This window comes from Pezoporus flaviventris, unplaced genomic scaffold (assembly GCF_033815535.1).
Source record: "Pezoporus flaviventris isolate CSIRO_AGI_PZ_B2104156 unplaced genomic scaffold, CSIRO_AGI_Pfla_v1 ptg000025l, whole genome shotgun sequence".
Taxonomy (NCBI): domain Eukaryota; kingdom Metazoa; phylum Chordata; class Aves; order Psittaciformes; family Psittacidae; genus Pezoporus; species Pezoporus flaviventris.
Window position 1 is genome coordinate 327651 of NW_026892573.1, and position 123251 is coordinate 450901.

General features: G+C 38.7%; 1 protein-coding gene and 1 long non-coding RNA gene across 4 annotated transcripts; one reads left to right on the top strand and one right to left on the bottom strand.

The window, feature by feature from the left end:
- Positions 1-24817: 24817 nt before the first annotated feature.
- Positions 24818-121650, bottom strand: TDRD3 (tudor domain containing 3). Of its 3 annotated transcripts, none has more exons than XM_061457258.1 (14): positions 121433-121650; positions 75160-75244; positions 72327-72392; positions 63863-64023; positions 61339-61480; positions 55907-55978; positions 55220-55369; positions 54358-54498; positions 51905-52061; positions 51427-51552; positions 40971-41809; positions 38873-38998; positions 30030-30166; positions 24818-25063 (listed from the first exon to the last, which is right to left on the bottom strand). In XM_061457258.1, the coding sequence occupies exons 1-13, from the start codon at positions 121471-121473 to the stop codon at positions 30047-30049; spliced, it is 2226 nt and encodes a 741-aa protein (XP_061313242.1). In that variant the 5' UTR covers positions 121474-121650; the 3' UTR covers positions 24818-25063; positions 30030-30046. The 3 variants fall into 3 exon arrangements, with proteins under 3 accessions (XP_061313242.1, XP_061313243.1, XP_061313244.1); XM_061457259.1 differs by having other exon boundaries at positions 72327-72388; positions 121433-121449; XM_061457260.1 differs by lacking the exons at positions 61339-61480; positions 63863-64023.
- On the top strand, positions 85883-87002 carry LOC133271340 (uncharacterized). The gene is made up of 2 exons (XR_009744095.1): positions 85883-85999; positions 86744-87002. It is a non-coding gene; the product is annotated as an uncharacterized LOC133271340 (long non-coding RNA).
- Positions 121651-123251: the final 1601 nt, after the last annotated feature.

Sequence of the window (123251 nt, forward strand, 5' to 3'; positions counted from 1 at the left end):
GGCTTCTTCATTTCTTCTTAGTGAGTATTTCAGAATCATTACATTAATGTAAATTGTCAGGGACCTCAGGAGGTCATCTGGTCTGACTATGCAACAGAAAAAGCTTTGCCATCAGGTAAGGTAGGTAGCTCAGGGCCTTACAGAATCACAGAATCATAGAATAGTTAGGGTTGGAAAGGAACTTAAGATCATCTAGTTTCAACTCCCCTGCCACGGGCACGGACACCTCTCACTAAACCATGTTACCCAAGTCTATGTCCAACCCGGCTCTGAACACCGCCAGGGATGGAACATTCACAACCACCCTGGGCAACCCATTCCAGTGCCTCACCACCCTTACAGTAAAGAACTTCCTCCTTATATCCAATCTAAACTTCTCCTGTTTAAGTTTTAACACATTACCCCTTGTCCTATCAATTCAGAGTATCTTTAGGCATCTTCCACAAGTTTTTGAGGCAACCTGTTCTACCGTCTGATCGCCTTACTCTGATATTTTCTTTTCTCCTAGCATCTAATTAGGATTTTCCTTGAGGCAGCTTTCTGCCATTGTCCCGCTTACTTTACCTGCATTCCAATTAAGAGGCTGGCTCTGTTTCTTCCACAGAAGGAAAAAAAAAAATCCTTCCCCAATTAGACAGCTGAAGACATCACTTTATGCCCAGAAACAGATGGCGAGAAAGGTAAGCATCACTATTTTAACAGTTGTGACACTTCAGAATATTGAAGGATTCTGTTACAGAAGAACTGAGAAAGACATGTTCAACCCATGAATGAAAACATGTGCTGGTGACTGCTAAGTTAACATCAGTAAGATTAACCTTCTCAGGAATGGGAAATACTCTGTTGAGATACGAGGCCCTGTAAAATGTGCTTTATAAATGAGTTTTCTAGTTTAGTCCTGCTACCTTGCTCTCTGTCAACTCCAAAATGATATTCCCATCACATGAGAAGTGGGAAACAATGAAAAAGATTTAAGTGATTCAGTGAACTTTGGCATGCACACTATTGAGATAAAACTCATACTCTTGTTTCAGGCAAGCTTTAATAAATTGAAAATTTTTCCCCTGAAAGAACAGTGGTTGGATATTGATTTAGAAAAAGTAAAGGGTTACTATTAAAAAACAAACTACAACAGAATTAGATTACAACGATGTGGAATCTCATTGTATGATGAAATGTAACCATCCTATAAACACTACTCAGCATGGGAAGAAAAAGCCAATTGCACAATACTTTTTAGCTCAGAGGAAGCAAAGTACAGGTAGAAAAGTCATCAGGCATTGCAGAACAGGCAAAATCCATCCCTGGAGTGAGCTACCTGAGCTCTTTCTCATTCTCCAGATGGATTTTATTAAGCCTCCTATTTCATTCTTTCAAACTTGTCTTTATTTTTCTCTTGCTCAGATGATACAGGGAAAAAAATATTGTTTTATTCCTTTCAAACAAGCATTATTCTAAAGCTTACGCTGTACAAAGAGTAACAAGATTCAGTGTGCTGTGCGTAGGTGGCTTGAATAGCACCTCTCTGTCTAAACTTACAGATGGTTGGTTAATTTCAAAGAAACTGTTAATTGGAAAGTACCCTTAAATTACGGTGGTAATTAGGTTTTAAGGAAATAGGCAAATTGAGCTGAAGTGACATAAGAAAATCTACAGGAATTTCGCTTCATTTTCCTATTTGGTTTCAGCTCACCTGTCTAATGTCCTCCTCTCCCTCTGGATACCTCAGTACTGCAAAATACGCAAGTATTAACATGCCACAAGTGTTAACATGCCACAAGTGTTAACAGTTGTCCCCATCTCAAAATTAACCCTAATTTTAAAGCAACATCCCAGAGCTAACTCTGCCTTACCATAACATGACTCCGTGTTAACCCTGCAAAGCTCACAGAATCCACCAATACATCAAGCTCTTCAGATTCTGGTACCCCTAAACTTAACCCCAACCCTGACTACTAAACTATCACACTGGCTCCCGCCCAGCCCAGGTCTAGTCAGAGGTCATGTGTATCCTATTTTTAGCATTCTGAGTAGACAAAACTTCAGGACACCATGATCCCAGGAGGGAGTGAGTGCCTCAGTTGGACTGGTCCTTTCCTACTCTTCATGTAATAGCTGCACTTCCCCCTTCCTCTATCCTACAGAGAAGCCTCTCTCCTGCCCCTACTTAAAACAAAGTGTATATATACATCCATCTTTTGCAGAAGCTGACAGCTGTGTGCACATGTAAGCATGTACACAAAGATGAAGCTGCATATCTGGGTAGTGATTCATAGGACTGAAGCCAAATGGCACTGACTGCCTGACCACTATGCTACACAGGAGCTTGTGGAGGAGAGGGTCCCACGCTTCCCTTTCTTACACCCATCCCTCCTGTTATCATTCCCACCACAAAACCGTATTCTAAGTCACTTGGTAGGTTAGGGTTAGGGTTCCTCCTAGAAACCTAGTGACTAGGTTTTTCAACCTACCAAATCCTAATCACTTTTCCTTCTTCTTTATTCTGTAGATTTAGTTTTGCTACCCACTTTCCTCTCTTCTCTGTTGTTTTTCAAACGGTTTCCCTTTACCTATCCTAATCAGAGCCAATCTATTATCAACTCTAATGATTGATACATCCCTTGTTTCCTTTCTTGTTGATCCTTACTCATTATCTCATTAGCTCATTAGTTATCCTCATCCCATCATTCCTCCTTCAGTACAGCCAGAGCAGCCAGTACCCATTTTCCTTCTCCCTAAACCTTCATGGCTGTAACTACCTTATAGAATCATGTAATTTTTCAGCAGACTCAATTATCCCACTAGTCACGCCTTTTTTCCAGATTATGTATGGCTACGTTAAACAGTATGGATCTATTTGATAACACTTCATCAGTGACATTTCACATTTTGGAAAACTGATTATTTCTGTTTTTCATTGCATAATCTTTTAACCTCTCACAAAAATAACTTCATTTTATCTAACAGCAGCTTAGGTTTTTGAAGCAGCTTTCAGTTAGCAATCAGGTAAAAAGTTTGCCTGAACTCCATGCATATGGTGTAACAGGATGATCTTTATTTATGCATTTGTTGATTTTTTTCAAAGTTACAGATTTAGAAAACATGATTCATGAACATAACAGAGAAGAACCAGTTTAGGTTTTGTAGAGGGAGGTTAAGGCTGGGGAAAAGAATGATGACAAGTGGAAGAAAGAGCGTGAAAAGAGATTTATTGACAAAGTTTTTGAAGACTAACAATGAATAACAGTGAATAATGCAAGACCTGCTGTCATACAGATGTTGACTTCCAGTTGACACTGGGGCAGGTAGGGATGCCCAGGTTAAGTATACAGGGGTATGGCTATCCAGGTCTTGAGACAGAAGAGTCTGGAAAACAGGCTTTAATGTTGACTGTTGTAGTCCTCTGTTATCCACAGCAGTAGTATAAGGGGCAGAGGTGGCAAAAAATGATTTTTGGTTATTTATGAGGCAGACCATGTTTGCTGAACTATGGCTTTAACTCTTATGTCAAGCAGAAACTCAGTAATGGTTTCGAAGAGGTGGAACTGGAGATCTGTTATTTGTGGGATATACACATCAGAGAATAGAGAACATGTGAATGGCATATTGATAGTTTCTGCCTTAATCCTAGCCAAGAAAATATAAGACTGTTACAGCCTTTGAGGTTAGGCTTTTTATAAGACTGGAATGGAAGAGTTAAATTACCTAGTGAATCATGCACAGTACACAGACCTAAAATTACTTACACAGCCAACAGGAACAATTAACTCTGGGACACACCAGTTTTCTGATCATAGCAGTTGTACGTAAGGAACAGTTAGCGACTTGCTGCAAGGCTCTTCAGAGAATTGTAGAATTAGAATATAAGATTACAAAATTAGGATATTCAGATGTGGCTAGGATTTGTGTTTGCACCAGCAAAGGGAAAGCTAAACTTCCTGCATATCATTTATTTGGGCCAGGGAGCAGTCAGGAGTCTGTGTAACAAGAGAGGTGTTCTAGCCAGAAATCCAGCCACAATCAAGTAAAACTGAGATTAGAAATTGGGCTACTGGGAGCGAAAAAAAAAGATTAGATCCTCCAAGACCAACATCACTAGGATGAAAGAAGGTGCTGGCAGAAACAAGGCTAGGATTATTGATGTCCTCATCTACAGGGTGGCAGGTATTTCAAGTATAATCAGTCTAGGGGTTAATCTGAATGAAGATGAGGGATAGGGACTAAACAGCTGTGTTTTACTGACCTGTGAAGACCTTGAAGCTGCTGCCAGGGAGAGAGAATGGCTGAAATGACTCCTGAAGCAGGAAAGGCACAACAGACCCTAGTGTTAAGCCCTGGAGTCAAAATTACGTGTATATTTAACCTCCAAGCCATTTGGTGGTTTGTGGTAGCTCTCAACAAATTTCACATGGGTCAGAATGAACCTGAGAGCAGTGTATGGGCTGTTTCAAACCTAATCTAGCTAACTCCCGATTTCCAGCCTACATATATTCATGGCCAATTTATATTAATTTATTGTTGCATTCAGTTAATGATCCAGTGATATAGAAGTCACTATACCCATGTTCAAATTATTATGCAATTAAAATCAGCTTCTCATTCAAATAACCTCATTGAACTCTTTAAACCAGATGGAAGGTCTGTATGGGTCTTACAGTTTGGGAAGGTTATTTTCCAGCTGAGCCAGACAGCCCTGCACAAGGATACTGCACACTGGTCATTGTCAAAGGCTGCAGGCAAGGGCTCATATCCAGCAGCACAGTTTCTGCCCTTTCTCTGATGGACCTCATCCCATATGTAACAAAGCAGGGACATAAAAGGACCTTCCTTTGTAGAGCAAGGCAAAGCATGCTGAAAAGAGGAAAGTTCAACAGTTACTGAATCTGAGCCTTCTCTTAGCCCAGAAGTCAATCCCTTTGGCATCATTCAGCTAAGTAGGTCTTTCTTAAAAACAAACAAACAAGCAAAAAAAAAACCCACCCAACAAAAAACATAACCCCAAAAAGTGTTTCTACAGTTCTTCTGAATTCCAAATAGAAAAAAGCAAGTGATGAGCACCTGCCAAGAACAGCTTCTGGGACAGTGTCCTGGGTTCAGCAGTAGCAGTCATGTTTTTTCCTTTGTGTTAACTGGTGCAGTGCTGTGTTTTGACTTCTAGTTTGAGAACAGCGTTGGTGAAGCCGATGTTGTCGGTTGTTGCTAAGTGATGTTTACCCTGACCAAGGACTCTGTGAGGCTCATGCTCTGCCAGGGAGGAGGGGAAGCTGTGAGGAAGCAGAGACGGGGCGCCTGACCCGGGCTAGCCGGGGAGGTATTCCATACCACAGCACGTCATGCCCGGGGTGGGGGGTAACTGGGAGTTACCCGGAAGGACAGGAGATTCCGGGTGGAACTCGTTTTCTTGGCCGGTGGTATCGTATTCTCTTCCCTTGTTATTTTCCCTTATCATTGTTTTAGCTGATAGTAGCGGTGGTGATTTGTTGCTGGACTGTTCTTGTCTCAACCCGTAGGAGTTGCACTCTCTCGATCCTCCTCCCCGTTCCTCCGGGAGCGGGGAAGGGGAGAGCCCCGGTGCAGGGGGGGGGGGGGGGAGACGGACACGGACCTTGATTGTTGTCAGCTCGGCACCACTCACTGGGAGTGAGTGAACAAGTTACCTGACTGGGTTTAAACCACGACAGACAGTTAATTAAGCTGCTTTCTGAGAAACAGAATAAAGAACAGCTGGAAGGTAACTACACCAGTCTTTACCTAAACATGAGATCGAACCAGAGTCTGCCCATGAGGCTGACTCCTTGCTGACAAACTTTTTGTTTCCTAAACTGTTAATTTAAAATTGTAAAGTATTTACCCACCTATATTCTCCCCACTGCCTATTATCAGTTGTGTCTATTTGTTATCCAGAAATTCCAGGTACTTCCCTGGATTTTTAAAGCATCGTGTACTCTATTATATGTAGCCCAGAGGTTTCTTCCCTCACCTAAAAGAGAACTGAAGCCTACACTACCTTCTTTCTGTGTTTGGACACACCATGTTGCTTAACAGGAAGCATCGTAGAAGTACTTAAAGCTATACTGCAACATGCAAGCAGGACATGCAGCTTTGTAAGACCACACGTTTTTCCTCACAGTATTGATTAAAACCTGACAAAAACAATTATACACTTTCAGGTTCACTTCGATCAATAACATGTCCCGTCTTGCCTGGTGGGTGAGGGGAGAGCTGATATTTTACCGCACTGTACAGTTCACTAGAGATACCACAGGCCCTCCAGAGGTTGAAACACTAAGCAATAATTAATTTGATTGCAAGCTTCCATAAAACTGTGTCAGGAACAAAAGTCTTGGCAAGTTCTTATAAGAGACCTGAAGTAGAGGGAGAAAAGGAAAGAAAACAAGGCTCACCACTCTGTGGATCCAGCGACATCTTCTCAGTCAGGACTTGAAACCCTTTCTGTTTCAGTCTGATGCACGGATTGACTCCACAACTCGTTAAAGTTGTAAAGTAGGTATGCTTTTTATTCAGCGCTGAGACGCACGGGGATAATTCCTCAAAGTCATGCGTACTTCAGTGTTGTTTCCCTGTACATTTATTCTCTAAAGTTATATATATTCATAAGGTTGCACAACACGCCTATACATATTCATGTCCTATCCCCGCTTCATATTATAATGAGTTAGAAAGTCCTTTGAGCCTGCGCAGTGCCCCCTCTGGTCATGGGCAGGGCTCTCAAGATGAAGTAAATGACTCTTCCTCCTGTGGGTAGGGGTCTTCAAGATGAAGTAAATGAGTCTTCCTCTTCTTGAACGTTTCACCTTTTAGTCTTCACGTATGGCCTTAGGGTTTCGTCAGTGTCCCAGCCATAAACCCTCTGCATCTCCCCCTTCAGGCATCTGCTTTTCCTTATCAATAGCTGCTTATCGGTAGAATCAGGCCTCTGCTTTTCCTTTTCAATAGAACCAGGTGTCTGCTTTTCCTTATCAATGGTTAGTGCCTTTGTTCTGCTTAGTAGGCATGATAGGTACAAACAATACTTTTGTTTAAGCAAGTAGATTCCTCTAACCCCCCTGTACAACCCCCCTGTACAACCCCCCTGTACATTGGTTAATCCTGTATCAAGTCCATGCTCCCATCATGCCGGGCTAATACCTCCCAGCTAGAGCGCGGCCGTTATGTTTTCCATCGGCCCGGGATCTCTCGGAGCCCTCCCGCAGGAGCAGACTTTTTCCCATGCCTGCACACGCGCCGTGAGCTGCTCTGGAACATTCCAGGCGGGTCAGGGCCTGTGGTGAGCCGCGGCAGGGTGCCAGCAGCCGAGGGGTCTGTGCCGCTGTCTCCAGGCTCACTGCTGCTGAGCCCGTTGATCTTCGTGGCCTCAGGGCAGACACCACAGGAAGACCATCCGCCACCTTCGTGCAGCTGATCCTGCTCTGCCCCGACCAACAACACCCTGCTCACCACCGACAGGCGCTCAGCCTCCCTCAGCTCCTTCTCTCCTTTGAGTTGTGAGACGCATGAAGAGGGTCTCCTGGCCATCACCGCATCGGAAGCACTAATGTGCTGATGTGCTGGCACCACCTGGCCACAGACACTTCAAAATGAATGTGATCTTTTCTCCATTTTGACTAATTCAAAAAGCATATTTAGCAGTGGAAAAGAAACATCACCCACAAGTGCATTCAGAGTTCATCCACTGTCACATTTGACAGAGCCGGTATAATCCTGTACGTCAAAAAAAAAAAAAGGCTGCTCTCTCAAGTTTTGCTTACAGGTGCCCATGCACAACTCGCTTACCTCAATGCCTCTCAGCCTGCCTCAGGATTTTATCTGCCAGGTGTCTGTCCACGGCTACAAGTTGTTGCTCTCATAAAGCCCCAAGCCTGAGCTGTTCTTGAAGAAGCATCTGCCTGGACTTCATTGACTATTGCAGAGCTTAAACTCCTCCTGCTATGCTGGGTCGTGTCACCTTGCAGGCTCATCACTCCTTCCCTGGTTTCTGAGGTAGGAACAAAAGCATGACCAGCCTATGGCAGGAATAGCTTCTGAACTGCTGGCTCTCCTTGCCAAAGAAGGAAGTATCTCTGAACTTGCTTCCAACAAACATATAGGGAAAAAATGCTTAGCTGGGGCTGGAGAAATAGATGAGAAGGTCTCAATGCGTAGATTCCCTTTTCTATAAGTAAAATGCTTTAGGGTCTGGACTCTACTTCGGGTAGTCTGCTGCCAAGGTACACTTGCAACTCAATTGCTGCCATCTCAAGGACTGGCATGCAGTTTTAACAATCCCATTTCCAGGCTCCCCTTGGGAGCACCCAGGAGAATTGCTCTAGGGTCAGTTGTTTTATTATTTCTTCAGAGAAAAGTCATCTCTGGTTTCAGCTACGGGGTTCAAGAACTCTGTCTCCTTAGCCGCACCCATAGGGCTAAAATCTGACACTACCTCCTCCTTAATCAACTCCAGCCTTCACAAAGGCTTCTTAATTAAAACCAAATTTTAATAGTTATGTAATCTTAAGCATCTCATGCTTCTCATTAGTTAATGATGTATCCCCAGATGAGTAATCTATTCCAGGGCTAGTTTATAGATATCACAGCAGGAAGATTTTAAATTATCCACTGCTTGAACACTCCCCCATCTGTATCAGGTTCCTATGCCCTTGCACCTACTTCAGGTCTCTCTTTCCCAAGAGCTGTAAGGCAGAACAAGAACTGCTGCTATAGTTGTTACAGAGTTCAAGAGCAGCTACTATTCCTGTCACCAGACACTTCTTATTCACTACCCCAGCCATTTTGATTGCATTTTCCTCTGCATGAATTGGCTCCATTTCCTGTTAAGCACTTCAGTAAGAAGAGTTCCAAGATGCTGTTTTTTCTACTCAAAGAGAGGTATGGGGGGAGGAGAGAATAAAAAACCCTCCAGGATTTCTAGAGCTGGCTGCTCAGGACAATGTCCAGACAGTTTTGAGTATCTCCAAGGATGGAGAGCCACAACTTTGCAACTGTGCCAGTTTTCAGTCACCCTCACAGAAAAAGTGTTCTGTGACATTCAGAGGGAGCATCCTGTGTTTCAGTCTGTGCCGATTCACTCTGGCTCTGACACTAGGTCCCACTGAAAAAAGCCTGGCTCTAACCTCTTTGTACCTTTCACTCAGGTATTTATATACATTGATAAGATCACCCATGATACTTCTTCAGGCTCAACAGTCCCAGCTTTTTCAGCCTTTCCTCATATGCTCCAGTGCATCAGTTTCTTTGCCTTTAGCTGGACTCTCTCCAGTATGTCCATGTTTGTCTTGTACTGGCGAGCCCACAGATGGACCCAGCACTCCAAGCATGGCCTCATCAGGCCTGAACACAGCAGAAAGACCACCTCTATTGACCTGGTGGCAAGGTTTTGCCTAATGCAGTCCAGGATACCATCAGCCTTCTCTGCAGCAAGGGCACATTGCTTTGCCTCAGATCACATAACAATGCACTCCGTATCTCCCTTCTCGACTGTCAGCCTCCTTTTCCTCAAAGATTACTTTATTCAGAACGTTCCTCACCTAACATGGAGAACTCTGAGACTTTTAAATTGAAATAAGCACCTCTGGGCTTACTGCAACCAGCTGTACCTATTAATGACAGTCAAAAGAGCCATGCAGCTTTCCAAGGCTCATACAATAGGTTCATAACCCTAATTCCCTTCCATTGTATATGTAAGGAACAGACCCGTAACAATCTCCTCCCCAGCATCACCCCATTCTTAGTAAAGGGCTGTATTTTCTGTGCAGTTCAACAGGAGTGCACCTTCCTCTTCACATAAATATGGAGTTTGCACATAGCAAAAGGGGCCAGGGTAGAGACTGAACAAGGCAGAAGAAAAGAATAAAGGATGGCAAGCAAGCAGGTCCAATGCCAGCACTGGGGACCTTGACTCCTCTCACCTCAGAAGTTAAGGTCATAATCCTCACTTTATTCATACAAGAAAGTGAGACTGTCTCACACACACACTGTCTTTCACACTGTTTCTTTTTTCATAATGCTCTCAGAAACTTCTCCCTTTACTCAATCACCCTTACTGTAAGTCTCTTCAAATTGTAATTGCATCATCTCCCAGTTCTGGGGGGCTCCTTTGCCTCAGGAATTCCAGGGATATGGCTCCTATTTGATGAAATTCTTTGTATATTTGTGTTCCTGTATTTTATTTTCCTTCAAATTAGACTAGGAACTTACAAGTACTGTGATCTGTGTGCACATCACATTGGGAATTTGGATCTTAGTCCATTCACTTGCCATTCTCAACCTTAGAGATTCCAAATGTCTAAGCAGTATTTGAACTAACTTCCAATCAGTTTCTTCTTTCCCCCACTCCGTGTACATATGACCCTTAGTCACACAGAAAAGCTCTACACATAATAAAACATTGCACTACTAAAGCCACCGGTACTGCATTAAACCTAGGTAGTTTGAAACTAATATAGCTGCATGAAGAAAATACAAGATGACTGCCCTGTTTTCACGGAACATGTACATTGTTTGACTTTTCCTTTCTGTATTTGCATTGTTACCTAGCACAGCAGCAGGGGTGAACAGCTTTGATGTGAGGTATGTGGTCTAGTCCTCTCTGTGGTTGCCTCTATCAAGAAAAGACAACGCGTGCAAGGTGCTGCTTTAGAGGATGTGATACAGAGCAGCAACTGAACCATTAATATGTAGGAGTACTACTGAGCTAAAAAAACACCTTCCTGCATGTCCTCTCCTGTTCTTGAGAAGGGAGCACTGAAGTTATTCCCCTGGACTTGCTGAGATTTTGACCCAAAGAGAGAAAGTAAGCATTAGTGGTGATAAGCATCATGCTGCCTGGGCAAAAGAAAAAAAATCATGTATGCTTTTGGTATGTTAAGCAGCAGGGTGATCAAAGTGCATCTGAACTCCCAACTTTCTGTTTGAACCAAAGAACGTTATATAGCGTGTTCCCCAGGCTAGCAACTACTGCCATGTGCAGATTTATACACCTGTTCATTGCGTTGATCCTGAGATGACTGTGTAGGGGAGAGCCCTGGTAAGAAACAGAGTAGCTGAAGTTGAGCTCCATCACGTGGCTGCTATGGCCACCTCATAGAGCAGAAGACTATGCCTACAGCTGAAGAGGGTATGTTGCCAGAGGTACTAATTAAACGTGGAAATTCATAGCAATTTTTTATGGTCATATTAATACAATCACCTTAGCCAGTCTTTTCTCTGGATTACTCACTTCCATTTACATGACTTGGTTCTGACTTCAAAATTTATTAAATTTGCTCCCTTTGAATGCAGAAAGAAAATGTAAGTTAAATACAAGGTAAGGCTTTCCCTGCAATATAAAAGAAAACTTAAGCAGAGATGAAAACAAGAGAGACAATCAGAAAAGCAGTCCTTCGCTGTTGAACTTCACTGTATTTTATAAGGCAATAAAAATACAGATTAATAGATTCCTTGTGCAATAAAAATGAAAATAGTACAGCTTTATTTCTTCCTTGCAACCCATTTAACCAGAAACTTCTGCACTGTTTTGCTAGAAGTACCTTTTCTCTAAGGACAGAAAGAAGGGGTGTAGAGAAAGGCAAATTATCCAAACTGTATATCGCTCCTGGAACTAATAATACCAAAGAAAGGAAAACAGCCTTGGAGTAATAGTTCTCTATTGCTAGAAAAGACAGAGATCTTAAATACCGGGTAGATAAAACAACTAGCAAATACATTGGACTACACTTCCTCTACATCACTTCACAGAGTGAGTGGGTTTGGTTTTGTTTGCTTGTTTTTTTAATGGAAAATAAAATGTTTTATGAAACCATAGTGACCACTCAAACTGAGACCCAAAAGCAGTATTAAACACCTCAGCTGGATGACATAAAGACATTCCATTGCAGGTACCTATTCACCACTTTTTCCATGATTGCCTGCAACTACAGCCTTGCCTTTCATAGTAAGGTACATCATAAATAAGAGGTTAAACCATGATGGAAAGCCAGTTAGTCTCCACTGCTTCATCTCAACTTTTAGGCTCACAACTGGCTCAGTGACATCAACATGGGGAGTGGGAAGCAGAAAATTCACCAAAATCTCTTTTAAGACCCGCATTGTGAACACTCTCCAGAACATTCTGCCCCAAACCAGAAATAGCCAGGGAATGCTCAGCCTCCAGGTGCAAACCAACTGTGAGTATAGTCTGTACCAACAGCAGAAATCGTGAACCATCATATACTTCCAGTGTCCCTGGCTGGACAGTCAATGGAAACCACACTGCTAAATCTTCCTCTACATGGAAATTCATAGAACTCTCTTAAAAATCTGAGCTTTTCACTCAGTCAGTATCAGGTTATGATAAATTTATGTGAGAAAATCCAAGCTCTCCTCCCTGAACTTAGAACCCTACAACCAATCACCTCCACGTGAATTCTTTAAGGATTGTTTCTTTGTTCCCTGGAAGATATAAAATGCTGGCTCGCACTCTTAGTTTTACTTCCCTGGGATGGGAGGCAGGGAGGAAGAAGGGACAGCCCTCAAGGTAGCCATGCAAGCATGCTCTGTAACTAAGTGATTAAAACTCACGTTTGCAAACAAACTGTTAAATTTTGCTTACTAAATGCAGTTCAGTTAACAGGTATCTGCTTATTACTGACAAAAAAGGATATACATTTCCTTGAAAATAAAAGGTGGAAATCAAAACCAATTAAGACAGACAACTACTGTATGTTTTACATAAACCGTAAGCATGGACCACAAGGGTTTGGGAGAAGCTTTCTTACACAGCAACAGATACAAGCCTGCTAAGGTCACAGATTGAACCATGAGCATCACTGGTTAAAATAAACATGGTACAATTTTAGCCAGCATGGACAGAGGTATGACACATTGCATTTATTAATGAAGACAAACATAACTGATATCAGAAGTAAATCCAGTTGGATTTTTTCTTATTTTTTTGTACCTTCCATTTCAAGGAAGTTTGCTCTAGAAGTCAGATGCTTTTACAGAAAGCCATTAAAGAAATGAGGTAAAAAGGAAATTGCTGTTGCCAGACACGTTCATCTCCATCTTTATAAGTAGCATCTGCTTGAAATTACCCCTAATGAACAAGCTGTATTCTTAAATTTCTGCACAATCTGAAAAAAATTGTTTTAGACAATTTTTCATTCAGAGCTGGAAGGATTTAGTTTGAAAGATTGCCTGGATATTTCTCAAGGTAATTATCAGAGAATCACAAAACTCTGTCAAGAGGTGCTAAAAATCCAAGTAATCAACATAAGCACTTTGAAGAACATCCATTCGAGACAGCAACTTAGGTATTCTTAACATGAATATCACTGAAGAATTAAGATCCCATTTTTACTGACTCCAGAAAGTCCATTAATTCCCCTTCCTTCAAAGGTGGAAAACTGCAGAACACTGTGTTGAGGCATTTCAGGCAGAAAGTATGTATTTCCTTGAATAAAAGTGCTTTCTGTCCAAATAAACATGATTGCCCCTTTCTTATATGCCCGAAAACAGAATGATAGAAGAGTTAGGGTTGGGTTAAGATCATCTAGTTCTAACCTCACTGCCGTGGGCAGGGACACCTCACACTAAACCATGCCGCCCAAGGCTTCGTCCAGCCTGGCCTTGAGCACCACCAAGGATGGAGCATTTACAGCTTCCTTGGGCAACCCATTCCAGTGTCTCACCACCCTTACAGTAAAGAACGTCTTCCTTATATCTCATCTAAACTTCCCCTGTTGAAGTTTGAACATGTTACCCCTTGTCCTATCACTACAGTCCCTAATGAAGAGTCCCTCCCCAGCATCATGCTAAGCCCCCTTCAGATACTGGAAGGCTTCTCAACTTTCTCAGCCTGTCTTCATACAGGTGCTCCAGTCCCTTGATCATCCTTGTGGCCCTCCTCTGGACTTGTTCCAACAGTTCCATGTCCTTCTTATGTTGAGGACGCCAGAACTGCACACAATACTCCAAGTGAAGTCTCACGAGAGCAAAGTAGAGGGGCAGGATCACCTCCTTTTACCTGCTGGTCATGCTTCTTTTGATGCACAAGCCTATTCGCTTGTGCCAACTGTAGGCTTTCTGGGCTGCGAGAGCACACTGCTGGCTCGTGCTAAGTTTCTCATTGACCAACACCCCCAAGTCCTACTCCACAGAGCTGCTCTGAATCTCTTCTCTGCCCAACCTGTAGCTGTGCCTGGGATTGCTCCGACCCAGGTGTAGGACTTTGCACTTGGCATGGTTAAACTACATGAGGTTGGCATCAGCCCACCTCACAAGCATGTCCAGGTCCCTCTGGATGGCATTCCTTCTCTCCAGCGTATCAACCGAACCACACAGCTTGGTGTCATCGGCAAACTTGCTGAGGGCGCACTCAATCCCACTGTCCATGTCAGCGACAAAGATGTTAAACAAGACCAGTCCCAACACCGATCCCTGAGGGACACCACTCGTTACTGGTCTCCAGCTGGACACTGAGCCATTGACCACAACTCTTTGCATGCAGCCAGCCAGCCAGTTCTTGATCCACCGAATGGTCCATCCATCAAATTGATGTCTCTCCAATTTAGAGACAAGGATGTCGTGTGGGACAGTGTCGAATGCTTTGTGCAAGTCCAGGTAGATGCCATCAACTGCTCTACCCCTGTCCATCAGTTCCATAGCCCCATCATAGAAGGCCACCAAATTGGTCAGGCAGGATTTCCCCTTAGTGAAGCCATGCTGGCTGTCACCAAGCACCTTGTTGATTTTTCATGTGCTTTAGCATGCCTTCCAGGAGAATCTGCTCCAAGATTTTGCCAGGCACAGAGGTGAGACTGACTGGTCTGTAATTCCCCGGGTCATCCATTTTCCCCCTCTTGAAAATGGGGGTCATATTATCCTTTTTCCAGTCGTCGGGAACTTCACCTGACTGTCATGATTTTTCAAATATGATGGCCAGTGGCTTAGCAACTTCATTTGCCAGCTCCTTCAGGACCCACGGATGGATTTCATCAGGTCCCATGGACTTGTGTATGTTCAGGTTCTTAAGATGGTCTCGAACCAGATCCTCTCCTACAGTGGCCCTAAGGTCTTCATTCTCACAGTCCCTGTGTCTGCTTTCCAAGACATGGGTGGTGTGGTCAGAGCCTTTGCCAGTGAAGACTGAAGCAAAGAAGTCATTCAGAACCTCAGCCTTCTCCAAATCCTGTATAGCTAGTTGTCCTGAGAACTTCCAGAAAGGGCCCAGCTGTCTCTAGTTTGTCTTTTATTTGCTATGTACCTATAGAATCCCTTCCTGTTATCCTTAACATCCCTAGCCAAGTTGAATTCTAACTGGGCCTTAGCTTTCCTAACCTGGTCCCTAGCTTCCCGCACAACATCCCTATACTCTTCCCAGGCCGCCTGTCCTTGCTTCCACCTTTTGTAAGCCTCTTTTTTCATTTGAATTTTCCTCAGGAGCTCCTTATCCATCCAAGGAGGTCTTCTGGCCCTCCCACTGCACTTCCTTCTGGTTGGGATGCAACACTCCTGAGCTTGTAGCAGGTGATCCTTGAATATCAACCAATAATCTTGGGCCCCCGCATTCTCAAGGGCTACATCCCATGGAACCTTCCTAAGCAGGTTCCTGAAGAGCCCAAAGTCTGCTCTCTTGAAGTCCAGGGCAGTGAGCTTGCTGCACACTCTTCTCACTGTCCTGAGGGATCTTGAATTCAAACATCTCATGATCTCTACAACCAAGGCTGCCCTGGAGCATCACATTTCCAAACAGCCCCTCCCTGTTGGTGAGCACGATGTCAAGCATGGCACCTCTCCTTGTCGGCTCCTCTATTACTTGCAGAAACATGGGCTACCTAAGCTCTCACATTAATATGACTCAGCTATGAAGGACAAAGGGATTTTTCTCGTTACATGCAGATTCAGTGGTATTCATTATGCAGCACTCAAGTACTGTCATGCAAGGAATTTTAGGTCTGGGTCCTTCAAAGTGATCCAGGATCACAATAATTTTTCATGTTTCCAATTTAACAGTGATCAATTAAACATTTTAAAAGGGTAGCTTTGCTGAAGATGCTTCCAAATAACTAAACATTAACTGCATGAAGAAATAAGTTATGTAACCTATAAAAGACTTTGCCATTATCCTAGCTCAGCTGTTTCAGGCATCTTAACAAGAACAGGCAAGATTCCTTTCCAGTTCCTGGAAACCATACTTTTTGGCAGTAGGCAATGCATACAGAAATATGTATGTTTAGTCTTCTTAGATATTTATAATTACCCTAGTCTTTAATATATAATGACAAAGAATGTTTACTGACAACTGGAATGAACACCGTTTCTCAACTTCCTATATATCTGAGGCAGAAAAGCAAAGGAATTTTGTTTTAGACGAAGCACTTCTTTATTAAGTCTTTAAAAAGAAATTGTCTCACAGTGCTTCTCCTATGAACACTGATTTTGAATATTATTTTGTAAGTAGAGATAAAATATTTCTGTATTTTATAAGCTGATATAGTGAATCTGTCATCACTGATAATCAGTGACACATTTTCACCGTGCTTTGAGCGCAACACAGACAGAAAGCTCATTTCAAATGCTTTATTAGAACACAAGTTTAAAGCCACAAAGGCAAGGAGGAGCCATAAAAAGACAATGCAGGACATTGGTTTGATTGGGGGGGGGGGGGGGGGGCGAAGGGGAGTGCAAAGATTGTTTGTTTTAGGAAAAAAGTTATATATTTTTTATTGCATTCTAAAAATGCGAGCAGAGGCAGTCATACCCACCATCTGGAGTAGGGCATCTTCTAACACTTACTGAAGCTGGTGAGCCAGCCTGTTTCAACCATTGCCCAAAAAGGTCTCAAGAGCAGGTCCTTACACTGCTTATATGGCAGAGAACATGGACATATGATACAAGGACAGGAATAAAAATCATTCTACTTTGACTATCGTGGTACAGTCATAGTATTATATTACTATAATCTGTTTCCCTAAAGCGAAAGGGAATTACTGTTTAAATGATCAATAACCTTGCAGTAGGAGGATTTCTACCAGTTTAATTCGCTCAGGAAGGAAAAAGTATACTCTTACATGATCTAGTTATTAGGCAGAGAACACATTTCACTGTATTTTAGGCCCAGGTCTACCTGTACTAAGATATTTATGAAGAACTATGTTCTATAAATAGTTTCGTCTTTAAAAAAGTAAGCACTGCTAGGCTCCAAGTTATGCATTTCTCTAAGAATGTAAATATTAAATGACAGCCTTTAGGTGAATGAACAATGACCTTAATCAGCCACGCTCAATGGACCACAGCATTATAATTTGATCTTGTTCATTACGTATTACTTGGCATTAGATAAATTGGAAGTACTTTCTGAATTTGCCAAGCACAGCTGAGGTTCCTCCTCCATAACTCCTTCAATTAATCACACATAGATGGTGACTTGTATACTGTATTTTGGGTTATTTATCTTTACTGCATATCATAGTTTATAATAAATGAGCTCACAGTATAAATCTTCATGCAAAGGAAAGTTTTAAATATGCTAACAACTTTAATATTTTGTACATTCAAGTACGCAGCTAGAGGAACTGGACCAAAAAAAGGCTCAATAAATACAGACTCTTAAAATTTATTCTCACATAAATCCTCAGGTGATGCTTTAATTCTGCAGTCCACAAGCAAATATAGTGGAAGAGACATAATTGAAGTGATGGGATAATCTAATAGAAAATAAGATATTCCAGTCTTTCAAATTACTCTGTTATCAGCACAGTCTATTCCAAGTTTTATGGGATAAACAGATATATGTTACAGCTCATGCTAGTAACTACTAGCAATAAAACATACTCATTGAGAGCAAGTCCTGGAGGAAACAAGCATTTATTTTTCATTAAATGGGCACTTCAAGATATGCCTACCCTTATGATTTGTACATTGCCAAGTTTCCTTGGAAGCAGTTTGGAGACTGTGTTGGGAGCTCCCTGTTCCTCAGGTCCTGATGCTGAAAACAGACACGAGTTCAGCTGTTGCCAAGTCCATGAGCATCAGACTTCATTAATCTTGTGCCCAAGGCTAGTCCTGCTCCTGACATGCATTTCTGTTCCACATCGGAAACACAAGTAGCTAGCACAGAGATTTCACTCTGATAGCATTAGCCTGTTTTGCTTCTGTGTCCTAACATATCACACAATGTATCGCTGTCAGGAAATGGTTTTCCTGCCCTATTTCAAAGCATTCCAAATAGCATTTTTAAGATAAAAAAGTTGCTTCATAATGGTAATATCAACAACGTGATAAGCAACCTCTTCTTCCCCAGGCTCAGTTACTACTGTCTGAGTGTGTGCATCAGGTGTGCTCAACTCTCTGCCTGTCTATATTCAAGTTGTTGAGTTTAACAGCCAGTCACCTTGTCAAGAAACATCAGCAGGCTGACACTAAACTCAGCATCTGCTAACAGAGCACTGTTTTGTTCTGTTGAGTGACAGTCACCCAGCATACAAGGAGTCAAACTATTTTAGAAACATATTAGAGCAAATTCTCAGTAGCAGCACTAGATAAACCACGCTTAGAGACTGTACAATGCGAGTCATTCCATCACAATTGCATCCTTATATTTGCTTTTAAAAAATTACTTAAAAACAGCCTACTTTTGGATCTCCCTAGCATTTTATAAAGTGTCATGAATCGGTGGTTTAGGGTCACTCAAAGAATCAAAAGTATTAGCAAAAGCAGTTTTAATATGAATTTGTAAAAGTGCAAATTAACAAAGTTCAGTGCTACAGTTAACTGTACCACTTACTACATTGATAAAACATACAAAGGAAAATAAAGTTCAAATTTATTTAGAATGATTTAGAGACCGACAATGCAAAAAGGGAGAGCCACCCACTGAGTCAAGAAGTTCAGAGTGGATCCCCTTGCTTTCTAAACTCCTGATGGAGCTTAAGTGCAGCTAAACCCCATCTTAGTCCCAACTTAGTCAACAGTTTACATGTAAAGCGTTATGTATGTAATCAATTAGTAATGGCTAAAATATCACTGTCCAAGGTATTAGCAAAGGGTGACTTTAATAGGATGTAGTAGAAATACCAGTTTACCACAGATGGGATCACATTCAAAGGATCTTAATTTTGGAATTCTATCTATGAACACTGTACATTCTACCCATTAGCGGCTGCATTTCAGCATGCTAAGTTCTTTGCAGATGGTATACTTTATTCCACAAAATTGTTAAATATCATAATTTAAATAGTTATCTTTTCCACCTGTCTTGTTCTTATTCAAGTATGCACAACTGCAGTTAGCAACACATTAATAATATATTTATCCCAAAGTACTATTTAAACACACAACATTCCAGCTTCTTCCATATTTTCCAAGTATAGAATACAGCTTCTCACATTAAGTTAGAAGAAACTCTGAAACCAACATCAGTATCTTAACCTATCTATCAGTTTTCATCCAAGCCTCCCAACTCCAAGACTCTGAGAAACAGTGCCAGTGGCAGCTACAGCCAAGTTTCTCACAGAGTACAGAGACTGAATGTGGTGCTAGGCTAAGTTGTTTTCAAATACAGTTATTCTACATCAGGAATTGTTCAGCTCTTTAATATCTGGGAAAAAAGTCAGATTCCACAGACACAGAGTGCAAAGGTTCTCAGCTGATCCACATGGCATTTTTTCTCATTTCACAACTCCTGCAACTTTCTTTTTAAAGATGTGGTAGGCATCAGCTTCTCATTTTAAATTTGGTCATATTTTCAGTGATTTATGTACAGCTGCAAGAATTTATATTTTCCTTTTAAAAATGAGAGTTCACAGTTAAAGCAATTAAGTAAAATGGAGTAGCACATGCTAAATTGTGTTGTCATTTCTGCAGCTGTACTACACTGAAACTCAGCTGTATCTCCTATTCCTGATTAATGACAGCATGACGTGTCTCAACTTCACCAGGTACAATGTTAAATCAAGTTCTGATACACCTTTTAATCCAACCAATTGCAGTAAAACAGCCACACTGTATCTAACCATCAAGAATATCTGTTACTGGGGGCATTTGATCATAACATACCTAAAGAGACTGACACAGCAGGAGTAGTGAAATGCTGGAGTATATAATTTGTCTTATTCCATCAATTAAGCTGGGATGAAACATTTTTAATTAGTAGGGACAGAGGCGAATTATAAAATTTTTACATTTAAAAAAATCAGTTTTGAAGAAAGCTATTTTACTTACTCAAATAGCACACGGAACACTGGCTTTGCATATGCTATTCTAGTCTCCCAGTACAACCCTCCTCGCTATTCGTGGCATATCAAAATGATACAGCATTCCTTATTTATTCTGCTTTTTACTTTTATTATTATTCTAAAAAAAACAAGTTCCTTTGCTAAATAGCTACAGAATAATCAGCACAAAATGGATGGTTGAGACTTAAATTTGTGCACGAACATGCAAGAGTATAACTGTTATAGCAGAGGAATAACATTATAACAAAATATAATTGGGTTAAGACTATTTTGACTATAAAACAAATATAAAATATTATTTATGTTCCTTAGCCTTTGCAGTTTAGAAATATATGGTATAAAATCAAAGCAAAGCATCCAAGATCCCATGACATACTAAAGTGCCCGAAAATGACATGAGTATCTTCTGTACAATATTTACCTATGCATCCTTTTTAAGATAGATTATTCAAGTTACATGACATATTACAAGGCACTATGACGGCAAACATTTTCCTTAGAAGCAGCTGCAGAATTTTTTTTTAGGCCATCTATAGTTCTCTGTTGCTATTATACAATTAATCATTTGAGCACATGTAAGATTTATTTTTAATGTATACTAGATTCCGGTTTAAGTCACACCACCATAATTTCCAGATTATAATTAGGTCCATCATCAGCCCATGTGTTTGTATGGAAACTGACTTTTTATGGTCTCTCAATTTCATGGAAAAATTAAGTATTGATGCAATTTCTTTACTTTTTATATTGTTTGGAACCATTCTCAAAATCTCAAAACAAAATAGTAATTTAAAGCCAGAACAGGCCAACATAAAGAATTACATGCAGTAAATAGCAGAAAAACAAAAAATGTAATTATGAGTCTCTTCTGTTGCTTTGAAGAATACCACAAATACACAAAGCTTTTCATATGCATGTCATGCTATAGGAAGGTCAGTGGCTACATGTTTGGAGTACCTTCCATACTTTAACTGCTCTCCTGCAATAGGTTGCTCTAAAGCATTTCAGGGAAAAAAAAAAAAAGAAAAAAAAACAAAACAAGAGAACACCTCAACAGTCATACAGTAAGTAGAAAGCTAAACTGAGTTAGCTAGATTGCGCAATAGCCATTCTTGAGGCTTATACAGTTCTCAAGAAAGTTATGATTTTACTGGAGTTGGATGAAGTTATGCGATGAAAGGACAGTCAAACTAGGATTCTTCTCCAAGAAAGCATCTACAGACAATAATTCTGAACAATACATTCCTGTGTATGCACAAAAACACTGGAGACTTTTCTGTATGAAGTCCCCTCCACCCATACTGCTACAAAGGGACTGCTTACCCTACACTGCCAGATTCTTTCAGCTACCTGGCTTACATTAGAACAACCTTCATTAGCCAGTTTTGCTGTTTAGGACTTCTCTTGAGAAGCTCTCTTCAGATTTACCTAAAACTAAATCTTTATCTTCCATTAACCTTTTACTCATTCTGTATGTAATGCCAAATGCATCTCATGGGTAAGATTTGTCCTTCCTGTGATATCAAGTGTTCAGCATCCAATGAACATATGAGTTAATAATGCTTTGGAAGGCCAGATTTCCAACAGGTTTTATCTGCATAAGGTTTCAAGTCATTAGACAGAGATTCTGCAGAGACAATTCCAGCACTGTTTCTTGATAGAGGCAACCTTGACAAGTGATCCTCAAAATGCTGTGTACAGCTGTTACCAAAGACTTATTAACACCTGTTAGTGACAAAAGGAAAAGTTACATTAGTATATATATAAAACACGTATGAATATCTATCAAATTATGTTAGTCCAAGGAAGAATTTTAAATAAAACCATGACAACGTCAATCAAATTTTTTAATAAAACTCTGGAAACATGCAAGGTTAAACCAGAACATTTCCACCCTTTGTTTCAAAATGATTTTATATCTCAATATAAAGGAAGAATAATATATTCAGTGCCAAGATTGCCACCTTGGCACATAACTTTTAGAATAATTTAAATCAGAAATTCCAGGGGTTTGTTGTGTTTTTGTGGTTTTGTTTTTTTTTATTTCCTTTAGGTAAAAAGGTTATATACAAGTCCATGGCAAGGAAAACATCTCCTTAGAATTGAATTCCTAAAGTCAAGACAGAAATTCTCATAAACTGTATCTATTACCCTACTAAAAGGCCACATACCAGGGATCTACTGATTCACAGGGCCAACTGGCTCATGTCCTGCTTGCAAAGTGCAAAGTTTCTTTGTGACATGTTTGTCGTAGAAACAGCTGGTCAAGAACACTCCAGAACAGAGTCAAAAATCAAGCTAGCAAATAAATAGCTTGGATGATCAGGATCCAGTGCTCCTTATCAACCTTCTTTGTCTAACTACACAGATGTTGCCCCACAAAATTCAGGAGCTTGCTTTTGCTGCTGTTTTTGACAAATTAGAAGTTAACTTTCCTATCAAAGACCGACCTAGTCATGGTAGCTTTTTCTGAACATAAAAGGTAAGTAATGTTGTTCTTCTGTATGTAAACTTTACTATATTGTAACTCATTAATTAGAATTGTGGTATTGATGTATTATGCAAATCAATAAAATAATTTAAATATAGTTTATCATCATGTTGTTTCCAGATATAGAAATCAATGAGCATGAATATATTAATTCTTGCTTTTCAGAACAGGTTGACACAAATGGTTTTTATCTACTCAATCACTGGTTCTTCACATCCTAAGCAGGCAGAGCTTTCAAAAGAAGTATTTTTTCAGTGAAAACCAAAACAGAAAAGAATCATAAAACACACAAAGACAACATGTCTTTTCAAGAAGACTCTCTATCTGTATGCTTACTCTGGCTTTCCAGTCCCTCAGCATCAGTGAAAAGACCAGGCCATGGTCTTTACGGTTTTATAAGCAAAACCAATAATCTCAAATATATTTCATTTGCCTCCAGACATGTGGTAATTTCACAATACCATAACCACTATAGAGTAATGTTGCACTGTAGGTGTATAAGCTTAGAATTTTCCTAAGTAGGCATTATTTTTTACAGTTCACTAAATCAGATGGCACTTTTCAGAATTTTAAGATTAGTTCACAGCAAGAATGAAAGCTCAAAAGAACATAAAAGTTACTTTCAGAAATTACTTTGGTACACTGACTATAGGGGTAATTTAATGCAGTCTATGTGTAAACAAAAATCAAAACTGCTTCTTAAAAAGATGCCATAGCTGCACTGCTTTCTGAAGCTAAATAGCTGCTTTCAGTGGTCTTAGCAATAGTTCTGGAAGTAAAGCATCCAACATCCAATGTATTAGATCTACAATTTATTTATTTACTAGTACAATTTAGCAGATCTGACCAGGATGATTCATAGTATTTGGAAAGTGATTTCTAACCAAAATCTAACAAACTTCATAAAATTTGTTGTGTGGCAGTTTATAGTGAAGAGCTTCAAAACTGGACAGCTCATGTTTTAAGTTTCCAAATTTTAGAATTATTAGTGGGTTGCATTATAATTCTTAACAAGCTGCTTAGGATCCATTAAGGGAGCAAAACATTTGGTTCCTTACTATTCTGCAAATACTTGTAATGTTTTGACTGCATTCATACAGTAATCCATCCTAGGTACTGCATTCAATTACATCCTCATTATAAAACTTCTTTTCATCCAGATAAACCAGGTTCTATCCAAACAGAGTACTGCATGAGCCTTCAGAGAGAAATTCAGTAGAATTGTACAACTTAATACCATTAATACATATCTCAGGCAAAATTCTGTCTTTACAGAACTACCTTGAAACACACATGCTATTTCAATGTTACTTATATGATCAGAATAAAGCTTAGAAGGGATCTGCATGGTACAAAGATCTTGAGTGCTTCTGAGTTAAAGAAATAAGGAAATTTCAGATATTTGTCATAATCACATAAGATTCAAAGATACAGCTTAGAATAAGAAGTAGTTTGACATAAAGATTCTTTCAAGCACCAATGATAATTGAAAAAATCTAATAATATAATCAATAAAAGCAAAGTTTCAAGCTACAAGAAATTACATACTATTCAACAGGCTGCACATGTGTGCATGTATATGCATATTTACGTTTAAAATACTCCTATGCATCTCTTGGTATTTCTTGTTTAAACTACTTTCCTGTACTTTCTAGAAATGTTTCTACCTCTGTAATATAAATATTCCTAAAAAGAACATATTTACCTAAAATAATTTGAAAATTACTATTGAAATTCATGATTTTTTTTCTCCTCCCCTTCGACCTTTTAGTCACATATTATGAAAAGCATAATAGGCAAATCTGTAATTTGGCCTTCAGCAACTTTGGACAATAAGCACAGAAAACAGTCAAAACCTAATCAGAATTTCTCTGTACAATAATTAGCTGTTAATTTTTAACATGGTTCACTAATGCTAGCCTGAAATATAAAGGCCCAATGCTGTCTACTTTTGAGAAAATATGTTTAAATTTTACTTAACTAGAAACAATATTAGAACCAAAATCAATTAAAAACTAATAAAAATCATGATACGTTAGTATTATGTTAACTAACAATAAAGGCTCAGTAAAAAGAATACAAGGCAAAGAACAGAATAGTGCACTGTGGTTTTATTGATGGCAGCAATGACAATTTGCCTCTTTCATATGTAAAAAGTATTCAGCTTTATACAACTAAGAACTTTAAAAAAGTCTCTTCTGTTGTCAGGTCCAAATTCCTTCTGCTCACATGAACTTTCTTTGTTCTGTCCTGTTGCTTGGAAAAAGCCAGACTTTCTCCTAGAGGTCTTCAGCAAGTTGGAGCTGCCAGTGAATTTCCCCTCACCCCAAGAAGGTTTCTAAATGAGAAAAATAAAATACAGTAGATAAGCATAAAACCTCTCTGCTTTTTGTGCAACACACACTTTACTGTTATTTCATTTTCTTCCTCCAAAAGAGCAGGTATCTCCTTTTCAGCACTTACAGAGATAGAAGTCTTGCAAAGAATAAATCAGAAGGCTGCACTTCAATACAATAAGTATGATTGGTTTTATACAAGGAAAGAACACTTTCTGGCAATGACTTCTCACAGAAATGCAGTTTCTCCATTGCTAAGGAAGGACTTTAATACAGATTTTATAGCAAGTGTGAGAAGGTGTACATTAATTCTGTCATGGAGCAAAGGAAAACCCAAGAAACAGATAATAACCAAGTACTCATAAGTTCACACTCTCAGGTTCTTTCAGGATTTTCCAAAAGCTATGATCCTTCAAAACACTCATTTCTGATTACTTGTTCCCCTTCTTTTTCATACAATCATGATACTCTATACAGGAAGTGTAAGCTCAGGATATATTTTTATTATTGTTAGATTCTAAATTCTTGTCTCCTCATTCTCTAGAAGTATCTTATTTTACAGACCTGTTAAAGCTAGTACTTGACTCATACCCTAAACAACCGACAGTGGGTTCAAGGGCTCTGAATGCAGTGCTCTGATAAAATTCTGTGTTAGTGTTTTCTATCTCACACTGCTAGATATTCATAAAAGATCATTTCTAGATCAACTGCAACCACAGTGAGGTACTAATTATCCCATACTTCTGTTACTTCACCTTAACATGACTACTCTATTGCTCTGTCTTCAAAATACCAATGCAAGACTTCCTGCAAGTCTGTAGCAATTGTTCTTAATACCAGAAACATAGAACAGTGCAGCAAGAACGTCTTCAGAAGGACATAATCACAGAATGGTTTGGTTTGGAAGGGACCTTTAAAGGTCCTCTACTCCAACCTCTTTGTCCTGGTTTTATCTGGGATAGAGTGAATTTTCTTTCTGGTAGCAATGCACAAGGACATCTTCAACTATATCAGGTTTCTCAGAGCCTCGTCCAATCTGACTTCAAATGTTTCCAGGGATAAGGCATCTACCACAATATTAAAGTTCTCCAGAATGTATCAATTTATAATATAAAATAATCATCAAGGGCTCTCTGTCTCTTTAGGGAACAAAAAAAAAGTTATTTTCCATAATACAGAGGTACTCCCCCTCAGGAATAAACAGTGTAATTAATCATCTGGTAAAGAGGTAAAGCATTCTTCTGTGGCAAAATTTTGTGTCAGTGGATCTCCTAATGGTACCCCTAATGAATCATGTCTTTTTCTAACATATCAAAACCTTCAAATAAGAAGAATATACCATGCTCTCAAGAGCTCAAAGGAATAAAAAGGAGGAAAAAACCACAGAAATCCACTTCTAGGAACTGACATTCATTATTCCTGAACTTCTGTAAGTCAAGACATTAAAGCTACATTGTTGTACAAGTCTGGGTAAGCTGAAAGCAATTTAGAAAAGGAATATGATTGATTTTTTGCCTATGGTTAAAATCAGAGAAGAACCAATTACATTCACCACTTATTTTGGGAAAAGCTTAATAGATTTTTATTACTGGTTTCTCTCTAATTCCACTGTCTTCATCCAGTACCTCATTAGGTCAAGTGTAATGCATTTCAAAATGCAACTGAAGTATAAGATGCATGGTAGCATGAGATATACTATGGGGAGCTATAAGCCATACGTGGTACGTATGTCCACCACAGTATCACAATTGCCACCTCCTCACATCACTTTACCTATCAAACAAATTAAATAACAGCAGCTACACTGGACTCTACATGAGCTTCAAGAAGCAAATCTAGCAGGTGAAAGCCTGTTTGTACAACACAGAAAAAGCTTCTGTGTTGTTCTCTACAGTATTTTTATCTTCAAAGAAGACTTCCAAGAGAGTGTTCTCAAACTGAGGAAGAATTTTTGACACTGTTCAGAGATAACTGCAGATGCCATACTCCTGAGTAGAAAAGAACAAGCTGTTCAGTTTTCCTAATGTTCACTAGAACACAGTGGCAGAGGAAAAAAAATCCCTATTATGAATTCTAGACAAAATAAAGGGTTGTTTCGACTGAACTAATACAGCTTAAGTAGCATCATCCAACCTCTATACAGAAGATACATCTTGCCTCTTTATTTTCTTTTTCTACCCGAGTTATCCTAGTGTTTCAAGAATCTAAGACCGAGTATCCTGACAACTTCTTTTTGGTGTTTACACCCAATAGCTGTTACATTTTTTTATGGTGAAATGTACCCAAGTTTAATATTGGAAATTTTCCAAACACAAACCTAAACCTGATACAGCAGCTAATCAAAACAGCTAGATTTAGCAAATCATGTTAATATAAAATACACAAATGTTCTACTACATTTTAGCCAGTTAGAGATACTAACTCTACTTAATTAAAGTTCAAGACTAATCAGTTATGGCAGCCAAAGAAGATGGCAGTGAATGTTTTGATCTAGAGGGATGGATCTTCCTGACAAGCAGTAACTTGTATCTTCTTATAATGAATTGCTGTTTACAGTGACATCTATTTAAGGTATGTATAACTCTTACAATATTTGCTATTTGTATTGTAGAAATTATGTACATAATATTCTAACAGTTAGCCTTACACAAGTAACCAGAATTTAGTAGGGTTAAGCAGACACTGATTGCACAGTGACCTGGGTTAATAAATTCAGATCTGGATGACAAATCGGCACTATCTAAATTGAGCAGATGTTAAATCAAACAGTCCTGGGTCAAAAGAGGACAGAGAAAATACCTCATTTCATCAACTGAAGCAAAGAGTTTTAAATTATGATGGAAAAAAAAAAGATATATCTGTAAGTACTTTCCGTAAAAGATGTACTTTTTAAAGCAAAGTAGTTGCTGAAAAATAGATTTAGCTGCATGACACATTTTCCAACACATATCTTCTTTCCCCACCCCTTTACTTGGAGAACACAAAAGTATTTGAACTGGGGCAAGGGAAGGTCTGTAACTATGTCTTTTTTTACAGTTTTGATACCAAGGATGCCGTTAGAATCTTCATAGCAAGGTATAAGAACACCTGCAAGGAACAACCACCTATGCCTTAGAAAGGTTGATCCTTACCTGCCAACAATTTATTCACTCTTCTTGAGATACAGGAGTTACCATCACTCTCTCTGGATGTCTGCTTCCCTCTCCCCCCATCTGACCAATGCTAAATATGATTTTCCAGATTTATATTGTAAAATTAAGAGAAATGCCAAAAATATTATCTAAAGACAAAAACTACCCTCTCTCGGTGCTGTGTGTACTGAGCATGTTTCATTTGGCTGATCACACTGACACTCCCCTGAGCCAGCTGAGCTGGTTTAGAACTCGGCTCAGGTCATATGCCAGAATTATTTCTGCGTAAATTACCCCATGACATGTTTATTGATAGTGATTGATACACATACTTAAAATAGAAAATTGAATGATACAGGCAAAAATAGCATAATTATCACCTTGGCTACAGCCAAGAATACATTTTGCTCATAGATTGCCAGTACTCTCCCAAATGAAAAAAGTATTCTAGCACATGATCAGAAAGCAAAATCATACATGATCAGAAAGCAAAATCATACATTATTGTACCTCAGAAATACCAAAGCTGCAGAGATCAGCAGCACCTATTAAACCTACTGATCATGGAGAACTGGAGCAAGGAAAGGAACTAAAAAGAGCTCCATAAAAAATAAACTGGCTAGTAGAAAAAAGTCAGATTCAAGACAAAGCCACACTGTCAATGTACATCAAATAGCATGTGGCTTTACAAAGCTTGCTTAATTCAGGATTGAAAATTAAGGATTTAGAAGATCCCCAAGTAAAATGAAAGCAGGACAGCATACTTGATTTCTTTAGTAAAAGAACGACAACTGTTTTATCTGGCTGGTCTTTTTACATTTCTGCATGTGCATGTGTGGTGTATTTTTTGAGGATGATACATAATCCCTTAATTTCTGCTAATTAAAAGAGCACAGGTGGAGGTATACCCTCAAGATTCAGAGCACAGCAAATATTTTTAGGCCTTGTACCTCCCCATTCAGTGACGAGCTCACAGATAATAGGTTTTTAGTGTTGCTCATTCTCCTTCCCTCACTAAGTGAAAAAAAATAGAAAGAATATTTCCTCACATAAATGGCTCATAAAAAGCAGAATATGGGACCTTGAACAGAGACAGACAGTACTAAGTTCAGTAGGGACTGCAGGCACTTATTTCAGAGAAGCTGATCCAATGTAAGTGAGTAAGACGCTACTGCTCTCAGGTGAAAAAGTATCAAGTAAAAAGCTAGCTCAGATAACTTCAGTCCTTACACAAAGCAAAATTTAAAAGCTATTGAATGAAGTGTTTCTATTGCCTTCCCTCACCCCACAGCTTTATCATGCCTCTTGCTACAACATCTAGAGAAATACAGATATCCAACTTCTATTGTAAGTAAACCAATATCCCTAAAAAAATTTAGAAGCAATATGCCAAACATATCTTTCATGTAGGTGACTGCAGTAAGTGCTTTTTTAAACTAAAAAGACAGACCCATAAAACTTTCACTTAAATGGTAAGGCACTGACTTAACATCAATAGTTCTTTGTAGGTGTAGCTCCATATAAACAGATTGCCACTACTAAAATAAAATAGGTCATGCTGTTGCTTAATATTTTTTAAAGTGATAAACAAGGTGTTTCTAAGAATTTTAAGTTGTCTATTTGCTTGTAAAACGGTGATTATAGTAATTTATTTCTTCAAAATACTCATCACTTGCAACCCAATACTGATGGTTCTTACAGACCCAACTACTGGCAAAGCTGTAGAAAGTTCTCTCACAAACTTCACAAAGACTGAAGGACACTTTAGTACAGAACAATCCAGATCTACTTTTCTTGAAATCCAAACTCATAAATAAAATAGCAACATCATATTTACCATTTATTTCTTATTATTCAGTTTCTAGCTCTTGGAGGTTGATAAAATTGTTGAGTAGGTCGTGTGGATCGTCTTGGCTGACCGTCACCTCCTCTGCGGAATTCTAGAGTTTGCTCATACGTTTCTTCTTCATCCTCCTGCAGGTATACAGCATTCTTTTAAATGGATGAGTAGGGAAACACATTATACATGAGTAGGCATATACACACATACATACAACACAGACACACACATATACATGTATCAATAAATTCATGCATGCATAGCAACTGCTGCTTCTATGCAGATGACCACTTAATAAAATAACAGCAATAATGGGAATGTTTTTTTTCTAACACAGGAAAGCTAACAAAAACAAGATAGAGAATCTCAAAACTCAATCCCCAGGGCAGCAGCAGAAGTTATTAAGTACTGGCAGAAAAAAATCAAAAGTCTATATAGTAAAGCAAAATTATTTTCCAAAGTCATACAGGCAACAAACTCAAGAAGCGAGATAACCTTGATAACCTGCCAGAGCAAGAAAAACATCAGCTTTTGGGAGCTTAGGAATGTGTGTGGAATGAAATATAAGAATTTGGAAATGGAAATGCAAGGAACAGCATCAGAAAATATGCAGACTAAAAACATAGATCTGAAACACTGGATAAAAACCTGTGATACAGTAATAATGAAAAAAGCCTCCAAGTATAGTGGACAGGAATTTAAATATGAATTTGCTATGTGAAGCAATAATAAATATAACCTCTGAATGGTGAGGAGAGATGTAATTACGTATTTGCAATAGTGCATTCACTCCTAGGCATTTCAATACCAGAAAGGTATTGACAAATTACATGGAATTCAGAGAAAAAAAAACAAGAACAAAAATCACCAAGAGATTAAAATAGCTACATGTTTACATTGGTCAAGAAATACTGAAAGGAAAAACATGCATCTGATGGAACATTCGAGTGTGGTACACATTAAAGAAGAACAACTTGAAGAGCATTGGAGTTGATAATGAACAGAAATAGAAGATAAAATTATAGGCTAAAAAAAGTAAAGAAGTTTGTGAACCTGAGTATGACTGTCAAATGGCGTCTCAGGGAAACAGTTATAATTTCATTTGTCTCTAATATTCTAATACTGCACTGCAGCAGACACCAGGTCTGGAGGGAACATGCTGTGAGAAATCCTCTTTAGGAAAAAGTACTGAGTATATAATTCTTAATTTCCTTTCATTCACAACACAGGAACATACAGGGACACAAACCAAGAATGTTGAATGATTCATTAAAAGTTCATCAGCAATTTCAATACTCAGGAACTGGTTTAGGGCACAGCATATATAAAAAAAGAGTAAGCAAGTCACAGCAATAAAATGTATCACTGTGAGAGACACGAAAGAAAATCTACAGCCTAACTTTCTGTTGTAAAAAGTAAGCTCTCACTCAAGAAACATATCTTTCTGAATCAGCTTGAGTATCAATAAACATGCAGTTTTAAAAATAACGGTTAAAGACAACCACATTCCTCATAGTAAGGTCTTCTATTTACAGGGCATGTCTGTGGTCTTAGCTGCATTTCCAGAACAACAGATTAAGCCCTACTACAGAACGTCTGCAATAGCTGTAGAAGAAAATGTATTTTCAACACAATTTAATACAGCCTAATTGACTTATATCTTCTAGTTTCACTGTAGCCAAAGGCTGAGAACCATGGAGCCCTGCCATGAAACTTATTTTCTCACTGTATCTCTTTTACTGCTTGCGGCACTATCAACTCCCTCATATAAAAAGGTTCAGAGACACTGATTACCCAAAAGGAGAAAAAAAAGAAAGAAATAGAAAAGGCTGATCCCTTCTCCCAGGTAACAGGTGATAGGACAAGAGGTAACAGCCTCAAGCTGTGCCAAGGGAGGTTTACATTGGATATTAGGAAAAAAATTCTTTACCAAAAGGCACTGGAACAGGCTTCCCAGGGAAGTGGTGGAATCACCATCACTGGAAGTGTACAAAACCCATGTAGATGAGGCCTTCAGTGACATGGTTTAGTGGTGGTCTTGGCAGTCCTGGGGTAACAGCTGGACTGGATGATTTTCCAACCTAGTTGATTCTGATTCTATGTCTAACTAAAAAAAAAAACCCACACTGTTTTCAATACCACTAGCCTTAGTACAAAGCCTCAACTTAGTATATGAAGTAATATCCCATCACTGACAACACAAGCTGTACTGGCAACAAAATATTAAAAAGTAAGCTAGGTGCCTGAAGTGATCTAAATATCTCCGGCTCTTTCAGTATACTGCAGGAAACATGAATAGCTGAAAACAGCTCCGTATTATTTGCCAAAAAAGTAAAGATGCAATTGCAAGTGTTCTTAAAATTCTTTGCCAAAGCTTCAAACATAAAAGAGCTCACTCTTCAAGAATAAACTGATGAACTTTCATGGCATATATGCACGACTGAAAATACAGCAATGCATACAGAGACTATAGCAAATTAGACATGAATCTTCTCTTTGTAAACTTGGTAGTCTCAAAAAAGAAAACACAAATTAATTAGTTTAGTGCATCCCATCTCACCCATAATAGCTCTGAGGATAAGTATATCACAGTAAGTTTCTAGAGCAGCAAATCTTCATTAAATCTCAATGTTAATGTTGATCCTTTGAATTCAGTAAAATCAAATTAAAACTAGAATTTGTCTTACACATACCTATTTTGGTGCAATTGCCTTTACGCATAGAATTGAAAAGCTTCAGATGCATGCCTTTCCAATTCAAGTATTTTTATTACAATAAGCAAGAGTGAAATGTGAAATCGCATTTCTTGAGGTTTGGAATGAAATGAAGGCAAGCAATGCAGCAAATAAAAATAAGAATGAATGAACAACAGACACCTTTCAACTGTTCCCTCATCCCTCCCTCTGCACAGCAACACCCCTCCCAGTTACTGATCGTCTTGTTGAGGGCTGCCATCTTTACATCAGATGACAGATCGTCGTTTCTTGGGCCTTACCTATTCACATTTCATCCTAATTGGATCTAACATTCTGCAAAATAACAATTTGCCAAGCTGTGTCTTTATTAAACATTGTTTCTTGTTTTCAAGTAAATGCATTTCTTTTCCTCCACCAGTTCTTGGCTACTGATCCTCAATCCATTCACCACTGCTCATCTTTCATTCTGTTTCGGGTGTTTTTTGATTTTTTCCTGTGTTCATCTTTATTCCAATTTACACTAAAATCTCTCCATCCCATGCTCAAAGCTGCTATATCCCTCTTCTGGAATAGCATCCACCCTTCATAGACAAAACTTAAAATGTTCACTTCCTTTTTCTTCCACTTCTTCAATGTAAAAACTTAAGCTGTCCCTATTTCCTTTAACTCTGTAGTCAATTAGGTCATGCATCTTGCCACCAACTCTAGTTTTCCATTCTTCCTTGCTGTTTGCTTTCAATTTATCACTTGCTTGTGACTCATTGTAAATTATTCCATTTCCTACTTCCTTATCCATGTAAGATCTACATTACATTTTATAAAGCAAACATGGCCACAAATCTCTCAGTGCATTTTCATTCTCCTTCTATTACTAGCAGAGGTTTTATACCAGTACACTACTCCAAAAATGTATATATTTTATTATCTCCATCCTTCAGAGCTTATTATTCATTATTTATCTAATATTCCAGGATCCAGGACTAAGTTTTCTAGTACTTGCACAATGCCTACTCTAGGGCTGTGTACCCTGAGATGAAATGATGCCACTAAGCACAACTACAAAAGGTAACAAAAACTGGCAGATCCATAGGGAAGGTTTACAAAGCAAACAATGAAAAGTACAAAGAAACTACTGCAGTAACAGGTTGGAATGACACAAGAGAGAGGGTGGAGGATGTCAGCCTTCTTCTGGTATTTAAAAATAGATTGTGAACAGGGAAGCAGAAGTCACTGGGAATTTCAGCTTCTCTTCAAAATTTTGCCACAAAAAGCTGCTGTGACTTTTGGTATTTTCATTCCATTACATAAGACAGACAAGAACTGAACAAATGGAAAATGGGAATGTACTCACACTCAGTGCTTTTATTTTGGACTCATATATTCCAAACAGCCTGTACCACCACTATACTTTACCAGCTGAGCTTAGTGAACTTCAGCCCAGCCCAGTGACTACCAATATACTTTTACATTAAAAACCCAAAAATCAATGGACTTCATAGCTGCAGAATAAAGCTCTGTTAAAATACTTTAACAACCAATTTACTCTTAAAATTAACAATATTAGAGCAGAGTAAATTTCATTAAAAGCTTTCCGATGGAAAGTCAATTGCAAGACTTCTTTCAGTGCATTCAAAATAACCATTTAGAAAATAGTTGGATTTTTTTAAATGCAGTCCTTGAACTGAATATTTTTTGTATCACTTCTGAGAATACTGAATAGGTGGATGACAGTAAAAAGCAGGACAGAAGTTACACGTTACACAAATGTTTTACTCAATGTTCTGCTCATATTTAGGACGCAGCTGCAAGTCACAGCTGAGCAGCTCCACGTTTGCCACCTACAAACTAGTTACATCTGTCTATTCCTACTTGTGAACAGAAAATCCTGCACTATTCACCGGGCCCTTCTGCTAAGGCTTTTCAGTTACGGCTCTCTGTAAACCATTAGGGGATGAGCACCAGAGTCTGCACAAGAAGGCATGAAAGAGTAGCGTGGGGCCAGGGACCATGGGACAAAGAAGAGACAGAAGACAAAGAAAGAAGGCATTTTCCATTTTAGTAGTGTCAAACCACTGTTATAAGTTGCAGTTTTAACTTCAGCCACATACTCAATGCATGGAAAAATTGCTGGACTCAGTACAAAGAGCACTTGCTTCCTTGCAAAATGAACTTTTCTTTCATGTGCATTTCAACTTTCATTTCCCAGTCTAGATTTAATGCCTCTTTGTGTTGCCCAGTATGCTGGCAACAGCTGTCTCCTGTTGTTCACAAACCAAGCGACCTCTTGTTTTCTTGGTTAAATTTCCTTCTCAAAATTTACTGCTTTTGCCTAATCACCCAGTGTTGATCTCCTGGAGTACTTTAATTTGGGGGAGTTTTTTGCAGTTTCTACTTACCTGTGCTTGTGTCAAAAAAAAAAAAAAAATAGACTGTAAGATTTTCCAGAAGTATCAAAAAACAAGAAACCAAACAGAAGGCCCAACTGTACTACGAACATACTGAAAAATTCATGTTTCCTATGAAAAGCTAAACTTAAATATTTAAATTGCAATTTATCACATATCCGTATTTATATGGAAAAAAAAAAAAAATCACTGGATGAATTGCCTACAATATTCCCGTAATTTTTTACTTTATCTGAATACCTAAATAGACTCTTAGAACACTATAACTAACAGTGAACACAGTATTTTGTGAATAGCAGTGTTTTCATTTAATAAAAGAACAAATTTTTAAGTTATACGTTCCTGGAGTGGCTTTAGGGCATATTTTCAAAAACTGCTATCAAATAAGGTGTGAAAATTCCAAGTAAAATAGAAATTACCACTAATGTAGATTTTTTAAGGAACTTAACCAAGTACTGACTTAGTGACAAAAGCATTTTTGAAGTGCCTGTTATAGAATCATTCAGCATATTTGCTTTCATTAAGGAGTCTTAAGATCACCTAGTAACAATTTTTCCATTAAAGTGGAAAGCACAATGTATCCTGAGAACATCAGGCAAATTCAATCTATGGTCAAAAGTCCAGAGGAGGGCCACGAGGATGATCAGGGGACTGGAGCACCTCCAGTATGAAGATAGGCTGAGAAAGTTGGGGCTGTTCAGCCTGGAGAAGAGAAAGCTGCATGAAGACCTCATTGTAGCCTTCCAGTGTCTGAAGGGAGGCTACAAGGATGCTGGAGAGGGACCTTCATTAGAGACGGTAGGGACAGGACAAGGGGGAATGAGTTTAAACTTAAACAGAGGAAGTTTATGTTAGGTACAAAGTTCTTTACTGTGAGGGTGGTGGGGTCCTGGAACAGGTAGCCCAAATAAGTGGTAAATGCTTCATCCCTGGCAGGGTTCAAGGCCAGGCTGGACAGAGCCCTGGGCAACATGGTCTGGTGTGTAGTGTCCCTGTCCATGGTAAGGGTGGGAACTGGATGATCTTAAGGTCCTTTTCAACCCTATCCATTCTATGATTCTATGAAAACAAACCAAAACAAAATGAAATCAACAAAACCAAAACCAAACCCACAAAACTTGTACCAATGTAGTGCAGTTTATTATTAGAGAGACAGAAGGAATAGAGAAGAGAATGTTAACTAGCAGGGGGTGAAGAAAAAAGTAAATTATAATAAACCTACTAACAACGTAAATAGTAAATTGATGATAAGTATTTTTTGAGAATGATAAAGGTTGCCAAAAGTAGACCAGAAGCTCAGGAGCTTAAACAGTTGGTCGTGTCATCAAAATAAGGTCACTGATATTTTGTCTTCTTTTTCAAGTGACTAGGTAAGCACTTTTCTTCCTCCCAGTGTAGATTTTCACCAGTTTATATTTGTTGGTAGGAAAAATTAAAAAAATAATTCCACATGAGTACTGAAAAGTGTGTTGGAGAAAACAGTAAAGAATCATCAATTATAACACATATATTAAATATATGCCTTTAAGTCAATTCACTAAATCTTTCCTTAATATCAACAGCTCTTTCAAAAAGGAGTCTGAGAAACTGGCAGTATTTGGACATCAGAACTCATATACAGTATATATCTACATTAGTAACAAGTCCTCAGTACAGACAGGTAAGAAAGACTATCTGGAAGTTACCTGGAAGGTCTGATATAAAACTTAATATAACATTTCTAATAAAACGAGGGCATTGGTGCTGACAACACTGAACAGTGAAAGAAAAGTAATTTTTGCAGTCAGTTTAAAATCTGTTTTGTTCTCTTGAAGAAGAAATATCTCTAAGTTACTTAAATCTTACAACAAAGGATCAAGTATTAAGCAGCATGAGAACTTCATTTTGCATTTGTGTGTGCTATCTAGATTTACATACTAATTTGAACACTGAGACAAAGAAAAGTGACCAGCAGTGCTCAGCTTAAAAGACAAACCCAAGTATCAGAGCATGACTCCAGTGGACAATTAAAAACTGCAAATGCATAATGAGGATGAGGGCTAGCATCCAAATACAAAGAAGTGAAGAGTAAGGTCCTAATCAACTTTCTCCTGCAAAATTCCTACAGCTGCAAGAACCTTTTAGCAACAAAACAGTAAAACCTTGGAAAGAAAACATAAAAATGCTGTGTACTATGAAGATGTTGGTTTTTCCTATATAGTGATCTAAATTCAGATGTTTGGGTTTACACTATTCACCTAGGCTCCCTTGAGAAAGGTATGCTTTATTTCTGAATGGACTGAAAGGTCCTTATGCCTGCCCAGTAACAACTGAGGAAGCCTCAGTGACTAGATCAGGATGCAGCACAATGTTAAGACTATGCTACTTCAGCAGCAGAATCCCCTATCCATACATTGTTCCACCATGTTACGTCATCTTTAACAAACAAGCTCTGAAAAGAAACCAAATCAGCCTGGGGGAAATAAAAACTGGTCCCTCTCATTTGACTCATGCTATGGCTACATGACTGATGATCCAGCATGGGAGGAGAGGGAAGAGGAAGACCATGTGGTCAGAGACAGACTAAAGAGACAGGAAGAATGGCCACTGCTTCAGGCTAGCACCTCGCTACTAGATCAACTTCTTAGTAACACCCAGCCAAGTTCTTAATACCTTGAGAACCAAGTTTCAGAGGGCTGAAGTAAAATAAAAGCCACCCCTCAAGACTGTAATCCAAAGCATGAAAAAAAGGCTGATTATTAACCCAGAAAAAGGATCAAAATAAGTACAATAATACAGTAAGAAACTACCACCCTACAGCTCAAAAAAAAAAAAAAAGTAAATTTTGATAGACACAGCAATGCACCAGCTGGGAAGAGCTTTCAAATTTTTTTTTAAGTACAAAAAAGGACATCTCGGAGGCCATAAGGACATCTGACAGCTCCAGGCAACAAGGCAGGTTAAAAGACCACTGGCAGTAGTTGACTGCTCAGCCTCTGCAACAATAGTAACATGGCCATATGACCCAGAGGTGAGAAATTAAAATAAGCACAGTAAACCCACCATTAAGGGATCAATATTATACAAATACTTTTTGTGAAGCTGTTTATAGCAAGAATGAACAGCAAACAATTGTGCATTCCTGGTATTTTTTTTTTTTTAATTAAAATGCACCTCTATTTCCATGACATTCACAAATAAAGCCTTCTGAAATTTCCAATTTCCATAAGGCTAATACATTCTGAACCTCATAAAATAGACTGAGGCACACACCTCCAACACAGCATCTGGCAACAAAGAAATCACTGAAATAAAAATAAAATCATGGTACAAAATAAAGTGATACAGGAGTCTGTTTTTAGCCATACGTACATATGTAGCAAAAACTGTCACAGAATATATTTTAAAACACTGTTTCCTTACACTTACAGAACATACAATGTACATGAAATAAACCAGAAAACTGCATTAAAAGTAACACCTTTTAGAGAGCAAATATGTATAGAACTGTTTGGCTGAGAGGTCAATTACTCAAACAATAACACTTGAAATGTATTATACAAAAAGAATATCACATGATAGTACACTTTGTGAAGTTCCATATAGACAACTAAAACTTTAGATTCTGTCTATTTGCTTAACTGTTTTCCACACATGCAATTGGCACTCTTTGCATGAGTAGGCATTAGTTTCTGCAGGGTTACATATTTTGTACAGACTGCATAGTTTATATCTTTTAATACAATTTGTTATCACATACCCATGTATCTGCATGAACAGGCCTGATGTTGCTGAGAAGCACCTCTTCATAATTTCCATAATCACAGAATTTAACAACTGCAGTTGTCCCAGAGGAATGGAGAGCTTCAATTTCTGCCCGGTAGAACTTAAAAGAGAAATTTTCAAAGGTCATAAAATGCTACCTGAAATACCACAAACAGCTTAACAACTGCCTTTTAATACATATGTGTGTGTGTGTGTGTGTGTGTATACACACATATATATACATATGCATAAAATATGTACATATATTTAGTCTTAGTATTATATTTTGAGTAATATTTGCACTAGTTATTAAACTAGTGCTAGTTATTAAACTTTGACATGGCAGACTGCAGGGACATCACAAAATGTATTTAGAATATTTATTGAGAAAATATGCAGTTTATCAAAGTAGACTGAACAGTTAAAAGACTTGCTTTCATTTCTCTGAAAGCAGAACAAATTCATCATAACAAATGCTACACAGGGAAGTGTTACTGTAAGACTTTTTCTTAAAAATACACTTATCACCAAGCGTCTAACAGCCATATAGACTGTGCATGTTAACATATACCTATTTTAACACATAATGAAATAGGGTAAAAATATAAAACTGCCCCTTCAGAGTCCTTTTTATAAACACAAAACTTGATTTTTTTGATATTTATACAGACACAGATCAGCTTTCTTGAAGAAATTCAATCACTTTTATGCTACTGAACACAAAGAAATCACTGCCTCCTAATAAGGTTAAGCTCAGTACTGTACATCATCATATTTCAAAGTTGTCCTAGATAGGAGCAGCAGCATTTATTATAACTACCAAAAAAACAATAACCCTCAAAAAACCCCTCTTCAAATGTGATGAATACTTTTCAGGTAACAGTCCGGTATTACACTATATCTACTTATATATTTATGTTTTCCAGAATTTCCAAACCTCATCTCATAGTAATGCAAATGTTCTTCTGAAAATAGGAAACAATTCTGCAATATGCCATTATATTTCACACTAATCCATCCACCCAAGCTACATATTCCTATTTTGGAGAGCCAATACACTGTATATTGCCACTATCAAAAATTCTGTATGCCTTATCATCTCCTTTACTCACACAGACAAAAGACATGTAAATAAGGTCATGCTCCTGAGGTAACACGGTCTACTCCCTATAAAATGGACAACCTCCCCCCCCCAGACATTAAATAAATAACCAAAAAGGCAGAAAATGGTGTGTATAAAACCTATTCAAAGAACAACAGAATTTAAGAGAGTTCTCAGGTTATCAGAAAGGGTCAAAAACTGCAGAAACTACCCAAGACGAGTGACAGAGAACTCCTGAACAGATAATAACAAACCAAAGGAAAAATAACATCAAACTTTTTTAGCAAAGGAAAAGATGAAAGAAAAAGGGTCTTGCTGCAAAAGACATTAACAGGAAAAAACAGCTAAAGAGGAAGTATTTAAACTTCTAAAAATCAAGAAAACAAAACTACCATGCAGCATAACTCATTTGTTCCACAAATCCTTCAGCTATTTATCACATTTATTATCACACTAGTGATAATGAAAAATAACCCTTTTGCTGTTTGTGTAATGACTGAAATAAGAGGGTTTTTTTTGTTTGCTTTTTTAATAAGCCCATTGCTGCAGACAAGGTCTTGCCTTGCACTAGTACAGGTTGCACACTACCTTATTCTAGAAAACGGCATTAGACCTACTATTACAGACTACTCTAGATGGCACAGAAACTTGTTCATTGTTCCCTGGGAATGAATATGGGCACCTAGATCCATACTCATCCCCTCAGATTTTCATTCTTTAAGTCAAATGCTTCCGTTAGAAACTTAGTCACCCTAAATTTCACCTGAATGAGAGAAACAATTACCTTCAAGATGACTTAATCTATGCACTTAAAGTTCATGCAATGAACGTGACAAATCTCCTAAATAGAATTTAAAAATAGAACAAGAAATTAGCAAAAAAGCACACTACACACCTACGAACAAAGCCCCTGTCTTTGTGCTAGCATCCTAAATATCTGCATGTATGCAAGAGCGCAATTTGAGGTACTTCTCATTTTGCAAAGGCATACCTTGTTGTCTTCCCAATAAAGAGCCAAACATTCATCCCCTGGTCTCCAGCTTTTCCCATACTCCACATGAATCGATGGTTCTAATATTTTCTCTGGTTTGATGGGCCCAGATCTCCTTTTGGGACCAGTGTTGTAATACAACATTTTATCATCAAAAGATGGGATTGTAGTGGGTCCTGATGACTTGATAGGTCCTACTCGTCTACCTTTCTGATGATGCTCAGTATCTCCATTTGGCACAGCATTAAAATTATCAGTTCTACCAGGATTTTGGTAATCGTTATTAACACCAAAATGTTGCTCACTTCTTACCATAAAGGCTTCGCTACTTATTGTTCGTGCCTTCCTATCACAAAAATTTTCTGAATTGTGTATTTGGTTTTCCCTTTTGCCCCGTTTCTGGTTATTGTTGTCTGTAGTATCTTGAGCAGCAGAGTTCTCCTTGAATTCTGTGAAAGACACCCCTTTTCCTACTCTGTTTTGCATATTGTTATCCCTTTTTTTGAAGGTAATATCACTCTGGTGAGTGACTATGGGATAACTCAAATCCTTTGGCCTATCATTTCTAGGATAATGTCTGTCACTTCTGTTTTTTTCATCTGTCCAGTGTTCTAAAGAGGTGTGTCTTTCAGGACCTCTGTTTCTTGGTAACCCACCACTTTCCAAAGCCTGCCTTGAATTTTGAATATCCCTTTGAAAACGAGGGGGTTTCTCATTCCTTTGCTGCCTCATGTCATTGCGAGAAATGTGTCTTGAATGATTCTCTTTGATGCCATTCTGTTCTGTGTTTGTAACTTTGTGCTGAACTTGATGTGGTGGCTGAAACGGCAATTTTGGTTCTACAAAGAAAAAAATTAATTATTAACATCTTTGACACAAACATATTTTTGAAATAGTGTTTCAGATCCTAAGTGATAAAGCAACAGTATTATTTAGAAAAAGTATGCAGTATTTACCTTTGTGACACAGAAATGGAATGGTACATGGAAAATTTAGCAGAGACATTTGAACTGTAATTCCTAGTTACTGGAAAACATACACTACTCTGGGCTGTACTTAGAACCAAACCACTTACCTGTATGAGAAAAGCTGTGCATACATTTCCAGGAGGTTACTTATTTCTCCCTAAGGACATCAATAACTCACTTGCATTAAAGCCTTTTAAGACAGAAAAATATAATTGCAACATGGTGGAAGGAAGAGGGAGGTAAATGAGGAGAAAAAAGGAATATCCGAACTGAAACTTTCTGTAAACATAACTCGTTAAAGTTACTTATTCAGCATAAAAGACAAAGGCAAGAAATAAAAGTGATAAAATAAACACAGCTGATAAAACATAGATAACAGGAATAGTAAGAGCAGAACTCAAGAGACGCAGATGAATGAGCTGTAACATAAACTATTCAAGCATTACCTTCAAGATATTCAACCAGAACTCGAGCTGATGAGAAGAAAAACAAGATTATCACGGATTTCATAGGAAAGCAAACTTGCTAAGGGATGCTGGGAGGAGGGGAACTGTGGGAGTCTGTGACACTTTTTATGGAATTCTTTGGGTTTTTTTAGGCAAACACGGAATTTTTAATGCAATGTTTAGCTGAAGAGCCAAAGGAGAGGAAAGAGCAAGATGAATCCAAGAGGAATAAGCATGAGGAAATAAAGGAGGATTAAACAGGACAGTTGCAAGTAAGCAAACCTCTGATCAATACACTTGCCAGGCCAACACCTGCATGTGATCACTGTACCCTGTCTCCTCTCCTTATTAAATGCTCTTTCTAAATATCTTCTCTGTGATTAAGTTCTCTATTGTGTGTGAGGGGACATGTTTTAAGCTGGCTGGTGAACTTGAGACACAATAGCTGCTAAGTGGTCCAAAAAAGACCTGGCAGTTGAATACTGGAAAGATCATGGGTCTGAAGGCCAACTACCTATGAGACCACAGGTGTGGGCTCAGATACTGGACAGACCTATGTAAACATGCTCATGTAACCCTGCTGCAAATTTTCAGGTTAGCCAGTGTGCTAAACAAAAGGTGTTTGAGGTGGGTACCAGAGGTAAACAGGGGCCATGAGAGACCCATGTATGTTCATGTGGGTGGCTCGGTATGAGATCTGCTAGCAGACTTACAACCTGATTGAAAAGGAAAGCATAAACCTATTAGAGGGATTCATGTTTATATCATAGAATGGTATGGGTTGGAAAGAACCTTAAAGCTTATCTAGTTCCAACTCCCTGCATTGGCAGGGACACATTCCATTGGACCAGGTTTCTCAAAGCCCCATCCAACCTTTCCTTGAACACTTCCACAACTGCTTGGGGCATCCTGTTCCAGTGCCTCACCACTGATCTTTAAGGTCCTTTCCAACCCAAAATGCTCTGATTCTATGACGTACTGTGCAAAACCAAAACAAAATAGAAAACAAAGCCCACACATCACACTGGTGATACGACTGGTTTACCACAAGCATTAACTGTTAAGTTTGAGGACAGAAATTCAAACCTGAAAGCACAGAAATATCCTGTCCCTTTGGGGATCTCTGGGGCTGGGTCCCTAAGAGTTCGGGGGTGTATCCTTCTACTTGCAATAAATGCTTGCTTTCCACTGAAGTCCTGTTCTTCTGAGGGACATCTGCATGAAGATTTAATGGATAGTATGAAAACCTCTGCCAAAGGCAATTCTTTGGAAACCCTCCTACACAGTCAGTACGTCTGGCTGTCATTTATCTCCTGCAGATAACATTGGCAATAGAGAATATAACGATCAGGTGAGATATGCTCAGATAAAGAGTGTGCAGAGGCCAAGAGTCCATGTGATACTGACATCATACAGCATCACTCAAACCACCACAAGAGTATGGACTGTAGTTATAGGTTGCATATTTGAAGAAGAAAACTGACAAGTTTGCTGAGAAAAAGAAAAAGCAGCCTGGGAAAAGTCTTTGATAAGCAGCTTGAAAAGCTCTGGGTCAATGCTCCAACCAAAAACATGGTTTTGTTTCTCACAGCCTACTCCATGTAATAACAAATAAATAAGTAATGATTAACAATTTGATCTTTGCTTCAATCTTTCAAAGGTGTAGATGCCTGACAAGAGCTTTTGTGGCTTTGGATCCTGAGCAGATGGAAACACCAGCCTGTTCTCAGCCCCAAAAAACTGAAGAGAGGAAGTGTCTGAAACATGCCTGGTTCTCAGCATTTTGTCCATTATTTCTTAATTCTATCGTCAGAGCTCTTGGCACTGTTTTCTTCTCCCTGATAATCCTTGTGTCTACTTATTTAAGCTGGCAAGAATGGATGAACTGTTCCTCATAACAAAAGAAAAATAAGAAGATGAATGGAAAAATCTTTTGTGTTCAGTAGGAGGAATAATCCAAGTGCAAGCAAAGGCAGATAGTTGACAGCAATTCTGCTTACTATGTCTGTTATCTCTCACTGTCAGCAGGTTTTTCTTGCCAACCAAAACTCAAACTACTTAATTTCAACACAGAAATATTTTCACATGTGTCACCAGCCACTTACAGCTAGAAATAAATAAGTATAAAACTATGAGTTTGTGTTAGTTCTTTGCATTTAATTTAAATCGAGTACAGTGAGTATATGCTATGGTTTACAATTAAACAACTAGCAGATTACGGGAGATGGGTATTTAACGCTTTTAAGAGCTAGAATTACTTAATATTTCATTAACTGTGAAAAAGGAGATGAAACAACTTGTTTTCTAATAACTGATTCATACTTCTTAAAACTAATAAATAAATAAACATTTAAAAAATCCCCAAAAGTTTAGCATGCTGTCTTATCTCTAGAAAGGAACAGACGTACCTCCTAAACAAAACAAAAAGGTATTTAAATTCATCCATGTTTTTCTACTTGGTCTAAATCCAACCACAAAAAGGTACCAAATCAGAGCTAACAAGTTAAACAACTGTTCTGGGTTCCTGTTCACAAACAGAACCATCTGCCCTGGTTACTGCAAAACCAGAAGTGAATTTAAAAATTCTCAAAAGCACTGAGGCTTCGGGTGTAATTAGAAACACTAGATGAGAACACCAGGGAGTGAGACACAGAGAAAAGCAAATCAATCCTCTGTGTACTTGAGAAGAAAAAACCTGTTCTTTTCTGACCCCTTCTCCCCAGACCACATCAGTAAATCTTGAAGAAAATCGGGCATGACACAGAACTAAAAAGATATTTATCTCAGTTCAGCAAAATTGCCTTTTGTTTTTTGCTTCTGCAGAGACTCTCAGCCCTTTAGAAGAAACTGTAGTCTGCCTGAAGTGTATAGAAGCCTAACGCTTACGATAATGATAAATACGGCCATTCCAGGTAATGATATCCTCAATGTAATAGTAGGGGTGTGCTCATTTATTTAAAACCACTATCCCTACACAAAGGTCAGCTCTCTGAATAGCTAGAAAAGAAATGGAATTTTAGAGATGATATGGGAGAGGAATATGGGTCAGAAATACTGCAGAACAATCAATCTCGGCTTATATTGAGTGGAGGCTCTACTATGCTACATATAAATGCAGAAAAACCTGCCTGCCTGGGCCCTCTTACTACAGTTACTGGGCAGAAAAAAAAAAAAAAAAAAAAAAAAAATCAATGAAGACACCTTATACTTGGCTATGTAACATTACATTTCTGAGTTGTTACTTGCAGTTTCCCTGAGTTGCCTTTCATTTCTTGACCACTGCTTTTCTAATACTAAGAGAAAACTACATGTCTCTACTGCTAACAACTGACAGTAGGATCAAATGAAATAAAAAAAAAGCAGCTAGTAATATACATCTTGTCTTCTGCAAACACCTGGATGCAGGCTTCACGACTTAAGAGTTCACAGTTGTAAGTATAATCACTGCAGATACATAAGCACTCCTCAAGCACTGTTAACACTTGAGTCATCTCAGTTCCCATGGAACTTCAGGCAACTATTAATTAAGAATTTAAATGAGATTATTTTCAACCACAGGCATAAAAATGGCAGAAAAACAGCACTTGCGTTAAATTATTTTTAAGATGCGTTTGCATTCATCAGACTGCAGAGGTTTTCTCAAATTTGGCAAAGAAAAAAAGCATTTCTAAAAAGAGACCAGAAGCCTGCAATTCAGCAAAAGCCTTTGCACTTCTTGAAAAATCCATCTGAAGAAGACTCTGCAAGTTAAAACCAAAACCTGGCATAGAAAGAGAGGCTGGACACATTCAATAAGAAAACAAACTAAAAAAATGAAACTGAGCAAGTACTTTAAAGCCAATTGATTTCCCAAAACCAGTCAGTAAGAGCGCATGCATTATTATTTCTTCAGAAGGAAAAAACACAGAAATACTTCAAGGTTTTTAAAAAATAATTGGATCACTTTGTGAAATCTTAAAAAATGCTAACAACTGATTTTTCCAGAGAAGCATGACTCAGGAATAGTACACCAGATTGCACATAATGCTAAAAACCCAACATACTGTTAAAAAACCCACAAACCCAAGAACCCTGTGTATCACACTAGCAAATATGCCAGAACTGTTGGCAACTGAAGGAGTACAAAACCTTTGCAAAGTTGTCACAGATTACATTTTTCTTCTTATGGCATTTATGGATATTCTTATTTTTATTTAAGTGGGAAAACACAAAAGCAAAGTATATTTATCTTTCAAACACTGTATGCTAATATACCATTTTTTTTTTTTTACTCACATAATACTATGCTTTATTGCACTACAGAATGTTAGCTGCATACAGATACTAAACCCAAAGGATGATAAAAGTTTGCCTAAGCAAACATTATCAACCAGTAATACCATTTTAAAAGACACAAGTCACTGATTTCACAGTTCTTGGTAAATTTCTATTACTTATTTACTATAAAATTACTGACAACATGAAAAACATATCCCATGGGGACTATTTCTATTATTTTTCCTTTAAATATCTTTCAGTCACACATAGAAGCGTTCTCTAATCTGACGATATAAGCACAAATCTTAACCAAAGAAAAATGAATGTTTCTAAAGCAAGAGAAACACACTACCACTGTTTTCATTTCTGTTCACTGTAAAAGCCTTAACTCACCTTTGGTAAGCAAAAAGAGTTGTCAAAAGATATCTCTCAAACATAATTCCCTACATATGCTTTTGAAAATGAGATTGCATTTATTACCTAAACTGCTTACAAAATTGTATCTGAAAATGCAGCATGTCTGTTATTTGAAAGTTATTTTCACTAAAAAGTTAAAATTTCTGAGAAATACAGTGAAGATTCACGTTATAAATGTCTGATCTACAACCAGCTACATTTCATACAGAAAGATATAAACCTGTGGCTACACACCATAAACAAATGATAAGGAGAGGTGGCCTGGGAAGAACACAGGGATGTTGTCCGAGAAACTAGGGACCAGGTTAGGAAAGCCAAGGTCCAGTTAGAATTCAACTTGGCTAGGGAGGTTAAGGATAACAGGAAGGGATTCTACAGGTATGTAGCGAATGTAAGACAGACTAGGGACAACGCAGGCCCTCTCTGGAAGCTATCAGGAAAACTGGCTACACAGGATTTGGAGAAGGCTGAGGTTCTGAATGTCTTCTTTGCTTCAGTCATCACTGGCAAAGGCTTTGACCACACCACCCAAGTCTTGGAAAGCAGACACAGGGACTGCAAGAATGAAGACCTTAGGGCCACTGTAGGAGAGGATTTGGTTCGAGACCATCTTAAGAACCTGAATGTACACAAGTCCATGGAACCTGATGAAATCCATCCACGGGTCCTGAAGGGGCTGGCGAATGAAGCTGCTAAGCCGCTGGCCATCATACTTGAAAAATCATGGCAGTCAGGTGAAGTTCCCAAAGACTGGAAAAAGGGAAATATAACCCCCATTTTCAACAAGCGGAAAATGGATGACCCAGGGAACTACAGACCAGTCAGTTTCACCTCTGTGCCTGGCAAAATCTTGGAGCAGATTCTCCTGGGAGGCATACTAAGGCACATGAAAAATCAACAAGGTGCTTGGTGACAGCCAGCATGGCTTCACTAAGGGGAAATCCTGCCTGACCAATTTGGTGGCCTTCTATGATGGGGCTACAGAACTGACGAACAGAGGTAGAGCAGTTGATGTCACCTACCTGGACTTCTGCAAAGCGTTCGACACTGTCCCACACTACATCCTTGTCTCTAAATTGGAGAGACATCAATTTGATGGATGGACCACTCGGTGGATAAAGAACTGGCTGGACGGCTGCATGCAAAGAGTTGTGGTCAATGGCTCAATGTCCAGCTGGAGACCAGTAACGAGTGGTGTCCCTCAGGGATCAGTGTTGGGACTGGTCTTGTTCACCATCTTTGTCAGTGACATGGACAGTGGGATTGAGTGCGCCCTCAGCAAGTCTGCCGATGACACCAAGCTGTGTGGTTCGGTTAATGCGCTGCAGGGAAGGAATGCCATCCAGAGGGACCTTGACACGCTTGTGAGGTGGGCTGAAGGAAGTTTCTGAAGTTTATGAAATTATGAAGCTTATGAAGTTTAACCATGACAAGTGCAAGGTCCTATAACTGGGTCGGAAAAATCCCAGGCACAGCTACAGGTTGGGCAGAGAAGAGATTCAGAGCAGCCCTGTGGAAAAGGACTTGGGGGTGCTGGTTGATGAGAAAATGAACATGAGCCAGCTTCAGTGTGCACTCGCAGCCCAGAAAGCCAACCGTATCCTGGGCTGCATCAAAAGGAGCATGACCAGGTCGAAGGAGGTGATCCTGCCCCTCTACTCTGCTCTCGTGAGACCTCACTTGGAGTACTGTGTGCAGTTCTGGTGTCCTCAACATAGAAAGTACATGGAATTGTTGGAATAAATCCAGAGGAGGGCCATGAGGATGATCAGGGGACTGGAGCACCTCCCGTACGAAGACAGGCTGAGAAAGTTGGGGCTGTTTAGCCTGGAGAAGAGAAGGCTGCGTGGAGACCTCATAGCAGCCTTCCAGTATCTGAAGGGGGGCTATAAGGATGCTGCGGAGGGACTGTTCACTAGGGAGCGTAGTGACAGGACAAGGGGTAATGGGTTAACACTTAAACAGGGGAAATTAGATTGGATGTAAGTAAGAGTTCTTTCCTGTTAGGGTGGTGAGGCACTGGAATGGGTTGCCCAGGGAAGTTGTGAATGCTCCATCCCTGGTGGTGTTCAAGGCCAGGTTGGACAGAGCCTTGGGTGGCATGGTTTAGTGCGAGGTGTCCCTGCCCACGGCAGTGGGGTTGGAACTAGATGATCTGAAGTTCCTTTCCAACCTTAACTGTTCTATGATTCTATAACACACATAAGAGAAGGAACTCTCTTGCATGTTTTTTGTTCACTTTCTACAAAGTGTTTTAGTAAGACCTAAATGCAACTCAAATATAAAACAACATTTAACTATAAAATAACTTATTTTGCAGGCAAAAATAAAGAAACTGTTGTAATGAAACTCAGCCTAGGTACAGCAACAACACAGTACTTGCTATCAAATAATTGTAAGCTATCAGATTTGTATGCAAATGCCGTTCTCTTCATACTTAAACCTTATCTCATCATAAAAATGTTTAGTGAACTCTAAAATGGCTCACAGTACATCTAATTCTACTAGCAACATCAAGAGACACTGGGGTTCACCAGGATGTTCATTAACTCCTAAGCCCCTCTGTTGAGGCAAGTTTTCTGACAAAGCTTGTGTCCTTTTTCTTTGCTGTTCTTTCCTCATGTTTGGACAAAAACATAGTACAGGTCCAAGAACTGAATTTCTAGACTCTTACGTCTCCTTCCACCTGGATATGTTGACCTTTTAGTTGCTCCAGGCTGCAAAAAAAATATTCACACTAATGCAAAATGCTTATGCGAGTAGCAACTCTAAGTGTGCAGCCTCAAAGCTTCAAAAGATAAAAAAAGATAATAAGAAATATGCGATGTATTCAATGGAGAGTGGACAGCCCTAATAATTGTCACAGAAAACCAAGGTCTAATGCACTGACAGAGTCTACATAGCTTCATGTCTTCATTTCTAATTCAATAATGACTCTTAAATACAACCAAGCTTAAATTCACTGCCACAGCAAAACAGGGCAAATATTTATACCTCTTTTAAACATATAAAGTACAAACAAAAATCATACATTTAACAAAAAAATCTCTCATTAGACTAACCAGAGAGATGGGGATGTTCTTTCTACCTGTATTTCAGATGCAGGTGCCTATTGACATTACAGCCATTCATACCTTTCCAAACAGGGCAACACGTTCACTTTCATTTACTACAAGCCTGTTGTCCACTTTTTCCATATTACCTCTTTTTTTTTTTAAATCCCAAATCCAGTGAAAATACACAAAGCAAGAACTCATTATTAACAGTAAATGATCACTGGTTTGGAACTTAAGTTAAAAAAATAATTACATATAAATGCAGTCATTCCTTAAATGCATTCACTCCTTAGAAAGCTCAAAAATATCATGCAGTTTGTATAAACTACTATAACCTTTCCTTCATTCTCTATGAAAAGTCTCCTTTTGTAGGGAGAAAAAAATTACAACTCTATCACAAAACTTTCATGTTAAATAATGGAAGCAGGTATTTTCATTTCACGTTGGCCACTGAAACACCTCCAAGGCCATACCCAGAAGAAAAAAAAAAAACAAAACACTTCATTTATTACTCAGTTTACCATGAGTTCTACTTTAATATTACAGCAGCCTCTACAGACCTCAGGTTGTATGGATTTTCTTCTTTTTTCTTTTAATGCACCTGTTACAGTTTCTTAAGTACTGCCTGATTTAGACTTAAACCAGACATCCTGGTGTATAGACTACATTCTTGTATGGCTTCTTAAGAAAGAAAAGTAAAAAAGGACAAAAATCCCAGGTCTTCTGGATTAGACCCAAGGGACTATATGGCTTCCCTCTTTCTAAACTCCTACCTTTCATTCTGTCCTTACAGTTATTAAACAGGAAAACCAGCTGAAAATAGCTGTGTAGTATTTTAGAGCAGTCAAAAAGTTGTGGTTTGATTTTGGTTCCCACTTCCCCTTCTTCCTCTCCCACCCAAGAGAGGCAATACAAAACCAATTAAACTTATCACAAACTGAGGAAAGAGGACTGAGGTTATCACCTTTTTTTTTTTAATGGACTTTCATGTTGTTCATAAATAAAAGTTGTGAAAGCCTTTATCGAATTAGATTAAGACACTAGGATTTATGTCAAAATTACTGACTTTTAGACATCTAAGCCTGAAACAAACACCCTAAGTTCTTCCATAAACGAGACGGATGAACAAACCACCACAGTCTGATTTATTTGAGCTGTCTTCAAGGAGAGGAACTGCTCTCTAGCACTCTCGATTTTATATGGCTGACTGTGGAGGAAGTTCTAGGAACCATCTTTTAGATGACAAAGTTAGGAAAGAGAATTCTGCTAACACATTCGAACTGGTTCTAGATACATTAATTTAAATACTTACCCTCTACTGTTAGAGTACCCATTTTGGATTCCAAGAAATCAAACAGTGTGCTTGGTGCAGACGGTCTGGCATTTCCTAGCTCCTCCTCATCTTCAGGTCTTATTCGACCTCGGCCCTTCCCTTTACCTGTAAACATCAGAAGTTATTTGTGAGTGGGAAATAAATTAACAAGAAATGTACACAGCTTTTGATTTAGAAAATGCTTTTATTTTCTATTAAAGAAAAAAAATGCATGGACAAAATAGATACTGACATTTTCCATTTAAGGAGATTCAAATCTGTGACTCTAAATTCAAAAATTTTGATAAAATACAATACCTGGAGGCCTTTTCTAAGTATTCGCTTTACATTTGTGATGCACTCTAACTTGCAGGAAAAAAACACGCAGATACGCCCTCCTATAAGTACATTAGTAATCCACCATATACAATTCCTTTGCTTGTAAACACTGTTTTAAAGCTCTCTTTGAATGTTTTACCTCTAGGTGGTGGTCCCTGAATGGGTTTCTGCTTATTGTTGTTCAGAAGAAAATTTAATGCTGCCTCTAGGTTATTACTGTTATCCATAAGTGCCTGTCTTGCTGCTTCTTTGCTGAAACCCATCTCTGTTATGTGTTTTAGAGCCTTTTCGTCAACCTGAAATAAACAGTACACACAGAACTAATCATAAGATACAACAAAGCCTCTATAAAACCATCAGATTTGACTAATTTTCATTAATTTTTAATTGAAACTCTACTTCATATTTCACTGATGGTAACTATTTCAGTTTCATGTAAGATCTTCGCATACAATCTCTCTTAGGCTAGTGGGGGGGGGGGGGGGGGGTAACACTATTCTTATGATGATTTTTAATTCAACAGTTTTCAGTTCCCGTATTATGCAGGTTTCAAGCACAAATTCCCCTAGCATACTTTTTCCTTCACTGCACACTGGAATAGGATGACAGGTTGTAATACACATTCTCTAGATGAAAACCAAAAGGAAACTCTCAAAGTAATACTAATATAAAAACTAGTCATTTGTTCCTGCTTGAACCCTTTTACAAATTTTACAGACAATACAAAACCCAGGTATACACACACAGTTATACACTTCTTTAAACATGGAGAAAATATAATCACTAGTGGTTCTATAGAAGTAAGTGAAGAAATACAATCTACTTCCACAGAAATACCGGCCTTCTTATTCTAAATATCATAGAGCGTGATGGCAAAAAGGTAAAGCAGGAATCACAGAGCATTAATTACAGAAAATAACCTTGCATCTACACTGTGTGTTAAAGCACTCAACTGAGAACTGCCTCTTCTAGTGCAGATAGTCCTACATGCACTAAACATGAAATGGGACTAGGCCCTCTGTCCTTTCTCATCCCACACCCAAACAAATGATGCCAGTTAATCATGTACTGCAACAGCTGTAACCAAACACAGGCTTCACTGGAGTCCCATGGACGTTCGTTATTCATTGCTTTAGGATCTTAAAATCTTTACTTATAACTTAAGAAGGATTTTTATATATGCTTAGTGGGTTCATATTTTCTTCTTCTGAACAGCACCTACATGTGGTAAATGATATAATACTGAGTTCTGGTAAGTTGGAAGTACTGCCATTTTACAGTGCAGTGAAGACAAATTTCTTGCAGTTCATAAAAAAATCGGAAAACAATGTACTTCAAACAACTGTAGGTTTTGGGGTTCTTTTGGTGGGGATGGGAGGAAATGGTGCTATACGTCTGGTTTGTGGGGGGTTAAGTCTATTTAGGTAAAAGCACACTTGCAAAGAATGACAAGGTGTACCACTGGTTGTACACTGGGCAGAGGGATAACTAAATGACCTCTTGAGGTCCTTTCAGCCCGTGCTTCTACAATTCTGTATTGACATTTCTGAGTACAGTGTTGAAGACTGTGCTGCTGGAAGCTCTCCTTGCTGTGAGATTATGATACATACTACACAAACAAAATAGTACCAGGCAGTTACTATTCCTAAATCTCCTTTCTTCTCATTGTTAAACTTTTGGTAAAAGGTAGGCAGAAAATATTCAAATAGAAGTTATAATCAATATTTTAATACTGGTTCATTGAGTTACTACACTGTTACAATGCCTCTTTCAGTCTGCTTTTATCCCTCAAATCAGAATCATTGTTTTTGCATACTTGGAAATTCTTCTCCTGAATTGTACTTTATAGCAAATACTTCCTTCATCATAAACTTCTAGATTGCTGAAGTAATCAAAACTGAAACATCAATGACTGCTCATTTTATACCTACTTAATCCAATGCAGCAATCCTAAAGAACACTTCTTATTAAGGATAAAGTAATGAAATACATTGGAAAGTGATGTATTAAGGGTCACAGTTCAGACTGTCCAGTGGTAACCCGTCTTACTCAAAAGGAAACATTACTTGTGGCAACATGAGCATGACATTCCCTTGTCGTGACAAAAGTATTTTATTTTGTTATTTTAAATGTCAGAGTACACTTCGTTTTCTCAATGTTAAAGAAATGGTTTAAAACGGACTCTTAAATATTAATTCAGAATAAAAGTTCTTAAAATATTATTTGATGTGTTGAAATTGAAGGATGAAAGTCATGCTGCCCAAAATGAATTAATGTTAACATGCAAAAAATATTAAGCTTATTTAAAAAAAAAAAAAGGCATTGTAATGTCCTATACCACATATACCACCACTTTTCTTTTGTGAGGACTTAGTTTTAAATTTTACTGGGTAGGATAACATGGGGTTTGTAAAATCAAAAAATTAACACCAATACTCATAACTATCTCAGTAATGTACAAAAGCACTTTAAGTATTCTAAACAGACTTCAAAACAAATTGAAAGGAAAGCCATTATTCCTCAGGGTCTTTTGGCTTTATTTTTGTTAGTTTGTTTTTTAATATTACATGTTTAAAGTCCCTTCTACCTTACCAGTTCTCGGTAAACACCTTCATTCTTTCCCTCAGGTTTTGTTATCTTCTCTTTCTGGAACAGTTCCCTGTTACGATTCCCTCCAGCACTCACACCGAGATTACTTCTGCTACTACCACCTCCTCCTCCAAATGTCTTGGTCTTTAGGTAAGCACAAAAAAAAACAAAAAACACTTCACTAAACAGAACTTAGGATAATAAGGCTTAATGTTTACCTAGTAGAATAAGCACAGTAAATTTGATGCAGCAGTATTTTTCATGATTAAGCTTTGCATCAACAAATAAAGCATTAATTTACACACATGCATTTACTACGTAAGCATTTTTTCCTCTATGCCCAAATGAGGCTGTTAAAAGAGGACATAATTCTAGATTTTTATAACTTAAAAAGCAAATCTGAAAAATAAACTAAGATAAAACTGAGGGAGGATATAAGAACTCTGACACAATAGAACTAAACTTCCCGGCTATTCTTTCAGATTGCATAAAGGGAATTATGGGGGTTTGAGAACTGCAAAGAGCAGATAAAAATTGATAATATTTATTTATTACTTAAATTTTACTAAATTGTAAAAACATATTTTAAATAGTGGTATCAAATCAAAATCGTATCTACAATAAAACATTACGATATGTTTTTAAATTATTTGCTTTAGAAAGAATATACCCATCAAGCCAAAAGGACAAATTTCTGATTTCTTTTTTTAAAGATATATCATTAGAACGATAAGCAGGCAAACATCAGAAAGCATTTGCCATTTAAGAGAGAAATACTTAAAATAACACAAAAGACAGGTGGAATTATCATCATGGAATTATCATAATTCACAGTAAGTAAAATGCCACACACATGCATTCTCACCTCCTTGCTCTTTGCTACTTCTGCAATAGCAGCTGTTCTCTGCTTTTCAAATTCATCATTGTCTGCAATAGTTTTCACTGTATTTGTCATTTGCAGAGTCTTTCTGCGATCGAGGTCTCTGCTGTCCACTTGTGCATGAGATGCACATTTCTGAAAATGCAAAAGAAAGTTTTAATTCTTCTGCCTAGTCTCCTTTGAAAAAAGTATTATTCTGTTGTAGTAGCACAATTTTACATACAGAATATGACTGAAAAAATGTAAGACATTTTTGTCTTATATTGTATGTATGACATACATCGGTATGTCTTACATCTAGATATCTTTGCTGAAAACACACTCCTCTGGCCCACTAAAAAGGCTGAAAAGAATGACTTTTACATTTTTAAGATTATTTCAAGATGAAGCTATTATGATTCTTGTAAGTACCTTTGGCATTTAAGAAAGGACTATGTTAGCACCTAGAAGGCCTGACAGGAAGACTTAAAAGGCTCCACATATATACTAATTTTAGTTTGAAATTGTGAGGAAAAACACTGAATGTAAGTTAGCATAGCAAAGGGACTATTCTTAGATCCAAGCCACTGTGATCTAAGGTGCTTTGATAGCCTTTATCTAACTGTAACCAGGCCCCCTAAATATCATGATACAGGGTGTTTCTATGAAATAACAAAGAGAAGCATACTGTACCTGCCCAAAAGGTACAAAAGGTGGAGGGCCACCTTCTGTTCCAATATTACTCCTATTGTGTTTTGCTAAACTCTGTAAAAGAAAATTGACGATTAATAAATTGTAAGCAGAAAACAGACTGTATGACAAATGTCTCTATTTCAGGATGCATATGAAACTTGTGAGATGAACATTTTAAGCATTAAAACCCAATGATAATACTTAAAATCCTGAGGCACTTAAGAAAAAGGTTGGATGAGGAGCAGGAAGACAAAAAAAAAGTGAAAATTTGCAAAATTAAGCACTGGCATAGGTTGCCTGGGGAGGTGGCCTTGCTTAGGTGGAGATGTTGGGCCAGATGACTTCCAGAGGTCCCTTCCAACCTCAGCCATTCTGTGATACTCATGAACCCATGAATATACAAATATTGAAAGGATAAAACAGAATACAGCAATTCTGGATGTGAAGGCTGTGTGAAGGCTTTCTCTAAAAAACATCTCTTTTTGCCACTCCTGGAAACAAAATACTGTGTCGGTAGGAAATTTCCCATATGGCCTCATGAAAAGCATGGTACATGTGCCAAGATCTTTGGCCTGCAAAGACCATAATGGTGAGACTAATGATTACTGATACATAGTATCTATAGAACAGAAGTGCTCTAAACTCTCAGCCACAGTCAGTCAATCAGTGACCTAGGTCTGAAAACAAAGCATCCTCAAATAATACAGGTTACTAGTCACCAACAACAGTAAAAAGATGAATTTGTAAAACACTGCATTAAAATATCTGGTCATAGTTGATACAGTTTTTCTCTTTCTTTATGAATTGGGACAATAGTAGCAACCTGCAAGAAAATGAAATTCACTGAAAAAATTGACATTCAGTTATATGTCAATTATTTTGTATTACACAGCAGTATTTGGTTTCAGAAGTGGAAAAAAGAACCAGTCCTTAATGCTGTTAAAAATTGCATTTCCTAAAGTGAATATGTTTTATCATTTTCATTTCTTATTTTCCTTTTTTCTCCTACTGGAGAGTCATGTATGATTACATACATCATTTACTGCTCTTCACTGGCAGAGAACGTTTTAATTACTTAATGCTATATATGACATTCAGTTATATATTTAGTAACCTGATGTAAAATTGATTTAATTCCATCATGTGAGATACAGTATAAATGTTAATATGCTTTAAGCCATTAGACTGTCAGAGAATTTCTTAAAAGTAGCCAGAGATTCATTTGACTACCAAATCAAAAACTTTTGGTCCACTTTTTTCAAGTTAGCTACTTTTATTCAGGAACCAGAGACCATTTGCTAAATAACTTATGGTTATTAATTCCTTTCAAGAGTGATTTTAAAAATTGAAATTCCTTTTCCTCACACCATGGAGGAAAAAAAAACATTAATAAAGTAATTCAATAAATCATTAAAAACAAAGCACTTAGAAGTGCAGGAGTCATAAAAATTTTCAGCTTTAGTTTCAATCAGATCACTTAAAAATGTTGCCTTAGAATTATGACCTAATCAAGGGCTGATCGCGGCAGCATGCTCATCATACCTTCCAGTATCTATTAAGGGAAGCAGCAGAGTGCAACAGTAATCTCTTGTCCAAGCTGCTTTGCTTCCCCAGGGTGTATACATGCTCTAGATCTAATAAACCCTACACCTTTTTTTTTGAATCTAGGGAAATGTAGGCAATTCTGGAATGAACTCCAGCACTGAATCAAATTATAATAAAAATATTTATACCACAGCCTAAGAACTTAAGCATTTGATCATAGTTAATCCCTCATATTCTGTAATCAGGAAGAACATGGTTATGTTTAAGGTCATCTTTTGTTTTTTCTTTCCCAAATCAGAATCAAGGGAACACATACAAGAAAAGCTACTGATCAAACACGTATTTTGGCAAATAGCAAAAAAACACTTAAAACTGTGTATTTACTAGCATTTAGCTGCATGGATTTTGAATCATTAACTATTTATTGCATTAAATTCTTATCCAGAATGGAAGACCTCTGCCTCATAGTTAATAACAGCTGTGGCACTGTCTGCTCAGGTAGTACAGTGTTTTGAGAAGTGAGAACAACTGCTCTGGAAATTAAATTTCACTTTCTACAAAATAAAGGCAAACTGACAACAAGAACAATGTTTTTTAAACTTACAATTAAACTTGCTTATAGCACAGCAGAAACTATCATTTATAATGAACTTTGTTGTAAATACATTTAGGACACTTCTCTTGCCCTTTCTGTTGTATTTGGATTGTGATGGTAAAAAAAACCCAAACATTTCCACTGGGATTTCTTAAGAAACAAAGGTTTACAAGCTGAAACTGAATTCCTAAATATTATATACTATTATACCTTCACATTTCTTTCTAATATGACATATGCATAAAACTACTCCCTTCCACCCATCAGGTACCCACAATATTTAGACTCACCTTCACAAAACAGAAGATTCAATAAGTATACTGAGAACTTCACTTTTAATTAATCTGTAACTTGACAGACTCTATGTTTTAAAATGTAAAGGCCTACCAAACAGGCTTACCAATCATCTCAGCAACATTTGCTTCAGCTTTCACTTCACATATTGTCTGATATTTTCACCAATAGCAATACAAAGTGCTCCTTAATAGGAAGGGTACCAGCAATGTCTCACAGAGACTGATCCTCACTGATTGAAACACCAGTAGCGACGAAAACATGTCCTCACTAAAGTACCTCTGAGAGTTGACAATCATCTTACTTGTCAACCATTCTCTTCTGTAAAGCTTTCTGAACACGACAGAAACATCAAATTCATGAAGAAGCTGCTATCAGAGTAGCATCTGGCTTCTATATACCTGTTTGAGCCCTATCTGTCTAGCTGTCAATCCAGATCTAGAACTGAAAGTACAATTTCCAGTGATCATGCTTCACTTGTCCAAACTGATCTGTCATCACCCACAGCTTTTCTGACATGACCACATTCATGCCGGGAACCTAATCATGCTCTGTGAGACGGTCAATGAGAAAAAGAAAACTACTCTGGCAAACTGTAACATGGAACTAAAGAATTGAGGGAACAGCAATAGACAATAGTTAACTTTCTGTATTTTACCTTACCAGAGTGAATCAGTGATAATTCAGTTACCTCTCTTTTAACCATATCGCATAAAGTCAACAGAACTTGCCAAAGGTGCTGAAAGTTGTTGCAGTCAGCAGCATGCCAACGATTATTAAATGGCTTCTTTCTTGTAAACAGAACATGTCTGAGTTATTGCTTGATACTGACCTCGAAAACAAATTAATATTTTTAAAGCCACATGTATTTGTCAAAGCCCAGATAGAAGAAACATGAAAACAGACTGTCAAGAATATCACCAAGAAAGCTAACAAACTCTACTGACCCTTCTCTTACAAATTAGATGGCATTCTTCAGAATGCATTATTTCCATATGTCTCTCTTCCATCCCATAAATCTTAAAACTTAGTGCCTTTTAACTGGAGTTAGAACTCACAAGACTTTATACTAAATATGAATTAAAACAATAAAAGCGGATGTTTCTGCTGTCAGCCCCAGAACCTTCTTTTTAATGAAACATTTAAAACCAGGAATGCTTGGTTTGGGGTTGTATTTTTTGTTTGTTTCTTTTCGGTTTTGTTCTGTTTTTTTTACAAAATATTTTCAAATGTAAGACCACAAAAAAGATGCCAAACAGAATCTACTAGAATGGACACTGTGAAACTCAAGTTCAAGCAAGTTGTGGCTCAATTTGTTCAAATCTATAAAATGCAACCAAATGACTGCTCCAAAATTAGCATTAGCATCAATAAAAGCAGTACTTTACACACAAACGACCACCGTATTCACAGAATCATAGAACAGTTAGGGTTGGAAAGGACCTTAAGATCATCTAGTTCCAACCCCACTGCCATAGGCAGAGAAACCTCACACTAAATCATGTCACCCCAGGCTCTGTGCAACCCACCCTTGAACACAACCAGGGATGGAGCATTCACAACCACGCTGGGAAACCCATTCCAGTGCCTCACCACTCTCACAGTAAAGAATTTCTTCCTTATATCCAATCTAAACTTCCCCTGTTTAAGTTTTAACCAATTACCCCTTGTCCTATCACTTCAGTCCCTAATGAAGAGTCCCTCCCCAGCATCCTTATAGGTCCCCTTCAGATACTGGAAGGCTGCTATGAGGTCTTCACGCAGCTTTCTCTTCTCCAGGCTAAACAGACCCAAATTTCTCAGCCTATCTTCATACAGGAGGTGCTCCAGTGTCCTGATCATTCTCGTGGCCCTTCTGTGGACTTGTTCCAACAGTTCTCTGTCCTTTTTATGTTGAGGACACCAGAACTGCATGCAAATACTCCAGGTGAGATCTCACGAGAGCAGAGTAGAGGGGCAGGATCACCTCCTTCGACCTACTGGTCATGCTCCTTTTGATGCAGCCCAGGATACGGTTGGCTTTCTGGGCTGTGAGCGCACACTGTAGCCAGCTCATGTTCATTTTCTCATCGACTGACACCCCCAAGTCCTTCTCCGCAGGGCTGCTCTGAATCTCTTCTCTGCCCAACCTGTAGCTGTGTCTGGGATTGCTCCGACCCAGGTGTAGGACCTTGCACTTGGCATGGTTAAACTACATGAGCCCACCTCACAAGCGTGTCAAGGTCCCTCTGGATGGCTGCTCATAAGCAACAGCTCTGTTATAAAGACAGGGATGTAAAACTGTATAGAGAGGTGTACGGTATTAGCAGTGATAGCTTATCTGACAAATATTTGGGACTGAAGGGGTAGCAGGGTAACCTTCCTGCCGTAGGAATTTCCACTCATTTTGGAGAAAGCATATGAAGAAGTCTTCCTGCAGCAACTTCTCTTCTATTGGGACAGGAACCAGGGTAAAATGGAGTAAAGGGTCTTACAAGTATTTATGGCTTATTGAAAGATTTAAAAATCTCCAATTTTGTCTTTCTGATCTTTACCCAAAGAACTGATGATATCTTCAATGCAGAATTCACACTTAAGATTACCAACTTCAATGTTTTCCATATACTTACAATATTTTTTTTGGTCAAAATATACGGTTTGCAGATGGCAACTGGAAAAGGCATAGTTTTATAATATTTTGGTACCAAGCACACTGTTTAGGAAAGCAACAACACATGACTGCATTAAAATAAATTTAGTATATTTGATTAACGTTTTCAATCCCTGCAGAATATGAAAGGAATCAGTTCCTGTATAAAGATCAACTTACAATTTCTTCATTTGCAACATTACACATAAGACCTGTTCACATATATTTGGCTGCATTCCTAAAAAATATTAGGACAGTACAGACCTAAAATCTTATCATATAAAAGTTCACAGTCAACGCATTAGGCTTGATGTCATTAAATGTAATACACATGCTGCAAGACAGGCAATTCCAGTGGTGTTACCTCACCCTTTGTAATTCCCACTTTTCTATAAGATGCTCCACTTCACCTCCAAGAACTGCTGTGTTACTGTCATCCAACAGCAAGAATCCATTTCTCACTTCTACAATTCCTGAAAGCTTAATTTTTGTTCCAGGTGGAGTGTTCAGGCTAAAAAAAGAAACAGAGCCAAATACTTCATCTATTTCATAAATACATTTATTGATATTATGCAACCAAAACCATATAAAACTCTAATTCTACTATACTTCTAACATTGTCACATTTTATAATGAAAAAAAAACAGCCTCAAAAACCTTTGCAATATTTCCTTCAATATGCATAATACTTTCCAATAGTTTTATTAGAACACTTCCCATGCATTAGATGAAAATGCCACACTGCAAATTCATGTAACAGAGATGAATGTTTGCAAATTGTCTGGTTAAAATCCGGTTTTACAATACCCAACTAAAGATGTGATTTGTTTAGACTAAAAGAAAGCATCTCAGTTGTCTAAGTTCCTCATCCTAGGATGTATTTATAGTTAATGGAGAATCTCCAGATGGTTAATCATCTGATTTTAAGGCATTTTACTTAAGAGAAAACAAAAAGCTGTTCAAAAAGCAGCTTCCTATACATTACTAACAGCCAGGACCGTACCAGAATAAATATAAACCCCATGCATTTTAAAGTGCTAATTCTGTCATTACTCTATCGATAATCTGAAAACATACGGATGCTTTCTGCGGTCAGCTCCCATGAGGGGGTACCTTACCTTTTTTTCATGTGAATCTACTCTGAAAAACAACAGCAACAAATGCATAAAAGAATCTCACATCTTCAAGACATAATTTAAATATGTGACAAGCAGTACAATCTGAAAACTGATTTTTCTTGTGAGAAGCAGGACACAGTCAGTTATAACCTTTCAACTGAGACACAATAACCTCTTTGTAATACGCTAAAGTTATTGCTGCAATCACAGGACCATGCCACATGGTGAGGAACATTCACAGGGGAGTCAGTTGATTTCAGCACTAGTGGCATTAACCTTATCAATATTACTGGCTTTTTGGAATTATTCTGATAAAAGAAAATGAGATCAGAAAGAACAGACAAGAAAGAAAAACAGAGGAAAAAAATTTAACATTATGCAAAGAGTGGGAGGGGGAAACACTAGTAATTAAGAACTTAATTTTAAGGAAAACTGTGATTTTTATGTACTGAATTCAGTATTATGTACTGAAACAGCATATTATTCCAGGTTAAGAGCTCGTCTTCAAACCTGAAACAACCACATGCAACACAAATTGAATTTTTATACCATGTTACTTGAAAAGAAGAGCTCATGACATTACTACAGTGATGAGCTCTCTGGCATTTTTAAGCTTTTATCTAAACGCTTTCAAATTGTATCTTCTGCTTGGCATTTTAAGCATTTTGTGATCTAGAAATCTACTTACACAGGAGCCTGTTTGCCTTCCTTTTCTGCTCTCTTCACAGAGAGTTCTGCTTGCTCAAGCTAAAATTAAAATATCAAGTGCTTTTAAGGCAGCACCACTCTAAACTGCAAACTGGCTCCTGCTTAGAAGGGGCAGTTTAACAGTAAAAGATGATATTCAGAAATGAAATATGTATTTATATCTAACTGCTGCAGCTGCAGATAGAGAGGAAGAAGATTTTTCTTTAAATCAAAGTAAACTGAACTGAAGTGAAAAGCAAAGCACACCATGACTCCAGAGACTAGATACTGGAGATAATTTTCAGCATCTTCATAACCAAACAAAAGAAAAAATCCCAAGTTCAACAGGAATTAGCTCTCTTACCCTTCATTTTTAACTGAACAAGTATTTACTAATTCAACCCAAGTTGATGTCTTGCCCATGGTAAGCCAGCACTAGTTTCATTAACTTAGGTGTGTCATCCCTGTGACACTCCTACTACCAAAGTCAGGCAAAATCTGCTACTACTAAAAATTGGGAATTTAGCTCAAGTTTGCACACATCCAAAATGCTGTATGCCATGTCAACTTGGACTCAGCATCTTCATAACCAAACAAAAGAAAAAATCCCAAGTTCAACAGGAATTAGCTCTCTTACCCTTCATTTTTAACTGAACAAGTATTTACTAATTCAACCCAAGTTGATGTCTTGCCCATGGTAAGCCAGCACTAGTTTCATTAACTTAGGTGTGTCATCCCTGTGACACTCCTACTACCAAAGTCAGGCAAAATCTGCTACTACTAAAAATTGGGAATTTAGCTCAAGTTTGCACACATCCAAAATGCTGTATGCCATGTCAACTTGGACTCAGCAGATGGCTGCAAAAATCCTCTTTCTTTAAGTACTTTGTTCCTTTATGTCAGCATAAACAGTGAAGTACATTCATAGACACCTTCACATGCTGAATTTAAGTTTCTCCTTTATATATAAGGAATTGAGAAGAAAGCTTGTTATGTCAAGCAATTTTTCCATATATTACTAAGGACACTTTTGTTATTTTAAGAACATTCAAGCATCAAAGTAAAACTTTCTTTTCAAAGCTGTTCACCTTATTTTTGACATGCTACTGTATTCTACAGCTGTGCAGCTTGTGTGTCCATCGGTCATCTGTAAACGTAACATTCTGGGAGCAGCCTGAGATTCTTCATTATCCTTTGGTGAAGCAACATTACGTATTTTCTGTATTTGCAGAACACATGGCCCTTCCAGCTATATATGTAAAACAGAAAAGACAGAACTGTTAACACCATTAAACAAACTAACTGTAACAGCTAGACACACTAACAGATGCCCCCAGGCAAAGGAAAGTGTAACTTGATCAGGCAGTCACATTCAATTTCTATCACTCATGTACTGTATGTTCTAAAGCTTCATAAAAATGGCTTTTTCAGAGAAACAGCTGTGATGCTTCATACATCTCTGTAATACTGAATATGGAAAAGAAGGGAATGAAAAGAGCTGGGAGAGCACACAAGCAAACAAAACCACAGATACTGTCACTTCCAACATTCTATGGAGTCCAGATAAGACTTCACACGCTGTACTGCAGGGTCTCATTGACAAAGTGTTCAAAGAAATAAAAAAACATCTTTGAGGACTATCTGGTTGTATCAAAGTACATTTCAAGTACAAACCCTCTGTAAACACTAACTAAAAACACCACCTCTTCAAACAGCAGTACAATCAGAATGTAACAATCTCAAGAGACCTTGCTATCTGTTGGTTACCTAAAAATGCAGCACATACTCCTACAAACACCACAGTTTATGCTACAAAAAAAAAAAAAAAAAAAGCCAAACAAACCCCAAACCTCACAAACCAGTTCATCACATTTCGGATACAGCTTAGTACAGAGTCATTCCTTTCCCCCAAGAAGTAAAACTGATCTTTAGTACCTAAGAAACAACAATAAAGAAGAAGTGCACATTTCACCTGCTTCTTCCCTTTGAGAAACAGAGTAAGTAGCCCAGAAGAACACAAAATAAGAGCAGACAACAGGCAGGTGAAATCAGACAAATTAGAGGATGCAGAAACGGGAGCGAACTTTAGGATGAGAACAAAAGAGTACGGAAAGTTGCGAGGAAGAAATTCCAAAGTATTTCAGAACACTAACAAAGCATGTAATTGTACTAATAGGAGGAAGAAAACACTCACTAAAAGGAGCAAAAGCAGCACTCTACAGAGTTCACTTCTTAAACAGTTTTGTGATCTTGAGACAATAAGCAATAATATAAATTAAATTTCTACAAGATTTTCCTATTCTTGACACTTTCAAATAAATCTAAAATTGGACGGCACCTGCATTGTTTATGACTTCAAAACAAACCATGGAAGATACAGTATTCTGGATGGAGAACTTCTCAAAAGCTAAAGATTTGATTATTTGGAATCTAGTGAAACTTGAAGCTTCCTTGTCTTCTTCCTTCAATATTGAATGTTTGAAGAAAAGAGCATAAGAACAACAGTATTTTTAGCAAATACTGAGTGAACCTTATTTCTTTCAGTGATAATTAATAAAAGACCTACTCTATCATATGAATGGAAATTCCTCCCCCCTTTATTTCAACAGAAGCAAACCTAGATAATCTAATGTATAGCATGAACACAAGTTCTCCTTGTAGAACAGACCCTCAGTAATTCTCTTCTACATTCTTTAAGAATGATGCTTTCTACAGTACTAAATTAACCACAGTGCCACACTTATGGGCTGCTTCAATAGAAGCCTACCCCTGTCATAAATTAATGCTAAGAGTTTTAACATTATACAATGTTTTCAAAGATGAGGAAGCACTAAGCAACTGAGAAGCATGTCTAGTTAACAGAAACTAGGTTTGTCACTTGGCAGAATAGAAACTTTCCTACAATGGCATTTTTCATCGCAAATATCGAGTAAATTGTAGTTCTAAGTACTTTTGGTTTTAAACAACTGTTTGGTAGACCCCTTATAAAATCAGGAGTACAAAGAAACAAGGGCTAGGGTAACTGAATATACATGCCAATATGTTGAGGGGTTTGTGTCTACAGTGTCAAGCATACACTACAATAAAACAGAGCTGCACCCTTGTTGGACAACGGTGTCTGCTTCTTTAACAAAGGAAATTACATGTCTCTTCAAAAACCGGTGCAGAACAAGAACGGAAGTGTGTACTTTCCTTAAATACACATATTAAAAACACAATTATTTTAATGGACTTAATCAGGACCTTAAGTATCCATACCTCCCACCCCCAGCTCAGCTCATTTTCCCTCTCATCACATAAAATGAGCACATGGTGACAGGAGGAAAAAAAGCCAGTCTTCCCACAGAACAAGGACAACCATCCCTAGGTTCCAGGTGAATCCAGAAGACCTATGGCCAGTACTTTCTGTGTGGACTATTTTAAAGTGTCATTGTGAGAATAAAGACCGGAAAAAAAAACCATTACTGTACATAAACAAAACCAAAATCAGTTATGGTCAACAGGTACACTTGCACATTTAATCCAAGAGTCAGCCAAGTTGAAACCCCTTCAGCACTCAGGTGCTGAATGCTACATACAAAAGGAGAGACAAGTTTTGTTTATCCAACAGAACTTTCTAGTAAATTATCAAATACCCTAAGTAGCAAGGCTGGTTATATCTCGACTATAATGTTGTTGCCTTCCAATATAAAAATGCAGCTTTCAGTTCCCTTACTAACACTTTGAAGATTTCCAAGAATAATGTTGAATAATGTATCAGATAATACCTACATCACCTAGGAAAAGGAAGAAAGAAAACATTTCAAGACATCAGACATAAATTTAATTATTTCTAAAAAAAGGACAATGCTTGGCTTGTGATTAAAATAAGTTTGCTCTTTCAACATTTCTAGAACATGCAGCCTTTAAAAAAAGGGACTGCAATTTGACAGCACTGTAATAATACCTGGAATGAAGGAAATGTGATTTGTAAAGATAAATGGCTTTGTAAAGGTTTGTACATTTTACAGTGTTTTGTAAAGGTTAATGGCTATTCAGCATACCAAACAGACAACAGTGAAAAAGTAATAAATTAAATACACAGATACAGAAACCTTAACGGCCTGTCATGGACACCAGACTTCTTTAAACACTGACTGATGGGCCATTGCAGTGTAACTCAAGGGCACATCAAGTCTAACATTTCTGTGCATCTGGTGGCTTACTACAGCATGGACACAAAGGCTGGACACAGAAAGGCCACAGAGATGATTTAAGAGACTGAAAGTTCTCTGCTGTGAGAGAACTGCAGAATGACAATGAGTGAAACACCAGAGGGGAGGTTCCAGCTGTCTGGATGTTACTCTGGGCAAATGTCTGCAGGTGGCCCTTGAGCAGGGATATTGGACCAAATAACCTTATCAGGTCCCTTCAACATCAACCACTCTGTGACCCTGCAACTGTTTCCTTGCATACAATCCCATATTATTATTTAAGTAATGGCTTCATTCTTAAGTTCTAAATAGTACAGCTGTAGCTTGTTTCTGGACATAGCTTAAAGTAATTAAAATATCATTCACTCACGTCTAGTTAAGTTTATACGCTACTTCAGTATGAAGGTTTAGTTTATTATATCTAACATATACTTTTTCATACACTTTGTTCTTTTACAAACAAAAACCCTACCACCAAAAAAACCTGTAGGACATCAAAATCCACAAAGAGACAATAAAGACAACAAAGCACAGTTAGTTACAATAACGTAATGAAACAGAAAGGGGGAAACATATGAGTAACCTTAAACATGAATTGGAATCGCTGGCAAGTTATATTTTAACAGCTTGCCATCAATCTGACAGTACTCAGAAAGCATCTCTCTGAGCTCAGAAATTAAATCCTTTCTTAATGCTTCTTTGGGAATGAATGTTTCTGCATTCACAACACTAGTAAATTACACCTTGTAACTTTATATTCATTTCATTTTTATTCTATTAATACTTAACATATATTTCTGGTATATAGTAATCTAGATGAAAATGGGAAAGTGGAGCTTTTTCAATTTCTATGCAAATGTGGCCATCTTGTGGTTAACGCTGGTAGTAGTTGTGGGGTTTTTTTAAATCATCAGAAAACACATCTATAAACGAGTTAATTAAACATTTCTGTGTATTAATGACTGAAGCTGATAGCCACCTATAATGGTTAAATACCCATATTGTGTCAGACTAGGTCACTATGCCAGCTTTAAAATAGTTAGGGTTGGCAACCCATTCCAGGGCCTCACCACCCTAACAGGAAAGAACTTATTCCTTATATCCAATCTAAACTTCCCCTGTTTAAGTTTTAACCCATTACCCCTTGTCCTATCACTACAGCCCCTAATGAAGAGTCCCTCCCCAGCATCCCTATAGGCCCCCTTCAGATACTGAAAGGCTGCTATCAGGTCTCCACGCAGCCTTCCCTTCTCCAGGCTAAACAGCCCCAACTTTCTCAGCCTGTCTTCATATGGGAGGTACTCCAGTTCCCTGATCATTCTCGTAGCCCTCCTCTGGACTTGTTCCAACAGATGCATGTCCTTTTTATATTGAGGACACCAAACTGCACACAATACTCCAAGTGAGGTCTCACAAGAGCAGAGTAGAGGGGCAGGATCACCTCCTTCAACCTGCTGGTCACGCTCCTTTTGATGCAGCCCAGGATACAGTTGGCTTTCTGGGCTGCAAGCGCACACTGAAGCCGGCTCATGCTCATTTTCTCATCAACCAACACCCCCAAGTCCTTCTCTGCAGGGCTGCTCTGAATCTCTTCTCTGCCCAACCTGTAGCTGTGCCTGGGTTTGCTCCGACCCAGGTGTTAGGACCTTGAACTTGGCACGGTTAAACTTCATCAGGCTGGCATCAGCCCACCTCACAAGCGTGTCAAGGTCCGTCTGGAGAATGCAGATGCAAATTTTATGCGAACACTTGCCTATTACACTTACACTACAAAATAAAATTATTTTTATGCAAGATGGAAATACATCGTATGTTCTCAAGATACACATAAATAATACTGATCCTAGTCTTGGATGAGAGGAACAATAGTAGTATATAATCTCCGTTTCCTGAAGCATTTCTGAACCACAAACGACTACTTTCTACTAACAGATTGTTAAGAAGTATCTCCTGCCCCAACTGTATTCTTTACTTGCCTAAAGCAAATATGCTTCTTTGTAAACACATACTTCTGTATCATAAAATATTTTTATACATTGCAAGCTAAGTAGAAGCATTTACTAAGTAGTCAAATTTGCTTTATGTTACTCAAAAAAAAAGTAAATATTACAGTTAAGCAAAGATTCAGTACACTAATAGTCTGGGCTAAAAACTATAGTTAGAGATCATTCCCAAACAGACTTTTTCTGCATAAGCACTACTTCCTCTCAAAACCCAAAAGATTATCATCTCCCAGGAAATGATCAGTATGTGTTTGGTTTTGGTTTGTTTGGGGTTTGGTTGGTTGTTTTTTGGGTTTTTTTTTTTAGAATAATTTTCCAAGGTCTATGATCCAAATAAAGACAGCTAATTAAAGTAAGACCAAATTAAATTTCATTAAAAGTTCACATGTAAAAAATCCTGGCTCCTTAACAATGCTGACGGAACTAAGTCCCTAGGATTTAACAAGTACCATTTGTTAAAAAAAATCTGCCTTTATCACAGGCCATTAGGGGCCATATTTTTCTCTGTCCAGCCTGTTTCCTCCAGCTTCTCAAAATTCCTTCTGGTGTTGTCAGCAGTCATTACCCAAGAGAAAAAAAAATTACCCCGTTCCTCTCTATTTTCACTCTTTCCTCATTAAAACCAGTAGAATTCTGTAATCACTGATCTCTCTCTGCTATGTGACAATCTCGGAAACAGAAATAGCTTGAATCAAACAAACTTTCAGAAAGAAAATTTGGATTGGACTGGATTCCTGCAGCATTTGATTCTGTTATCTAGTCCCCCACCTCTGACTGTAAGTCAGTCCCATGCAGAAATTCACCAAGCTCCAGTTCCTTTATCTAGGACCCTACATATATACTGTTTTGTACTGCCAGTAACAAAACTGAGAATACTCAGAAGGACACACAGTAACACAAAGCAGAACAGACACTGAGGGAAGAGCAACAGGTTAAATGGGATCCTTGAAAATTAAACTAGAACTACATTTTTCTCACCTTTTCATTTTCTGAGATGTTCAGTTTTACAAAATATAGATGTAGTATTTGTGTGTGAACAGGTGCAGAAGGCTTTTCCCATGAAAAGGTAGCTGTTATCTCCCAGGTATTTCAAAGCACTAACCACCACAGCTCTTAAGCACACATCCCTTGGTTTTGGGCAGAGGTTTTGTACTTTGTGGAAACAAATGGCCCAATTGCACCTTCTCTAAGTTTGAGCTGAGAAACATGAAAAACATGACTCAAACAGCTAAACTAGAAGTAAACATTTTAAAGCATGTAAGTAGATTCTCATATATCATGTCCATCAAAGCTTCCAGGAAATTAATGACACTTTCACCACTTGAACTACACAATAACAACTATAATACAGGAAACATTACCTCTAAAGGAAATGGAGATGTTTCTAGGTATATTCTCAAGTTATGACTGAAAACTGAACATCTACCTCTAAAGAAATCCTAGTATGAAAACTGAAAAAAAAATAGTACTATTCAAATCACTTTGAACTGAAATCATGTTCTAAAGGCAAAACAAAATAAGGCCATGCATAAAATCTCAATACTCTGGAGAATTACATTTAACCAAATACATTTGGACCTTGTTAATATTACGTGATCTGAAACGCAAAATTCAGTAATACTCCAATTAAGCAACTAAGAAATGACCAGTTCAAATCCAGATGTCATTAAAAGGAATTATTTTGCTTGTTTTCCGTATTTCAAAAACAGCATACTGAAGAGGAAGAAAAATATTAAAATCGCAGATACTAGAAATAGTTAAATCAATTTTTTTCGGTGGTAAAAAATTATTTAAGCACTGTAGAATCTTGAACAGCACTGTATCCAGAAACCTAAAGAGGCAAACAATCCGTGTCATAAAATACCACCTTTGTTATTTAAGTTATATCTGCAAAAAAACATAGGCCCACATAATAAGAAATGAAGTTAATAAAATTTTACCCAGAAAGTTAATCAGTAATATGCTGCATGCACAGACTGCTGTCTGGCTAAAAACTATGATCTTGCAATACACTATCTCTCAAGTGTTCTTTTCATACCCAACAATAATGTTCAGGCTGTTGCTCCTGGAGAAGCCAATGTTTACAGCAGTCACAATTCCATTTAGACAATATCAGCAGAAAAAACAAATCCCAACAGCTCTTAACAGCCTCTCTCATCAATCTTGCTTTTTTAGAAGAAGCCAAACCCATCTTGATTTATCACTGTTTGAATTTCTAGAGTAATGAAGTCTGCTTCCCCAGAACTTTCACATCAGTGACAGTCAATATTTGAAAGTTAAGGATAATGGTTTGAATTGAGAGCTACTACTAAGTTTAAAATAAAATTCCTTCATTTATCCCCTCTCTTAACTGAATGTAAGGAAGAAAGCAGGAAGGGTGCACTGAAGGGGGCAGACTGAATTTTTATCTGAGCATACAACATACGTTAAAACTCTAGCACATCCAAGTTTTGAGTATAATACTATTCTGCAGCATATAAAGTGCTATCTAACATAGTTTTATCCACATAATCTGTAGGATACACAGTCACAGGAAAATTACACAGAGTGGCTAGCTATAATGATGCATATTAAGGGAGTGGAGCATCTCCCTTATGAGGAAAGACTGAGGGAGCTGGGTCTCTATAGTTTGGAGGAGACTGAGGGGTGACCTTATAAGTGTCTATAAATATATAAAGGGGGAGTGTCACGAGGACGGAGCCAGGCTCTACTCAGTGGCAAGCAATGATAGGACAAGGGGTAATGGGTACAAACTGGAACACAAGAGGTTCCACTTAAACTTGAGAAGAAACTTCTTCTCAGTGAGGGTGACGGAACACTGGAACAGGCTGCCCAGGGAGGTTGTGGAGTCTCCTTCCCTGGAGACATTCAAAACCCGCCTGGACACATTCCTGTGTAACCTTATCTAGGTGTTCCTGCTCCGGCAGGGGGATTGGACTAGATGATCTTTTGAGGTCCCTTCCAATCTCTAGCATACTGTGATATTAGTGAGTAATACAGCATCAACATGTATCACTATATATCATAATCATACAGCTGCTTTGTTGTTCTCACAAGAATAAAGGTGGGGAAAAAAAAAAAAACTTCTGATCCTGTGTCAAGACCAAACAGGGTAAATGACTTTTGAGTGAGAAGTTAAGTTGCTAGGATTGTCCACATTTACTTAAGCATTTCAAAGTTGAGAAATAAAGAGTCCTCTTTATGAAGCCTAGTGGGCAAACTGAGATGTCCATATATTTATCCTGTAATATGCTCAAATATTGGGTTCTTTTGTATGTGAAGTAATGACACAATCAGAATAATGCACAACAAAGCCTGTCATCACACAGAAATAGTGAAATAAAAATACTGTCTACCTTTTCCACCTTTCCACCATTGATGTCATTGGGAAGGAATTTCTTGCCAATCGTTCTTAAATCTGTCTGAAATTAATACAGAAGAGAATATTAACCTAAAACATCCTGTTTAAAAAAATAATCATTTTAGAGTAGGAAAAAGAAGGGTGTTTCTTCAATAATGTTTCTTCCACTATATACAGACTAAGAAAACCCACTAACTGCATATGATGAAAAAAAATTAACAACTAAGTGTTCATAGAAGAAATCCTTTTGGTTTTTACATTATATTCTTGTTTTAAGCACATTTTCAAAGATGATTAAAATGCTTTAAACAGATGAAACAAAATTACTAACTCTGAGACTTAACAGAGGTAAACATCTTTCTTCACTCTCCATCTGGCACTTCAGAGAAAAGAGTTTTTAGTTTGTCTGTTCTTACATGCACAAATCCTTCATGAAAGGTTGAGATGATTTTTGCAATTATACCTAGAATGAAAGCTTACCTTTTATTTTTACTAAATGCTTTTTTAACGTAAATACCCGATTACTGCTTTTGGAAGTGAGGTAGACAGCTGCATGATATTATTCAGCAACTGTGCAACATGGCCCCTGACAACATTAAACTAAAGAATTTGTATGATCAAAGGAACAAATGTCCACAAAAGCACTTTCCTCACCTAACACTGTTTGGACAAGCACATCAATCAGGGTGATGTGTGACAACAGGATGCACTGGATGGCTAGAAGTGCAGCATGTGAACATAGGAAGTGGAATTAAAACTAATTAAACTTTTCATATTAGGCTTTTAGTGCATTTACACATGTGAACAAAATAAACACAGAACAGCAGTGCAGCCTAAAACAGCTATGCTTTCTAAACTCCACTGTTTGAAATAAGCCCATTGGTTTTAAATAGAACATGCTGGTGTGGATTACAGTATTGAAGCTGAAAAACCCTCCTTATTTATTATGATCATAAACACTTCCAATAGAAGGGCTAAACATAATTACTACTGGAACTTGTACACTAACTCGCCATTAATACATGCCAATGGACTATTGTTCTGGCACCGTAATCCAGAACTGAGCAGCTCTATATTTTAGCATGCAAAACATTGTAAACAAGTAGTTTGTTCTGTTTTTAGCAAGAAACAACAGTATCCTACAAACAGAAAACCAATTGTAGGGATGCTCTTTCAGTGTATTTACCCCAAGTATATAGAATGAATAAACACTCTTTCAAAATAGCCATAGATAGTGACAAGAAAGCACATTCAGTTTCACCCACTTTCAAAAGTTTCAACCCACTTTCAAAATAGCCATAGATAGTGACAAGAAAGCACATTCAGTTTTCAATCTAAGCCCACCCGAGGGAACTGATCGGTCAGTTATTTATCTCTGAATAGCACACAAGCTCCTATAAACTGTTCCCGCATATTCCATATCCATATAATTGACGAGTCTCCAGCAAAGTGGTTTGCAATCATAGCAGCAACAAGAAGACACAACTTTTACAAACTCCTTGCAAAATCTTACCCAAATAAAAACATTTGAAGCACTGAAGGTACATTTATGTCTATTTCATACTTATTTATGCAATTCACACACACAAAAAAAAGGTCAATTGACTTCTTGGTTTCTTCTGCCTAAAACGTGTCTCTAGCAGTCAAGAAAAGAATTTGTGAGTTTAGAAGAAGTGAATCCAAATTCTCTGTTATCCTGCTGTTCAAGCCACACTGCTATTCTCTACTTACCCAACAGGCAACTTAACCTTCTGGGCATCAAAACAACTGACTTAATGACAAAAACACTGATAAGCAATTAAAATTGGCTTTGGAGTTATTTTATTATCTACCAAGCAAGCACATACGTGCACAAATGACTATGTTAGTATTTGTTCCAGCATTTAATTACACGCAGGGTAATACCCAATAAGTCAGAAGTATCTGGTTTTGTTTGTTTGGGGTTACTTTTCTAAAACAGTAATATATTCTCAGATACATATAAACATGCTACTACAGTCCAGAAACAAATGTTTACCCTCTGCATGTCTTGTATTACATTCTTTGCATTTCTGCATCATAATTTTGCTTTTCTTCTTTTCAAATTCATTACAAGAACTGGTGCATGCATACATATGAGTGAACATACACATGCTTTAAAGAATAAATGAAAGGAGGAGTCAACCAAAATGGTTGACTCTTAAAGATGGACAAAATAGTCCCTTAAGAATTCTTATTCACAATTTCATTAAGAAAGAATACTTTTCTCTTAAGTAATCTATACATTGTTTTTCCCATTGGAACTACATATCGCTAGTAGAAAGGATGAAGTTCACATAAATCTATATACAGTGCATAAGCTTCAAAACTTCTGAGTATGGATGACTGAGAGGTTTGAAACAAAGAAACTGTAAAATTCTCAAAACTCTCCCTCATGATTGAATAATTTTTTTAAAAGAACAAATACACAGATTAAGTCGCTGCCCTTGTTTCATTGTTACTGAAAGGGAGCAGGCTTACTAATGTTTACCAGTGATGTTAGTGCACAACAGTTCTGATTTTATTACTGCTTGTACTTTGACTTTACATTTACATTTCATAAGCATAAAAATATTTTCCTACAGCAAATTATGTTTTTTCCTCCTCCAGGTTTCACAGTTCGGAACAGGTGTTATTTCCAAGTAAAATTCACAACCATATATGCAAGGCGAGTGATGAGTACTGTCCTATATGTTAGTCACACAGATAACTGTACACTTAATTAGCCACACAAACCTACACTTCAGCCATTAAATATAACATTTTTAGCATGATTTGTGAGGAAAAAAGTTTTCACAATCATAACTTACATTAAGGGCAACCAGGATAATGTCATTTGTATTAACTTTTTCAGAGGAACTTATGCAAGCTTCAATTCCTTCATCTGAAAGATACCTGTTAAAAACAAAACGTAGTATTAGAATATCACATGATGTATCTATTAGGCAAACATTTTTCCTCTATATATGATTATTGTCTTTAGTTTGTATCTTTTCTGCTGGTGGAGCATAGACTTAAAAACACATGGGAAACGGCTTCATGTAATCAGTTTCCTTACAATGAAGTAAGATTAAGATTTCTTCTTCCATAATTTCTAAACAAAGAAAGCCAAACCAAATCCCTACCTAAAAAGTAACAATCACCCATCATACCAATTATTTTGAACTACACTCCTCATGCCCACATCCTGGAATTAAGGGAACATGTTTTCAAAATCAACCATTTGGCATTTACTTGATTTAAGCAGCATACTTTCATTCATTTCACTTGCAAGCAAGAAAACAAATCAAACCAAACTAAACTAAAAAACACCCATCCCACACACAACACAGAAAACATCTGTTTCTAAAGAGCAAGGATGTATGGTTATGCTTTAAAGGGCTGGGGCACGTAACATATAACACTGTCACCCTGTATAATGTATTCCTTAAAAAGAATGCATCCTATAGAACGTATTCTTGCTTGCCTGGGCTACAAAGAACGTGATAAAAATGGAAGCATACTACAAAGCATCAACCTTCAAATATGGTGGAAAAGTTTAAACAAGAATAGAAAATCTCCTCCACAACTACATTTGGAAATGGCATTTGTGACCCTCATGGTGGTAGCCTGGAACCAGTTTCTTCTTGCAAAAATTCTGTTCAGACATTAGTTCGGAGAATAAAATAAATTTCTTCCTCTAAACAGTGCTAGCTTTAAATGGATTCAGCTAATCAATTCAAGAGGGTCGATGTATTCTAACCTCCAAAACAGTTTTAAAAAATAATAAGAATTTTAACTTAAGTGCTCAGAATTTGTGGTACTTGTTATTCATTTTGACTAATATTTTCTATTTGAAGCCCAAGTTTTAATTTTTACGTAGCTGGCAATCTGCCTTCTCTGCACAGCTCTTCATTTTATTTAAATACATGACAGCAATCGTTAAATAATTGATGTTTGCTAAATATTCAGTCCAAAACATAGTACTTGCCCAAATAACATTTAAATGACTACCTACCAAGAAATCACCATTCCTCAACAAATAGAAGAATGATTTAAGAAAGCTTAATATACATTAATGAATATTAAAACCAAATATTCCTGAGTGCATCAAGAAATATTTTATTAAAGAAAGTAACATCCACAATATAACATGCAAGCAAGGCAATCAATTTGAAGGAAAGCACACTTAATAGGCCTTTTTGATGCTGAACATCATCCTCTCCAGCCCTGCCAGTGTTCTCAGACTAATGAACAATCCCAGTTGTGCTATAACCTGGTACTTGATGGGATATAAGTGTTCAAGTCAAACACTGACATCTACCAAATCCTGAGGGAACGGACCACCATCACCAAAAAAACCCCACAAACAAACCAAAAAAACTCCCAACGAAACAACAGAAAACCAAACCCAAAACAACCCAAACCCCAGATGCACTGAATGGGAAAAAAAGCATACATAAGAAGAAACAATGTTATTTTTTATATAAAAGGCAGATTCTTGAGAAGAATAAAGCGATAAGATTTGGCGGCTTGCATGGGAGTGCAGGATTTCCCAGCTGAGTGGCTCTGAGCTCAAGTACTACGACAATTCAGGTAACTACTGTAAATTAGCAAACCTGCTTAGCTGGAGTCAGAAGGTAAAGTAGGACAGCATTCCCACTCTGTACCAGAGGACACTAGAACAGATACATCTCACAGGTACTATCCTGTTCTCAAGGCTTCAACTGTGGTTGAATTATGCCAGAAGACTTCCTAGAAAGAGCAATACCATAAACTCTACAGGTTTCCCTTCTGCCATGTTCAGCGTAAAACTGAACGTCAGTTCAACAGCAGGGGTTAGGGGGACTACAGAAATCCATAAGCTGAGTTTTAGACTGTCAGGAAAGTCATGTGAAGATTCCTCCTCTTCTGTTCCTAATGTAAATGAAGTCATTCTTCAACTCTGCTGAAGCTAACAGGACTGCAGCTCTCCTACAGTTACTCAGCCTAGGATTTAGATATAAGCACTACCATTTTACAGCAAGAAAAAAAAATGTTTTAAAAGACTGAACAAAATCAACAATCTGCCCCAGAATTAAATTTCTCTTATACAGGATAAGACTACTTCTGCTACCACAAAATTCGCTGTTGAGTCACAGAATCAGAATGGTTTGGGCTGGGATGGACATAAAGATCACCTAGTTCCAAACCCTCTGCCATAGGCAGGGACACCTTCCACTAGACCAGTCATGTTTTACTTTATCACTGCAAAGTAAAGATGCAGTCACAGCTGTCAAAATTCCACTCTGTTTTAGTAAAAAAAAAACCAAACAACAAAACAAACAGTTTATAACTTTATATGTATAAATTTATGCATAAATTTACTTTGGATTTTTCTTTGAGACAGAAGGGTAAAGAGAAACCCACTGGAAAAGACTATTCATTTTTGACTTGTGCTAATATAAGCAACAGCACTTAGCAGAAACATTGCTGACTGAGATCTCTGCCAATGTAACAGAGGCACCAATCATGAAATGCCACTGGGGACATCTATTACTTTGATTTAAGCAAACACTAAAGCTTTTCAGCAGAAGACTGATTAACATGGTTGTTAAAACAGTCTTCAAAAAAAGCAAAATCTGTGAACAAAGTGGGAGGGATATTTTATAGCTTGGGGTTGGTTGGTTTGGTTTTTATAGATATTTATTACATGAAAGCATAAATTACTTACATGCATAAGAGCAGGATCAAAATTACTTTCAAGAAAAAAGATCAAATCAACAACTGTGTTAGAAAAACTATGCTAAACAACTTCAACAGAGGAAAAAAAGCAAAACTAGCAGAGCTTTTCAGCAACACATCAGGTGTTACTTTTGGTGCAACAGGATGTAGAAATACAGATTTCATCAGAAATGGTCAGAAATTGATCATAGAACAAACCGCAACCAAGAAACACTTTACACCAGAATTAGCCAAAGCACAGATTTCTCCTTCTTTAAAAGAAGCTTGGAAGTAATGTATATTCAGTCCCTCTTTCCGGTTTGCCCTAATAACTGTCTTAGACTATTTTATACAGCAACAAGTACTCCAAATACGTGTTCAGATTTTCTTTACAACATTACAGAAAGTTCTTTTTTCCCCTCCCATTGTCTGTACAGTCTCTTATTAGAACAACCTAAGCTTTCGTTTTGTGTATTTCTTGCTACAGGCTCACATATTTGAAGAGGAAAACCCAAACACATAAAAAACCCCAAACCAACCCACAAACCAAACAACCAAAACATAACAGTATTTTTTTTTTTAATAGATGCATTTACATAGGAAAAAAAAAAAACAAAACAAAACAGACCCAAACACCAAACATCGGTATCTCTCAAGTATGAAAAGGGAGTTGCAACAGGCAAAATTAACTCTTCAGGTGACATAATCCTTTCCCCCACACCACACAGATTAAGCCTGAAATTCTTTTTCCAGGCTGAAGGTAACAGAGACCCCTTAACCATCCACTTTTAATTACAGTATATGGTGTGCTGAAGATAGGAACTTTACAGCATAAAGCCACTCAATCTTTATGTTCTCTATATTAGATGAAGGGAAGAAAAAAATCTGTCCCTGAAAAAAAACAGAAGACAGCAAAAACCTCTTTTGGAGTCAAAGAGAACAGCCAAACAGCGATGTCTGTTCTATTCATGCGAGTGCCTAACAACATCTACATTCCCCATTCTGCCCATTTTGCAAAATATCACAACCTCAGAAAACGAAAGGTGAACTACGATACAATTCTGGTACGTTAATCCAATATACTTCCTACTGCCAAGAGGCAGGAAGCAATCCTAAACCACGCATGAACCAGACCACACTGCTGGAAGCAGCTCACAAGCTCCCCATTGCCACAAGCTACCAGGCAGTGCTGTATAACCAGTGTCCTCATCAATTCTTGCTCTCCAGACCTCCATACCAAGCTGTCTACATCTTCTCTCTAAAAGCCAGGGCGATAGGGAATAAAAATGCTGAGGCCAAAACCCTCAAATTTCCCTTTGCTCTTCCCATAAACAATCACTTCAGAATGACACACTTCTGCTTAAGGTGAAGTAGCCAATAAATAAATGGTAAAATAAATGGGTGAGAAGTACAGAGTGAGAAGCAGCAAAGCTCCGCAAAGCTAAGAAGACAAAGGCTAGCCAGTAGGTGACCACTGACATCTTACACTGACAGTAATGAGAAATTATTTCCTTAACATACAATGCAGATACTACTACCCGGAACGGGAACCTGAAAGACTTAAAAGGAGGCAGCTGTGTTCCAACTGGCCACTTAGGTTTTGGTTTATTCACAAAAACAAAACCAACCAAAACCAACCAACCAAACATACAAACAAAACTCCACAAAAAAAAAAAAAAACAAAAAACAAACAAAACAAACAAACAAAAATCTAAAAAACACAACAAAACACAAAAAAAAAAAAAAAACGAAACACCAACACACACACAAACTGATACAGAACTTCTTTCCAGGAGGACTGCTAACTAGAATAACATGCATTGCAATCCTTTGGTTTCCAAGGAAAAAAGTATTCACTAGATTTGACTCTTGCACAGGTTTTAAAACAATCTCAAAAGCTATAAATCAACGTAATGTAGATAATTCAATTGATTTTTAAGGAATTACAGCAAGTAATGCTGCATGAGTCACATAGGGAATCTGTAGCCTTAGCATATTACTACAAATTAAAAAACAAAAAAATAAAAAAATCAGTTTACAATCAAATGGGCAGAAAGCTGCCGCAAATGGTTGAGGTGGTTATTTGTGGCACATCCTCTTGAGAGAGACTGGTAGGGAGAGGAAAAATAAATGCTTCGTCAGTTCTTCTACGTTATGTTTGCTGATACCTGGAGGGATATCTCACCTATTCTTCCCCCACCCCCAAGCTCTGCTCATCCGAGACATGTAGCAGTACAATCCTCTTAGCAACAGCTTTTGCCAGAAGAACATCTCCTACAAAGTACCTAGATTTTTACCTTACCTTCAAATGAAACATTAAAACAAAGCCATTAGTAATGAATCAGCATTTTCTATGTGAACCATTCACATAAAAATCCAAATCTGCAATTTTTCTGTCAAAATGTTCTCAATAAGCTTCTGTGAGAAACAGTTTTCAGTAATTTTTCCTTTGTAATACACATACTGCATCAGTGACAGGCAGAGGTGTTTTCCCACTGCTCCTTCAGATAAAGTATGACATCAATTTAATAACCCACTTTTGCACATTATAGGTGTGCACATTCTCCTTTTCTGCATTTCCCATTGCTAAGGTTCTATAATTCTATACTACCAATCTCAGCTGCGCCCTACTTACCTCATTTTATCTTGTTTTACTTCATCAAGAAGAGACTATACCTGACATGGCCTAAATCTGTACAGACAGATTTCTGTAGTACTACACCATTACCACCTATGTCTGAAACATTGAAGAAAATCAGTGATATCAAGAGTACATACATTATTTTCTTGTCTACTCTATACTGTTGGATCAAATACTTGACCTGCAGACAAACATGCACATGTACACACACACATACACTTTAATAGGTTTAAAATAAGAGCTTTACACTAGAATTAAATCCACCAAAAAACTTTCCTAATAATGTTTATTTGTCACAAGCATGTTTTCCTCTAGTTGTAATTAACAGTTCATGCACAAACAGAAATGTTCAATCTTCTAGGCTTTTATTATCTCATCTTACATTTTTTTAGCAGTCCTCTGTAATTTTCTCCTATCATCTCTACAACTCACATTTTATTAAGGAGAAGCTTTCTTTAAGGAAAGAATAAAAGAAATTAATATTAATATGCATGCTCTGTAAAATTTACACATTTCAGATTCACAGCTCTTCACAGAATCAGTGATATTAGCAGAGAACACAAACTGCGCTAACAGTACTTCTTGTGCCAGCCTACATCTTACAGTAGACTTTATATAGCTATTTTTCAATGTGTGTATGTAGAAATCAGAATGCTCCTTCTATTACTTTGCTAAGAAAGCACATTTATGCAATCATGCCACACAAAATGGAAGGGGGGGAGGAAATCGCAGAGAGCTTTCAAATTTATCATACTTGGTAACTCCACAAAAGAAGAGAGAACAATTTTAGCAATAAAGCAATGTGCAACTTCAAAGAAAGCACTAGTACGAGACCACCACTGGATGTCAGTATTGTTCCACAGCAGAACCACTCTATCTTCTATGTTAGCTATTTTAAAAACTCAGTTCTCTTACTAGGGTTTCAAAATGTTCCGCTGATTTTCAGCTGTATAAAGGATTTGCACTGCAATGTTACAAACGTTATTGAAGGGCTATCATTAAAACTGTTTAAAAAAAAAAAACAAAACCAACCAACCAAGAAAGCCCTCACATTTTAAAACATTATTGTGATAAACATGAAAATCAGATTTTTAAGAAGGTTTCTTCACACCCTATAAACTGCATAACAATACTGGGAAGGCAACTGATATTGTTCACCCTAACAATAAATTCTAAGATTAAAGAATAATGTAATATTATACAGACTACCAGACAAAATAAAATATGGATGGATCTTAAGGGTGAAAAAGAATAGAGAAGATTTTAGATAGATTCAAGAGTCCTGCCAAAATTAGGGCCAACTGTTCCTTTATCCACAATGCAACTGTCTGTAAGGAATGATAAATGTAGATTCAGTGACATTCTTGGCAATTTTACTATTACTATTCTCACACCCAGAAAAGTGATATTTTTAACATCCAACCTCACTGCATTGCCTCCTCTTGCCTCATGTTTTCTGCACATCCATGGAGAAGAGACCATGCCTTTCCTTTTTGAAATCACATTTAAAGACTTAATTCCTACATCTTGAATGTCTTGCTCTGTATCTTGTTCATATGGCGTATCTTCCTCTCTATCTTGTACTTAATACCAATGATTATTGCTATCCAAATGTATTCTTGCTCTCCTATCACTTTTCCATCTTTCTAAGAACACTTTGAACTCTGACCCTGAGCACTCACAACTTTGCATTTCCAAGGAGTTTTGTCTTGTGTTTCCCCTGGGTACTTCACGCTCCATCACCCAGGTGTTTAATGACAGCATCAAATAAAATTTGACCTAGAAGATGCCTCACACAGCCTCAGATTTTGACAGTGAACCATCCATATTCATTCTTTCTAGTGCAGTCAAACCAGTTTCATAAATGCTCATATGAACTTAACCTAAATTTTTTCAGTATTTCAACCCCTAAATATGCAAACCCAAAATGTTAAAGTAAGAAAATGCACTGTATTGTATTGCTATCCAAAACTCACTATGTTTTATGTGGAATTATCATAGAACACCAGGTTAGAAGGGACCTTAAGTACCATCTGGTCCAACTTTTCTCGGCAAGGCATGACCTAGACTAGCTGTCCCAGTACCATGTCCAGCTGAATCTTGTGTCCAAAACTGGGGAGTCCACTACTTCCCTGAGAAGATTATTCCAATAAATCATATAGAATGGTTTGGGTTGGAAAGGACCTTACGATCATCCAGTTCCAACACCTCTGCTATGGGCAGGGACACCTTCCACTAGACCAGGGTGCTCAAAGCCCCTTCCAACCCGGCATTGAACACCACCAGGGATGGGGCAGCCATAACTTCTGTGGGCAACCTGTGCCATTGTCTCACCACCCCCACAGTAAAGAACTTCTTCCTAATATCTAGTCTAAATCCCCCCTCTTTCAGATTAAAGCCATTCCCCCTTGCCCTATCACTACATGCCCTTGTAACAAATGCCTCTTAAGCTTTCTTGCAGACCCCCTTTAGGGCTGACTCTTCTCATTGCAAAAAATTAGCCTCTAGTGTCCAATTGGAATCTGACCAGGAGTAACTTGCAACCATTACCACTCCCCCCCCCCTTTCTTTTCCATGTCTCCTTGTAAAAGGAAGTCTCCATCTTCTTTGTAGCTATCCTTTAAATATTGGGATGTTATGCTAGCAAAAACCTATTTGCACCATTCAGAAAACACATTGAGAATTACAGAATTTTGGCTGTAACTAGTTACGCATCTAGATGGACATGAAGGTACTTTACCTTTAAAGCGTTACTGACATTCCTACAACTGGTGCACAGCCACTACAGCACCTCAGTTACCTGTGCAGCTAAACTTGCATCCCAGATACCTACACTTTCACTGCTGGGGATACACCGCTTCCTTAAAAGCAACCTCCAACCCAGGTCAAGCTGAAACCCCAGAAAGGGATTCATAAACTGTGAATTCCCAAGCTCATATTCTCACATGTTTAGCTGATAAAATCTAAGGCCTAAGACTCTCTGAGAGGCCTATGACACTTGACTTTCATTAGAAACACCAGCTAAAGAAAGCCAATGTATTTTAGAACAAACAGAAACGGCAGGGTTGTACTTTACAAACAAAAGCAAAAACAGAATGGCTGTCATTAGTGCCCCTCCTTCCTTTTTTAAATGCAGGGAAGTTAATTATCTAGCAGTAAAATTTATTTTGTCAGTGAAATCATGAAAGCACAGTAAACAGTCAAGGGGAAGAAAAATATAAATGTGGTGCTTTCAACAAAACTTTACCTTCTTCCTAGGTTACTTCTACCTGAAACTTTCAGTAGGAATGGGATAAAGACCAGTAACTTAGCAAAATTTCAGTCCTAAGCATATACAACACTAAACACTACAAAAATTATTTTATTGTGTAATTAATACTATTTCAGCATCTGATAGTGAGGCCCAACATAAACACCCACTGTGCTTCTCCTTCAGGACCTCCTACTCTGCACTCAGCCCACCCCACCTCGCTGCAGAGCCAAGTCCTTCCCCCTTCTTCCAACACTGGAGAGGTGAAGGGTCTGGAAGTAACTGCTTTCCCCAATAAGCAGTAGTTTTCCCCTCTCCTGAAATAATACAGGGAAGGAGACCTGCCTCATAGCTGGGTCAGTAGGGTCCTGAGTCAGGATTTGGTGGTGAGAAGGCTTCTGCTAGGGGTTAGAGGGAGAGGGCATCACAGCACTCCCTGTAGTACTCCAAGTGTTTCAAAGTCTGTATTACTGTCATGATTCTCCAGTCACCTTTGCTAACGCAGCTTCTTATCCCTTTTCACAAGACAAGAACTACTTTTATACAAGAGCTTAAGTAACCAGTGATAGTTTTAGAATTATTCTTTAACACGTTTGACATGCAAACAGAAGTATAACTCTATTATTAGGTGAGCCTGACAGTCCATCATTCTCTTTTACACCTCCCTAGACCCACACACCACTCTTTTTTCATTACCGGCACAATGTATTGCTTTTTTCTTCCCCCCCCCCCCTCCAGCCTCCCTGAAATTACTCTGTTCCAAAAATTAAGCATCAAAAGCAAGTTTTCAGCATATTCTTCATCAAGTTCTTACAAAGAGAATATGCATTTTTAGATATTTTAACACTTTTTAGGGAGGTGTTTATAGTAGTACCTCCCATAGTGCGGTATGTAGTGTGACATAGTTTTTTGCAAGTCTGCTTTCTTCTAAAAAATTCCTATTGCTGGAAATGCAATTCTTGGGGCTTCTTTTAACACAAAAAGGTTTGAAACTGTATCATGAGACTGGCAGCATATCTTTCACAAGGATATCACAACAGAAAAATTAAGATAAACTTTGTGCTTGAACCAAACATAAAACTTGTAACACCTTTACAGCCACATTATCCTTCTCCAATAATGCAACCATCAAAAATCTCAGACTCTATGCTCTTTCCTAAATGTAATACATTTCTCTCACCAAGTACTTTATCTAAAATATGTAAATAGTACTAAAAACCAGAATAAACCTCATTTGTTAATCTAAGTTCTCAACAGAAGAAAATAATCACTTGTAAAACCCAGGCCCAGAGTCAGAAATCCTATAAATCAGAGACTGTCTTATCACACAGGTCTCCAAGAGGCTGGTTTCAGGACACCCACTGCTCTTCTCCAAGCAAGAGACTGCGAAAGGCAAAAATGCATGTGGAGAAGCCTCACTTGAATAGACAAGAACCTGCTAAGCAGGGTACTCTCTGAAAGGGCTGTGTATCTGTTGAATTTACTTCCTTATGCTTTCAAAACGCTCAAATTAGATGGCCTTCGCTGAATGTTGTAATGCTCATTTCTCTTCACTGGCATCTGTAAACAAGGTAAGAAATCACTGAAGGACAGGATAAAAACTGCAAATTAAGTTGTCAGATGTACATGTGGCAGGCTTTAATAAATTATATAACTGCACTTTCAGGGTATTGTTTGTGATGTACTTTTAAACTGCATTAGCAGCCATATGCAAATATAAGTACCCGCAAGGCTTATATATCTTCACTTTAAAATAATTCCAAAAGCTAATGATAAATACTTTGACAAGGTGGTTTACATTCAAAAATTATCTTACAAAGTATAAATTTTTAACACGAAAGATGTCAGAATCTGAAGTACTTGTTAGGAAGTACAGAAGGAAATGGATTGAAAGGATGAAAGAAAACAGAATTTTCACCAAATAAAAGACCATCATCACCAGCTGCTTAACATCCATCTATAAGGAAGTTCTGCCCATCTCAGCTATGAGTGTATTTTCTAGTCCTGCATGAACACAGCAGACAGAGAGGGTAACTTTCTCTACTGGAAGTACCCAACCAAGTTCCATGACCCAGCAGTCCCAGGCACAGCAACAGGTTGGGCAAAGAAGAGATTCAGAGCAGCCCTGTGGAGAAGGACTTGGGGGTGCTGGTCGATGAGAAAATGAACATGACTAGGCAGTGTGCGCTTCCAGCCCAGAAAGCCAACCCTATCCTGGGCTGCATCAAAAGGAGCGTGACCAGCAGGTCAAAGGAGGTGATCCTGCCCCTCTACTCTGCTCTTGTGAGACCTCACCTGGAGTATTGTGTGCAGCTGTGGTGTCCTCAACGTCAAAAGGACATGGAACTGTTGGAACAAGTCCAGAGAAGGGCCACAAGGATGATCAGGGGACTGGAGCACCTCCTGTATGAAGACAGGCTGAGAAAGTTGGGGCTGTTCAGCCTGGAGAAGAGAAGGCTGCGTGAAGACCTCAGAGCAGCCTTTCCGCATCTGAAGGGGGCCTATAGGGATGCTGGGAAGGGACTCTTCATTAGGGACTGTAGTGACAGGACAAGGGGTAAGGGGTTAAAACTTAAACAGGGGAAGTTTAGATTCAATATAAGGAGGAAATTCTTTACTGTTAGGGCGGTGAAGCACTGGAATAGGTTGCCCAGGGAGGTTGTGAATGCTCCATCCCTGGCAGTGTTCAAGACCAGGTTGGACGAGGCCTTGGGTGATACGGTTTAGTGTGAAGTGTCCCTGCCCATGGCAGGGGGTTTGGAACTTGATGATCTTAAGGTCCTTTCCAACCCTAACTATCCTATGATTCTATGACCCAGAGGTAATCATCAATCCCATTAAAATGCAGACACAGGGATCACTTATTTCACCACCATGTGTGTGAGACCAGGAGTGTTGGAGTCAAGCAGAGAATAGCTGTGGCCACATACCATCTTTTTATTGTGGAGATAAAAATTCTATATAGCTCTCATTCACCATTTAGATAGTTACACACAGAGAATCTTAGAAAAATGAGTTGCTACCAAGCTCAAGAAAACAGCCCAAAGCTCAGGAAAAATTAGACACTTAAGATACTATAATTTTTTTTTTTTTTTTAACTGTGAGGAATTATCATTTAATGATTAAAAAACCCTATGTTTCTTGACTTTGGAATAAAGTTCCTGGGAAGTCATAAAGCCATTATTACTGATGACTTAGACAAAACAGTAAAGGGGTGCCAAACTTTATATTTAAAAGCCAAAAATGTATGGACATGCTTCAAATGAAAAATTAGGTTAATTATGCTGACCAAACAACAACAAAAAAATTAAAAGAAAGACTGAGCAAAAGTATTCTGAAGGATTAATTTGATAAAAGCTAATAATGAAGACATTTCAAAGCATATGCAAGAAACCTCACAGATGACAAGGCTGATAAAGGACCAAGATTCAAAAGGATTGATAAAGAAAAAGCTGTAATACACAAGCTTTTTTTTACATTTATTTCTAAAAAATTAAATCTCTACAGAGACTGGAAAGTTTCCAAACTTCAGTTATTGCTGAAGTTATTCCCCACATCTAAGCAAGGTTCTCGAGCTGACTGTACAATATAAAAGGTCTTAGAATAAATACAACAATAACAACAAAATCCACTGGGAATAGCGAGTATTTACCCAAGAGTTCTAGAAAAGCCAAAATACAAAACTGCTGACATGCTTTAAATAAACATTTCCTCCAGAAGAATGGAAAACAGTAAAACAACACACAGTATTTTTAAAAGGAACAATTACATGAAATCCTAAGAACTCCCTAGACCCATATGAAAAAAAAAATCGTATGATAGAGATTATAAGAGAGACTAGACTCTGTAGGCTTTTGAGAAACCTGTGAGCTTGCAGGTGAAGATGATACTTTTGGCAGACAGAAAATGTCCCACCCACAGCTATTATAGTTCTCTGAAAGATAAAGAAAAGTGTGTGAAAGAGGAAAGGAGGCGGGGAGTAGAGGGTAGAAATAATGGTGTTGAAATAGTTCTGGTAAAATCCTTCACCAAAGGTTCTTAAAGAAACAGAATTGTTAAGGCAAAAGAAAGAAGAATCTTTTTTCCTCACATATTAAGACACAGTAAGAAGGAATATCAATACAGTGGTTCCTCTTCTAGAAGATTAGTTAACAGCGATTATCCCACTGGTTTGCATTCCATACACCAAACATTAAGACAAAAGCCTGGATAGCAAGGCAACTGGTGATGATTACCCATGGTTCTAGATGACACCAAAAATCACTGCCCTCTGTGACCACAGGATAAGACATCAAGTGAATTTCAGCATAAAAAACACAAACTACTGCTCAAGGAAAACAACTGAGCTTTATCTCATACTTTTGTGAAAAGTATGCAGTCACATGGTTATTTTCTGGACACTAACTCATGGCTCAGTAGTAGTCCAAAATACACAAAGAATACCAAGATCCATTTTCTAAACAATATAAGACACAATATTATAGAACAATGCAAATTAAATCAGACTTACTAAGCAATAGTGCTGCTGTACGTAAGTTTCGGTTAAAAAAACTGAAAATTATGAGTTGTTTAATTTTTAATGTAGACTTCTACCACAGGTCATGCAGTGAAGCACAGAGACAGGTTCCCCAGAGGGGTTGGAGAAGTTCTTGGACTGCTTCAAGATACAGCTAGGCAAAGATACAGCTGACATGATCTAGAGTCCTTTTTGGAGCAAAAGCTTTAATTAAGATGTCTTCCAATCAACCTTTCTGTTATTTCAAGAACTCAGTACAATTTGCAACTGTACCTGAACATTACATTTTAAAATGTAAACATACAGACTTAGTTTTAAATGACCTAAAGTTATGCTTCCTTCAGGTAATGTATTTTACTTGTATTTCCATGTTGGATTTATATACATACATATTTACTTTTACTTCCATGGATTTAAATTCTTAACTGGAACTACAGCACAAATTCAGATGTTGCTGTTGGCCCTTCAGGTGAGTGTTCTATTTGCTTCCTTTCATACCATGGAGCAAAACCTATTTCGCTTCTATAAATTGATTTTGTTATCCTTTAGTAAATACTTAACACATACATTTCACACTTAGGTACAAGAGAAATTTCAGGTCAGTTGCTAATACTGGTGAAAAGAGAGAAAGTTACCAAATCCCAGTTCAGAATACATCTAATACTGTATGCGGTAGGTTTTCCACCTTTTTGAGTATGACCTGCTGCAGTTTGTACTGCTGCATCAGCATAGGTTCAAGATATATGCCTTCAAATGTTAAAATTCTTTTATAATTTAATACCATAATCTACTAAAATTTGTAAGACATGCACTAAACAGTTGATGCATATGTGGCCTCTGTGTAACCAAGCTGACTACATGACAGATTACAGAGCTCAGCTTTATAAAAAGCCAGACAAGAATTAACCGAGACCAGCTCTGAGCATATACAACACAACTAATGAAGTAGTAATTTACTGTACTCAGGACATATTTTCATCAGCTGATGACTTGAGAAGGAGTTGAGAATCAATAACGCCCCCTATGCTGAAACAGATCTGTGAGAAACTATCACATACGTAAATGCAAGCAATTGAATCTTCATGTTACTTATTGATTTGTTGTTCCCCCCAAACAGTCACAACTACAAGTTCTAAGTGTTATATAGCCACTTTTAAGCATGTGAATGCAGTTTTGCAATTGCTATTTAGAGAGTTTCTTTGGCTGGATTTTTTTTTAAGGATGCTTTGCTCAATACCTGGTGGGAATACAGCAATTCATTCCAATCTACCCACGCCACCAATCACCCCAAAGTTAAGATACCACCAAGACTTAGTTGACTAAATGATGTAAGTCTGCAGTTTGATAACAAACAGCGCCCCTAAAACCATCATCTTTGACGGCTCTAATTGGACTTCAGCACTGGAAAACTTGACCAAACACAAGCCCTTCAGCCACAGAAACTATTCTCTTATTCAAGAGAGGCACAAAAGAAAGGATTAAAATTAGGATGTGGAGAAAAACGGCAATAAGGTTACTGAGTAATTAAGAATTACCAGCAGTAACCTGATGACATAAAAATGACAAAAACAACCAACACCTTGATTGGGTGTAAAACAGCATGAATTTTAAGTCATTATCTTGCTGATAAATTTGGGGGTGCAATTTCATAAGCATATATTTTTCAATATGTAGTTCCAGAACCACCTTGGTTATTTCATTTTTAAATCAATTTAGTACTGTTTCTCTATTCCTCCTGCACTAAAGCTGATATTACTGCCTTCTAAATTCATGTCATTTATAACTATGTTTTTCCAGCTTGTGAAATGAAGGTAAATATAGCAATTATAGTGTTTATGTTAAATTATTATTGCAAGGTACAAAGTGAGGCTGTGATGCCTCTGGCATTCCAGTGCAGAGAAAAGCCAAGTCTACCATCAAACAACTAGTTCTCTGCCAAAACAAAAGGAAATATTTAAAAGCTTGAAGCACTAAGCATGGCAGCAAAAAGTATACTGCATTAACCATACCAAAATTCAGACAAAGAAAAAACGGCTCCAACAACAACACAAACATGAGTTAATCACCAATTTTTAACCTCATAAAATAATCACTGAAGTATTTGTTCTTGCTGAAGTCCATAACCAGTTTTTAGATATACTTCCTAATCACCAAAATCAACCTTTTTCTTTCAGTCTTCTGAACCTCAAAACTAATACTGGGAAAGTAACTCAGTTTATCACTAGCACGGGCTAAAAAATTCTGCAAAACCTTGCTATATGCTTTGAGATTTCACCTTACTAGTGACAGCTACAAAGGGAAGGATCTCTGTAGATAGTCTCCTTTCTATCCTGTCTGCTTTTTATTCATTTTGTCTTCTAGTAGTGACATTGTAGGTATAGCCACTATTTGTCAACATTAATTAACCCACGGAGGCGATATGTTTCCTCATTTATCTAAAATAACTAAAGCCGTAAGATAAGCATGCATAGCACTTTTAACAGCAAAAGGGTACACTGCTACTTCTTGTCCTTCCCTATCTTCCTTCTCCCCATGGATCTAAACTGCTCTTACTCTCGAACTGAAGGACTGCATAAAATATGTAAGCTGATTTCATGCAATGATATACAAGAAGGCATATAAGATACCAGGGCTTTATGGCTGAGATATGACAAGACACCTTTCAGATGGGCAGTTCACAATATTCTCAGAGAAAAGAAAAAAATCCACGATACAAAAATACTTCCCTGAAAGTACACACCATTCTCCATGTTACTGCAGTATTATTACACTCTCATATACAGGATTTATGTACTAGACTATAAATCCTATAGTAATTTATCTACTGAACACCCTTTTTCTTTTCAGTACTGGTCACACATTAATCCTACAAGCAAAATAAATTTACTCAAACATACTTTGTAGAGGCAGGTCCAGAAGTAGCTGTAGCAGTCAGATGTACGTTCCTTGACCACACCTTGACCATTACTGTCCTTAAAGTATTATAGACAGCTATGAGAAGAAGAAAGCATGGGTTTTAAATCTTTAAGGGTTTGACTTTGCCAGGCTTCTCATTTTAAACTAAACTACCTCAACTCTTTTAGCCCTTCCCTAAAAGGTCATGTTGTGTTCTAGTTCTCTACTCGGGTCTTCGTCTCTTCCAACGTCCCCACCCACACACCTTTATATCCTGCTGCACCCAGACTTCACACTGACTCCAGCTAATGCCTTGAGAGGCTGGCCAAAGTGAAAGATCAGGTATCTTACAAATACTATGCTTAACTAATGACTGAACAGTTGCTTTCTATACCCCAATTAACAGCATGACACTGCATCATATTCTGAGTGGCGTATAACAAAACAGAGGAAAAAGCTGAAAGTACTTTTCTGCAGAACTGCTTCTTCTGAACCCTGTGATATGCAGGTCACTAGTCCTACCTACACTCGCAAAATAATCTGTGTTAAACCTACTGAAATACATTGCTTTTGTTTCCTTCCATTCCACACCTTTTTTCCAAGTTCATTTTAAATTCTGAAAACTTGCTGAAGCACTTGCAACCCTTTAAGTTAGATATTGTCTCATACTTTAAGTAATCCCCCATTTTACAAGCAACTGTGTCTGCTGTATATAAACCACATTTTCTCTTAAGTACCTAAAAACCTGAAAAGCTTCATTAAAGATACGAGACAGTACTGCTCTTTCCTTGTCTAAACTTGTCATGCCTAGTTTCTTAAGTTTGCTTGTGGTACCTTGCCATCCTATTACATTTGTTTAAAAAAAAAAACACTGGAAAACTATTAAACTGTTTACAGAGCACAATGCTAGCCTGAGTGTTTTAAAGATTCTCATTTTTGCAGGAAAGAAAGTATCTAAGGAACAGTAACAACAGCTAAACCTCATGAATCCTTTCGACCACTGCTCTTCCACCGCCCCATTACAGAAGTGTGAATCATGCAATTTTACATATAGGTAAAAGTAGGCATTTTGAAGGTCATCTCATTACCCAACTACAGACCAACAATTTTTACCTAATCGTAGATGGAGACAATCCAGATGAATAGATCAAAGACAAAGTGAGAAAGGAAGAGCAATTCATTCAGTAATACCTTAACCTGTTCCTTGTACACTTAGTTATTATAAGGGGAGACAAAGAATTTTCTTCTTCTGGGAAGAAAAGCCTATTTTCACATAATTAAAGAGACTTGGAGGGAGGGAAAGGAAGAGAACAAAAAAGAAAAAACAACCACAAAACATTTACCATCTTTTGTCTCTAAAGATTTGTCCCACTGTTCAAATTTTGGGGAACACCTGGTCATCTAAACTTTCCTCTGTGCTAATTGCCAGTGGCTGGACCACTACTATGTTAAGTGCTAGCCTTCAAGTATGGCATCTGAAATGTAACTGACATCAGCTTACAGAATGTCTTGCAGTATTTACAGTCCTCACATGACATCCTGGGTCACAGGCCACAACATCTTTCATTTAAATGTTGCTAGTACCACTCATGTTGTATGTCAGATGAAAGTGAACATGAACTGTAACTTGTTCTTGCATATGACACTATTTCACTGATAGACATCTTACTGGTACTTCCATATTCAATGACTCAGTCACACAGAATCTTAAGGTGGAAAAAGGATTTACTTTCTACAAAGGTAGTTTCTCACAGGCATTGCCTCACAGCAGGGAAGCTTCTCAGCAACAACTGCTGGAGGCATTAATTGCATAGTTTTGATGCAAGCCACCTAATACAGGCAGAGTATTCCTGTATATAGGCCAGATTTGTTCCCCAGACAACATACACTGATTTGAGATGGGTTACAAAGGTTAACTTATGCATGATTTGGCATCAGAACTTGCATGCAGGCTATTCTCGTTGTAGGATGTCAGCCAAGTGGTTGCTGGCAGCACCTTACAGCAAAATTGTTGCTATGACGAATGCAGGTGGCTGCACCAGTACAATAAGAAAGAACAAATATACCTTTCCCAGGGGGCAGGAGGAGGGGGCAAAGGAAATGATGCTTATCCATAGTAGTGAAATTCAGGACACAGATTATCTGAAACCTCTCAGTGGCAGTCCAAATTCTTTATATGGAGATGCAGCAGACTTTGCCATCAAAAGAGCAGCTTGCAGGTAGTTCAAGCAGCTACAACCACCTTTAACTACAAAGGGTAAATCCACTCCCTTCCTGCATTTAACAAAGTGCTATATTTGCACTATAAAATACGTTAGCTTATAAAAACACTCTTCAAACTTGTTCAGCAACTCGGCGCATTTCCCCAATCCCAGTTCCTACAAGTTCCCAGGAAGTGACTGGCTTTCACCCTAAGTATAGGGGTTTGACAACCTTCTTAAGGCACATTTATCAAGCTTTTTAATCAAGATGTATGAAATATGCTGGTTTTAACCTGCCCTCTTACAGCCTACGAAGAAAAATGCTGACTTGTTAGCCCAAGTTAAATAAGAGCAAAAGGCTATTCCTATTCTCATCCTACTAAAACTAGAATTCAGTAAACTAAAAGCAAGTTAATTTTCAGCATATTGCAACAGCTTTGCATTGCTGGATATGCACCTGTATAATGATGTTTACCTCCCTCTGCTAAGTACAAGATAATATCATGCCATGGCAAAACATGTCAGATCATAATTTCTCAATTTTAAACAGAGATGTAGCATTCATGAAGATTTATCAGATTCCTAAGACCAGGACACGCTAAGCATAGGAATATTCACATTTGAGAGGCTCAACATCCAGAGAAAAACTCCCCAGACAAAAATAAGCTCCTCTACCACAGAAGCAATTCAAAAAAATCAATAAACAAAACTCCCATTCACCAAGAATGAAAAAATCCTTTTTCATGACTCAAGTAACACACCCTTAAGTCTCAGGCACAATCTTCAAGGGAAGAGTGCCCCTGCTGCCACCTTTTCCTCTCCTTGTGTACTTGGTGCTAAATTCCCTTTCCCTCCACCAAAGAGATACAAAGTACATAAGCTTAGCTGCTGAACCAGAAAAACTGTACTGGTCTGGGTTTACCTTACATTTTGCTTACTGTTAAAAACTGAACAGATTCTGAGCCCAAAAGTTTTTTGACTTTTTCCAAATTCATTACCTCTTCCTTTAATTCCTATATTCCATTATCCCCTCCAATCACTTACAGGTTACTGTAAGTGTTGTTGAAGACACTTACCTCTCCTGATGCAAAAACATCTGTGATGACTAAAATTAATACAGGTTAAAAAAAAATTAATTCTATATATACACGCACATATATATCTGCATGGTAACAAAATAAGGTTTCAGAGCATTAAGTAAAATTCATATGGGATGAACAAAAATAAAAATAGCTCCTTTCTACTCAGAACTTATACTGGGATGGATCCAAAACCAGGAGAAACTACCAGAAAGCAAAAGGCCCTTACTGTTATTGCCAGCCACGAAGAAAGAGTTTTCAGTGACAGTGTGTAAGAAACAATCCCCTCTGTAGGAAGGGATGTACAGTGTACACCAAATTTGATGCCTCAAAACAGAGGCTATAAAATGTTAGATACCTTTTAGCGAGAAACAAAAAATTTTAAGTCAACATTTATCTTCACCTGAGCTCCCCTGCAAATATTCTGTGGTATGAGGAAGAGACACAAATGGGTGTCCCAGCACCAGAGCAGCTTTCAGAAGCTCAGAACAACTATGTTTCTCAGCTTTAATTCTCCTCTGACATTTTGATACTGCTAACTAACTTTCAGCATCACATCCAGCATTCAGTATGAAATCCAGTTAATTTTACATATTTACAGCTGAGATAATTCAGAGTACTCGTTGAAAGCTATTACAGAATTAACAAAAAGAGATTTTTGCTCACTGTTGTGACCCTGCTTCCACCTGTCACAACCCTAATCCAGGTACAAAACCCTGAGTTTTAGATTTCCCTATACAGAGGTCAAAATAGTAACTACACCTTCAAAGTATCTGCCACAATATAATTTAGACAGCTTACAATTTCTCAGGAATTGTGAATTTAAAGATTTGTAGCATTATTCCTGGCATCATTAGTATAGTCTTAGGTAGTCACAAACACAGCACACCTTTTCCTCTATGAACTTTGACAGTGTAAACATCCAGAAGGTTTAGAACTACAATTATGCCTGCTTAACTAGGACTGAAACTTTCATATTTAGTTTAGTCTTATATTATTTTCTACAACTACCAGAGAGAAACAAAAAAATATCAAAATTTAAGCAGTAAGAATGAACTGCAATACATAAACATAAGTATATATTTAATTTCCCATTAAATATTCCTACATATCTGCTATTACATTTACAGTGTAACATCACTCATGACAACTCACAGCATAGTGAGCACAATGCAGACAACTCAGTGAGCTACAGAAAAATTTGGCACTAAGCTGTGGTGGGTGTCACCAAAGCTGCTTTATCACTGCCCTCCTCAGCTGGACAAGGGAAACAAAATATAACAAAATGCTTGTGGGCTGAGACGAAGACAAGGAGAGATCACTCACCGGTTACCATCATGGGCAAACCAGACTCGGACTTGGGAGAAATCAGTTTAACTTATTACCAATCAAATAAGAGTAGGATAATGAGAAAATATAAACGAAATTCTAAAATGCCTTCCCCCACCTCTCCCTTCTTCCTGGGATTAGTTTTACTCCCAGATTCTTTACCTCCACCCCACCCCAACAGTGCAGGACAGGGAATGAAAGCTGTGGTCAGCTCATCACACACTGTCTTTGTCTCTCCTTCCTCCTCAGGGGGAGGACCCCTCACACTCTTCCCCTGTTCCCATGTGGGGTCCCTCCCATGGGAGACAGTCCTCCATGAACTTTGTCAGTGCAAATCTTGGCCGCAGACTCCAGTTCTTCACAGACTGTGCCAGCCTGTGTCCCCTTCCACGGGGTGCAGTCCTTCAGGAACAGACTGCTCCAGTGTTTGTCCCTTCCATGGCTGCAGTCCTCCAGGAACAGCCTGCTCCAGCTTGAGTCCCCCATGGGGTCACAAGTTCTGCAGCAAACCTGCTCCAGCGTGGGCTCCTTTCTCCACAGGTCCACAGGTCCTGTCAGGAGCCTGATCCAGCACAGGCTTCCCACGGGGTCACAGCCTTTTCCAGGCATCGCCCTGCACTGGCATGGGGCTCTCCATGGGCTGCAGGTGGAGACCTGCTCCACCATGGACCTCCATGGGCTGGAGGGCACAGCCTGCCTCAGCATGGTCTGCACGGCAGGCTGCAGGGGAATCTCTGCTCTGGTGCTTGGCACATCTTCTCCTTCCCCTTGATGCCTGTAGAGTTGTTTCTATCTCATGTTCTCACTCCTCTCTCAAGCTGCAGTTGAGTTGCTATTGTGTAGGATTTTTTCCCCTCTTCTTAACTGTGTTATCCCAGAGGTGTTACAACCATCACTGATGGGCTCAGCCTTGGCCAGAAGCGGGCCCTCCTTGGAGCCATCTGGCATTGGCTCTATTCAGACATAGGGGAAGCTTCTGGCACCTTCTCACAGAAGCCACCCCTGGAGCCTGCCAGCTACCAAAACCTTGGCATGGAAAACCAATACACAAGTTATCATACTTTAAGTCAAACAAACAAGAACTTCAACAGGGCATGCTGCATGGTTTTTACCAAATTAAAAAGCCTATGCTGAAAATAAATTTATTTACCAGCTAATGGTATGAAGAATTCATGTGAAATATTTCAGCTCAGACTGAAGATTTTATATTCCCCAGGCAACTGTAGCATCAAAACATTACAAGAATATGCCAAAAGTTGAGGTATTGCAGTAACATAGATCTTGAAATCTCCATGTGGTTAATTTAAAGAGCTCTCTATTAAGATACCTAGTAGCACTGAGACACCATCAGATTCCAGCTCAGATGCAGGCCGGATTCCTGTACATTGTGCGTCCTACCTGCCAGCCCTTAGGCTCAGCCAGCATTAGACACCTGCCTGTCAGGTAACATAACTGAGCTCTTGTGCCTACAGGACTTGGCACTCAGCTCACATGGGCACACTGCCCTCTCCACTTACAATCAGAAAGCAAAGCCTCTGCCACAGCTGCCATCCATAGAAGAGCGATAGCACCATTCCTCTACCTCACAAAAGCACTGACAGGAAAATTGAATTTGTGGTAGGATGCATTCAGAGACAAAAAGTGGATATTTTCATGAGCAAATTTGGAGTCTTTCAATCAACAATTCAACATTTGAAGCAACACAGTTGTTATACCTCATGTTCAGAAATACTGCAAAGATCACACACACAAAACCACACTCCTTCCTCTGTTATCTTCCTCTTATGTCCAAGGAAAAAGCACATGAAAAAAAAGCACATGAAAAAGCACATTTATTTTATATAAAGTGATTTATTACATCTGTTGCTATAATTAGAAACATAATTAAAAAGCAAAACCAATTAATATTGTCTACCATGGAAAAAAAAAAGTAAAAACATAAAAACCACTGAACTGTATTATACATCCATCATAACTATGGCTAAATAACCCAGAAAACGAATACTCCTTTAAAAAAAAAAAATCAGTTGTAGAGGGACATTTTATGAATCATCACAGATCCCCTGAACTGGGCCTCCAGAACCAAAAGATGAAGCACACACCACTCATTCAAACCTCCAGAGCCTCAAAGGCACATAATAAGGGCCTACTTAAAATTAAGACGGTAACATTTATATGTAAACATTTAGGTTGGAAAAGACCTTTAAGACCAAGCCCAGCCATTAACTTAACACTGCCAAGTCCACCACTAAACCATGCTCCTAAGTGACATATCTACACATATTCTTTTAAATACCTCCAAGGATGGTCACTACAGCACTGCCCTGGGCAGCCTGTTCCAGTGCTTGTCAACCCTTTTGATGAAGAAATTTTTCCTAGTATCCAATCTAAACCTCTCCTAGAACAACTTGAGACCATTATCTGCTGTTCTATTGCTTGGTAGCTGGGAAAAGAGACCAACACCCACCTCACTACAGCCTCCTTTCGGGTAGTTGTAGAGAGTGGTAAGGTCTCCCCTGAGCCTCCTTTTCAACAGACTAAACAACCCCAGTTCCTCAGCTGCTCCTCATACGACTTGTGCTCTGGACCCTTCATCAGTTTCACTGTTCTTCTTTGGACATGGCCCAGCATATGTGTGTGTGTGTGTATTTTTATATACATAGATATGCAAAATCCACACAGCTAGACACAGGTAAAAGCAATCTACAACTGAACAGGTGCCAACCAAACAGTTCTGATGAGATTCAGTGACCCTCACTGCACAGTTTAAGCTAGGTATTTAAATCTGAACAAGTCACTGCTCCATTTGTATTCACCACAGTGATCTGTCTTTCTTATCTTGGGCTCCTAGCTTAGAAAGAGATGAATGGCCTTCTGGAAGTGATTATTTCTGTAAATTTAATGGAGACTTAACAGCAATCAGCTCAACAGAAGCATCTACATTTCAGACAACTAAATTTGGACAGAGAATTAAACTTGTTGCTACTGTTGGAGCATAACTACTGGATTACAAATTCTTGACAACAGGCATCAAGACAAGAGCTGTACTTTCTGAAGCACAGGTTAAAATATACCCAATATTGAATGCAACTCTAAAATAGGCTTTAAGTATCCCAGAAGTGATAAAGTCTCTGCAAAATATGCAGAATCATAATGCTAGGGAAAATTCTTTCCTGAGAAATAACAATTAGAAGTGTGTGTGTGTATATATATATGTGTGTGTGTATATATATATAAAAATGTGTGTGTATCTATATACACATAAAATCAAAGTCTTCTGAGAATCCCAAGAAATTTTCCCATTTCCTGACTATACAAGTCCATCTTAGAAGCAACTATATATGTGCTTCCTACTCTGTTCTCCAATAAAAAGACAGAAGCAGCTACTACACAGTCAGACTTGTAGAAGACTTGCCCAAGAAGCTAACAAATCATTTTACCATCCTCCACCAATGACTGAACTTGCTGGCTCACCAAAAATAATCCAGACTGATCTGGATGATTTCAGGGAAACTGCTATTTCAAACTCTATGTTACTTTTACACCTACAGCACTGATGGCTGCAATAGATTCCAGAAGCATGCAGAAGGCAGACAGTGAAAGTCGAGATGACTGAATGACATCCTTTCTGGAAATCACCATCTCCAAGCACACAGAGCTCTGCAACTCTTAGCCAGCAGCACAGCTACAGACATAAACTGCTTGCATACTCCAGTCGTAAATGACTGGCTCAACATTAAAGAAAACCTATGACAAGCAAATAATGCATGTAACTGTAATATCTCTGAATGTCCGCTAATGCGTCTTGTCAGAAAAAAAAAAGCGCTATTTTTTCACTAAGAGACACCAACCTAAATTTCTACTTTGTGTAACTGAGATTTGCCATAAGCAGTATGCAGCCAGCTAACAATAGTGATAATGCAAATTCTTAAAATCGCTACTCTGTTTCATCGTATGTGCACAAGAAAATTCCTCTTTCTCCAGCTGATTTTACAACTGTACTTTCATATAATTCAGGAATAGAAAAATAACTTATCCAATGGGCGATATTGAAAATCTGCAAGTTTCTTTCAAAACCTAGATATTACTACACAAAAATTATATTAAAGACACATGAAGGTTTCAAAAACAATACCAGAAGAGAGAGAAAACATAAACATTAGAAGTCAGACTGAGGTTTCATAAACAGTCTTTTTATGTGTATTTATACACTCCAGGCACAGGCAACACCATAACATGCACATTCATTTTCAATAACTACTATTTGCAGTCCACAATAAATACAAAATTATGCTACCCTTAAGATTTTTTGGTGCTTGTTATTATTGGTAGGATATTGTCACCAGAGAATCCAAGTGAACAATATGAAATAACTCAGACTGCTTTCAAAGGCTTTACTGGTGAGATGACATTACCTTCCTTTTACAGTATGAATTAAGTGCAGCTAGATTTTAGTTAAAAACATCACATGGACAAGCATTACCTCTGAATGCCCTCCTTGAAGCAATCACACTTTTTTTTTGGCTGAGTAATTAGCATTTTCATACAAATTTAGAAGTAAGCAGTGAACGTGCAATAGTCATAAGCTCCACACTTCTGAAAAATCCCAACTCCAGCTCTCCTCATACAGCTTTTCCTCCTACCCTTTCACTTCTCAGCCTTCTGCATATGATGCAAAGCAGTCTTCTCTCAGTCACTGTCCAGAAATAAGCAGATCATCATCAATGTGTTACATAGAGACTCAATAACATCTATGGGAAGGCAGGTAAAGAGTACTGCTCTAAGTATGCTCAGACAAAGCAACTGACATTTGGCTTGCCATTTTTCTATTCTGGCAATACAAAACTAAGTGGTGTGGTTGACACACCTAAGGGAAGGGATGCCGTTGGGAAAGGCCTGGACGAGTGGGCCAGTGTGAACCGCATGCAAGGTCCCGCACATGGGTCAGGGCAACCTCCTTATCAGTACAGGTGAGGGACAGAAGGGATTGAAGGCAGCCCCATGGAGAAGGACTTGGTGCTACTGGTGAATGAAAAACTGGACATGACCCAGCAGTAGGCGCTCACAGCCCAGAAAGCCAACTGTACACTGGGCTGCATCAAAAGAAGCTTGACCAGCAGGTCAAGGCGAGCGATTCTGCCCCTCTGCTCTGGTAAGTACCTGCAGCACTGCATTCAGCTCTGGAGTCCTCAGTACAGGAAAAACATAGACCGGCTAGACCAGCTGGAGCAGGTCCAGAGGAGGGGCACAGAAATGGCCTAGAAGGTGACAGGCTGAGTTGGGTTTGTTCAGCCTGGAGAAGAGAAGGCTCCAGGGAGACCTTACAGCAGCCTTTCAGTAGTTAAAAAGAGCTTTCAAGAAAGACAGGGACAGCCTTTTTAGCAGGGCCTGTTGCAACAGAGCAAAGGGGAATGCTTTAAAACTAAAAGCAGGTAGACTCAAACTAGAAAGAAGGAAGACATTTTCTACTATGAGGGTGGTACAGTACTGGCACAAGTTGCCCAGAGAGGTGGTGGGAGCCCCATCCCTGGAAACGTTCAAGATAAGGTTGGATGGGGCTCTGCACAACCACATCTAGGTGAAAATGGCCCAGCTTATTGCAGGGGGGCTGGACTATATGAACTTTAAAGGTCCCTTCCAGCATAAATTATCCTAAAATTCCATGGTTTTACTTATGTCATGATACCAGATATATACATGCTACAAAATTTCCTCACAACCTTAAAGATATAGAAATATTTGATACATCTTTAATTCACACTGAATACAGGATTTTTTTTTTTTATATAGTCAACCAAGAGATTAAATAGAAGGCATACCCTTTTCCCCTCTCTATATTCCACTGACAAGCTGTAAATGCCTACCTAAACAACTCAGTAAAGGCTTCTGTCTTGCCATACACTCAGACTATGCTTACCCCTTACAACCAACTATTTATTTTGTCTCTACATATTTAAGAATCCAGCCAATGTCCAGTCAAAAATAAAAAATATATATACTCCTCGGGAGACCATTTTCATATCCCTCTCCACAAACATGACTGCCCCCATCTCTTTGACATTACTGACAACTCTTTGAAAGATCAAGAGTCACTGCCTGCACTTGGCAAGACTATTACGCTATTTACTACTGAGAAGTTAAGTTAGTGATTTGACAGCAGAAAAATTTGGGGTTTGGGAAGACTGGTCAAACAGCCATGACTCACAGTGCTGAACCCATAAAGTTGCTTTGTCCATACAAATTTCATCAGAGAACTCCCTTTTTCCTCACAGATTCTTTCTGAGCTAGGCATCATCTTATTCTTCCACAACCAGTACAAACCCTTTAATATGTGTTTTGCCAAACTTCACATATGTAATCATATATCCGTATGTCATTTGAAATTTGACTGTCCTGCAATTCTGTCATCAGAATTCTGTCATTAATACCTGCCCCTCATCTTGATTCTTCAGGTTCTTTGTCCTTACAATTTTCAGACAGGGAAATTCCAGCTTACTTCTGCCTGAAGTATTAAAAGCTAAACACCTCAGTGCGCACTTGTTCTTGATCTCTGACAGGTTAAAGGAGGAGGTGGTAGTGAACAAAACTAATGCATCAGGATAAACAGAGAAGTTAAGGTCTGCATTCCGATTCCCAGGGAGAAGAGAACCACATTACTAACTCAAGTTAGGACAAGTCATGGTGCCTCATAATGTGATGAAAAAGTAAAATCTGCAAAGCAATGCTTAGGACCATCATCTTCCTTATTTTGAAGACACTGCCTCAAATCAAGATAAGATGTGCTGAAACTTCAATTTTCTATGAAGTCAATGTCCTTCAAAAATTATTCGCTTATGCTTTGTAGGATAATCATCCACCTGTAACTAATATAAACCCTATAAACTAAATGATAAGAGAAGAACATCCTCCTCAGCCCTTTTTGTTTTGGACAACTTCTGATGAAATCTTTTCTGAACCTGCTGAAATTGTATCTACCTCACAAGCCTTTCAAGAAATGGTCACTTCCAACCTGAAGTGGAATTATGAGCTTAGTTTCTGCTTCTAAAGACATGAAGGGATTAAAAGCACTTTACTGCAGCTGCACATTTTCCTAGCAAAGAATAACTGCAGTGGGTAATTGGACAACAAATAACATCGTGTACAAAAGTAAGAATTCAAATCACAGCACTGCATGAACATTAGCATCTCTCTGCAGTTTCAGTGCTAGGTATCTGAGCCTTTGTCAACTCCTCCATTGAAGTTTTTCCAAATGTTAAAATACACACAAAGGAAAGAAAAAAAAAAACACCAAACTAGACTGACTGACTCACTGAGCCTAAGAAGCAATTTGCTCAAGATGCTGAGGCAACTCTAAAGGAAGTTTGGTTATTTATAAAACGTGGAATGACATCAAAGAAGAGACTTTCACCATGTGTATATTAGGGATTTACAGACAAAGCGCTCTCACAGAGGAGGCAGAATGCATGGTTCAAGTCCCCAGGGCCCAAGCTGGTATCCATTTCACTTACTGTCGTGGTTCAAAACCAGGCAGAGCTCCTTCACTCACTCCCCCACCTCTTCTTGCCCTCCCCCTACTCCCAGAGGGACAGAGAAGAGAATCAAAAAGAATGCAACTCCCACAGGTTGAGATAAGAACAGTTTAGTAACTAAGGTATAACACAAATCACTACTGCTACCACCAATAATAACAATGATAAAGGAAATAACAAGGGAAGAGAATACAACACCTCACCACCAGCCAACCGATAACTCGCCCTGCAAGCCTGACCAAGCAGCGACCCATACCACCTCCAACCCCGCAGTCTCCCAGCCCTTCCAGCTAACTCCCAGTTACATCCTGGGCATGACGTGCTGTGGTATGGAATACCTCTTTGGTCAGTTTGGGTCAGGTGTCCTGTCTCTGCTTCCTCCCGGCTGCCCCTCCTCCCTGGCCGAGCATGAGGCTCACAAAGTCCTTGGCCAAACCAAAACATCATTGTTATCAGCTCTGTTCCCGAGCTGAAAGTCAAAACACTGCACTGCACCAGCTACCAAGGAGGAGAAAAATGACTGCTACTGCTGAACCCAGGACACCTATGCTGAAACAATCTCATCGCTGAGCTAAGTAAGCGTGAGAAGACAGGCACTTTTGCCATCTTTCTCCTGCCTCGTTTTTGTATTCAGTACTTGGAAAAAGCAAACACTTCACAGGTTAAATAAATCATTTCATACAAAGTCAGATTTCTTCATTTTTGTTTCAGCAGACAAAACCAGAAGTTTCTTAAATGCAGTTGAATTCAATTACCCTTAGAAAGCAATGATTATACATTATGCAGTCTGTCTGGCAGCCCTGTCACACCAATGAATTCTAATCATGCAGGCCAATTTCAGCCAAATTTGACAGAGAAACAGAGGTCTCAAAGACACTGAGTTATACAAGTTTCACAGAAATGGGCTGCTGGCTAGAAGCAAGACATACAAATTAGCAGTTGCATTGTGGAAAAGGGAAACAGAACTTGGCTCTCATCCATTTTGAGCAGCAGCAATCAACTGGTCAATTGAGGCACTCGCCTAGCTCCAAACCAGCCATAACACATGCTGGTACTTGCCAAATGGAGAGAGATGTGAGAAGAAGCCAAATGTGTTCTGCGGTAGGACAGACCACAAGAAGGGAATGAAGGCATGGTAGTACACAGGCATTAGAGAGCACCACGGGCACTGCAACAGGTAGTCACAGGAGTCAAAGCAGAAAGTTTAGGATGAGTTCACTTTAGGAGCTGAGGGCACAAGCTTGAAGACAGCCACATTTTCATATTTCCATAGCTACCAAAAGCTTACTTTTGGGTTGTTTTTCATTTCATCAGAGTCACGTAATCATTCGATGCTATGACTGAAAAGCAGACTTTCTTTAACGCAAACTACTTTAATGCAAGTTTATGTCCTGATATTCCCATTAAGTAATAGTGGGATCAAATGCGTATCACAACATTTAATACTAAGATAGAAAAATACACACTGAAATAGACATCTTCATTATGCAGAAAAGAAGAATTCACAGTATGTGATAGAGTCAGGACTCCAATGGATGCAGGTGGACAAGAACCCCCTGAAGTAAGACATCTCAAGAAATAGCCACCTCTCAGCTGAGCAGTGAGATGAAGAGTGTCATCAGTTAGAAGTAGCAGACCAGGTATATCACCAAACTAAACTTTTTTATTCTGCATGCTTAACAACATAGGAACATACCCACACCCAGTCACTAAGTCTCACAGAAGCCTATGCAAGCCAAGCTGTACCTCCTGTAACTGCAAAAGACTGTTCACACTGTTACACTCACATGTAATTCATCATGCATTATATTTAGCTTAATAGTCTGTTAACTTGCAGGGGGAAAGTTGAATAATATCGTACCACCATTACATCACCTTTTCTCAGTCATTCGGTACTGAGTAATGACAGAGACGGAATGATACATACCTACAAGGTATCTCTCTTCATTTTTCTCTTTTTTGCTTGTCCTCATCAGATCAATTCTTTTCTTAAACTGTCCCTCCCTGGGCCTTCTGTCTGCCTCTCTTTTTTTTGACAGTAACAAAGCTGAGCAAGCATTAAGATTAACTACAAAGAATAGGCTTATTCACCGTGACAAAGATTGAAGAAGGGATATGGTTGCAAGTGACATTAAAGACATAAGAAGGGACTGGTTACTCGCTGTCTGAAAATTAGCAAGTGGGAATCTCAGCAAACTTAGGAAAAGGGTGCTTCACACAGCATATAAAGTTGTTATTCAGTGCTCTGTGGCTGCTAAAATTTTACATAGGTTCAAAAAAAATACTGCATAGATCCAGAAACTAAAGGAAAATGTCCAGATGAAAAAATGGCTGGGGAAAAAAAAAAAAAACAGACAAAAAAACCACACACTCACACACACACCCCCCCTCAATAACTCAATATTTACAAACTGGGGAAACACTCTGAAACATCACCTCTGCATATTGTCACACTCTCTGTCTTCTCCACAGACATCAGTTATTGGACTTGATTAAAGGCGCAGTACTGGGACAGAAACTTTGACCAACACAGCAAAGAAAGCACAAGATCATTCAGTGTAGAGAATGAACAAGGAAAGATGTGGCTGGGGAACAGAACAATTGAAGTTTCTTGGATGTATAGAAAGTTAACCCAAAATACCACTTCCACATAAAATGAAAAGATCTTTCATCATTCATGTTAGTCTCCAGTTCATAAATTTGAGAAATCAGAAGTTTAAGTAGCTGCCAGACTAAAAAAGGCATTCTAGTAATGGTTCTTATTAAGTACTTCCTATATATCACATTTTCTATAACCAAGTAGTACATTAGTACATTACAATTTTTTCACCACACATCAGCATAGCTTGTGCTAGCATAAGCACATCAAAACTGTATTAACATAACCATTTTACAGTTTAAAACAGATGCACAACTTTTCATGATGGAAAATAGAACCCATTTTCAATTTTTCTTTTGGGGAAGGTGGGTGCAGGAGATGACATGCTCGTAAGTACTGAACTGGGTAAGAAGCACCACCATAGCAGCTCCTTGGCCAAAAGGACCATCACAAAGCTCAAAGATAAGCACTGATTCATACCCCTTGTAACCACTGAGGTTGGGAAGCAGCTGGACAGAAAGCAGCTTCGAGGGCTCATGGCAAAGAACAGGGTGTAAAGAGTAACAACACACTAGGCTGCATCAGCAAGACTGTAGCCAGCAAATCAGGCGATGTAGCTTTTCCCCTCCTCCCAGCACAAAAACATGTCTAAAATATCATGTCCAGTTTCAGGGGTCTGTTTTATGAAAAAAGACCCAGAAACTGAAGACAGGCTACTAAGATGCTTCTGCAGCAGGAGCCCATGTCACAGGAGACACTGAGAGCATCATTTTGTCAAGTTTGTTCAGCCTGAAGAGAAGGCCAAAGGGGGAACTCATTCCCCTCCACTTGTCCCCACTATCTGAAGGTGGTTTAAGAAGACAAAGCCAATTCAGAGAGGCATGGACTAAAACAATAAAGGGCAAGAGGCACAGGCTGAAACGTGGGAAATCTCAACTGCACGTAAGGGAGATTAAAAGTTAAAGAATGGCTAAGCACCAGAGCAGGCCACCTTGGTGATATTCAAAGTTCAACTAGGCAAGGCCTCCTAACTTCAAAGTCAGGCCTTCTTTCAGCAAGGGCTGGGACTAGGATGGCCCCTCTAGAAGTTGTCCAGGAAAACTTTTTTCTTTAATTATATCTTGAGTATCTCAAAACCAAAGCAAAACCTGGCATCTTTGTAAGAATTAACTCCCTAAAACGTGTTTTCAAAGGAACATTATGTGCATTTTTTTTTCCTGTACAGATACTTAAAGGTCAGTTTATTGAGACTGGAAAATGTAATATGTAATATTCACATATATAAGTAACAAAAGATGGTATCTTTAGTAGATCAAGTATAATCAGACAAATTTTAATCACCTTGTTTAGCTTATCAGCTGTACTCATGAAGGGAACTATTTCTCAGTATTTCTCAACTCAAGCTGTAAAATCTCACTTTCTTACCACACAGAAATAGCAATGAACCATAAAACTACAAAATGAAACTTGGAAACATTATTAACTGGTCTTCTGTTATTAAAGCATGTCTTCCGTATCAGTGTCAAAGAGCTGCACCAGTACTGCTTCAAGACACTTCGAATTAATTTCAGAAATAAGCTTAACATCCCCAGTGCTTGCTGACTCACAAAGCACGATGTTAAGTAAATGCCTTCAGCTTTAGTTGAAATATTTAAAACAGGATTTTATCACCAACACAAAGTTGCCAAGAATAGCTGGTAAGCACTGTTCTTACAGAATTGGTTTGAGTCTTTCAGCTAAAATAATGCCAACTTTTGAAGACACCCCATGAACATACTTCCCTCCTACATACCAAAACTGACAAAAACAAACAAAAAAAAAAGAAGTTACAACCTGCTCAGAAGACAAGGATGAAAGATGAGTACTTGCTATTGAAACAAAAAAAATGCATAACTGAAAATGACAAGCAAAAAATATTTTTTAATAGCTGTGATCAAAATACTAAACTGTGCTTAATACACATGTCCCTATTACTATTATTGCATAATTTTAACATCGCACAGCATATTTTTCCATTTAGAAAAGTTATTTTCAACCCTGCAGAAGTGGCAGGCTTCTTTTTATTCTATCTTATGCTAAGACACAGCCATTTCTACAAACCTTTAAAACTAGATTTACAGCATATTTACAAAAAAGCACTCAAAACACCCTTGCCACGTAAAAGAACACACAGTAAACTAAGATGTTCACAATTAATTTGAAAAGCTCTACAGCTGTGGGATCCTCCTGTCACTCCAGAAATAAAAAAGGGTTCTGCCCCTTGATAGCTTAATGGCATCAGAGTACACTGTACACTGGTGTCTACTAGAGCCTTACACTCCTGTGGCTGTGACATGCCAGGCCATCTAATCCATACAGCTCAGTAATACAAGTTGTCCCTCTTCTCCACCTGGCTGGAGGTAGGTGGTCCACCTGCCCAGATGACATACAACATCTTCCTTGAAAGGGATACTTTCCCCTTCATGCCCGACAGGAGTTGCCTCTAGTGGCTGAGGGCTTGTACCCCTTTTCCAATCACCTTTGTCAGTGCCCCCTTCCCTAAAAAGGGGTCCCATTGATTTGGCTTCCCTACCATCTAATTTCAGGCTACTGGCTCCATTATCCCAACACTGGCACAGAGAAGTGACAATGTGCTCACCTGGATGATGGCAAAATCTTTTTGCACATCTTGCAGCTCAGTCAGGGATAGGGATCACGTGGTTACCACCTCATTTAGCAATTCTTCCTCCTCCCCAGTCAGCAGCTGCCTCTGTTCCTAGTAGTAGTCTGCCTCTTCCTCTTCTTCCTCCTGCTCTCTCTTAGATGCTCCTTCATCCCTTACTAAACAAGTTTCCAACATATCTTCTTGTGCATAGGGGCGACTGATAATGGCTTGACTGAGTTCTTTGGTTCAGATGCAATGCCTGTTGCTGGGGTGGGAATAGCAGTAGTTTTGTCATCAGATCCAGAGACCTTCTCTTCTTGAGGGTACTGAGTAACGTTGAGCATGATCCAGGCCCCAGCACATTGCAGTGACTTGTGTCTCTCAAACTGCCAGGACAACAGCATGCTTTTTCCAAATATTTAACTAGTTTTTCCAGATTCTGCATTTGTTACAAATCACTGGAGGTGCCGGTTGTCCTAGGCATTTGCCCATACTATCCCACACATCCTGGCACTTATAAATTATCCAGCTTAAGGGCAGATTTCTGGATAGTATTCTTAAATAATTGCTTCACCCTAAGCAAGACTTGAAATGCATTCAGGAGACATAGCAATAGGAACGTGTTGGTTTCAACTTTCCAAGGATATTCAAAATAAACAAGAGCAATTGTAATTAGCCTGGAGGAGAGAGAGAAGATGTAGGAAGACGTCTCCCCCGTTGATTGCCTCTCGCAGGAAAAACGTAAAAGGTGTAATTATTACTAGTTCCCGATAGATGGCTCCCGAAGTAAGGAGATGACTGCAACGGCGAGCACAAATACCAGACTAGTCTCACGACAAGCAACTTTACCATACGCCAGTGTTACAAAGTACGACAAAATTATAACCTTAACCCAGCCGTCAGAGGCGACAAACAACACAACAGAGAACATAAACAGCAAGTTAGGTGCTACAACCCTAAGTACAAGCACAACAACTCTGAGAGCAAATAAATCAACATTGTGACTAGCAACTATTAAACTAATACAATTAATGTTTATAATAAATTTGGTTTAACTCACTCTGGTCGCATTTGATATGTCAACCCTTCATGCCCCATGATGGGTGCCAAAAAGGCCCATCATGGTTTAACCCAGTAGGTAACACAACAGCCACTCACTTGCTCCCCCCCAACCTTCCTTCCCAGTGGGATGGGAGAGAACAGAGTAAAAATTGTAGCTTAAGATAAGCCACAGCAGATAGTTTAATAAAACAGAAAAGGAAGTGAAGGTAACCACATGGTAATAATAAAAGAATTTGAACATACAAACCAAGTGATGCAGAATGCAATTGCTCATCACCCATTGATCAACGTCCACTCAATTCCCGAAGAGCAGTCCAAGGACAGCCTTCCCCGTAGTTTATATGCTGAGCATGATGCCATATGGCATGGAATAAACCTTTGGTCAGTTGAGGTCAGCTGCCTGCCTGTGTTCTCTGAGCTTCTTGCACCTCACTGCCTACTCACTGGTGGGGGGGTGCGAGAAGCTGACAAGTCCTTGCCTTGGTGTAAACACTGATTAGCAACTACTAAAACATCCAGGTTACCACCGTTATTCTAAATCCAAACCACAGCACTATACCAGCTACTAGGTAAGAAAACTAACTCTATTCCAGCTGAAATCAGGACAATCAGCTGCACATGAGCTACGGAAGTCTGATTCAACCACTGACCTACATACAAGTATAGGTCTGTAAAAAAAACACATGAAGGTGATCAGCCAAACCACCACAAAACCAAGCTAGGTATCCATAAGTACAGTTTGAACATGGAACCAGGGGCATACTCTTCCTAACCGGTTGTATTTTTTGTTATACTGCTTGTAGCCATAGCAGCAATGTCTTACTAGAACATACACTTTTTCAAAGTTAGTTGAATGTTTCCAGAGTGGGAGACTCCACAAGCCCCTGAGCAGCCTGATCCAGTGCTCTGTCACCCTCAATGTAAAGAAGTTCTTCCTCAGGTTGAGGTGAAACTTCTTGTGTTTTAATTTATGGATATTGCTCCTTGCCCTGTCACTGGGCACCACCAAAAAGAGTCTGGCACCTGCCTTTGAGATATTTATATGCATTAATGAGATCCACTATCAGTCTTCTCTAGACTAAACAAGCCCAGCTCCTGCAATCCTTCCTCATCTATACAGGTATTTAAATGTTGAGGTAACATACTATATTATACAAAAAAAAAAAAAAAACAAAACAGAGTGAAACTTTAACAGATTGTAAAATGTTAACATCAGTCTTTACAACTACTTAACAGAAGAGATCTAGTGATAAATACACACAGTGTTATCTAGCAGTTACAGCAGTGATGCAAAAATGTCAAACTTTTCAAGGTAACACAGAGATGTGCCCAAGATAACCTCACTAAGTCTAAGCTTTGATAAGATAAGCTTTCAGCAAGCAGCACTGCTCTAATACAGCAGATGCTAGAAACAGCCCCTGCAGTGAGGAAACACCTGACAAGAGCTCTTGAGTGCTTTGCTCCTTGAGAAGATTTGTTACTCCGTGATATATAAGAGGCCACAGCAATTCGAAATACAAAAGTATTTTGAGAGTTTTCTTTCTTCATCCAATGAAATTCATTATTATTCTTACTCAGATACAGGCTGTGAGTACTGTTTCTCACTCACATTTCTCCAGGAAAACACTGGCAGGCACCCTAAAGCGTTAAAGCGAAAACGAATATTGTAAGGCTAGGGCCATGCCAAAGACACAGCTACATGCCACTGAGAGTATCTTGTAGCTGTCTGAACATACCATGGCTTTTTCTCCTCTGGCTTTACTCAATGGCTCCTTTTCATACATGACACAGCACAAGAAACTCCTAGCTATTCCTGGAGCATTATGAGACAAGCAACAGGAAAGAAAAAGCCTGTCTTGAACAGTCTCCCCAGGCAGTGCTCTGTCACAAAGCAGCAACTTCGGCAGTCTGTTTCCTAACTAAAGAGTAAGTCTCTGCTTGCTGTCAGTTAATGTCAATGCTCCCACTTCTAATATCTATTCCATATTTCTCAAAGTGAAGGGCTCAACATTGTTCTTCACCCATTGTTCTTCAATTACTTAAACCAGTTCCTTAAATGGGTGAAACAGCTCAAAGGCTGCATGATTCCTAGAGTTGTCCAGTCTTCTTAAATTCTGACACCTCACAACTATGCATTATATTAAGTACATAAAATGTGATTAAAAACATTCACATATCCATTCATCCCCCAGAGAGCCTTTCCTTCTTTCTGTCAGCTGTATTAGACTCACTGTTATTGGAATTAAATATCCTCTTTTTTGCTCTAGAAGTAGAAAATGTTCTCCTGAAAACATGAACAATATGCACATCTTGGAGAATCAGTCTTAAATTTCTTTTAATTATGTTGTTATGACTATCACAGAATAAGCAAACTATAAAAAATTAGCCAGTGAATAAGATATTTAAAATTCAACATTTCTAAGTGTATTTCTGCTGAAGTGAAGCTTCAGGACAGCTTCTACATGTATTGTTTACATTAAGCTGTATTTTATCCAACAGTAACACTTATGTAAATTATGCACAGGTAAAAACCTACTGAGTATCAGTTTGTTACAGGTATGAATGACAAACAAACCTCACTCCAAAATCACCAGCTACCCTCCCACCAGCTTGCTGCCCAGGGATTGAGGGTCTGGGGAGTATGAGCACACAGAGACTTGAAGAGAGAATAAAAAACCCATCTGTCTCAGAGTCTCATAACATGATTTCAGAATGCAAAATATTTGCAAAGGGCTTTCTCCTGCAAGCCGATTCACCTATATCCAGCATCTACTCCAAATGCCTCAGATTTCCACTGTCTAGGATGTACAGTCTTTCTGACTACTAATTTAGATCTCAAAGAACACACAAGTTTAGAAGACATCCCCTTTAACTTTTGCTCAAATTGTACGAGATACTGACCATCAGGAAATCGTAGATTTCTTGAACACACTATTGCTTTTATTAACCAACTCTTTCATTGTGAAGTTCATATGGGTTTGTTGGAAAAGGCAAATAATAATCAAGCATGTTGCTATTCGATCCTGCCCAAGTCCTCTCAATTCTCTACCAAAATCAATTTCTTACATGATCTGCTTACCTATACTCAGAAGCAAAATTTGTGGGAAGGAAGAAGTAAATCAGCACAAAACAGTCAGTCACAATAGTGTTCAAAACTCTACCCAATCACTTTCTTTAGGCAATGATATCTGTTAGTTTTCCAATAGCAAATTGATAGAAAATATTCTGAAACTCAGCAGACATCTCCATCTCAAAGATAATGTGCACAGTCTCAAAGAGCAGGAGAGTCAAAGAGCATGCGAACAAGAGGAAAAAAGAGGAAAACTACTACATCATTGAGTCAAACCCATTAAGTGACACTTGTCCTAATCAGTATTCGCATCTCAAAAAGTAAATAACTTCTGAAACAAGACTCAACACATTCCAAATTTCTAAGGACTCAAAAAATGAGAGTAGCTATGGAAAGCCTACACACTCCTACAGAACTCACTGATTGGAGAAAATCAACACAAGACATATTATATCAATAAAAGCAAGGCCACTGAAAAGGTGGGTGTTAAAAAAAGATCTGTAACAATTTAAAGGACTTTCACCTTTAGGTTTGTTACAAGTAAACTAAGCCTTTTTCCTTCCCTCTTTTCTTTCTGATGTTGAGTAAAGGGTTCACAGTAGCATCATCTTCACTCTAAGTTGCAACAATTCTATAAATCAAGGACAACCAGTACTAGTACTTCAGCTTCCTACCATATTATTCTGAGAAACCAGCAGGTGAAGTCTGTCTCCTCAAAGATAATGCATAAATCAATTTGAGATTGGCATAACAAGAGCAGAGTCTCTCCCAGCTACTAATGGAAACCTGAAGGCTGAGTTGCAGTAAAGCAGTGGAAATCACAACTGAGGCTGAGTGCATAGGGCACTGTCACACTTGTCTTTTCTCTGACCTGTTTCCAATAGACCTGTGCATTTCTCTCCAAATTCCCACTCCCTCTTCCCCCATCTGTAATCAAGAGAAGAAATCCTTTCTTTGGCAGAACTGCAGTGTGAAGATATTTACTTAATGTATAAATAAGAACATAAATGGTGCTTTTACTTATGCTGTCTGGGTCTATTTAACACAATGTCCTTTCAAGGTGGCCAGAAGCAGATGATTCAGGCCAACAACATATTCAGGTAAAACAGCATATATCCAGAAGCGTCTGGAATACTACCTAGCCTTCAGCCATTTCAGAGCTGGTAGTCCAACTCGACTATAAAGTTCAGTATTCAGTGCATCCATCCCTACCCGACTTCACCTAATTGCAGTTTTAACCCACTTATATTATTCTGCTCCACAGTATCATGCAACAATTAAGTTCCACAATTTAATTACACATTGCTTGTAAAGCTACTTCAGTTTTCATCAGGTAGCAGGTTTATTTCACTGGGTGGCCTAATTCTTGTGTTAAGAAAAATAGCTACTCTTGCTTTCTATTCATCATTTCTGTATGATCTACAGATTTTATAGACCTCTGTCACCTCTCTTCCTATTGTTCTGTCTTCCAGACTAAAGATCGTCATCTTCCCAACACAGAGAATCTTCCACATCGCTCATCTACTTTTTCATTATGAAACCCTTGCTGTGCTGGGGTGATTACATTAATGCACACTGTTAATGATTTGGACACACCATTGATACACATAATTCCCTAGCAATTATTTTAATCTTTGTGAATATTTCCCAACTTTCTGACCCCTTCTCCGAGTAAGTAACATTAGCAAATTTAGACCTCATCACTGTGTAGACAGGTTAGCATTATTTTCCCCTGCATGACCATCACTTGACATTCACCAAAACTGAATTACATTTGCATGTGAAAGCACTGGGCAACACTATCCTAAGATTTTACTGCAACTACCAAATCAGTTTGGTTTCTACCCATCCCTGTATCACAGAAGCATAGAACAGTCTGGGTTGGAAAGGACCTTCAAAGATGTCCTGGGTTCAGCAATAGTCATTTTTCTCCTTGGTAGCTGGTGCAGTGCTGTGTTTTGACTTTCGGCCTGGGAACAGAGCTGATAACAATGATGTTTTGGTCTGGCCAAGGACTTTGTGAGCCTCATGCTCTGCCAGGGAGGATGGAAAGCCAGGAGGAAGCAGAGACAGGATACCTGACCCAAACTGACTAAAGAGGTATTCCATACCACAGCACGTCATGCCCAGGATGTAACTGGAGAGTTACCCGGAAGGCCTAGGATGGCAGGGCTGGAGGAGGTATCGGTGGGTGCTTGGTCTGGTGGGGTGGGGCGAGTTATCGGTCGGCTGGTGGTGAGGTGTTGTATTCTCTTCCCTTGTTATTTCCTTTATCATTATTATTATTGGTGGTAGCAGCAGTGATTTATGTTATACCTTAGTTACTAAACTGTTCTTATCTCAATCCGCGGGAGTTGCATTCTTTTCGATTCTCCTCTCCGTCCCTCCGGGAGTAGGGAGAGGGAAAGAAGGGGGGGAGTGAGTGAACGAGTTGCCTGACTGGGTTTAAACCACAACAAAAGGTCATCTGGTCCTACCCCCTGCAAGGAACAGGAACATCTTCAACGAGACCAACTTGCCCAGAACCACATCCAGCCTGGCCTTGAATGTCTCCAGGGATGTGCATCCACCACCTCTGTGAGCAACCTGCGCCAGTGTTTTACAACTGTCCTGGGTTCAGCAGTAGCAGTCATGTTTCTCCTCCTTGGTAGCTGGTGCAGTGCAGTGTTTTGACTTTCGGCTCGGGAACAGAGCTGATAGAGATGTTTTGGTTTGGCCAAGGACTTTGTGAGCCTCATGCTCTGCCAGGGAGGAGGGGAAGCCAGGAGGAAGCTACTGCTGAACCCAGGACAACAACCCTCATTGTAAGAAACGTCTTCTTCACATCCTGAATGTGAAGAATTCACAGCCTGAATCTCCCCACTTTTACTTTAAAACCACTACCCGTTTTACTATCACAGCAAACCATGGTAAAAATAAAAAGTCTTTCTCCATCTTTCTTACAGGCCCCTTTTAAGTACTGACAGGCTGCAATAAGGTTTACCTGGTGTCTTCTCCTCTCAAGGCTGAATAACCACAACTCTCTCAAGCCTTTCCTTATAGGAGAGATGTTCCATCCCTCTGATCCATTTTTGTGGCTCCCTTCTGGACTCTCTACAACAAGTCCGTATCAACAAACCGCTATGGTGCCACAACATTATCATTCCTTAAGACTATTATTTAACACAATGAACTCCTGGATCCCAGCAGAAATCTACTGGTAATATTTTTCCATCATGAAAAAAAAATCATTTATTTGTCTAGTTTCTCATCTTTTAATCAACTGTACCAGTCCACAGGATAACCTTCTGTCCTTGGCAAATAAGCTTTGGGTTTGGTCGTTGGTCAAATATTTCACCCATTTTCAAACCAGTCTGCTACTAGCTTTGGTAAGTGCTGTATAATTTTAGTGTTGTAGCATTCAGTGAGCAATAATCTTGCAGGATTTGGTGAGTAATAAGAGTTCTACTTTCATCTTATATACTGCCTGAAGATTACATAAACCTCACTAAGTTCTCCCTCCTCAGCTTTCTGTTGTGCAAACATGTTAGCCCCCTACCTCCTTCCATCACCCTGTTTTAGCTATCCTTCCTTGCACCTTTTTAATTATAAATTGTAGCCCTATATCTATTTCTTGCAAAGGCTGAGACAATTCCATCTGATACCAGTCATTTTTAACACCTTTCACCTTCTTAAACATAAAAAATAAATAGATAAAATGGTGTCTGTATTAGGTTTTTGGAACAGTTTTTCTTAACAAAAGGCAAAATGCTGAAACTTTTCTACCTCTCCAGAGTGAAAAATGACATAAAGAACTCAAGATTCTAACTACCAGTTATTGATGATCCAGCAAGAGTGCAAACCAATCAGAGCAGCCAGTACGGGATACACCTTAATAAACAAGGAATGTAATGATGCAACATTTTGGTTTGCACTGGCACTTTGAGATTTCAGGGTACCAACCGAACTTCACGAAATGACAACCACCACAAAAGGAGCGTCAAGAATCTCAAAACAGATGCATCCCTCCTGTGAATCACTGTGTTTTCCCTGTGTCTAAGGAACATCTTGTATCCAGCCTGGGCTTCCTCCCTATGCAGGAACCAATTTCAGCTGAGTTTTCCAAAGACATTTCAGGGGAACAGCAAAAGAACATGCAGATCATCTTGCAGGATCCTGGAGCTGACTACTTTGCCAAAGTAATGCTTGATGCACTCTTAGAGGTGATAGATTCACCCCTGTGGGCACTTCCTTGTGTTCCCAGGCAGGCACCTGCTCCTGCTTGGATCACATCACATGTTTAGTCCTACAAGAAAGGAAGTCTGAAAAGACCAATCTTCAAACTAAAGTTACCCAGTATGTAGCACATTACTTGCTGAAACACCCAAAATTCAGTTTAAAAGTTTGGTATGTACCAGCCATCTATTTTTCACTTACAAAGTATATAAAAACAAAATAGCACAGATTTAAGGGTTTTCTCATGGATTACTAGCAATATTCTTCTGTTTCCAAGCAACAAGCCAAATTTGAATTCCTCTTCATCTCTGGGAATAAGTTCTCATACTTGGAACATCGTTTACATGATTTGCCAAATATGTGACGTTTTACAAGACTATGTATTTTTTTGCTATAGATGTTTTATGGCATTATACACTGCAGTAAAAAAAAAATAAATCTGCACTACTTGCAAGGAACTCGCATGCACATTTAGTTGTACTAATAGATTTTTTAGTTATCCAGTTTGCATATCTTCCTTTCCCACATTCAGAAATCAACCAGACCCAAGATCTGCAGGACCACAGGCTAAACCTGCTGTAGGACACAGTATGTTGTTAACTTCTGACAATACATAGACATTTCCAGGTAATTCCCAAGTTCAGCAAAGAACTAGAACACTGAAGAGGTCATGCTTGTCATATTCTCTTGTGAAATGCGACTTGACTTCCAAAACACTAAACAAATAATTCTGCTGCAAATGAGTGAGAAGCATTGTGCCATTCTCACTGTTTACACAAGGAAGATATATTCTGCAGTCCTTCTGGACTTCACTTCTAGTTAGAAAACTCAAATCAACAACTCAGCCTCTATTAAGGTCTATATTTTAATGGGAACAATGGTTCCAAAATTAATGAAAGTAATTATAACAACACTAAAAGGTAACTCTCTCTGCCCCTTAGCCTCCCTCCTCATGAGCATCTGGTAATTAAATAAGAGATTAACACAGAACTTCTGCTCCAAGACGGAATATCCTTCTCACTGCAGTATAATACAAACACACTTTATCTCAAGTCAATCTCTCATTCCAAATTACTGTGCAGTGCTTAATAAAAAGAACTAAGCCAAAAAAATGCACACTTTTAAAGAGAGGTGCAAGGACATTTCTTCAGAAAAACTTCAGTTCTGCACACAAACTACACGAGTCTTTTACTCATTTACACAGAAGCATAGAGTTATTTGGGTTGGAGCGGACCTTAAATCTCATCTAGTTTCAGCCCCTCTGCCACAGGCAGGGACATCTCCCACTAGACCATGTTGCCCAAGGTTCTGTCCAACCTGCCCTTGAATGCTGCCAGGGATGGGGTGACCACAGCTTCTCTGGGCAAACTGTTCCAGTGTCTCACAACCTCTACAGTAAAGAATTTCTTCCTTATATCATGAAACACCACTCAGAAAAACCCACATTCTCAGCTTTAGCTACCACTGTTACATTTACTAAGTAGGGCCACTTCATCTTTCAAAAGCTGGTAAAAACATAATTGATATATGGAAACTAGTTTAAAAAGCAAACATTATAAACTTCTAGGCAATTTTACAACTGATGACTCTCTCGCAAAATCTAGCTGGGAAAAAAAAAATATGCATCTAGCTACCATTCTACATTAACTACACCGTGTTACTGCTTTACTTGAAAAATAACTTCGTTTTGAATTCAGAATCATAAAAAAAAAAACAACAATTGCAGAAATTCACATAAATGAGTGTATATATTAACTCTTATCTTTCAAGATTTAAGAAAGCTATAGTAAAATTCAGTCAGTAGAGGCAGTACCTTATAAGCTTGTAGATTTACTACTACAGAAGAAAAATGGTTTCTTACTTGGTTTGAAAGGCCAAACAGTGCTTCTGCAGTTTAAATGGGATCAGATTTTAACATATAAACTCAGCTTCATCTTTGTACTAGAAAACCTACCATTTTGACATGAGGTGACAGCAACAGTGACAGCCAAGTTGGTACAGAACATTATTTAACCACCAGTGTAGTCAAGTATAATGAGAAATATACTACATTAAATACCACTGAAGGCTTACTCATACATGTATTAAATAACTTTAAGATCTAATAATAATATGAGAAAAGTCATAAGACCAACAGCAAAAGTTAAAAGCATCGATGTCTAGGTCGTTATTCTTTTTTATGTGCATGAACACTTAAACAAGATTTCTGAAACAAATCTCTTTCCTCTCCACCTCACAGTCCTCAAACATATACCCATTCATTTCCCCCTCTTTCACACTACCCTTCCCAATACAACTAGGTCAAGGCATGAATTCCAGTGGACCTGATAATCAGCCCATTACTTGGCCGATCATCTTTCAGTCTTTGTCTTTGGCTCACACCCTGCAGTACTGCAAGCCTAACGAGTTTATAGCTATTTAAGAGCATATGCCCCCAAGGAGAGAGGCAAACACTGCAGAATAACAGATCATTTCAGAGGTGCCTCATATTTCTACTACCAAAACCTGAAAGCTGTTTACCAATGGCACTAATTCAACTGAAAAAGAAGTACAGCAACTAAGAATTGAAAACCATGTGATAAAACTTTGGATATGCAATAGAAAGCGAGAGAAGAAAACTATGAAAATAAAAATCACTTTTATGGAAAGGTTTCTCTTTTTCAGAAAGGCTTAAGTATGGAAGAGGAAGGGGATGAATTTCAAGTTACAGGCAGAAGTTCCCTTTAAATAAGCTGATGCTATGAAAATTAGCATAAAATTATAATCCTTTCAATTCAGCAACAGCCAGAAATCATAGGATGAAGGTACTCAAAAGCGTTCAGAGGAGGGCAACAAAGCTGATGAAAGGGCTGGAAGGCATATCCTATGGAGGAGCAGCTAAAGACTTCAGGTTTGTCTAGCTTAGAGAAAAGAAGGCTAAGGGGTGATTTCATTGCTCTCTGCAACTTTCTGAGGAAGAAAAACGGAGAGGGAGGTGCAGACCTCTTCCTTCTCTCTGGGATCCAGGGACAGGATACATGGGAATGGTTCAGAGCTGCATCAGGGGAGGTTCAGACTGGACTTTAGGAAGCATTTCTTTACCAAGAGGGTGGTCAAACACTGGAACAGGCTTCCTAGAGAGGTGGCCAATGTGTCATGCCAGTGTTTAAGAGTAATTTGGAAAATGCCCTTAGTAACATGCACTAACTGCTCTGGGGGTGTTTTTTTCTTTTTTAGCTTTTTTGGTCAGCCCTGGAGTGGTCAGGCAGATGGACTGATGATGAGTGTAGGTCCCTTCCAACTGAACCATCCTACTCTAAACCATGTGACTTCAGTTCTAATCTTTTCCAACTCAGGCATACATCAAATCACAGTCCGGGAGAACCACTCAGTTAAACAGCAGAACAGAAATATCCCCAAAATGCCACTGGAAGTAATTAAGCTTCTCGTCACTTGAGCAATTGTTCCTCAAGTACAGCCAAAGTAAGTCATTTTGGGTTTTAATAGTTAGCACTGACCTATTGTTTTGGTGAAAAATTTCTAAGTAGTTAAAGAAATAACGCATGACTACCCAAGCGCCAATAACAGAAAAAGAAGTCAACCTCCAACAGTGCCAAAACACCTCTAGGCTAACAAATGAGAGGTTGCCCTCCATACCTGAACAGCACAACTTACTGAAACACATTGTTCCAAAACAGACAGGCTGCGCCCAATGATTGGTACCGTACCGAAAACACATATACCTGGGTTCAAGCCTCACATGCGTGTTTCCCCTTGCTTTAACTCCACTTTCTCCATCTTATCTCACTTTCTGAAAGGGAGTACGGCGCAATTAAAAGTAATAACAGTACCAGCACATACCAGGCCTCCTGGCATCTGCTATTACCGGCACTTAGCCGAGGCAGGCCCCGGAGGAAGGCAGCCAGGAACGGAGGGAAGCAGAAAGAAGAGAAGGCAACCAGGCAGGCCGCAGCGCAGCCTCCGCCAGTCCCCTCAGGACCACCAACCTCGCAGCTCCTGGGGAGGCCCATAGCCCTGCCGGTGGACAGCCTGCCCCGGGTGAGGAGCCGGGGTCACTCCTTCCACAGGGCAGTCAAGAGAGGTCGAGAGCTAACTCCAGCGACGAGCACAAGCCGTTTTCGCTTCAAGCGCGCCGCGGAGCGGCACCCCCTTCCCATAAGCGCCTCGACCGGCTGCACGCCGGGACTCGGACGGGGATGTTCCCTTACCGCTGCACACTTCAGAAACTAGAGAACCCACAAACCCCGAACCGCTACTGAGAGTTGCCCGCAGAGATGCGCTTGCGGCCGGCCGTGGCCCGCTCCCCGGGGCCTGGCGGCGCGGTCCCGGAGCAAGGCAGGCCGCGGTGCAGCCGAGGACGCCAGCACTTACCAGCCCGCCTCGCAGAGCGCCGCCCTCGCCTTGTCAGCCATGGCGCCTCCCGCCGCCGCTCACCCGCACAGCTCAGGGACGCGGGGTCAGGCGAACGCGGGGCTGCCGGGCGCTGCGGGGAGCCCCGGCGCTCGGAGGAGGGAAGCGGGGCCCGCTGGCTCCCCCGCCCCTCAGGCCCTCTCTAGGCACTCGGCCCGACTAGAGATCCGGTGGGGGGGAGGGGGGGGGGAAGGGAAGGAGGGAGAGAAGGGAGGAAGGGGCGGAGGCGGCGCAGGCAGAGACGAACAAAGCCCGCGACCGGCTATTACGGGGACAGTGGAGGCGGTCGGGGAAGGTGGTAGCGCCATGGCGAGAAAGGGAAAGGGTGAGGGCAGAGGAGATGCAGCCTGGGCTATGTTCCCTCAGGCTGGGGCTGCTCAGTCCGGCTGCGGAGGGCCTCATACCGACCTCGGAAAAGCCTCTGGCGGCTTTTCTCCATGTAGCAGCAGGAAGTTTGTTTTAAAGGCGTTTCATCTATATATAATATTACTGTTGATGATGTCCTGTAGGAAGAGTCTTCTCCGTGCTCTCAAAATGGGCTTTGGGGGGGATGTGTTTATAGCCTTTAGGGTGATGAGATGTAAAAAACTCTTCCTCTATCTCTTCAAAGTCTTTTCTCTGTTTAATGCTTTGCTCCCCAAATGCAAGTCACTGATGTGAATATTTGTGATCTACCTTTTTAATACAGTTCAGAATAGCACTGTTTGTTACTGGTTCTTTAAGTGTATAGTTACCTCAGGTTCAGGTATGGTAGGGTGAGAGTGCTTTCCTTTCTCTTTTCTCCCTGCGTTTGGGAAAACTGCCAGGAGGTGACTGTAAGCAGGTCAGGAGTTAAGAAAATGCCTTCCTGAGACTTGGTGTGCAAGGCTCTGCAGGTGAGGGCAGCTGCCTTCCAGAAGACACTATTAGCATTAGTGAGTCACATCTGGCTATTTCTTTAACCCACTAATGTTGACTCTTTTACTGCACAGAGGTTTCAAAACCCAGCTACGTGCTACGTTTGTCTATTAAAGATGCACTTTTCATGGATCAGGTTCTGTGCAGCATAGTCAAGTCACAGTGTGCAGGTTTGGGGGTGGGTTTCTTTTGACCCCTCCTTGAAAAACTGCTCTTTGCTATACCAAGTAGAAATCACTCGGGAGCCTTGCACACGACAAGCTGTGGTGGTCAACACTATTCTCTTTTGTATCTATAGATTGTATACTCTAGAAGGAAGGCTTTGTCACCAGTGCATATGGTGTCCTGTGTAGCTGCTGCTTTTCAAGAATTTATGTATCTTTTTTTTTAAAGCAATAATTATAAAAAGCCTAAGAGAGAAGAAGGAAACAAATCCCGTATTGTTCAGGTTAATCTGAGCAGTGTCTAACATTACACATACCCTTGAAGATTTTCTGATATAGAGTCTTAACAGAAAGAGTGTACTCTAGTCCTAAAATAATGAATTTCCACTTAAAGTGGAAGACAGACACATGCACAATGAGTTACCACTCAGGGGAATTTAATCCTTGTGCTGGTTATTAAAAAATAAAAAATAGTAGAGGCAGCATTATTAATAGGGAAAGTGCAACAGTGCATTTTTTTAATGCAAACCCATGAAAAGCAATTGCAAGAACTATCTATACAGAGTTCAGTAAACTGAGCCAACCCTGCTAGCCATATAGTTTATGGACTGAATGACCATATCACTTGTTTGGATTTTCAAAGGTTGTGGAGTCCCATATCATGACAAGGCTCCCTATGAATATGAACTACCAAAGGAATAACATCAAGGAGAACTAAC

Bases quoted from the DNA above. Each gene is read 5' to 3' on its own strand.
- TDRD3 (XM_061457258.1), bottom strand. From the start codon at position 121,473: ATGGCTGACAAGGCGAGGGCGGCGCTCTGCGAGGCGGGCTG. The intron at 41,810-51,426 runs GTAAGTATTTAA...TTTTCTTTGTAG, and splicing joins GGGTACTCTAACAGTAGAGG to AACCAAAATTGCCGTTTCAG. The intron at 38,999-40,970 runs GTATGCCTTTGC...TTCTCTTTTAAG, and splicing joins TTTATTGGGAAGACAACAAG to TTCTACCGGGCAGAAATTGA.